The sequence below is a fragment of the Microplitis demolitor genome, chromosome 2 (assembly GCF_026212275.2).
Source record: "Microplitis demolitor isolate Queensland-Clemson2020A chromosome 2, iyMicDemo2.1a, whole genome shotgun sequence".
Taxonomy (NCBI): Eukaryota; Metazoa; Arthropoda; class Insecta; order Hymenoptera; family Braconidae; genus Microplitis; species Microplitis demolitor.
Window position 1 is genome coordinate 5,703,107 of NC_068546.1, and position 144,179 is coordinate 5,847,285.

The following is a 144,179-nucleotide window of genomic DNA, read 5'->3' on the forward strand; positions in this document are numbered from 1 at the left end:
GAATAAAATAAAATTTTTGTAATTTAGGTATTAAATTTCTTAAAAAATCATTATCTCGTAAGATTTTGATTAAAACACTTCCAATTGGTAAATAAATTAATAAGTCGCAAAAAGCAATGTTTGTTATATACATTTGTAGTTAGATTTGTGTATAAATCAAGTGGGTTATACTCACATGTAAACCATTCTTTCCAAATTCTAGATAGTTAATGTTTACTTGAAATAATTCTTCGTCGAAAGCAGGTATATTGCGACATGAATATGGACACTTGATCTCAATTAATCATTTCTCTCAAATGTTTGATTCATACAGAAGAATACCATCTGGACTACAATTCAACCATGAGTAAGGAATGTTGATAGTAAAGCTGATTTCAACGACCCAGTCAGACTTTATTAATTTTTTATATTCATCAAGAGTTTTTCCCGGTTTTTTTTTTTTCATAGGACATAGCTAACGTCTCAATTAATTAAGGATTTAAAAACTCATTGATCACTTTATCAACGTCAAAACGATTTCCTTTCATTTTATGTCTATTACTTGCAGTAATGCGGAGTTTTCGTTCTTGGTACCACTCCGAATTCTTAGGCTGATTAATTGTCCCAATACTTATTAATAATGCTTTACTGTAATATCACCGTATATTTTATTTTGATAAAAAGTATATAATTGTTTTAATATATCACAGTCTATACCAAATAAATTATTAACTAATTAGAGGTAAAATTAGAGGTAAAATTAGAGGAAAAATTTCTAAAATTACTTTTTAGTTTTCTTTTCTAAATTTTGTTTCTCCGTTCGTACTATTTCAACCAAAGATTCTGTAGCCATAATTTTCGTTTTATTTCTTTTTTTATATTCAAGCATGGTGTGTAAAGGAGATGAAGCAGCAAACTTTTCCAAATTTTTAGTTGAAACGTTATATTCTTGAAGACTATTAGCTTCACCACATAAAAGAAGAGGTAGGAATAAGCTTAACATTCTTGTATCTTTACCGTACTTTAAGAGTTGGTGATAGGAAGGTATTCCTCATCCTGGCAAGTGACTTGTTGCAGATTCTGGAGTATTAATATAATGTACTGCAGTACATATGTGCTTACATTTTTCCGAAAAGCCGACTTTACAGGTGCATTTGGCACTGGTAATACTGCATATGTTATGACTATTATTCAGCTAAAAATAATATTTCTCAATTTATTAACAGCAACTTCAATAATTGAATAGGTATTGAAAATAACAATAATAATCATATTGTTTTTTAAGTAAATAAAAATTCTAACCAAATGCCATGTCTACTTCGAAATTTTCAAACATCTTTAGCATTTCATTCTTAACTTTTCATTATTTCAAAGCTGAAATAATTTTTAAAAAAGTTTGAATATTATTAGGTTTTAATTATTTTCAATATCATGCAATTAATTCATAAATAATCTTTAATACTTAGAATAGTTGTAACACTGATGTAAATATTGGAAACACTGATTTGGATGACAACTGTGCAGGTTATAACCGATTGCTGATTTGAATTTTCTGTTTCTATTACATTTAGAACATGGCCAGATTCAAATAATTTTTGTATTTTTATATCGTTTTGACTTCTAACCTGATCAATTTTAATCGGTAAAAACCCAAATTGTATTATTTTTTATAAAAAACCTAATACTGTTTACTACAATGCTTTCATCACTATACTTTTTTAACTTCCCGCTAAGAAAATCGACGATTTTCAAAAATTTCGGGAAGTTATTGTTTTCACCCCGATTTTCGAAAATCGAGTTTTCATCAGATGTCGACGTTTTGAGGTCCTAGGAAGCTATTCTGACTATTTTCAGAATGATGTCCGAGTGTGTGTATGTATGTGTGTGTGTGTGTGTGTATGTATGTATGTAAACTCTTTGTAACTTTTGAACTAATGAATCGATTTGGATGGTTGAGGTGGCAATCGAAAGAGCTTGTTGGCCTTCAACTTTCTTAAAAATTTCAGATTATTTGATCGAATAGACTCGAAAATATTGGCGAATTACGAAAAAAAAAAAAATTTTTTTTTTAGTTTTTTATTGATTTCTCAAAAACGACTTATACGATCTACTTCAAAATCTAATCAGCTCTAGTACTTAATAAAACGCGTCGATTGCCACCTCAAACATCAAAATCGGATAATTCGTTCGAGAGTTATCGCGGGAGAAAGAAATGGTGAAAAACGGTTTTTTCTAAATATTTTCGAAATGACTGACGCGATCGATTTCAAATTTTAATCAGCTCTAGAACTCAATAAAACGCGCCGATTGCCACGTCAACTATCAAAATCGATTGATTAGTTCAAAAGATATCGGCGTTGAAAAGTTAAAAAAATAACATTTTATGTTATTTTTTCCGGATAAATCATAATATAACGTACTAAAATGTGCCTGATATCATACCAACTCATCTTTTTTATGGTTTCTTTTGATCATATAATGTCATTGAACTTGGTTTTTAGTTTAAATCATATTATCAACAAAAAAATCGATAAAACGTACTTTATAATATTTTTATCGGATATTTCATATTTTATTGTTTCTTAAATGAGTCAAAATTTATTTAAATCTTGATTTTGATCCCCGACATTGATTTCTGCCTCAATACACTTATTTTACTGAACAAAATCAGGAACTAAATTTTAAAAACCGCTTCATTGATGATTTTCGATTCTTAAATTTTCAAACTTCAGCATGACAGGTAACTTGTTAGAGCTTGAAAAGATCATAAAAAAACAATTGCATGTGATAGCATTTTCGAGCTCGAAGAGCTCGAAAATATATCTACACTAATGTTTTCGAGCTCTTTGAAGTCGAAAACAGCGGGAAGTTTTGGGGCTGGCCCGCAGGGTCAACCGACAGACCGATTTTTTATTTAACGTTAGGGCGCTCAACTTTCGATAAAAGTATTGCCTCTACAGTTCGGGCACGATCCCTATATTATGCGTAGAACTTGACATTCTCAAGTTCATGAGCTCAAAAATTTTTGACATTTAAGTTCATTGAAAAATCTACACGGAAAAAAATGAACTATATAAATCGAGAAACGACAAGTAATACAATGATACCGGCCTTGCCCGGAATGGAAAGATAGATTTCTTATATATGTAAATACAATAAAGCTACAATAGTGTAATTAATACTTTTTTTGTAAGCTTAAACATGAATTTTAAGGAAATGGGTTATGCCTTATTACTTAAAAGTTATTAAATGACTAAGCTGCAAAAATAAGCTTTTTGTAGTTTTTGTAAAATTTTTAATATCATCAAATTGTTAGAAAAGATGTTTCAAAATCAAGTATTGCAGTGAAAATTAAAGCTAATCGTTCAAATTTTAAGATACTTTTTACAGAATTGAGTTATCAATTTCGGTTCAAAAATTATTTTAGGATAAAGCCAGAAAATTCATTTTTATGAAAATAAAAAAAAATTTCAAATACACACAACTTCCAAACTAATCGACTGATTGCCCGGATCGAAAAATTTGATCTGTTTTTAATCAACTAAAAATTTTAAGTTATTTTTATTCAATTTTATTTTTTATTTATATTTAATTAATATGTGAATTTTAATCTAGTTTTGCCCTTACTATTCCTTATTTAGACTATTTTCAGATTTATTTTCAATAATTTTTGGTCTGTTTTTATTCTTATTTAGATCAAAATCAGACTTTTTCTGTCAATTGTTTTTAGTCTCTTTTTGTTTTAATCTAGATCAAATCAGACTTTTTCTGTCAATTATTTTTAGTCTGATTTTGATCTATATTCGATCAAAAACAGATTAAAATTTTTTTGTTATAATTATAATGATAAATAATATAACGAAAAAAATTAATGAAAGTTTGATATTTTTTTACACATTGAAATAAAATAATATTTATTTAATAAATAAATTAGCCTCAATTAACATATAGATATTACTTTAAAAAAATTTAACTTTATCCTCCTTCTTTTCTTCTGATAGTGCACCCTAGTAACTGAGACTCTCTTTGAACATACATTCTGAGAATGATCAACTATTTTTCTCTAGCTTCTTCTACCTCCAACTTATTCAATTCCTTGTCATCATCTGTTAGATATTTTTATAAATACAGAAATTTATTATTATAAGTTTATATTCAAAATGAAAGAAAATCTTAATTTAAAGAATAATTGGTGAAAAACCTTGCCATTAAAAAATGAATTATTCTAAGGAACTCAAAGATTGTGCGACACTGAGTAATCTTAATTAAAAAAAAAAAAAATTACGTGACAACATTTTTTTTCAATTCTTTGCTTCATTAAAAGCGTTATATAAAAGCAATAAATTTGAATTCGAAAAATAATTAAGAAAAAAAATTATCATTTCCATTTATGGACAAAATTAATTACTACATGATTTATTAAAAATAACAAGAATGAATAAAGTTCAATTAAACTTACTGCTCATGGAAAGTGATTCGGGATTATCTAGATATAGAGGATTATTTAAATTTTCTTGATATTTGAAACGTGCTGTTGCTATTTCGTATTACAATATCACAGAGGAATATTTCGATACGGTTTTTAATGTCAGAATATTTTTCGATTTTATTCAGTGAATTAAAGAAATTTTTGTTGAGATTTTAACGCCAATTTTACTACTTTCGTTAAATATTATTAATATTCTATCAAGACAACTAAAAAATATAGCTGTCAGATAATCATTAACTGCCGCCATTTTTAAACAAAAGACACTAAATAAATAGTAAACAAAAAAAAAATCCATTCTAGACCTTAAAATACTTTTTATAAATTTTTTCTAGACATAAATGAAATTATTTTAAGTCCACGATTTAATCTAGTTTTGTCCTTGCACAATTTCAGAACAAAAATTTTTCTAAGTTCCAGAATTAATCTAGTTTTGTCCTTCTGTATCGCAATTGTTTTTTTAAAACAGCAGATCAATACAGCTTAAAATTTTTATAAAAGACCAAAAACAGATCAACTAGTTTAAATACAGACCAATTAGTCCAAATGCAGTGCACTTAGACTAAAATCAGTCCAAATATTTCGACCCGGGTGGGCTCATCTTCGAACTTGATCAAGGTAATCGTCCAATAAATAAGTGTATAAAATTTCATTAAATAGAAGTTATTCATAGCTGGGTCCTAGCTAGGGTCTACCGTGGAAACCCAGAGCTCGGTGAACTAGTTCTGGTTCAAGCTTGGGCCAATATTGAAGAGCTAGAGCAGGGTTACCCATGACTGGGTCTCGTTTGGGGCCAACAGCGGAAAGCCAGCGCTAGGTTGCCCACGACTGGGCCTTAGCTAGGGCCGACACTAGGAAGCCAGAGCTGGGCTTACTAGTTCTGGTTTAATCTCGAGCCAAGGATGGAAAGCCAGCGCTAGGTTGCCCACGACTGGACCTAAGCTAGGGCCGACATTGGGAAGCCAGAGCTAGGTTGCCCAGTCCTGGGCCTTAGCTAGGGCCGACACTGGGGAGCCAGAGCTGGGTTATCCAGTCCTGGTCCGTGCTTAGCCCCGTTGTCAGAGCTTGTAAGTTCCTACATGGGAAGATCCGTTAAAAATTGCGGGCGCTATCGTGATGACAAGGCGCGTTATACTGTATATATATATATATATATATATATATATACATGCATACATCTATAAATTTTTGAGCGGATGGTATTTTTTAACTCTACGAGGTAAAATAAGACATATGGTGACAAAATTCTGTGATAATTCGATCATGAGACCCATTGCAATAGGCCGATTTCTGAAGAAATCTACCTAAAAATCGCATTAAAACGTGAAATATATCGGTAGATTGAAATCTCCTTTATTCCTACCTAGAATTTTATAAACTTAAAAATTCTTTAACCCGAGATATAATAAACAATTAAAGTTTGAAAAACGTGTTTTTTTGGGGAGTATAAAGTCATAAAGTCAAGCATCAACTTCGATTGTTCATAACTGCGTAAATAATTGTTCTGTTGCTACGCTGAATTTGTTTGGGTATAGTAGACCCTTTCCAAATAGAATTCACGAAAAAAAAATTTTTTTTTTGTAAATTTTGCAATAATTTATAATTTATCGTTACAGACCATCTCGAGATCTAATTAAGATACGAATTTGATTCAAATTTATATTTACACAGAACGCTATATTAAATAATTTACGTGAGCGATGACTGATGCTGATCGTGATTCTTCTGAATTCTATGCTTTTTTAATTTTCATGCAGGTGTTTATAAACACAGTTGACCTGTAAAGTTCAGCATACTGATCTACTGTCACCATTTTTGTTAAAGGCATCTGACTCATAAACATTTAGTTTCTATACCTGCGAAACTCAGAGTTTTACTTTTTTTCGGTCGTTTACCATAGGCGTAGATTCATTTTAAAAATTTCTCGACGTATTTGCTTAATTTTCTGACCACAGTTCTTATAATGGACAATACAATGAAATACAGTTTCCCAGGTATATTTAAGTGAGTACGCCTATGTACTACGTATCATTTTTAAAAGGTTTTAAAGCCTATGACCGTTATAGTAGGCTATTACTCTTGGTCCTTTAAACAGTGGTACTCACAAACCCTACTACCTATTTGTTGACCAATTACCTTAATTTTATCCCTCCTATGCATCCTTCAGAGGAAGTTGGTCCTTACAAAATTTTATACAGTCAGTCTAACTTTTGTTAGAGTATAGAGAGGATATCTTAAATTATTTTTAATTTTATACGCCAATATCTTAATTAATTTAACTTAAAATGTATTTTTGCAACTATCTATAGTTTACAGTGAGTTATATAAGATATTTTTTATATCAAAAGAACAGATATTATGGATGGTAAGTTAAACTATTTTCTTTTTTCTTATATTATCGGTATAATTAAATATAATAATGACGACTAGAATAATGAATTCTGAAATCTCTGATTTAATTCGATGGTCCTAAATATATTTTTTGTTTTGAGTTTAATTTTTTAATTGAATGTGATCATAATTTAAATCAAAGATTTCTTCGAACATGATTTTATTAAAAAATACTAGAATCTCGAATAAAACAGTAATTTTTCAAATTTTAGGATGTTTAAATGGATTTATCTCGAAAACTGCTAATTCTACGGTAATGGCTTACATAACTTTTTTTGTAGAAAATCAAATTCCTTATAAAACAAGTCCTCTAAAATTTTTTTATAAAGTTAGTGGTTTCCGAGTAAACAAAAAAAAAAACAATGATATATGAGAAAAAAATTGGTTTTAAGATTTTTTACTGGTGAGGCCGTTTACAAAACATAAATTAGCTACAAGCACTTTTAAAGAGGAAAGATTCCTTTCGAATGTCCACCTATTGCTGATTAAATATCATGAAATTCCGTGAAGCTATAGATAATTGAAAAAAACATGAATAATTAAAATTTACGTGTTAATTAAATGGGAAAATTTACAATTTATTTAACAAGTACTTAAAATTAAAATTAAAAATTCATCTTTGATAAATTTTTTTTTAATATGTTTAGAACATTATTCCATCAATGAACCAGGAAAAAAAAATTATCTTTTCAAACAAAGCACCCTAATATATTTGAGGCCATTTCAGTAAAAACATTTTTTTTGCATTTTCCGTCAAGTTGTGACCTTTATAATGTTTTTATCATATTTTAGGCCAATATATTATATGTGGGATAAAAAGGACCACTAAAAAAAAATTGTGATGAAAGAATTAACTTGACGGAAAATAAAAGAAAAAAAAAATTTTTCATTAAAATTTTTTTTTCAATTGGTCCATTTTACCTCACATATCATATATTGGCCTAAAATATGATAAAAACATTATGAAGGTCAAAACTTGACGAAAATTAAAAAAAAAATTTACATAATTTTCTTCAGGTGGTCCATTATGCCCCAGATATCGCAGATCAGCCTAAAATATCTTCAAAATATCAGAGGTATTATGATTTGACCAAAAATAAAAAAAAAAAATTACTAAATTTTTGAGGGGGGCCGCCGTGCCCTAGGGGGCCTTAGCACGCTGGTCTCCCCTCCTTCATTTTACTCGGATAACGCATTATGTAATTTATTATGTTCCAAAACTTATACCGGCCCATTGTTTTTATATAGTTTTTGATTACCGCTAGATAATTTATTGCAATAATCGGTTCGTTAGTTTGAATAATATCATCAACAAAATTTTTGAAAAATCACTGTTTTCATAATTTTTTTTCAGATGTTTCATAAATAAACTTGCTGGTTTCATTCAAAGTTCACGTAACTTTTCCTATCAATCTTTTTTATGAATTTCTGTTCAAAAACATTAAATTTATCAAGCATAATCGTGAGCAAAACTTGAAAGATATTCAAGTTCTAGTCACAAATGTTGTTAATTCAAAATCTTATTATAATCAAACAATTTTTGAATGTTGATTTTTCAATTCTTTATTCAATTATAACTAATCTGTATTTTAAATTAAATTCAAATATTACGGCAATCCTAAGTTTATCTGAAGTTACATTCAGAAAGAGCCAAGATGCATAACTCAATTTTAACAATTAGTATTGTCATGTAATCTTTTGAAGATGAGGGTCTAAATCTTGACAATTGAAATTAATGATTTATGGTCAAAAACGTAAAGGTAAAGGTACTTGTTGATCAATGTGAAAGTAAAAGTACTTATAGCTAAATGCATTGGGACATTACTGAATTTTCAACAACTGATAGGAAATATAAAGCGAAAATTTTTAAAGAAAACGATTTTTTGAAAAATCACTGTTTTCATAATTTTTTTTCAGATGTTTCATAAATAAACTTGCTGGTTTCATTCAAAGTTCACGTAACTTTTCCTATCAATCTTTTTTATGAATTTCTGTTCAAAAACATTAAATTTATCAAGCATAATCGTGAGCAAAACTTGAAAGATATTCAAGTTCTAGTCACAAATGTTGTTAATTCAAAATCTTATTATAATCAAAAAATTTTTGAATGTTGATTTTTCAATTCTTTATTCAATTATAACTAATCTATATTTTAAATTAAATTCAAATATTACGGCAATCCTAAGTTTATCTGAAGTTACATTCAGAAAGAGCCAAGATGCATAACTCAATTTTAACAATTAGTATTGTCATGTAATCTTTTAAAGATGCGGGTCTAAATCTTGACAATTTAAATTAATGATTTATGGTCAAAAACGTAAAGGTAAAGGTACTTGTTGATCAATGTGCAAGTAAAAGTACTTATAGCTAAATGCATTGGGACATTACTGAATTTTCAACAACTGATAGGAAATATAAAGCGAAAATTTTGAAAGAAAACGATTTTTAATGATTCGTAATTTTTTAAGTATTTTAAATAACCCAAGAAGTTGAAATAAAATATATTTGTTAAAGATTCTGTAATTGTATTTATTTATTTACTTTTTTTTTTAATGGTTAAAATCTATTCTTTAGTAAGTGAAAACTTGAATATTAATTATGTTGAATGAATATAAGTTACTTCAACGGAATAATAAATGAAATATTAATTTATGTAAATAACAATGAGTAAAAAATTTTCATTCAGTATTTAAAATGCAGAAACTTGATGTATTTGTTGCTAATAAAAAATACAGGGAAGAGGGGGGGGGGTCCCGTTTAAAATACATTGGAAAACTTTTTTTACTCTTTTGTAAATAACTATATGAAAAAGATTTTTTTTTACTATCTTGAAGTTTGGTCTTATCGGAAATCAAAATTCTTTACAAAAAGGTCAATTGAGTCATATATATGCTATTAGTTGATATTAAAAATAAAACTACAGTGAAGGAACGACGGAAAAAAAAATCAAATTTTCAAGCAAAAATTTTCGTTTTTGCTATTCATTCGTTTAATCAACGGGCTTATTTTTTCTATTCCGCAATCAGATCTTCTATAGAAAATTTAATTTCGGGAGGACGTCAGTATACCTGAGACTAACTTCTAAAACCAAAAGATTTGAAAAAAAAAAAAAAAAAAAAAAAAAAAAAAAAAAAAAAGATATTTACGTCATAAGGCCGTGAAGTGGCGGTTTTCTGACAGCGACGATATTTAGATATGAGCTTAAGGTTTGTAGCGGGAAGGTTCGGAACGGGCGTAATTTTAACGTCCGAGAGTAGCCGTTTTAAACGATTTAAAAAAAAAAAACAAAATATACAGTAAATTTCCTATAAATTCACAGTAATTAGGATCTGCCAGGGAATAATAAGTTAGTTGATAAATAACCCTATAATTAAAAACAAAAGTGTTTACACTAAGATCTGTATTGTAGCTTTAAGAGAACTCCTTTACCAGATTCACAGAAAACAGCTGATGAGTTTTAAACCTTTGTATAACTGTGTTTTGTCTTTTTTTTTTTTTAGTTACTAAAGTAAATAAGGATCATCAATTTTCTGCGAGATTTTTTGCTGGTGAGAGATCCAGAAAGGATCATAGTGGATGGAATGAGAGAGTGCCCAGAGGCGGTGATAAGTCGGATCGACGCTTGATGGGTCCCCGCACGCTAACTTATCCGCCCAGACAATCAGAGTGTCGCTTGGCGGGTCGCCCCGCACCTGATTGTCCAACGGAAAAGGTGCGTCGTCCCAAAATAATTGATGCTGATAAAAGAAAAAGAAGAAACGATGTGAGACGCCTACTCCGAATCCGGAAATTCCAAAAGCTCCTAGAAGAAAACGATGGAAACATAAATCCGCAGCTTGTAAAACTGTGGCACCACGTGGCTACTCCACAAGTAGTGGCACTGTCACGGGTCACTGGGAGTGCTTCTGGGATCTGCTCCGGAGGTATATTGCCGTCAAATTCGATAGGTTTGCCAGAAGAACCCGAAAAAATTAACCGTCCCTTTGATGAACCTCAGCTCGGGATTCGGGTCTCTCCACCAGCTGTAATAGAGGAAGAGATAAGACCATCTTCGCCACCACCAGAACAGCCAGTTGTGATGGGAATAGTTGACCCGTGGCGCGACTATAGGGGAAAAAAAAACAGGAGAAAACGAAGAAAGACCTTTGTAAGGAAGATTAATTTTGCTGAAGCCGAGATTGTAGCTGGTGGATCACCAAAGTCAGATGAGTCGGGAATTGATGAGGTCCCAGCGTTTAACGACTTCTTAATTGATGGCCCAATCAATTCCGATGATGAATTGGTGTTGCATGATGAAGGAGTCGACCTCGAGGACGCGGACTTCTAGTCTTCCCTATGATCCTCGTTATTCTTATTTATTCACTTATTAACGCCCTCGGCAATTTTACAATATCAATTACAAGTGTAAATTATTTTTATTATTGTGTGTATTATTATTATTAACACTAATAATTATATTCGACTATTAATAAATATAACCTTATATATTATGAATATTGTTATTTTTAGATACCATAATTTCTTATGAAATTCGTCGATAATTCATAATGAAGAGCATTTTATATATAGGGAAAGAGAGGGAGGGCAAAACGGGGTAGGGTAGGTAAAACGGGGCACCTCCGAAATTTTATAAAAAACAATTTTATTTTTAAAATGTTTTTTAAACATTCCAAAATCACTTTTGTAAACATAATTGAGCATTATCTTAAATATTTTTTGTTAAACTTTTTCAAAAATCAAGTTTAAATCGAAAAGTGTTGATGGCTTTTGTTTTATGATAAAAACCAATAAAATAAATTTTTTTTTTTCCTTTGCATCCAATAATTGTGTAAAATGTAAGTTTTCTTTATGTAAATTGCTCACAAAAAAACTTAATTTGATTAATTTTGTTTAATATGCAAAAATTTCTTTTTTTTTTTTCACCTTTTTTAGGGAGTACCCCATTTTGCCCGCCAAAGTGGAAATTTTTTCGTTTCTACGGCAACCGAAGTTTTTGTTTATTCACTTTGAATATCACTAAAAACAAAAACATTTAGAGTATTTGAGTCATATTCCTAAATCTTCCCAAATGATTCCCAATTAATTAAATAGTATATTGTTTGACAAGGGATGAAACAAAACGATTTCAGACTAGGGTGAGGTTGGCTGACATCACCCGCAGTCTGAAATCGTGTTTTATCTTGAGTCACACACTATATTTTTCATGATTACCTGTATCGGAACTTCAAGATTCAGTGTCAGCAGCCAGTAAGAAACAAGTTAATTTCAAGCCGATGATGCGGAGAACTGTTAGAGAATGAGAAATATGTGATTTACAGTCACTTATTGAATAGTAAATAATACAAAAATATTATTTGCACTTATTTTTTAGTAATTTTATTTGGTTAATTAAAACCGTCACTTAGAAAATGAAATGAGTAAACTGAAGTAACAAGTAAATAAATGAACATTAATAAAATATATCTAGCACAGGGCAATTGTGTTTCTTCCCAAGGGAAGAAACACTGAAACTTCAAGTTTTGATGTTAGTATCATGAAAAATAAATTAATTGTCTGTAAAATATACATTCTTAAGTTAATGGTAGAGATTTCAAACGGTTAGAGTTTATTCACGAATGCAACTTGGTAGTGTTTTTTTTCTAGTAGTGATTATATCATGGTAGATATTTTCATTGGTAAAGATTTTAAGATAGGAAATTTTTTTATTAGAGCGGAAATTTTCTAGGTAGGTATGATTCGGCTGACTTCAATTGGGTAGAGTTTTATTTTTGATAGGGTCGCTTATGGCTGAGTCGTATATCTGCCGACCGAAACCAATAAGTTTCTTTTTTTGAAAATTTTCAATTTTCATAGCGGGAAGTTAAAAAATGTACTGTTAGCTTTAAAGATCAGTACCTAAAATAATGTATTATTAATAATCATATTATAGATTTTGATTGTTAATAAAGAAAAAAACTATTTAAATATATTTTATTCATGTTTAATATTTAAATGTTTGTTTAATAATGTAATTAAATAATATAGCAACAAATATAATTAATTAATAAAAGCTAATAATTAATAATATTAAAGTAAATTTTATAAATATTTACATTTTTCTTATGTATCACTATCGCTTTCTATATTATCAGAAAAATAATTCATAATAATTAAATCATTGTCAACAAGTTAAAAGTATAACAAAATATCCAGCTAATAAAAAGATAAAAATTACTAATAAAATAATCACAAAATTGTGCAATTCTTTCTCTTATCTTTTTTTTTTTGCATTGTTTAAAAAAAAAAAACAATAAATAACAATAATGAATTTTCATAAATTTTATGTTGAAATATTAAGAAAAAAAATGTTATTTATTAAAGTTAAATGATAATTATTATTTATATTAATTAAACTTACGCAATGTTTATAAACAAAAATATTTTTAACACCATAATTACAAAAAGTTAATAAACTAATTTTGGTTTATATAAACGATTGATTTTTAAAATTTTCAATCGTCTCTTAGTAAAATTAATTAATTTGATTAATCATTTTAAATGTAAAAATTTTTTCTTGTTCGTAAAATCAGAATTTTTTTTTTATTTTTAAATTAAACTTTTATGATCATTAATTTCGTAGTGGATCTAAGCTTTCTAATGAAAAATCATCAGTTCCCATTGATAATCCTCGACTAAATCCATCCTTGAAAATAAAAAAATTAAATTGTTAATGTAAAATAAAATGCTCGAAAAATTATTTGCATAAAAAAGATTCATCCCAAAACGATTCCAAAGAAATTGTACTTTCAGAACTTCTAAAATTGAGACAAATTTGAACTTCAAGTGGAACTTTTTTTGAATTTTTGTAATTCTGATAGTAAAATAAAAAGATTATCAAGTGTAATACTCTATATAGTGTAATTTTGAGTAAAAAAAGAAAGTTCTTAAAACATATTTCTCAATAAGTATTTTTACTACATTCTACTTTGGTTCAGAAAAAGTTTAAAAACCTCAAATTTGGAACTTTTTATTAACGTTTTTCGATTCTTATGAAGCTATTGATTTCTAATGGGAATTTTAGTATTTTTATACAAGTGGGGTTGCACACATTTTTCAAAGTTCCAAGTGCTTACACCTTAAACACTTATAATTAAATTTTTTCCAAGTATTCTGCTACAAGGCGGATTAAATTTTCTGTATGTGTTTATGTCTTTAACACTAGATATCTATCCAGACATTGTAACTAAAGTGTGCAAAATTGATAAAAATAATATAAAATCATGTAAATTTTTAAAACTTTTTCTAATAGATATAAGTAATTTTATATAATACCGTAAGAAGTACGATGGCGATAGAGACGTCTAACTAAGAGGTTAAAAAATTTTAAACTTGTAATAGTGAAAATCAGCATATTTATGTTATTTTAATACTTTTGATGTGTATAACAGCTCATATATCATTTTGTTGCAAGTAGTTTGGATGGTATCTGCCTCCCTTTGCTAGTATAGTGTATGGCAGAAGACCACAACACTGTTTTACACCGGCACGTACTAGTAAGAGATGTCCATTAGACAGATTCCACTTGGAAAAGTAACCGATAGGACATATCCCAACAACCCAGATCCCTATTACCTGAATTACCAATTACTAATAATCCCGATGACCCTAATTTCCAATCACCAAAATCCCGATCACCAGTTATTTCAATTACCAATATTACCAATTACTCGAATTTCCAAAAATCCAAAAGTTCGAAAGCTTAATTTTTCGTTAACCAAAAACATTGATGACAAGACATTCCGATTGGACAGGTTTCGTAAGCTCAAAGTCGATTTCTTTGTTACATAACAAAGAAATCCATTTTGAGCTTTGTTATATAACAAAGAAGTTGACTTTGAGCGTACTCCAAACTTTATGGCGAATAGGCATATACCTTAAGTTCTGATAGTTGACATACCCTGATTAAACGATTTGAGACGGTTAAAAACGATTAAAAATTAAATCATCATTAATCGTCTTTAATCGTCATAATCGTCATGGATTTTCAGATTTAATCGTCCCAAATCATCAAAAGACGATTTATTATTTTACGATTAAAAACGATTAAAATTTCAAATCGTCATAAATCGTCTTTGATCTTCATTTGAAAAATTTAATCGTTTTTAATCATCAATTGACGATTTATGACAATTTGTGATGATTTGTGAGTTTTAATCGTCACAAATCGTTTTTTTTTTAATCAGGGTAAGAGTCAATACATAGAATAAAATGAAAAATATGTCAAATAGTGCAGTGTGGTACGGAACTTGAAAATGTTAATGTTAACCTGAAAAATAAGCAAAATTCGTACCCTTGGTACAAATTTTTGGTTTAGTAAGTCTTATATAACAACAAATTAACAAAATAAATCTCAAATCTGCCGACAAACGCTGAATAATGACATCTCAATTGAAGTGATTGGTCTCAAATAGGATTTTTGGTGATCAAAAAGGTTAGCAGTCTTGATTCTGCATGAATACTGGCATTTTTTTTTTCACTCAAAATTCGCTCATGTAAAACTCTAGATAAACTTCTTTTTTTTCTATTAAAATTACAAAAGTTGAAAAAAAGTTTTAGTCTATCTCAATTTTAGAAGTTCCACATGTCGAACTTTTTTGGAATCTTTTTGGAACGAATTTTTTTCACAAGGGGGAAATATAAATAATTTATTAACATACCTTCATTTCAAGTAATCTCTTATCTAATAACCCAATTGCATTTTCGAGTTCTTGTTGGCTTGGATTAGAAACTGAAAATGCTGCAAATTCTCCCATTTCAAAAGGGTCGTTATTAAAATCATTTGAAGTGCTCGAAGGTGGTGGTGGATTAAATGGAACACTACCAAATAAATCTTCTTTTATCCCGTTATGACGCCGTGAATCCTTAACTTTTGGTGGTGGCGCAACTATAAAATAGTTAAGTAATTAATTAAATTTTTTATTTTTTATGTTAAGAAGTAAAAAGCAGAATGGCCATAAATCTGTAATATAAAGAATTTAATGCAACCGGAAAATATCATGAAATTGTCAAAGAATTTTGAAAAGTATCAAGGAGTTTAATTGCGGGATACAAAAATTAAAGGACATTAAAAAAATCGAAATTTTTAAGTGATTTTAAACAGGCTCTAACTCGAAGGAAAATGGTCGCACAAAAAAAAAAAACAAAAAAAGAAAATTGTATAACTTTAAGTGCCTAGTTTTCTGATCTAGTCTTAGTTTTTTAGTAAATTTTATAAAAATCTAAATGTTGTATTTGTCCTCATGACGCAACTTTACCAAAATTTTAACATTTTCTATCTATTTTAATCAAGTATGTTCCAAAAAATTTATATATGTATTTATACATAACGAGCGGTTTTCCCACAATAGCGACCACAATTCTATACCAATCTTGATGAAATTTTTTCTACATATTCTTTAGCTAAAGAGCTCGGCTGAGTTCGACGATGAGCTAGATCGAACAAAAAGTTTAGAAGTTATAGTCGTTTAAAGATTTTTTAATTTTTCAAAAAATTCAACTTTTCTTGATTTATCTTTAAATAACTTTTGATCCCAAAGAGATAATCTATTTTTGGTGATTGAATCTTTATGTTCATTCAATTTGCTTTAATTTAAGTTATGTTGCTTACTCTTTTGATAATTTTTTCTAATACTTTGATGAATTTCAAAATTTTTAGAAAATTAGAAAAAAACATTTTTTTTTTACTTTTTCATTTAATAACTTTCAAGTAATACATAATAGTTGAATATTGTTAATATTTTATGTAGCTTATCTAATGACCTACATATTTTAGTACTATTTTTTTGTATTCAACGAAAATTATCTATTTATTTATTGAAATTTAGCTGTTGCATTCGTTCTTCTACTTTTCGATAAATTCATGTAACTGTTCGAATTCTGCCGTGTAACACTTAAAATCTCAACATTAAAGTATACATAAAATATTTTTTCAAAATTAACAAGCATAAATATAATTGATCTCATAAGCTTTAGATGAACCTTTAAACGCCATCGTCTACCTTACGGATTTAAATAATTAAATAAATAATGAAAAATCTACTTCCATTTCGGCCACCTAATGGCCTTTTTTTTTGTTATGCACGGTCTTGGAGTAATCCTAAAAAACCATCGAAAAAAATTTCAAAATTTTCATTCGTCTTAGAAACTGTATACGGGCTTCAATAAATTTTTCTCGATAATTATTTTCGATTTTTTATTATTTCGGAACCGTGCAGAATAAAAAACTTTCAAAATCAGATCAGAAAACCAGACACTTGAAGCTATAATTTATCTTTTTTGTTTTTGTTGTACGACCATTTTCCTTCGAGTTACAACCTGTGGAAAATCACTTAGAAATTTGAATTTTTTTAATATCCCTTAATTTTTGTGATTAGTGTATTTTGAATTTATTTTAATCATAAAATTTCTTATTAAACATTTCAACTTACATATTTCTAACATCGAATAATTAAAAGTAGACCATATTAATTTATTTTATTGACTTTTTTTTTGGTTCCTCGCATGACTTAATCATCAAATTTCATTGTTAACAATGAAAATATAATAAAATCTATGATTATCTTAATGAGACCAATAAAATTTTTGAATCAGGGAAAAATATAAAAAACTTAATTGGAAAACCGAGAAATATCAGGGAATTTTGAAATAATTTTTTTGTGGCCACCCTGAAAAAGTAAAAATAAAAGTACATACGAAGTGGTGGAGTTGTGCCATTCCCATTGGATGATACGAATGGACTAGTAGATTGTCCATTTGATAAAGAATTGTTATTTTGATGATTCCCAAAACCATTGGCAGTAGTTTCATAAGCTCGTGGATTAAAATCTTCTTCAAATTCGTCCATAAGTAAACCTTCAAGTTTAGTACCGACAACTGGAGATTGAATTGATGGAGACGATTCGTTATTGCTCATAAAATCATCATCAAATGTTTTGTCAAAGTTTCTTGGTGGTACTGGTGGTGGTGAGCGGGACTCATTAGCATTGTTACCATTTGTATCATTTTTATTTTGTACATGACTAGTGCCATTCAGTCGTGGTCCTTCAGGAGCTCCATCTGAATTCGTTGGCACATGCAAAATATCTGGAAGATTGTGATGTGCTAGATAAGATTGAACATCCGCCTGAAATAATAGTAGCCATTGATGTATTTTAATTATTGATTTATTCAAATAAAGTATATTGTATAAAGAGTTTTTGTTAACATTTTGTTGGCATAAAAAATAATTAATTTTTGTTATTATTCACGATTTTTAAAATATAATTTGGCAACATCATGATAAATGTCAAGTTTTTTTTAGCAATAAAATCAACTCAAAGCCTGAAGGTTAACGTGTAAACTTAAACTATAATTTTTTTTAATAATTAAAAAAAAATAAAACAAAAAAAACAATAAAGATAAAATATCGATGATTAAATCCTAAATAGCACACTTGACTTTGTGAAATCTATGATACACTCAGAAAATTAAATAATAGAAACTACTATCTAGTTAGACAAAATGTAAATTACATATAATTGTCTAATAAGTCATCTAAATGTTTTTTTTTAATGAAATGACTTTTTTAAGACGAAAATAAAAACACAAATTTCCTAAGACTCTTAGGACCAACATCTGTACGTCTTATTTATTTAAGAAAACTTGGCTTTAAGACAAAATAAAATTTGTCTTGTCGTTTTAAAAGACATCTTATGATGTCTTAGAATTATCTGGGTGCTACTTAGAAAATTAAACAAAAATTTTATGTTAGAAATTTGAACCGAAAATCCGGAGTTTAAAAGCATTCTCAGAAATTGCCCTCTCACTTTTTTAAAAAAATACTCAATGACTTTCAATTATAATTACTGTATTCGAATTTTGATAATTAATTAATAAAAAATTAAAGCATTAATTAAAAAAAAGAGCAGTAAAGTTACAATTCGTCGAGATATAGAAATTAAAAAAAATTACTTACAGTTTTTATCAATTAGGAGTTAAATGAAATTCGTTGAATAAATTTTAGCCTACAACATTTGAAAATTCGAATTATAAAAATGGCATAAAGATTTTACTGAAATTCGTTTAACAAATTTCGTTTGACTTCTAATTGACATCAATTGTGAATAATTCTTTTAAAAATCTGTCTTGTAACTGCGTTGCTCTGTTTCAATGAATGCTTTAACTTTTTTTTTAATTAATTATCAAAATTTTAATACGGTCATAAAAATTGAAAGTCATTGAATATTTTAAAAAAATCAGGAGTACTATCTGAGAATTAATGACCTTAATCTAATAATGCGAAAATTTACGAATAATTCGAAAACGTACGAATAATTCGAATTATTCGATTCGACTATTATTCGCACACCCCCATATTATAAAAATAATGTTTATTTTGTGTGCTTTATTCTTATCGTTGTTTTTTTCTGCAAACAACAAACAACATTTTTTTTTTTTTGCAAAAAAATATTAAAACTTTTATTGATCTTGTTTTTACCGTTTCAAAACATATTAAATTCTTTTAATAACTCAAGTTTTATTTACTATATAGTATTCCTGTTACTTTATAATTATTAGTGTTTTGTATAGAAATTTATTCAGTACATCTCTATTTGAAACGAAATACAGAATATAATAATAAAATATTTTGCATATAAAGGCTTAAATTTAATAGTATCGTACATGATCATCAATTATTGAAATAAATTATAGCGAGAAAACAAGGACGTATTTTATGCGCAATGTTTTTTTTATGTTGTTGACAATAAAATAAAAAAACTTTACGCGCAAAAAAATACGTCATTGTTTTCCCGCTATAATTTATTCCAATTAAATATCAAGATATAGATCTAACAAATATCAATAGTTATCAATTATTTATAACTTACAATATTTGAAGAATATTCTATAAAAATTCCAGTTGGAATTTTTCAGAATGTAAATTTTAGAGCTGTGTAATTACCCGATCGACAATAAAAGTCAATAGAACCCGAGCAGCCGTTGATCATTTTACGGAATTACTTTTTTTTAGCATGGGCAACAGTGAAATAAATTATTTTTTAACCTTCTCTAAAATTTCTACAGAATTTTAGTTTACATTAAAGTCTGCTATTTACAGCGCATCGATTTTTAATCATGAAATATCTTTGTATGAAAATTTTTATGTGTAAAAAAAGATAACTTGTTTCAACACTTTTTTAAACTTGTCCCATCAAAAAAATCTAAATGGGAATCCATAGAAATTTATGTAAGAAAGTATGAATTTATGTAAGAATCTATAGGAATTAATATAGGAGTGTATGGATTTATATGAATCCATTTAGGAAATTATAGGTATCTAGATTCCCATATGAGAAATCCACATAGGAAATTTTGGGTTCCTGGATTCCCATGGAGGAACTTGGATTTATGGATTTCTTTGTGGAAAATTCTTATAGAAATTTGGGTTTCTATATTATAAATTTTTACAGAATTCGGGGTATCTGGATTTCTATGTCTATCGTCTATTGATCCAAGTATATGAATATAAGAAGAGATTAATGGACGGCGGAGTCGAATTTGAAATTTACGACAAGAAAAAGTTTGGAAAAGGATATGATAACCATGATATTATCCTCATCCATATTCATAAATTTCATATTCATTATTTCAATAATAATATTCTATTGCAAGATATTTTTCAACAAAAAATTAATTTATTGATGCTCTTTATCTCAATTTGTAATACTGTTTGTAAGTTATTTAATACTGCAGTATTTGTAATAATAAATTATTGATTTATTAACTAACTCAAGAAGTATTACATCTTTATAGAAATTACGAATAATTTAATAAAACACTAAATTAGAAATCGTACAAAGGTATTGTACTCCAGGAAAGTTTATGAAAACGCATACGCTCTTTATGGTATTTGTATCAATACTCTCTAAAGATGAATTAGTGAAAATAAGCGGATATTCCAAGCGCAAACCGAACCACTAATTTCCAAAAGTGGTTCGGTTGGCACTCAAAATTAGTGAATATTCATCCATTTCACTTATTCATGTTTAGAGAGTCATGTCACGTTTTTGGTTAATTTTTCTAATTCCTAATCCATACAAGATTTTTATATGAAATTTGACATGGTGCAGATTCCCATAAGAATTCATGTGAGAATCCCATATGGAATTTTTTGATAGGGTAGATTCGATATTACTATAGTTTTTTTTTTTTCTTTTTTATTTCGGGGCGCGATCAGTTAAATATTTAAATAATTTTTTTAATTTTTCCATTTGAAATATTTCTGCAATTTTTTGTTTATCTTTATAAAGATGTCACTATCTCATTTAAATGTTGATAAAATATAATTTAAACACGAAGTTTTAAATACATAAATTATGCATCAATGATAACCAGAAAATTATTTTCGAAAATGTAGTACCACTGAAAAAAATTTTTTTTTCTAAACCAAGTTGTTATTTTTTTAACGCTTAATAAAAAAATCTCTTCATAATAAAAAATCATAATTTTATAAATATAAATAAACTTACTGAGCCTTTGATAGCACAAATATCTTGCAATCTTTGTCTATATGTATTATTTTCATGCTCTAATCGGCGTATTTTTTGTTGAAGTACCATACAACGTCTTTGAGTTTCAAGATCTTTACCGGATGTTTCGAGAAATCTTCTGTAAGCTAATCCGAATGCTTGCCCAATCGTCAACGTTATCTCTTCAGCTAATTTGTCGCTTACGAAGACAAAACATGTATGCCGCTCAGCGTCTTCTTCTTTCGCAATAAAACTAAAAAACTTTTTCTCGCCTTTATCATCTGCGCAGTAAGATATTCTGTGGAGTGGATATTGATGTAAAATATGCTAAAAATAAACAAACAAAAAAAATGATTAAAAAAATATATCATATTTATTTTGTCGAAATTAACTTTTATATATTTAACAAATATGTATATTAGACTGGGCCAAAAAAATCGACTATTTTTTTTTTTTCAAAGTAGGTTGACAATAATATTTGGGATGACTAAAAAAAATTATTGTGACAATTTGAGCCCTTAATATTAATATTAAGAGGTCCCTCATCGCAATTTTCTATTTCTTATTTAAATAACATGGGAAAAAAAATGTTAAGTTTGGAATTTTATACCTTGACAATCGCTCATTGTACAGATGACCTCAGAATATAATTTGGTAGGGAATTGAACGCTCTACAAAAAAAGTCTCATCTCATTTTTTGATAAATTCATCTGTCCAAAAATTATTGGAGTTTTAAGTTAAATTTAAAGTAAATTTCGAGATCTTTCTACTTTTTTACAGAAACTATCAGATTTATCGCAAAATGTCATAGAGTATTTTTTGTAGACAATTTTATTCTTCACAAATTATTTCCAATAAAGTTTTTCAAAATTCCGCATTGTTTTCTAGTTATTTTCATTTTAATCAAGCTCTTGAAATCGATCAGATCACAATTTTTTCAAGAGTTTGGCATTCAAATGAAAATAACTAGAAAATAATGCGAAAATTGGAAAAACTTTATGAGAGATAATTTGTAAGAAATAAAATTGTCTACAAAAAAGATCCTATGGAATTTTGTGATAAGACTGATAGTTTCGTCGGAAAAGTAAAACGATCTTGAAATTTACTAAAAATTTGACTTTAAGCTTTACTGACTTTTAAACGAATGAATTTATCAAAAAATGATGAGACTTTTTTTGTAAAGTATATCCTGAGCTTATCTGTATAATGATTCATTGCCGAGGTAAAATGTCTACACTTAAAATTTTTTTTCTCATGATATTTAAATGGGAAATAGAAAATTGCGATGAGCGACCTTTAAATATTAACATTAACAATTTATCTTTTAACAAGCATCTTATTTCACCTCCCGGCGACAATTTAATAAGGGGTTTCGAGAAAAAAATAGTAGTCGATTTTTGTGAATCAGCCTAATATATATACATATGTGTGCAAGTACACTGTAATAAATCGAGAGTGAATTTGGAGTGAATGCGGATGTTATTTCAATTTGAATTCATTCTGTTACTCGGAGTTTCGGAGTCTTAATGAAAAAATCACTTCCTATACGAAATGAATAGAGAGTTTTTTTTTTTCAGCGGAATGATATGAACTTTATTTTAATCCACAGCCACTTCAATCTGAAGTTTTAATGTTAAAGTAAAATCTCTTTCGGAGTAAAGTTCACTCCAAGTGAATTAAATAAATAAAAAAATCTTCCGCTTCGCACTCACTCCTCAAATTTTTTACAGTATATTACTGTCGATTTTAGAATTCCATCTTTGGAATTAAATGAAATTTAACATGTTAGTAGACCATAATAAGAAAAAAATGAAAAAAATTTTGAAGAGCTACAAAGTACCAGTAAACTTTCGATTTGCCATTAAATATTGAGCTTTATACTAAATCACAGCATTCATCGAATATATTGATTCCTTGTAGTTCTTGAAAAAGTTAATTGGATCTTTTTCTTTGCATTATTTACTAATATACTAAATTCTATTAAATTCTGAACAGTAGTTTTAAAACCAACAGCAGTGCTTTAAATTATTTTATTAAATTATTTACCTTTGGTGTTGTTTTTGTTTTTGGCTCTTGTATAGCAACACCGTCAATACTTATAGTTAATTCAACTTTTGGTGTCTTAGTACCCTCACTTTTACGTAGCTGCTGATTAAATTTTAATTTGCATATTGCTTCTTTCACTACTTCTATTCCTTTAGGTTGATCTACTTCTGTACTTCCTAAATACTACAAAAAAAAATTTTTTTAAATTAAAAATGTAATTATTAATAACGCATAATATAGTTGTCTTATATATTGTCCGAAATTTTACGATTTTCAAGGATAATTGTCATGGAAATTTAATAAAATTTATAAGTTTTACATAACTACTGATTTATTCACATAATTAAAAATTATAATATTTTGCGTTGGATTTTAATTCCAGAATTTTTAAAATAAAGTACAAGCTTTTTTTTTAAAAACCTTAATTAGTTTTTGATAATTTGGAGTTTATTAAAGCCTTGCTATGAAATTCATCGTATTTAAAAACTAATTATAGGGGTAGGGGGGGGGCAAAGCGGAGTACTTAAGGAAGTACTATGGTTCTGAGGACTCAAATACGCTAAATCTTTTGGTTTTTGATCTTTTTGAAATATGAATTGAATCATGTCTACGAGACTCTTCTGGAACTAAAAATACTAAAAAATCGATTTTGAAAAATTTTTCCTTTACTGCTCGACTAGAATTTTTTCCTGATTTGCTTAAAGTACCGCAAGGACCTTGTCAGGTTAATATTAGGTTTGCTTTATTAGGGCAAATCTAATGAGTTTCTTATCAGGACTTCATCAGGATATCCTAATTCAAAAAAAAGTTCCTTGCCATCCAGTTAACCTGACGTATCCTTTATTAGGACCACACTTGGATTTCTTTACTCGGAAAAAATTCGATTTTTCATCAGGTGAACCTGACGTGTTCCTTACCAGGACCATATGAGGATATCCTTATTAATAAAAAAGTTATCTAATCCCTTTAAAAATTTTATTTACAGGCTAAAAATTAAACAAAGTACAAAATAATATTACATAAAAATTACGTCAATCATTGCAACACGGGTTTTTTACTTCTTCACTAATTATTCTTTGATATTATAATGGATATAATATCTACACTCACAAGATCAATAATTAACATGTTAACATTCTCTAAGTATTACTTTTAATACAATAGATCACATTCCGGATCGAATTTAAATTTTCTTATTTTTTTTTCACAATTTAAGATTTTTTTCTAAATAATTACTAATGAGGTAACCCTGATAAGGATTTTGTGAGGATGTCCTGGTTAGGGCCTGATAAGGTAATCTTGATAAGGGTCTCATGGGTCTTAAGCGTTACATCCATATCAGTTTCTCGTCAGGATATCCTGATCTGGACCTTATTTGAAATGAGGTTAACCTGATAAGGACCTTGGCAGGCCCTTATGAAAAATTCTAGTCGGATTTGTTTTGAAATTGGACAGCCGTATTGGTTAAAATTATTATTTATATTTTTTAAATTAAAAATACTATAACTATTAAATTTAACACGAGGTCAAGAAAAATTCTCATACGTATTTATAATTTTTTTTTTCATGTAAATATTATGTGTTATAGCTATTGTTATTTTTATATTCATGACACACTGATTGCTTTCACGAATGTTTTTACAATTGTGAGAAGTGGGACAAAACATCTTTCGTAAATTATTTTTATTTTTTATTCAAGGAATTTATGTTATATATCAGCAAATATATCTTATGAATAGTATACAATAAATAATAAAAAATATATTTCATAAAATTTTTTTTACCTTGACTAGGTATGCTATATGACCTTTCTGAAGAGCATCCGGTGGATGAATCCAATTTCTATTAGTGCCTAATTCAAAATTTCATTAATTAGTAAAATATGTATTTATATTTTTACAGTAAATATTTACTCGATTTTTATGTTAATTATAATAAATTAAAATTACCTCCATTTTTACTTGATTGATTTTTATTGTTTGTTGTTTGGGCCCATTTTAATAGCGTTGAATTCCTCATACTTAGTTATTTATCAATCACCTAAAAAATAAATAATTAATTATAAATTCATTCAATTTTTTTTCACGAGTAAGTGAGTCTTGTAAATATTATAATATTTAAAAGATTTTAGTTAAAATATTACTAAACACTGAGTAGTACCCTTCATTATACGTTTAAATGAGTTTTGTTCTGTAAGTATATATATATATATATATATATATATATATATATATATATATATATATATATATATATATATATATATATAAATTAACTATTAAAAAGTATGTATTAAATATTATACGATATGCACAAGTTACTGTTTTAAATATTGTACACTGTAAAAAATTGGGAGTGAATTTGGAGTGACTACAGATTTTAATGCAATCCGAATTCACTCCGTTCAGCAATCAACAAATTACTCAACAGTTGTAATGTTTCAAAAGCAGAAAGATAAACCTAACTAACAATTGGTATAGATAGCATATAAAAATATATATTAGAAATTCAGAGACCTTTGTTCAAAGGAGACATCAAACTACTAACCGATTAAGGACAGAATCCAAGGGCAGAGACTAACTAGAAGAACAATTACCAATTTTGAATCATTTCAAGCGATAGGTATTTTTTGAAAATATCAAACCACCGAAATAGAATACAGTTGACGCACTCCTGGGTCAAAAAAATAATTCAATTTGAGTATACTAAGCCGAAATAAAGTTAAATTCGACTTTTTTGACTTGAATGAATACCAAGAAGGTCAAGTTAGTCAACAACAAACATGTTTTTCATTCATTTTTGACTTGTTTTCGGCAAGCTTGACCTACTTGGTATCCATTTAAGCCAAAGAACTCAAATTTGACTTGGTTTTGGCTTAGTTGAATTAAATTTAAGCAAAAAACAAATTAAATTTATGTTTTTTTTGTCTGACCGGGCTACCATAAACTTTAGGACCCGCTGCAAGCGAATATATGTTGGCTTTATTTCTCTTTGCTCTTTAAAGCCTTCTTTTCTTCAAAAATAGAAGAAAAATGATCGATTTCAGGTCAATACATTAGAGTTACAGGTCAATAGATTAGAGTTACAGGTTTTTTTTTTTTTTAATATCAAACCGCCAAAAGAAAATACAGTGGATGCATTACCATTGACTTTGGGACCTGCTACAAGAATCATACTTTATCCTATTTTGCACTCATAAGGAGGTTCGACCGAAATTAGTGAGTCAAAGTAGTGTTTGAATTTTTTTGTTTGCTAAATTCTCCTAATAGCTATGAAAATTCATTATTTTAATTTATAATAACATAACGGATTCATAAATTAATGATTATTACTTCTTTAATTAAAGAAAGTAATAAAATGACTTGGTTATTTTTGACTCATATGATTTAATAAAAAGATTTGGCAACAGCGCGTTCTAACTTCGTACACGTCGATATTTAAATTTAAGCGGGACAAATTTTTTTCTAACCTTGTCTCTCTTATTAATGTATTTCTATGTTTGTTTTTTCTCTCAGCTGCTTTTGCGATGCTGCCAAACCCTCTATAATATGTATCTCTGTCAATGAACGAGATTAAACAATAAAGTTTAACTGGAATCATTTAAATAATTACAACGGTAACACTATATTGTTAAAATTTTATCATATTCTAAAAATATTCAAGTTTATGGCATTTGGTTTTTTATTTCTTAAACTTGGAAGGTTAATAATGAAAATAATCAAATAAGTCATGCCGGGAGCTTGTCCGCCATAAAAGCATGTGTATAAGAACTTTAAAAACGTAATTTTTAAACATTTTTTTTCTAAAAAACTAGACCGTGGGTTATATTCAAATTTTGAGAACACATAGATAAAGTACTTCTATAAATGTATACTAAGTTTCAAATCTTAAAGTTGAAAAATCCTTTTTACATTAGATTCGGTCGAACCTCCTGAAGCCAAATGATTTTTAAAATATAAAAATTGACTCCAACACTAATACACAGCCCGGAAATAATTATCATATTAATAACAAAAAGTTAAAAGCCAATAAAAATTAAATTTTGTTTAATTCCAATCTAATAAAGTAAAATTTACTATGTTAGATAGTAAAATGTATTTATCAACTAGATAGTCAAGCTTACTAATGGAATTATTATTTTTGTTGCATATCCACACAATAAAATTTACTAAATATAAATAAAAAACAAATTGTCAAGATAGTAAAAATATACATTTTTAACGTTTCAGTACAAATTTAGAAAAACAGTAGTAAAATCCATAATTAAAAAAAAATGAACTAATAGAAACAATTTTTTAATTAACTCAAGTTTTTTTTTTTAGATTTAAATATATTATTAAACTGTAAAAAATAACTTGACATTAACTTAAAATGACTTTTAATTGCTCTTTTAACAGTTATAATAGTCTTATTGTAAAATGTGCCATTTAAATGATCAATACATACTAGGTCAATTCCATAAAGCACAAATCTAAGTCTATTCATGAGTCAATTCTATCACTATCTACATCGTTATATAAACTATAAAAAAAAAAAAAACTAAATCAAGTAAAAAGTAGAATAAGAATTAAAGTAAAATAATTTTAATAGTACGATTAAAATTCTATTTATTTTTTTTTGTAATTAAATGGAAAAGTTTCTTTAAATATTTTATTTTATTTAAATGTATTCATTATTATAAACTCATAATTCTAACTAATTACATCGCATGTAAAATAAATCGGCGACGATATGCGGAGGAAAAAGAAACAAAACAAAGAGGTCGGCCATGTGAGTTGGTCGTGTCGTGCGAAACATACACCGTTAACAAGAGTACAGAGACTATTCAACAGGTAATGCACAAATAAAATTACATATATGCATTATATTTCATTCATACTATTCATAAATGTATATATAAACTTTTAAATTTATAAATTTATTTTTTATTTCCATTCCCAACTCAACAACCTTTTAATTATTTATTTTTTAACTTATTATTGTTATACGTTACCAGAAATTATTATATGGTTCAAAGTTCTTTTATAAAAAAAAAAAGGAAAAAAAATGTATTTCTTCTACTTACAATTAATGACTTCTTTTTATAATTTTTTTTCGCCTTTTAAATGTATTTAAAATATTGTAATAAGAAAAATAAGGCTAATTTCTTAACTTTTTAAATGAAATTAATTAAATACTTTCTTTTAGTAATTTTTTTTTTATAATTTATTAATAATTAACATTAGTATAACTGTATCAGTAAATGAAATATGTTATTAAAAGTTAATTTAGTGAGTACTTAAAATTTATAATAATTCAAATTTAAAAAAAAATTAATTTTTGCCATGAAATTTTTACTTTTCATAAATTTTATGTTGATATAATTAAAAATTTATTGTTTAATAGATTGAGAGTTGCAATCTTTACAAGGAAATGTATGGAAAAGATTAACTCTACACAGAAAAAAAAGGATTTCTTGGCGAAAAAATGTTTTACATTACGAATTTAAAACAATAATTTTTTTAGGACTAGAAAAAAGTATGGATACAAGAAATTTTTTTTTACCTCAAGAAAACTTGTCATCACCCCAAGAAAATGTTTATTTTTAATTTATAATTCAAAAAATTTTCTTAGGACAAGTACGAATTTTTCGCGCCAAAAAATTCTTTTTTTCTGTGTATCTGGAATTTTTTTTTTTTTTAGATGAATAATGTACAAAAAAAAAATTTAGTTTTTATGAAATAAGATTAAAAGAAAAATATCATCTATCAATAGGCTAAAAAAGTGCGGTTCGAAATTCTTTAGGATGAAAAAGATTTTGAAATTAAAGAAAAATTTTTTAGTTTCATGAAAAAAATTAGACGAAATCAGGATATAGTAAATTTGACGTCTAAATTAAAATTTGATAACAAACTTTAATATGTATTACATATAATGACACTAGAATTTTTATCAAATACCTTTTCTAGGTGAATTAATAAAAATATACATCTTTTCAATTTTTATGAATCAAAATTTCTAGTCAAAATTAAATTGAAGTTCAAATTAAGTAAATAAAAATTTTTATTAAATAAATTTCGAAGAGTTAAAGTAATCTGGTAACTTTGGCAGATTTCAATTATATTTACTTAATTGTGAAAATTAAAACTACTCAGAAAGAAAGGATTTCTTGGCGCAAGAAAATTTTTCTCACCTCGAAAAATTTTCATTTTTAATTCATAACACGAGAAATTTCTCAGAGCATGAAAAAATTTTCTTAAGGCAAGTAAAATTTTTCACGCCAAAAAATTCTTTTTTTCTGTATAAATAAATATATTTACTTAATTAAAAACTTCTTTTTTGTGACAGACACTTGAAATCTACGGCATTTAGCGCCTATAGCTGGCAGTTAAAATATTAGATAAGATACAGCTGGTAAAAAAGATACCTAATCGTTTTAAAAAGGACGTCATTATCGGATCAAAATAGATATTTACGTCATAAGGCCGTGAAGTAGCAGTTTTCTGACAGCAACGATATTTCGATATGAGCTTAAGGTTTGTGGCGGGAAAGTTTGAAACGGGCGTAATTTTAACGTCCGAGGCGTAGCCGATGACGGAAATTTACGCTCGTTTTCGAACATTCGCGTCACTAACATTAAAGCGAATATCGAAAAAAAGTCGTTGTCAAAATCGCCACTAAACGGCCGAATGACGTACAATATTTTTTGTTATTATCGCTCCATAAGTTTAACTTTTAAGGGATAGAAGGCAAATAATGACATTGTTTTTTTTTTCATTCTATCACTTGAAGGTGAAAATGAGTGTGAATGTAGCAGACTTTAGACAAATTTTAAATTATTAATAAATAGAGTAAATAATTAATAAATTTAAATTTAAAAAAATTCAATTATTAATACGTGTATTTATTATAAATATCATTTTTAAAATTATTTACTCTATTTATTTATAATTTTAATTTTGTCTGATATCAGACGGTTTTGAATCAGCCTAGAAACACCCTGGGAGTGGAAACACGGTGGAATCGTGGTAGATCCAGGGTGCTTACAGGGTGGGTTTGTGCCATTTTATCACCGTGTATACACGGTGTATCCACGGTGATTACGCGGTGTACGTGGAATCACGGTGGGTACACCGTGTAACCACCGTGGAATCATGGTGATAACATGATAAAAAAACCCACCGTGTAACTGCCGTGATTCCACCGTGTTTCCAGGGTGATTCAAAACCGCGAGGGATGTCTGCTACATTCACACTCATAGGTGAATATAGATATCTCTTAAACAAATAGTGGACTAATTTGTATTATTTGCTTTAAAAATAGACGCTGATAATTTACTTGTATCGTGTATTTATGGTTAATAAAATAGCGTGGTTATTGTTTTATTAACATTAGGTCCGCTTCGTAATAAACTGCCAGCAGAGAAATAATTAGCGCCACTCAATAGTAACTAAGTTCAAACTTTACTCAAATTCATTGGTCGGTACACTAGAATGCGACTTTTTTTTTTTACGATCTCTCTCAATTTCATCTGGGTGTACACGAAAAGTTCGTAAAAAAAAGGAGGGGGTAAAACTTCACGGCCTAGGCCGTGAAAAAAAGACGGTATAGTAGAGTCTCTAAAAAAGAGACCCTTTACGGACGCCACCCAGCGCTCAAAAATTGAACCTTTGGAGCGAGTATAACAAAAAATATTTTTTGGCTACATGTGCGATAGCAAACGACCAAAAAATATCGAAGTAACTTAACGAGCCATCTTGTGACAAAATTTATCATCATTTTAATTCGTCCACTTACTGAATTCTCGCTAATTTTCAACAAATACTCAAAACAATCTTATCAAATAAATAAACGCGGATTTATAACCTGCCATTTATAGGCACTAAATGTAGTAAATTTCAAATATCTGTCACAAAAACTAATGTATTTATCTAGTACAATCGAGTCTAAGACGCTCACCTTCGGCTCGAGCACCAATCTTCATACTCGTGTCTTAAACACGATCGCACTCGATAGATAAACTACTATTTTTAAATCTACACTGAGAAAAAACATAACTTTTATCAAAAAAATTCTTGAATTAAGAAATTAATTTATTGAAAATTTATTAATAATTTTGTTTGACTAAAAAAATTACAATTTATTTTATAGCCATTATTTGTAAAAAAAATTTCACTCCAAAAGAGTATTTTATTCGTTTCAATGACAGAAGTTTTAATAAAAGAATTTATTAATTTTTTAACATTGTAACAAGTGAACTTTTTCAAAAAAAAAAAAAAATCACCACAAAAAAGTATGTAATTTCTTCAGCCAAAAAAAATTTATTCCATATTCACCATTAAATTTCTAGGATCAAGAATGTATTTTTTTTTTTTTTATAAAAAGTAGTTTTTTGACATTTTACAATACAATTGTGTTACGACATTTATTAATTCTATTAAGGAGAAATACAATATGCATGGAAAAAAACCGAAAATATTATTTTTCAAACTACATCATAAAAATTCATTCCTATCACGTTCCTTCAAAAAGACCCGTACAGATGAAAAAAAAAACAATCGAACCTCGGTTTATATACCTCTTGCGTAAAATTTTTCCGTAAATAAAAATAGAAAAAAAGTTTTATTCAATTGTCTAATTGATAATAAATATAAAGCCAATTACATAATGATACTTTTATATAGAAAACAAATTAGTTAGCAGCTACATTAGATACAACAGTTACTAAATAAGAAACTTGGTAATGACTCATATTAGAATGGATGCTTAAGGACAAATAAAAAAGAAAATATCATGAATAATGTAACACAATTTATTGCGTTGTAATTTAATTACAAAAATAAAATTATTTTTCAAAAATTTAATTAACGAAATCATCGCCATAAATCGAGACAATTTTCTCATCTCAATATAAATGAAAAAAAAAAAAAAAAAAAAAAAAAAAAACAACGATAAATGAAAAAATTTTTAACGAACTTTGTAATTATTAGTAAGTAATGTTTTATATTTATCTCCAACTTGAATATTATTCTCAATTCCAAGTGCTAATCACACCGTTACTTAACAATATTCAAGGTAAAATAACTCAGTGCTTCACTGCAACTTTTCTTAGCCTTCAAAACAAACTGTCTAATCCACTAGATTCTTAATTTATAATAAAACAATTATATTTTTCTTCTTTTTTTAATCCATATACAGATTTCGTATTTTATAAATATCGATTTATATTAAATCTTTGATCTATATTTTATAAATAAAAAATATTTTAAAATAAAACCAGTTTTCTATATGTTTGATATCTCATACCGGTTCAATGTCATTAACAGTTACATTAATACTTTTTAATTATCAGTAGTGCATTAATAAAAAAAAAAATGATTTGAATAAATTTAGAATTGATAATATTTAAAATCAATTAATGTAGAAAACCTATTGATTGGAGTTACAAAAACAAAGCAAAAAGAACTTAATTGAAATTGGAGAAAGATGTTGAGAAAGGAATCGGCATTTTTCCAAACGGATGCGGTCGATTAGAAAATGGCGGATCAGGTCAGAGCCCGAACTTTCTCTCTTGACTACATATATAAATTATAAATTCTTGCCTTGAAATATTTATCTAGTCACTCTATATTTATTTTTACCAAAAGAATAGTCTCAATCATACTTTGTTTTATTTTAAGTTTAATTCAATGTCAAAGATTAGCGATAACCTCGTTATTAAAAATCATTAATCGGCAATTAATATCTATTTCAGCTGAAAAATTTGGGGTCTTTATTTGATTAATAATTCTTATCAATACTACTTTATATTTAAATTATTATTTTATGTATAAAATATAATTAGTAACGATATAATTTAAGTTATAATTTTAAATATTAAATAAATATGGTTATGGTCGAGACACTTGAGCCCCCTAGTTAAACCGGTCAGCTCTTGTAATCGTTAAAGCTCTTTTATACTAACTTCACTTTAAATGACAAATTACAATCGACACAACTATTCAATTTAAAGTATATTAATATATACACTTATATTCTTTGAAATTTATGATTTGATAATCTCTGTTTTTAAGTAGATAAAATGGACAAAAAAAAAAATATTTACATTGGAATTCAAATTTATGATGTTGAAGGTGACAGACATTAACAAAATTGTTTTCTTTTAGATGAAAAAGTAAATATTGACAGAAAAAAATTATTACGAATTCTTCTGAAGAACTTATAGTAATTTTTTGCGCATATTTTTAATCATTTATTTTAATAACAAGTCTCTGATGAAATGAATCGATTCAAAATGATTAAAAACAATTCAAAACGATTCAGACCCATATAAAAATAATATATATGGTCAAAATATATATAAAAATATATGATAAATATCAGAAAATATATGTGGCGAATTTAACTATATTTTCCGATATATTTTTTTTTATATTAAAGAATATAATATTCATCATATACGAGTCCGTATATGTTTAGCATATATAAAATATATATGTCAATCATATACAAAAAATATATTTTCATCATATATGAAAATATATATTCTTGTTATATACAAAAACTATATTTTTATCATACATAAAAATATATCTTTCTATCATATACGAAAAATATATTCTGATCATATATCTGAAGCATATATTTATATTGTGTATGGAAAAAAAGTTTCTTATTCATATGACCCACTCCAATTAAATTAGATCTAAATTTTAATATACTCTTTAAATTGCAGATAAAATTCTTAAAATTAGTTAATTTGAAGCGAATATATAATATACTCATATACATATACATACGCCGAATAAAATATATACTTAAGTATAAGAAAGAAAATATGTGGTGGCATACATAATATAAATTATATGCTACCATATATTTCATTTCGAGTAAAAATTTTATATTTTTTTAATATAAAAGGAAATATATCAATACTATATATTATAAGCTAAATGTATACATAGCTTAATATAAAAAACATATAAGTTATATATATGGAATACACATATTTACAGCTGTACATAATTTTATATTAAATCGGCGAAAATCTCTATATGATTTTTTATAATATACAATATAATATATCATATATTTTTTTGCTGCAAACATATATGATTTTATATATCTTAACCATATACTATTTTTTCATACGGGGATATACATCCATCATTGAGTGAATTTTTTTGTTTAATCTGGAGTAACTTGTTAAGAAACATGGAAGTTTCGGATGCCTGCTATTTTTAGCGGCATAAAAATTTAAGTATACTTATTATATAATAAATAGTACTTTATATATCAAGTGCGGTTGTGTATAAAATGCAAGTTTCAACGATTCACTACCGAACCGGAGCTGAGGTTGTCAACATAACGAGCGTCTTATACGGAGTTGTACTAGATTCACACATTAGTTTTTGTAAGAAACACTCGAAAAGTGTTAATCAGTGCCTATAGACGGCAGGTAACAAAGGGCGCTAACAAATATGATGAAAAATCGTCACAAGATTATTCGATGACACTTTGACATTTTCTGCAGGCCAGTTACAGTACATGCGACTAAAAAATAGTATTTTTCTCACGGTTGACGTCACTAATTGAACGACTAGGTATCTTTATTACCCACTGTGTCAAGTTTTATGTTTTCAGCTGCCGACTATAGGCGCTAATTAGCGTAAATTTTGAGTGTGTTACAAAAATGAATATTTTTCCGTATTCTTTTAAATTATCTACGGAAAATTTTGACAATCCTTAATGATTGATGTTTCAATAAAATGTTAATATTTTTAATTTTCTGTTTGAAATAAAAATTTAAATTTTCTGCATATGTAGTTATCATATTTCTTAACTATAATTTTCTAGTTTCAAAATTTAAAAAAATAATATATGATTTTTTAAAAGTATTCGTTGTATAACTTTCATTGTATATACTTATAATTTAAAAAATCTTTTATGTAATTTAACAACATACAATTTTAAATACATGGCATTGTAATAATTAATTAATATAATTTTAAAATGATTTATATTATTACTATTTAAAAGTTAAAATAAACTGATATTTAAAACTGAAAATTTTTTATTTTATTTATTATATTTGATTGGAGTAATTATTAAAAAATTTTAAATAAATTTATAGTGTCGACATCATGAACAGTAAAAAGAAAAAGATGGCATATACAACCTGATTAAGTAAATTGGTCTTAATTACAGAAAAAAGATTCCGTATTTTAAAATACTAAAGTTAGCCGATAACTAGTATTTTTTAATTTTTTTAAAAACGATAAATTATAAAAAAAAATTTTTTTTAATTGTACTTGTAGCTTTTTAAATTTTTTACACGTGCATATTTGTATTTTTTTTTTTTTTGAGTAACTGATTTGTTGAAAAAAAATTTGAAAATTGATAATTGTCTACTAAGTGCAGGATCATAATTTAAACTGATATTGAATTCTTTTAAATTGAAAGACAAAATCATAATTTTTATTTTCTAAAATTCACATTTCAACTATAAATTTTTTTAAATTAGAAGTTTTTGAATTCGAAACAATGCAATCTTTGAAGAAATTTAAATACCAAATAAAATATGATCCTGAAGTTAGCCAACGTCTAATAATTATTTTGTTCTTTGCAAAACGATAAATTATAAAAAAAAAAAAAAAAAATATTTAAAAAAATTGCACTTGTAGTGCGTTTAATTTTCTACAAGTGCATATTTTTAGTTTTTTTCTTTTTTTGTAATTTATCTGTAGAAAAAAAATCCAAACATTTTTAATTGTCTGCTAACTTCAGGATCGTAATAAAATTTATATAAAAATTTAATTAATATAAATTCTTATGTACTTCAATAATTTCTTTACTATTAAAAAAAATTGCAATGAAACTTACCGATATTAATTGTTAAGTAAATGAATAGTTTAATAATTTTTTACATCCGCCCGAGGCACAATGAATATTTAAACAAATGATTAATTTATTAATAATTAACTGAAAAATTTAATAATGACTTTTACAATTTTTAAAATATTTAAAAATAATCACAAACACAATTAATTTTGAATTCAAATAACAAAAATTAAATAATAAATTGCAAGTTATTTTTACGGGCGTAATTCTGACATTCGCATACAGGGACCACCGAGACACTGAGAAAGTGTTTTAAAGCGTTCGTAGTCTGGGGAAGTGGGTTTTTACTGTCAGTGAGTAGGGGAAAGGATATGAGCAACAATTCTATTCAGCAAGACAGACAAGAGACCAAGAGTTAAGTTTACCTGTTCATATCATCGTTTTATATTTAATATATGGAAAAAGTCCTTTATTTAAATTAAGAAGGAATTTCCTAAACTTAAATTTTAAATATAAAACTTTGATATTTATATATATTTATATACGTATAATAAATTTTTTTAATAGGCAAAATGGAGTTAGATACTTGTTCTTTTTTTTTTTTTTTTTTTTTTCATTGATGATGATCATGTATAAAGGACAATTTATAAAGTAAAGATTGAAAGAGAGAGAGAATGAAAGAGAGAAACAGAGAATGGTAGTACCAGTCACGGACGAGATCAGAGCGTGTACTATTACAAACACTAACACTCGATCTATTCTGTATGTTATCTATTTTATCTAGACAAAATTAATCATTAACATCAATGTTAATGTTAATTTAAAATTTATAATTTTTTATTTTTATTCCGTATTTATAACAACTTCATTATTTTATTATAATATTTTTTAAGACATTAATGTTGTTAACATCGTGTTGAATTTAAAATTTTTTGTTATTTTACAGTTTATTTTTTTTTATTTGTATTAGGGTATGGTATTTATAGCTTCCGGTTAAATTAATGCTGGGCGAAAGTAGGGAAAGTATAATATCATTCTTGTGTTGTACTATTTGATATTTTTTTTTACAAGTATAAATAATCACGTGTCTTTTTCTTTCACCTTTTAGTTTCTTTACTTAAAAAAATTGTTTTTTTTTTTAAACTTTTTTACAAAATATAATCCTGTAGGTATTAATCAACTTAATTTTGTATTTATATAATATACGTAGATTAATATAAATATATGGTATTCAATTTTTGTTGTATTAAGATTTGAAGTGTTAAAATACAAAATTTAATTTAAAACTCATATAAATATGAAGTAATATAAAACTAATAGTTACATAAATATATTAGGGTGTGTTAAAAAAATCGACTAAGGTTTTTTTTCCGAATGACCGGGGAATTCTATCAGAGGGTGTGAAAATAAAGTTTCTGTGAAAATATTAGCTCTTAATGTTGATATTTAGAGGTCGCGAGTCATAATTTTCTATTTTCCATTTAAATAACATAGGAAAAAAAAAATTTGAAGCTTGGAATTTTATACCTCGGCAATGGCTCATTGTACAGATGAACCCAGGATATATTTTTGTAGAGAATTAAACGTTCTACAAAAAACGTCTCTTATCATTTTTTGATAAATTTATTTGTTGAAAAGTTATTGGAGCTTGAAGTCAAATTTATAGTGAATATCGAGATCTTTTTACTTTTTCGGCGGAACTATCAGACTTATCATAAAATTCCATGAGATCTTTTTTGTAGACAATTTTATACCCAACAAATTATTCTGAATAAACTTTTTTCAAATTCCGCATAACTTTCTAGTTATTTTCATTTCAATATCAAGCTCTTAAAAAAAATAATGTTCTGATCGATTCTTAAAAGCTTAACATTGAAATGAAAATAACTAGAAAGTTATGCAGAATTTGAAAAAAGTTTATTTAGAATAATTTGTAGGGTATAAAATTTTCTACAAAAAAGATCTCATGACATTATGTGATAAATCTGATAGTTTCGCCGGAAAAGTAAAAAGATCTCGATATTCACTATAAATTTGACTTCAAGCTCCAATAACTTTTCAACAGACAAATTTATCAAAAAATGATAAGAGACTTTTTTGTAGAGCGTTTAATTCTTTACAACCAAAAATCCTGAGCTCATTTGTACAATGAGCCATTGCCGAGGTATAAAATTCCAAGCTTTAAAATTTTTTTTTCCTATGTTATTTAAATGGAAAATAAAAAATTATGATTCGCGACCTAAATATCAGTATTAAGAGCTCATATTTTCACAGAAACTTTATTTTGACACCCTCTGACAGAATTCCCCGGCCATTTGAAAAAAAAACCTTAGTCAATTTTTTTGACAGACCCTATATATATACTAATATTTTGATAGAAAAATGTTTTATATATTTCATATTATAAATTTTTTAGGATTTTGAATTTAAAAAAATTAATGATCCTGAAGTTTGCAGACAACTAAGAATTTTACGATATTTTTTTTCAACAAATCAATTGTAAAAAATTAAAAAAATAAAAATATACACATGTAAAATCTTAAAAAAAATATAAGTGTAATTTTTCAGAATAATTTTATTTTTATAATTTATCATTTTTTAAAAAATCCGAAAACTATTAGACTTCGGCTAATTCCAGTATCAGAAAAACTAGCATTACTCTTTAATTACCAGATGTAATTTCAAATTTCGATTATTTCATTGTGTAAAAAAAATGATTTTATGCAAAATAAGTAATTATATTATTCATTAAAAATGTAATAGAAGTAGTAAAAGTTTCGCTCCGTTTTAGATTATTTTGAATTTTCAACTGATTACTTAAAAATTATTCAACTCTTTATTTTTTTTTCTTTACTTGAATGCTATTTGACCGATTGGTCTCAAAATCTAATTAACCATAAGAAGCCTTTCAATTGAAATTCTACAAGAACTATTTGAATTTATCTAGCTTTGAAACGCGTTGACGTAAATTTTGCTCACGTACGTTCGCAGATATTTAAAAATTTGATAAATTATTTTTGAGACTTAAAAAAATGTTCAATTGTTGGGAAAAATTTTTTTTTATTTCGTAATTAATAAAAATGTCTTTCAATTATTATTTCTAGAACGAAAAATAAAAATTTTTGGTGCAATGAATTATTAAATAAATTTTTTACCATAATTGTAAAGCAATTGTTTAAAATAAAGCATTCAAATTTTTTTTTTTAAATTCCCGCTTTGAATTTTTCTATTCATATTGTAATAAATAAATTATTTAAAACACAAATTTGAGTACAGGATAGAAAAAAAAACGATTTCTAAATTCAAATTACAACAATAATCACCTGTGCGTGAGTATTTAAAATAATGTTCTTTTAAAGCGCATATAAAAAAAAATTATTTAAATAATCGGATTACAATAACGATTATTGTAATAATTACGATTTAAAGAAATTTTTCTATCGATCAATTAATTTATCTTGAATTTTTTTCTTTCAAAATATTTATGTTTTCGATTTTAAAATAAAACTAAACTATCAATGTGTAAACAAGAATTATATTTATATGATATTCTGAAGTTTTAATATAATAAAAAAAGATTGACATGTTCTAATATTAAAAATAATGATACGTAAACTGGTGTCAAATACGCCTACGTAATAATCAGAAGGCGAATAAATGATAAAATACGCCCACTTTGATAACAGTTGAAAGTTTATGTCTTTATTGCAATATTTTATGTCCTGTAATATTGGGAGTAAAGTTTAACCCATTAATACATATTTATCCATGAATTTTAATTGGAAATTAAACCAATTCCTCCATTGTTATTTTTATGATATAATAACTTTTTTAATTGTGCATATTTGTCCATTATAAGCCGTACTCTATTTTTTTTAGTCTCAAACACGACAGATTGAATACCTAGATAACTATAATTTTAAATATTGCAATAGAATGTGAAAATGCAATAGAAAAATTTAATAACATTAATATTAAAATTTTCACATTATGTTATATATATATATATATTGGACCTATATACATAATTAAATATTTATAGGTTTCATATCATTGAAGTCTGATCAGATCTATTCATACATAGAACATATATGTACTTGAATCTGATCATATATAAGCTTATATATGATTATACTTAGCCTTCATCAGTTAGATTTAATCAAATTTAATTATGTATTGGTTCATATATAATTATATATGATCTCATATATAATCATATATAGGGGAAGGGGGGGGGGGGGGCAAAATGAGCCCTTCAAGAAATGAGGGCTTATATGTAATATAAATGTCAGCCCATTTTGCCCCACTCTCCCCTTATAGGGGAAGGGGGGCCCTGAAAATTTTGAGTGCCTCGAATGATTTTGGGGCGAAATGTATCCCCAAAATTTAAGCCCCCCCCCCCTCGTCCCCTACTCATATATACACAGAACAAAAAATTTTCGACTAAAAATTAATATTCTTGATTAAAGATAATTTTTTTGAAAACCCCAATTTTCTCATATAAAGTAAAAATTTCCTCTGACCAAGACAAAGTTTCTTTATCCAAGACAAAGTCTGTTGGCTTAAGAAAATCTTGAATTTGTTCCTGAAAACGCTTGTCTTTTAAAATATTGTCTTGAATCGATAACTTTTTTTTCTGCTTAAATATTTATATATCATTTTTAAAATAATTTCACTGATTAAAAATTCACGGGTCAAATGACTGAAATAGTAATATCATATGTCGTAAAAAAAAATATCTTTCAATTATTAAAACTTAGAAAAATAATAAATTTATAATTTTGCATAAAAAAAAATGTTTTTATTGAACATCAATTTATTGCGCGCATCAAACGCGAAATTTTAAAATTAAAACTCCAAATTGGAGTGAATGCGGATTGAAAAACAAATTAAGATTGCTCCGAAATAACTCCGCTGAAAAAAATACTCTCTATATACTTCTATGCGGTGTGATTTTTTTAAAACTCCGGGATTTAAAACGTGTCTACTACTCCGCAACTTCAAATCAACTCAAAACTAAGTAGCGAATACTTCACTAAATAGAATATCTGAACTTTGTAAACTGTTGTTATAGTTCAGACGTTATTATTTTTGGCAACACAATTACCACATTCTCAACTAATACCAGGAGGCACTTACTGCAATACTAAGTAATCTCTTTAATGCTGTATTTATATCAGTGTTTTTATTTATATTATATTTAACTGTTTATTTTTCTTTTTATCTTCAATGTACAGTTATTTAGCGTTGAAATAAATAAATAAATAAATGAGTGTAAATGTATTTGACAATAGCCAATTTTTTAAATTTTAAAATAAGTGAATTAAATTTAAATCGAATAAAATTCGAACCATGCGCATTTACAAAGTTTTAAAATCAGTACATGCATTTTTTTTTATTTTTATGTTTTTAATTATTTAATTCGTTTATTTGTAAATTAAAATTTTTACATTCACATTCATATAAATAAATATATGAATAAATAAAAACTCTGAGTGACGGGCTAGATTCTGATTAAAAATTAACAAAGAATTGTTAACAGTGTACTTTTTTTCCTATCTATAACAATATAGTTAATGATATTTTTAACTTCCCACTAAAAAAATTGTAAATTTTCAAAAATTCGGAAAGTTATTGTTTTCACCCCGATTTTCGAAAATCGAGCTTTTATCAGATGTCGACGTTTGAGGTCCTAAGAAGCTATTCTGACTATTTTCAGAATGATATCCGAATGTGTGTATGTGCGTGTACGTGTGTATGGATGTAAACTCTTCATATCTTTTTAATGAATTGACGGTTGAGATGGTTAAGGCGGCAATCGAAAGAGTTTGTTGGCCTTCAACTTTTTTAAAAATTTCAAATCGATCGATCAAATGGACTTTAAGATATAGAACAAATACAAAAAAAAAATATTTTTCTGCCCTCCGGCCGCAAAGTGGCAACTTTCGGGCCGCTGCCCTGAACGAAGTTGCGACTTTCCGGCTTCGTCGAGCAGAAAAATAGTATACGCACCTTGGCCAGTAAAAAGGAAAACCACAGACCACATGTTTGTCAGCCTCGGCCAACAACTGCATGTGCTCTGAGACTTTTCTTATTTTACTGGCCTAGGTATGTAATATACTATTTTTTTAGTTTTTTTAAATTTTTTCAAAAAAGGCTCGAACAATCGATTGCAAAATCTAATCAGCTCTAGAACTCAATATAAGGCGTCAATCGCTACCTCAATCGGCTAATTCGTTCGAGAGATATCGTTGAAGAAAAAAATGGTAAAAAATGTTTTTCTAATAATCATTTCTATATTAGTTACGATTAGTGATATTTCTGATATTTTAATAGTAATTATTATTATAATATATAATAAATTTAATTAAATCTTACATTAAATAAGATCAGATGCTCATTTATAATTAAACAAAAGAAACTATAGTCAATGTGCACCGCATAATAAGTCTTTGATTTAAATTGCACATTTGCTTCTGCGTATAGAATTAATGCGATCTTGAAAATAAATTAAAAAATACAAAATTTTTTCATACGGATAAAAAAGTGTTCATTATTAAGAATTTAAAAAACTGAGGGGGAAAAAAACCTGTTCAAACATCCCAATAACTAGGACATCCGGGATGTCCCGGATGGATGACAACCCTAAATTAATAGAATATTATAAATTTATTTCTTAAACGTTAAGCTCTTAAAATATTTCAACAAATAAAATAAAAATTATTGAAATTTGATGAATTTGTTTTTATTTTTTACTTTTCACTTCAGTCAAATAATATGATAATGAAGTTAGCCGACGTCTAATAATTTTTTGATTTTTTTCAAAACGATAAATTATAAAAAATATTGGATCTATAGTTTTTTTAATTTTCTACACAGAAAAAACAATTTCTTGGCGCAAAAATTTTTTACTCGCTCCAATAAAATTTTTACTTGCTCTAAGAAATTTTTTGCATAAGAATTGAAAACGATCATTTTCTTGGGTCAAGAAAAAATGTTTCGAGGTGAGAAAAAATTTCTTATACCAAAAAATTCTTTCTAGTTCTAAAAAAATTTTTGTTTTCATTTCACATTTGTTGAAAAAAAAAATCAAAAAATTGTTAATTGTCTACTAATTTTAGGATCATAAGAAAATAATGATCCTGCACGGAAAAAAATAATCGGTAGCCGCTACCGATTATTTCGGTGGCTACTACCGAGTTTTTTGATATCAGTTACGTACACACACACACACACAGGCGTGCACACATCACGCACTCGCACACATGCACACACATGTCCGGATACACACATGCACACACGTACACGCACTCGTACACACATTTTGTGTAACATCCCTCATAAATAGTTTTTTTATGTTCACGGAAATTCGTTAGTAGAACCGAAATAATCAGTAGCGGCTACAGATTGTCAGTCGGTAGCTGCTACCGATTATTTTTTTTTCCGTATGAAATTGACAGGGAATCAACAATTTTCGGATTTTTTTTTTTCAACGAATAAATTACAAAAAAAAAAAAAACTATAAATATGCACATGTTCAAAATTCAAAAAACTATAGATGAAATTGTTTCAAATATATTTTTTTAGACGTCCGCTAACATCAGTATCATAAAAAATTCGTTCTTGTATTGTTTAACTACATAATATTCATTGAAATTTGTATATATTTTTAAACTGTGATTGTCTGATAATTAACATGATAAGCTTCTGTTGCACGTAACGTGTTTTTTTTAATTTTGAAAACCTGTCTAACTTTGCAGAATAATTGCACGGAAATGAATACCGATTCCATGATCATCAGAATAATTATTAGTCGAAGGTCACATAAAACTATTATATTATATTATAAAAAATTATCAGCATCATAAAATTTTAAGTCGTTAAAAAATGATTTAAAATTAATCATCTCTTTTTATCAGACAAATTATGAAATTCTTTTGCGAAAACATTAATAAATTAAATCCTTCTTTAATTTTATATTTTTATGTTTTGTTTGTTGATGATAATAGTATACTGTTGTGAAATGTATAAATATTTATTATTTTCTTGGTAATGAGTACGTATATGTACACATATTTATTTTATTGTTTATTATTTACGTACATATATAAAGCCAGGAATTAAAAATATACACAAAGGATTTTATTCCGGTTCAGATTTCAATGGTACATTACTAAGAGAAATTCCGAAATAGAAAGTTTGTCTAGGAATATTTCTTATTGTCTATACAATCCTTCATTTATATTAAAATTTTTTACATTCAAAAATTTGAAATGTTAATAAAATTTTTTAAAGAAAAAATTTTACTTACAGAAGAAAATTTTCAGGTTCCAATTTATTACTTCTTGAAAATTATGAAATTTTTTAAAATTTTTATCACTTCTTTTACTGATCAAGTTTTAAACCACTTTATTATTAAAAAAAAAGTTATCTACTTCTTAAAAAGAGTATATTTTTAAAATTAATTTAAATATGTTTTTGAAATTAGTTTTTTTATTTTATTTATGTTTGTTAAAATTTTTACAGTGTATTAAATTTTGTATCTGACACAAATCTCGGTTTTCACATCCAACGAAAACTGCAGAAAAAAAATCTGTATTTAAAGGAAGAATAAAATTAACAAACTGAACCACCTGAAAGAAATGAACCTGTACCGGCTGATCTAAGTCGACGTATATGTATGAAATAGTGTTATAAATGTATATAGGTATATATTTATGTATGTAAATCGAGTTTTCAATGTGTCTGTAGTAGTCGCAGATGTCCAGTCGTTGTTATTTCTACTGAGTAAACTGTGCGCTCCATCTCTGTTAAACTATTCAACGGATTGAACAACTGTTGAGTTTTTAATAATAGAATAAAACAAAAACAATAGAATGATATTTTGAAGGGGGCGTACATATTATTTTCCCGAAGATCAGAATGAACATCTTACCATTAAAACAGAATGCTAAGGAAGTTTAGAATTTTATTAACAGATGGAACTGGCAGGCAGATTGTGAAATATAATTTATAAAACCGGAGATCATGGCCGAGCGCTCTGAGGCGTAAGACTTAGGGCTCTCGAATTTGATCTGGCAAGGCGTGGGTTCGAATCCCAGCGATTGCTGAAAAAATTTATCACACAAAAAGTGTAAGGTCTTTTTGGCCCTGGGATTCATCCCGTCACCTACTTTGGAATTTGACTGGTTTAAAATGAATTTGAATTGATTTGAAAATTGAATTTGACTTAGTGGCCATTTATGGGGGATTACCTAAAACCTCATAATATTGTAGTAACTAGTAACTTATAAATAAATCACTTATGCTTCAATGATAACACACTTAAATTAGAAATAACAACAGCACAATTAACAGCAGTGAAAGAAAAGGTAAGGAGGATATAATTTATTGACATACAAGATGTATGTTGTTATGCTATCAGTATATGACTGAGTGACTCTAGTCGCGTTTCTATATAAAAACAAGAGAAGAAGTCATTTATTTTCTAGGTTTTCAAATATTTTAAAAGATCAATTTCACATTCGTTACACTATATGTATTCACCTTAAAAAAAAAAAAAATCGGTCTGTCAGTTGACCCTGCGGGCCATCCCCTAAACTTTCCGCTGTTTTCGAGCTCCTTGAGCTCGAAAAACCTTTTGTATTTCTTTGTTTTTTAAAAATAACGTTTTTTACCATTTATTCTACAAAGATATTTCTCGGTTGAGGTGATAATCGACGCATTTTATTAAGTTCTACAGCTGATCAGATTTTGAAATTGATTTATTTAGTCGTTTTTCGCCACTTATTCCTAAGAGATTGAGCATTAATATGACATACTTTTAATAAACTATCAACATTGCTTTTGGAAATAATCTCATTTTTTTTGCATTTATATCAGTATAAATATAGTTAGTATTAGTTTTAGTATTAGTATTAATATTAATATCAGTATTAACATAAGTGTTAATAGTTGGTTCACCAATAAATGACGGTGACGAGAGTATTGATGGCAATAGTTTTGCTGGTGGCTTGTCTCCGCATATCTAACATTTACAGAAGCATAAGAAATCCAGATATTTTTAGCAGAAATATGAGGGTACGCCTTACGAAGATCAAGCCGAAGCTTATACAACGACGAAGGATAACTTCGATGTACACAGACTGGAGCATTTGGATTTTGTGTTTTTGGTAACAATGCACCTACTTAAACAGCATTTTTTTTATTTCACTCATACATAGATAGATACATACACTTGGAGATCATCTTAAAATTAGTCAGAATAGCTTTCCAGTACTTCAAAACGTCAAGATTTGTTAGAAATTCGATTTTCGAAAATCGGACCGAAACTCATAACTTCCCGAATTTTTGAAAATTTGCAATTTTCTTAGCGGGAAGTTAAAAAAAATAGAAGTTATAAATTTGGAAAGAAAAATCTTATAATGGGTGTGTTTGGCCGAATCAACTTGTTACGTCTGGTATATTTTTATTGAATCATATATAATCATTTTTTCCATAAAATAGAGCTAAGTAAGCCGCTTGTTGACCAGCATCCTCATCAGTTAAGCATTTACCTTGGAACCAATAGTCGGAACATTCATGACCCGCGCAACAGTCATAACCTTGCAAGGGGTGACACTAGAAATAAAAATGAATTAATTTCATTAATTTTTTTATGATACTGGCATCGAAGTTTGAGTGTCTACAGCCAGTCGAAAAAGCTAATTTTAAGCCGATGCTGTAAACAATTGCTAACGAATTAGTAATTCACAAATACCTTCCTACAGCGGGAAGAGACACGCGTGTTTCTTCCCTTGGGAAGAAACACAATGTTTCTGCCCGGTGTTCGTTATTTTTAAATTTTATTTAACTTTATATTTAAATTTATTTAAATTTTAATCCTCTTTTAAAAAGTTGATGACCGGATGTCGTATCGTTTTACGTCACTTCTGTGACTATTTTATTCGGTTGTCGATTAGTCGACTAAGATAATGGCAGGATTTTTGAAAGAATGAAGGCGAGCGAAGCGAGTATGTTATGTCTTGTTTGATAAACTGTAAGTCCGAAGAATGTAAGATAAATTTTTATAACTTTTTCAATATCATAAAAACTAATAATCGTTAACTAACAAATATTTAATTAATACATTAGGAATAAAAAATATTCAACTATGTTGTAAAAAGAACCACAGTGGTTATTTAATGCAAGTTTTTATTACGACACGGAAAAAAATTTCCTGCAACAGGAGGCAGGCATGGTGCAGCAACAGGAAAAAATCCTGTTGTGGCAACAGGATTTCCTTGTAGCTGCAACAGGGAAAAATCCTGTTGTAGCAACAGGACTACTACTGTTGTTGCGATTTGATAGAAAGATATAGTTACACAGTAAAAAATTTTGCGTCATTGCGTCAAAAAACTTAGTGTTAAATAGTTTTATATTTACATTTAACATTTATTCTGTTAAATCAACACAAAAAAGTGTTAAATATTTGACACAAAAATTTTTAACACTAAGTTTTTTGACGCACTGACGCAAAATTTGTTATTGTGTAACTATTTTTTACTATCAAGTCACAACAACAGTATTAATTCTGTTGCTACAACAGGATTTTTTTCTGTTGCTGCAACAGGAAATTTTTTTCCGTGTACTCACCGTAGTAAATGGTACTACAGATTGTGTACCACAGTATACTAGTAATTATTACTAAACTTGTAGTTATCCTATATATTACTAGTCAGTGTAGTCGATGGAACTCCATTTGTAATAAATTGAACTACACACTTTTTTACGTGTATCTAAATTTAACTTTAAATTACTAATACATAAACAGAATCAGCCCGAGAACAAGCCAGGGGAGAGATGTTTTCTGATTTTGACATGAAATTTTGACTAAATTAAATAAAATTAAGAAATGAATTTGAGTGACCACTTACATGAGTACGAGTTTCAAAAGATAATTACATTTTTTTTCATAAATTTTTTAAAAAAAGATTATTTTCCAACGTGGACGTCGAATTTACGTCTTAACTGAGAATGACCCATATACAAAAATTGAAAATTTTTTTTCTTACTGATTTTTATATATACGTTATTTAAATGATATACTTGATATTTTAATGAATAAATAAAATAAATCAGTTCGATCAATGTTTCTATAGTATTTATCTATTTTATTTTATTTTAATTGTTTTCTAGTGTATAGCCGCAATTACGGCCTTGTACACTTTTTGTCTTTATATCGCAACTGCTTATTTATTTTTTTCCTGCTTTTCAATGTGCGGCTATGGCCCGACTTGTGCTTATACTATACTGCATCATTACGGTAATACCCTGCAACCTCCCTTGTGCAATGGAGGTGCAGCGGCTAGGAAAACCACAGAGAAAACCTAGCCAGTACAATTTCGGTTTGGGTCCCATTTTACCGATCACTGAATCTTCATCCCGCTCCTTACGATCAGAGACTTTCGTTCGAACCAGACGTGTCGTTAAACGGTCACCCAGCCAAGTAGTGATTCTGCTCGATGTTACTTAACTTCGGTGATCGCCTGAGCCACACGCGTGCCGAACGACTGCCTCAGCCGCTTTCTAAGTATGTATCTATTTTTTTCACTTAAATATTATCGGACTTTTGATGTATGTTATACATAGGTTCATCAAAAGCATTAAGAGATAATAGCAATAAGATCCAAGGTGTGAGTAGATATTGTTTTTAGAATGGTCTAAAGTATAATATATTTATACATGCATTCATTAGAATGTAGTAAAACTTCTTCAGATATATGTGCTTGAATCTATGTAAATTTCTTTAAAGATCGACATTTACGCAAATCCGTTTGGATACACTTATATATTCGTGGATATAGTGAGATCTGTTTGAATCTCTTTTGATATTTTAAGATCTGTTTGGATATACTTAGATATAGTCATATCTCTTTGGATATTGTCAGATCTATTTGGATCCGCTTGGATCGCACCAAAGTTTGGATCCAAGCATATCTGACTGTTTGGATCCAATCATGTATGCGTGGATCCAAACATTTTTTTTTCGGGTTATCAATCAAAGTTTACTTACCCAATCACCTGCACATCCTTCAACTTCACTAGTATAGATGGCAATGGCTAAGAAAATTGATAATAATAATAATAAAATTATTTTTGACATCTTTGTTCCTTGACTCTGAAAAAAAACACCATTATTCAAATTTTTTATTTTGGTTATTCTATTAACTTAACATGTAAAATTTCAAGTAGATTTTCTTCGATATCCTGGCAGACCAAATTTACGATTAATTTGCCGTATTTTACGATGCTCTCTTAAAATGAACCAGTGAAATTTCACTGGTTCTCCACTGAAATCCACTGGTTGAACCAGTGGACTAAGATGCTCGCTTAGCTCACTCGTTGAATCAATGAATTCCACTTAATTTTATTAATTATAAATGTTTATTTAAAAACAAAGTGAACTAAAATAGTTTTAATAACAAATACTTATGATTATAAATTATTTAATTAACATATAATTTTAAAATGTTATTCTAGATTGAGGTTAGCTCTTTAGCTATTTCAGTAACCTCAAAGTTATTTATTTTCATACTCTGTAACAATTTTGTCATATAATTATTATTGTTATATAAAACACTTAGTTGATATATTACACAAAGATAATAAATAAATATCAATAACTTATTGACACAATAAAACACTTAAATACACTCATGTACAGGATGCTGCTGTACCCGCGCGCTTACATATTTTTAGTTCACTGATTGAATCAGTGGAATATTACTGATTCATTTTAAGAGAGTGGATTTACCGTAATTTCGGTGTGTTAGGGTAAACAAATTTTATTATAAAATGAGCAAGATACATTTTCATTGTGTATTTTTTATGGTATTTAGTGTTTGATACGATGAAAGTGTATTCATACAACTTTTAAGAAAATAAAATTTACGAAAAAAAAGTCTTGAGTAATTCTTAGATGAACTAAAAATATTTCAAGTTTTTGAGATTTATACCCTAATTGTTAATTCAATTAGAGTTTAATATAAATGTCTTACGTATTGCAGGACGATCAAAGTATTAACCAATTGAACAGAAGTTTGAGAATAAATTATCTGCTGATAAAATGCGATATTTATACTTATCATGAAAATAGTAATAATAGCGAATGATCTTTGATCGTTTGGTTGTTTGACCTGTATAAATTCTAAAAGATGTAACCAACATGATAAATTTTTCATCATTATTCAGTATTATTGCTTAGATTTTTATTTATTTATCGTCAATACTTGACTGATAGCCTAAGACATTTTTAAATATAAATTAAATAACTTTTAATTCTCACATTGTGAACCATAAAACAAGAAAATTATTTATTCTAACATGTGTGAAGATTTTCACTTTAGCCAAATGCACAGAAAAAACAATTAACTCGATTTAAGAAAATTATAGTCTTCCGAATTTTGTTTTCTAATTCAATAAAAATGAAACACTTGATTCACAAACTTTCTTTTGGTTAAAGATAGTAAATTCTATTGCTCAAAAATAAGTTTATTTTTGACGCGAAATTGAAATTTTCTTGCCTCTCTTAATCCGAATCAGTGAATATTTACTGATTATCAATGAATATTCACTGATGTAAATAGTCCCAAGTATATCATGGCAAATCAGAAAAATGTTTCTGATTCAATTAGTAAAAATCGCTTCACTATTCTAATCAATAAAGTTGTTACTGAATAAAATATCCCGTCCGGCAGAAAGATGACATACAGAGCTCTTAAAGATAACATTTTTCTGATCTGAAATCCGAAATAGTCATTCCGAAGATAACAAAAAGATATCAGAAAAGCCTCTTACGCGCCATCTGAGGATATCTTTAAGAGCTGATCGGTTAGAAAGATAACATTTTTTAGAGATCTTAAAGAAATCAGTTTACGGAGATCATAATGTCAATACTTTTGGGTTTTTCATATCCATGATATATCCCAATTACAAATGGCTAAGAAATTTAGGGATGAATTTGCGCAAGAATGGGATAAAGTTGACTCGTCGAACTTTTAGCAATTGGCAGCCCATCAATATTAACCCTCAGTCCATCGCGCGATCTCGCCACCCTTCGTTCATCGCGCCGCGGCGTTCCGCCGCAATGTATTTAATATTGCGGTGTTGCCAAGTATCATAATTATGATTTTTTAAAATTCAAATCACACAAGCTTATACGAGTAGACAATTTTAATTATTTTTAGAATTTTTTTTATTAAAATAAAAATTTTGTATTAAATAAAAATATAAATGAAAGAGATGAATTAAATGAGCTGGAAATGAGCCACTGGTGGTAACTGGCAACACTGCGCAGAAAATCCGAACAAATTCAACGTTCGAGTTTACTCGCGTCAGCGGCACATCGCCGCGTTTCTTAGGTTTTCCTACCGAAAAAATTATTTTTTAAATATTTAAAATATCGGAAAAATGATAATCATTGTTAATTTGTAACAGGGTAAATTTAATAAACATGAATAATTAAATTAATTTGAATTTGAATTTCGTTCCCGCCAATGACCGGCCGATGACCTCGTAAGTTACGAGTAATATTGCGACTAGTCACCGGGCGTCGCATGAATCACTAAGGCCCGTCCGTTCGTCATTTCCTTAGTCTAAGGTAGTGGGAATAAGTTTCCGGAATAGTGAACGGGAGTGAAATGATATAATGGACTGCGGAACCAGAAAGAAGCAGAGAGAGAGTTGTCGAGACGACAAGTACACCAGGTAGAAAATCCACAGGTAAATAGTGAAGTCCGTTCACGCTTCACGTGGAACGAGGCGATTTATTAATTTATATTTTTCTATTCTGTAAATTATTAGGCCTTTAGGCCGATAATTACAATAAGTAATTATTTAATACAATACTAATACGTACTGTTCATTGACAGGTTATAAATTGAAAAATTGATTTGGAGAGAGAGAGAGAAGGCGGTAAACTCGAGAGGCCCCCAGACATCACCAGCAGAACCAAGACAGCAGCAACAGAAAATTACTCAGCGCGTCTGGATTTCGCAAGGTAAAATTTATAATTGATTAAGGCCTCTAATTTGATTATAAGAGGGCCGAATCAATTATAAATTAATTACTTAACATCTTTCTACAGGTTACGTAAATTAGATCGGTATCTCAAGGCCCGTCGGCCAGTTTGAATACGCCCTCGAAATTTCCGTAAAATCTTTGCCGGGTACTCGTTGTTCTGTCGTAACTCTAAATTTATTCTATTCGAGGCCTCTCGGCTGAAATAAAATAAATTTTTCCGCGTAAATTATTTGATAATTAAATTCAATTAAATTCAATAACTTAATAAAAGTATTCAGGCCTGTCGGCCGCTCTAGACAATAATTGTCCGCGTGTAAGATCGTAAATTAAGGCCTTGCGACGCCAACTCACCGGCCGAATGTTCTAGTCAATTTTAACCGTAATTCTAATCGAAAAATTAGTCATAAAACATTTATAAAATAATGTTAAAATAATTCTAATTAAAATTATAAAATCAAAAGTAAGACGCTAGAAAATAACGATAAAATTGTCTCGAGTAAAGTTAAGGATGGATTATTTTGTCAGTAAATTAAGTTGAGTGTTAAATTACATAATGAAAATAATTATTAGTAAATTGAGAAAATAAAATATATAAATTTTGGAATTAGATATTAATGGGAAAGTTATCAGTGGAAAATTAATTAATTAATAATTAAAATAAAACCAAAATTAATTAATTAATAAATATAATTGAATTAAATAAGACAGTGAAAATTAATAAATGAATTAAATAAATCAGGGAAAATAAATAAGAATTAAATAGTTGTGAAATTTTTATACTGGAAATTTTATTGGTAAAATTTTTATGTCGAGTTTAGAAATTGAGTAAAAGAAAATGAAGTCATGAATTAAATAAAGTAAAGTAGAGTCAATAATTTTAAGTAAAGAAAAACTGTGTCTGTGATTTAGGTCCGGTGGACATGATAAGGTTATTTTAAATAATTATACATCCAGGGGATGTTTTTAAATTGAAGTTAAGGCTTACCGTCCAGGGGACGAGATAATTTAAGTGGGTGTGTGGGTGTGTGGGTGTAGTAACCGTCCAGGGGACGAGGAAAATTTAGTTTGTCATAAGTAACCGTCCAGGGGACGAGGAATTTAGTTTGCCATAAGTAACCGTCCAGGGGACGAGGAATTTAGTTTGCCATAAGTAACCGTCCAGGGGACGAGGAATTTAGTTTGCCATAAGAAATTAGTTTGTCATAAGAAATTAGTTTGTCATAAGAATCCTAGTTTGTCATAAGTAAAATTAGTTTGCCATAAGAAATAAATATTGTCACAGGGTAAGAAAATAAAACAAGGTGCTTAAAGTAAATAAAATAAACAAAATGACGTCTTGATGAGTTCTGAATGAGTTCCTATTTATGATTTGGACGTCTCATCAACATCTTAAAGAAGTCTTCAAGAAGTTCTCAAGACGTCGAATGCCACCTAGCAAGCTCAGTAAGACATCTTTAAAAAGAGTTCTCAAAGAGTTCTTTTTTCTGACTTCGTAAATAAGATTTCATTATGAATTTACCATGAAGTCTTTAAGGAGCTCCTAATTTTGGCATCATAATGAAGTTAAAAAAAGAATACATTTAGACGTCATAAAACTGACGTCTTATTTATAGAGTCTTCAAGAACTTTTAATTAAGAGTTTTTAAAAATGACATCTTTAAGAAGTCATCATAAGACTTCTTAATGACTCCTTCAAAAAGGCGTCGTAAAGCAGTCATTCCGACTTGAATGCTGTCTGGGTTAAATCATTGTTGAAACTTCAAAATTTTTTTGCTGTCATCCTGCTTTTGGTCTTGTTAATGTATTTCTAAGAAATTTGTCTTTCGAATCTATTGAACCAAGCTGGGAATATTGTAGAAATGTAATGAATAAAAAAAGTTTAAATGCGAAAAATAGTGTAAGATCGGAAGATCGAGCATTTGTGTCAAATTGTGTAACAGCATCGATCAATAGTTCAATTTCCACTTAAGGTTGTCGTACTTATAAAGGTATTGTGTACACTAGCAAATCTTATACAAAATAAAAAAAAAACTAATAACTCTTTTGTGCTATTGCATAATAATCGCAAAGCAGAGATGAGTAATTTTTTCATTGAAGAAAAAAGACCATACATGAATGCCAATATCCTTTATGTAATACAAGTGCAAAATCTAGACCATCTCTGGGAAATACGAAACGACGATAATGATGTTAAGAAGTTGCCGATAACCAGGATAAAAGAAAACTGATCGAGCTCCTTGAGCACGGAAAAATTGTTGTGAAAACATTTTTGAGCTCTTCGAGCTGGAAAATACTCACGTATGCCATTGTTGTCGGAAAAAACTGTTTTTTTAGCATTTTTTTCTCCCACGATATCTTACGAATGAATTAACCGAGTGAGATGGTTGTGGCGGCAATCAACGCGTTTTGTTAGATCCTTGTGCTGATTATATTTTAGAATTGATCGATTGAGCCATTGCTGATAAATTTAAAAAAAACTAAAAAAAAAATATTTTTTGTTTTACTTCAATATCGTAAAGCCTATTTGATCGATCGATTTGAAATTTTCAGAAAAGCTGACGGCCAACAAACTCTTTCGATTGTCACCTCAAATATTGTAATCAGCCACTTCATTAAAAAGATATTAAGAGTTTACATCTATATACACACACACACACACACACACACACACACACACACACACACACACACGCGCGCGCGCGCATACACACACACACGCGACACAGACACACACACACACACACACACACACACACACACACACACACACACACACACACACACACGACACACACACACACACACACACACACACACACACACACACACACACACACACACACACACACATACATACATACATACATACATACATACATACAGACACTTGGATATCCTTCTGAAAATAGTAAGAATGACTTTCTACGACCTCAAAACGTTAACATCTGATGAAAACTCGATTTTCGAAAATCGGAGTGAAAACAATAACTTCCCGAAATTTTTGAAAATTAATAATTTTCTTAGCGGGAAGTTAATAAAAAAAGTGGTCTGTACTTTTGACCGGACCTACCTATCTTAATGTATTTCGACGCGCTAAATCTGAAGTTATTTTTGCCCGTAGACCTTCAAAATTTCAAGTCAATTGAAGAAAACCATAAAAGTAAGTCATTACTGCACATGCGCGTTAACCAACCAAGTAGTGGGAGAAAGCCCATCGACATACTATGTAAAGAACAGTCTATAATTTAATCTTCAAAGGAATGGGCTTTCTCCCACTACTTAGTTGGCTAACGCGCATGTGCAGTAATGACTTACCTATAAAACGATGGTGGGAGAAAAGCCCATTCTTTTGCAGACTTAACTATACAGTATAACTATGCGGCCATATTTATCATTTCTTCGTGAAACTTGTTAGCGTTTACATCACAGTGTTTACGAATAAGCTCAAATATTTGTTGATATTGTGTAGATATTTCGGTTAAAGGTTTCAGTTACTATGGTTGACTCAGCGTATTCATTTGTTTCAGTGCTTATCAATGATGAAGACATTGATATATCGAAACCACCACCAACTCCAGGGAAATCAATTGAACGGGATTTTCCTGATATTTACAAAAAATACGACCAGCCGACGAAGCCAATTGAATTGGAATCGACAGAGGTAAAACATTCTATACAGCATGTTAATCAAAAATATAATTTTAGTGTTTTAGATAAAAGAGGAAAAAAACAAGTCACGATCCGACAATTTCCAAACCAGAATAGGAGTCGATGGATTGAGGAATTATATTCTACCAGTGGCTCCATTAATAGTGTGAGGAAGAATAGAAATGTGAAACGGGTTCAAAAACGAAAAGGGTGCTCGTTACAAGAAGATGCTATTCCATACCAGAGTAAGAAGCACAAAAGTTCTTAATTGATAACAACAAAAAATTACGTGATCGATATTTATTAGTTGTAGTTTATAAAGTTTCGTATGTAATATCACCTTTTTTGCATGTTCTTCAAGTAATTGAATTTTATATTCATTAATTAACTTTTTTCAGTTTATCGCATGTTAGTTTTAAGAAATAATGACAACCGGCCGGCTTGGCCACTAAAAATATTTTATTTTTTGAGATATATTTTATATTAATATGTTGCTAGAACACTGGGTTCTGAATATTTTTAAACACGCCAGTAGAAACTACTTCTGACTGCCAGTCCTAAGCCTGGGAAAAGTGTGAAGGGAAATATATTAAATCAAGTACACGTTCAAACACATATATATGTGTAAAGGGTCATAGCGCGAGTCTACTGTGTTTCTATATCGTAGACATAGTAGTATTTATCCTTTCATTTTCGAAAACTTTTTTAAAATAAAATTTTTTTTTAAAATTCTTTTTTTAGTCTTTGAAGTTTTTTTGGCCCGTTAGCCCTAAATTTTTTGTTACTTCCGGGACTTTCTTGCAATTTACTTAGATTTTAAATGGCTTATAAACTTCAAATTTGGATACAGCGGACCAAAATACATAAAAATCATACTTAGTCTATAGTTCCATAATTTCTTTTCTTACCAAAACTGCTAATTTTTGGCAATTTTATGGTTTTTTTCAATTTACTTGAAATTTTGAGTGTGTACGGGCAAAAATAACTTCAGATTCGGATTCAGCGCGTCGAAATACGTTAAGATAGGTAGGTCCGGTCAAAAGTACAGACCACTTTTATATTTTGCAGGCCGGTTTTTATTTTATTCTAATGAAATGAAAACATTATTTCAGGATTAAAATGTATTCAACAGAAACTACATTTTTTAATACTGGTTAAATCCTTTTATATTCTAAAGAGATAATGAAATGAAACCATTATTTCAGGACTAAAAAGTATTTAACAGAAGCAAAAATTTTAAGCACTGATTTAAATCCTTTCATGTCCTAAAAGGATTGAAAAAAAAAACATTATTCTAGTATTAAAAAGTATTCAGTAGAATCAGAAATTTTAAATGCTACTTTAATTCTGTTATATCCTACTACTCCTTTCGATATCATTATAGTATGAAAAAGTATTTAATATGATTAATCGTGAAATTCGAAACAGGATCTACAGTATTCAGCCGGATTTGAAAGCATTAACATTTGAATCCTTTTTAATCCTATCAAATACTTTTTTTTAATCAGGGGCACAGGTTTATGATTTTACAAATTATAATTGCATACTACTACTCTAATATATCCACTCTGCGCTCGGCTGATTAGCCAAGCTCAATCGTACTACAAATATAATTTGTTATAATTTTTTTTCTGTAATTACTTAGTACAGAAATTCTCCAATCGTATAATATTTATCGTTTATTGATAAATTTTATTATGGAAATATAAATTCAAATAGTAAGAAATAAGTACTAGTTGAATGTGATATTTGTTTGTAAGACCCGAGTGTATACATTAAAAATATATGTAATAATGTATGCTATGATTGGTATGATATTTTTTTAGCCTCGCCAAACATCGAGGCATCTTCCATAATTATTACCACAATGATTATGTTTATATTTTATTATTAATTTGAGTTGTTAAAGCGGTATTCATAGCTTCTAAACCCATAGTGCTCTGATAAAATACCAAATACACTCAATATATACTATCTTTTCAGTGAAATAAATTTTCGGAAATCACAATAAAACATTTTGTTAGAAGAAAAAAAAATATTTATTGTAAATTCAGAGAGATATATTTAAAAAAATGTAAATAAATCTGAGGTTTGAACACCGTTAAGTAAAATTTAATCTTTTTTCGCTTTTGAAATTCTCTTTATTTATATCTTTTATAATAACATTACAAAAGTGTTGTCTATTCATGTGCTAGTCATTAGGTTTCCATTTTCTATTGAAAATTTTACACATTTAGTTTGTTATGTCTTATTTATACTTATTTATGATAGCGTATTTATATTATTTATTAGTTATCTTTTGAGTAAAATTTTAAAAAATCTCATTAGTTTTTTAGGGTTTACCTTAAATTAAACTATATACTATACTTATAAGCTAAAGAATATATACAATATTTACAAAATTTACAAAGAGTATATCCATTATTTTTAATTTATCTTACAGTTAATATCTTAGTTTTATGTATTTAGTTATTTAGGAGTAGGCTATGAGGAGGTTTGTACTTTATTTTAAATGGTGCGGTGTCTTGAGTTAGAGTACCTACATCATTTAATATTTTATGCTGTTTGACTCTTATTTCATAAAATTTCTTTGTTCTTTCAAAAATATCATCGTATAAATCAGTAACATTAAGTTTTTCTCTAATTTTTTTGTTAGTTATATTTAATTCTCCATTATATATAAGTCTTAGCGTTTTATTTTGTACTCCCTGATTAAAAACTCCGATTGAATCTGATTGAAACTCAGTCAGAATTCTATCAGTTTCAATCGGAAACGAATTTTCAATCAGAAATGTTCGGGAGCGTTTCAGGCCTCCGATTGAATTTCAATCAGATTCAATCAGAAAAAAATATTTTTTATTTTCGATTATTTTCCGATTGAATCTGATTAAATCCGATTGAAATATCTCAATCAGTTTTAATCAAATTCAATCGGAAAATAATAATTTTAATTTTCGACTATTTTCCGATTGAATCTGATTAAATCCGATTGAAATATCTCAATCAGATTCAATCGAAAAATAATAATTTTTTTAAAATTATTTTCCGATCGAAACCGATTAAAACTGATTCAGAAAAATTCAATCAGTTTCAATCAGATTCAATCGGAAAATAATAATTTTTCTAAAATTATTTTTCGATTGAAACCGATTAGAACTGATTGAAAAAAATTCAATCAGATTCAATCGGAAAATAATAATTTATTTCTCGATTTTATCCCGATTGATCAATTTTTTATTTCTCCGTGTAGAATGTTCTAATTGATTTTAAACTATCTTCCTGATGAGCTAGATAAATAGCTAAAGTCCTTCGTAAAAATGAAACGAGGCACTGGCTAGCGTCGCTAGAATCAATGCTAACGGTAGATGACAAACGAGGCGGCCCTCGTTTATTTTTAATAGGGGTGTGCGTATTATCTATGAGATACGAGTAGTTTAACATTAGACAGTATGAAAATTGTAAGCTTAATATAGTATAAATCTTTTTTGCTGTAGGATGTTCTACTGATTGTATCTTATAAACAGTGCACTCTAGCAAATCACCCTGTTTAGAAAATCTCATAGATGCTTATACATTCCCATAGAGATTTTATGAGAATGAATGAGTTCTATGAGAAGTGCTATATGGTTAAGTATAGGACCTTATACATACAGCTATAAGAATCTCTCGGATTTTTTTAGCAGGGAAGTATAATAAACAATTCCGTAGAGGACGAAATTTTCTAAAAAATGGGTGCTATGCATCTTTTTCGTACGATGAGCCGTTTTTTTTTTCACTATTAACAAAATTATATGAAACAAGTGAAAAATAGATTTTCGGAGCAGATAGAATCGACATAGATCGAGTTGGAGCAATTTGTTTTATAGACTTTCAAATTCAACAAATTCTCTGCAAATTAAAACTGGTTTCGAAGAGATAGCTTAAAATCTGGCTAAGTTATAGCAATTTAAAAAAAAATGTTATTCAATTAACATACTTTTTAAATGGAAAAATGTGATACTCGAGAGAAAGTACTTTGAATTAAATTTAAGAGCTGAAATTTTCAGGGAATTTTTTTTTCAATATAAACAACAAAATTTTCTTGTGTCGGCTAGCAAAAAAAAAAATTTCGTTTCAAACGAAGCGGATTCAATTAGAAAATAATAATTCATCTATCGATTATTTTCCGATTGAATCCGATTAAATCCGACAGAAAATTTTCAATCAGTTTCAATCGGATTCAATCGGAAAATAATAATTCAGATAGTATTGATAATTATTAAAATTTGGGCAGATATGAATTTCATTTATCACTAATTCAGCAGTTTTTAAAATATCCGAGTATAGAATTTTATCTGTCTTTCCAATTTAATCAATTTTATAAAAAGTTAAAACAAGCATTTTTCAGGATTCTATGAAAACTTCTTTTAAAAAACTGTATTGATTGAGTTTAAAACTATTACGAAAATAAAAGGAAACATCAATAAAAAATTATATTATATATTAAGTTGGTTAAAAAAAAAAATTTTTTTTTTTTTTTTGGTACCCAAAAATTGAAAGTCTACCTAAAAATAAAAATTTCGGTACCAATCCAAGCTCTTAATAATAATACTACGGTTTGCGTCAATCAATTTTTCTATTTTCTATTTAAATAACACGGGAAAAAAACTTTTTATTTTTTAGAATTTTCTAACTTACAAGCCAATCAACGAATTATTATGCACGACAGATATTTTTGTAGGATATTGAATGCTCTACAACAAAAGTCTCATCATTTTTTGATAAATCTAACTGTTCAAAAGTTATTTGAGCTTAAAGTCAAGTTTATAGAAAATTTTGAGATCTTCTTACTTTTCCGGCGAAACTATCAGTTTTATCAGAAAATCTTATAAAAACTTTTTTGTAGGTAATTTCATTTCTCAAAAATTATTATAAATAAAGTTTTTCAAAATTTCGTTTTTTTTTTTCTAGTTATTTTCATTTCAATGTCAAGCTCTTAAAAAAATAGTTTTCTGATTGATTTTTTATAAATTCTAAAATATATTTTATGTATTTTAACTTATATTTTTTAAATAAATTTTTTTCATGGGGGTGTTTAACGCGAGGATTTTCGTATGCTCCAACTAATAGAAAAAAGAGTTGCTTGAACCAAGAGAAAAATTTCTTAGGAGAAAAGATATATGTAGAGGAGAGGAAATTCACCAGTCCTAGGCAATAGCAGTGGGAGTAGTTCGATGCTCGCCACTAGATAGGGCCTACCACTTGTGAAGTGTCCCTGGTAAGAAACGTAGTTCAGACGTATTATATTCCAGACTTGAAAGCAATTCTGACACGAGCACTCCTCTGTTCTTTGATAGAGTGACAAGTGCCATTTTTGGTGGTAATATAGTATATCCTATATTACTTCATGACATAAAATCCAATTGTTAATATAGATTCAACGTAGATTTTAATATATTTGATTTTTTAATTTTTTATCATTTAATAATATATAAAATTATTTTTTTCCGGGAATCGGTAATTTTTGATTAATTTACAATCGAAACCTTCCGGAAATCTGATTAAATCCGATTGAAACTGATTGAAAATCAAACAGAAATTTCCGATTGACTTTTAATCAGTTTCAATCAGATTCAATCGGAAACTTCCGAATGATTCCGATTAAAACTGATTAAAAGTCCATCGGAAATTTTTGATTAACTTTCAATCGGAATCATTCGGAAGTTTCCGATTGAATCCGATTGAAACTGATTAAAAGTCAATCGAAAATTTCTCATTAACTTTCAATCAGAATCATTCGGAAGTTTCCGATTGAAACTGATTGAAAGTCAATCAGAAATTTCCAATTAAATCTGATAGGACGTTTTCAATCAGTTTCAATCGGAGTTTTTAATCAGGGCTCTTTGGATTTTAGTTATATTATTTTTGGTAGTATTGCTCCATATGGGGCTGGCATACATTAAAATAGATTTAATCATAGCTTTATATAATAATACTTTGTTTTTAACAGATAGTTTGCTTTTAGTTCTAATGAGCGGGTATAAAAGATTTTTAATTTGGTATGCTTTATTGCACACCTTGATTATATGCTCATTATGTTTTAAATGAGTATCGAGGACCATGCCTAGATATTTAGCTTGTTTTTTAGGTTTAATAGTTTTATTGTCGATTTTGATTTCTAGGTTTTGTTCCCCTTTTTTACTTTTTCTTAATCTTTTAGTAAAGATGATTAGTTCGGTTTTCAGTTGATTAATCTTGACTTTACATTTTTTGAAGAAGTTAAGAAAATTATTTATGTACTGTGCGTCTGAGGTTGAGTGATTAACTTTGACTTTAGAGGTTGTGTTCATTAGATACTGTAGTATGACTTTGGTGATGTAGAGAGGTATTCCTATCAGGTTTAGTTTATGTATTAAGCCCCGGTGCCAGACGGTATCGAACGCCTTTTCTATATCTAATAGTACCATGGCTGTTGAATGTTTTATATTGAAGTTATTGCATATATAATTGGTAATTCTTGCAAGTTGTTGTACTGTACATTTCCGTTCCTGGAAGCCAAACTGTTCTTCTATGATGATATTGTTGTTTTTTTCAAATGTTTTGATTCTATTTAATATTATCATTTCAAATAATTTGCTCATCGTTGGTAATAAGCTGATGGGTCGATAGTTCTGTGGGAACAGTTTGTCTTTTCCAGGTTTTGGAAATGCTAGTACTTGTGCTTCTTTCCATTTAGCAGGGAAATACGAGGTTTTAAAACAGTTATTAAAAATATATGTTAGCTGGACCACTGCTTTTTTAGGTAAGTTTTTTAGGATAATGTTCTGAATGCCATCTGGTCCGGGTGCCTTGGTAGATTTAGTATTTTTAATTGCTAATAGTATTTCAGCTGGAGAAGTTAGTTTTAAAGTGGTTTCATCTATGTGTTTATTTTTTATCTTAAAGTAAGCTTTTTTGATTGTCTTTTCAAAGTCTTCGTCACCGTCTGTATCGGTTAGAAAATGTACTCTCTCAAATGTATGGGCGAGGGCATCGGCTTTTTCCTCGTCGGAGAAAGCCAGTCCGTTTGGTCCGTGTAATGTGGGTATGTCCGAGTCATTTCTTTTCGCAAATCGTTTCGCTGTTATCCAAATTAAGTTGTCTTTGATTTTTAGGTTTTCTAGTTTTTTTGTCCCACGTTTCGTTCAGGTGGCGGCTAATCTCACGATTGACTAGATTACTGAGTCTATTTTTCTCAACTTCGTATATGGACAGTCGAGTTCTTTGGTATTTATGTCTTACACTGTTTCTGGTTTGGATTAGTTGTTTTATATTATCTGGTAGTTGTGTCTCGCAGGATTTCATTTTGATTTTTGGTATGGCTTTTTCTTTTGCTTCGTTGATGATATCCGTTAGATTTTTAACACATTCGTCTATATCTGTCTTGGTGTTTATATTTTGATTGATTGTAAGCTTGTCGTTGATTATGTTTCTGAATTTTTTCCAGTTTGCCTTTATATAGTTTAGTATGTGCCGTATGTCATGTTGTATTTTGTCGTGGTTTTCTAGTTCAAGAAGTATAGGGAGATGGTCGGAGTTTAGATCGTTTATCGTTTCTACAGTTAAGGGAGTGCTGATGTTTTTAGCTATGGCAAAGTCTACAACACTGGGGAGTCCGTCGTTTGTGGGGTGTAGTGTAAAATTGTCCGGTGCTAATATAGCGTAACTATGGATGTTAACTATTTTGTGAATTATCTGTCCGTTTTTGTTTGCTCTTTTACAGTTCCACGTTGAGTGTTTGGCGTTAAAATCTCCCATAACCAGCATTTTATTGGAGCTGCTTAGGATTTTTTCAAGTTCGGTAGGGTCAATAATGTTCGTTTTGTTGTCTTTAGTAGGTCTCACGTATATAGAATATACTGCAATTTGGTTACTTAATATGATACCTATTACTTCAATTGTTTGAAAGTCAAGATTAATGTTCGTTTCTTTATGTTTAATATCATTTTTAATTAAAATTAACAGGCCACCTCCCGGGTTAACGCCTGTCCTGTCTTTCCTATACGTTTTATACCCGCTCATAGCAAATTTTTTATCTTTTGGAAGTTTTGATTCATTGACTAGCATGATATCAATGTCTTTTTCAAATATAAAATTTTTTAAATCAGCCCACTTGTGCTGAAGCCCATTGGCATTCCAATGGGCTATTTTTAAATTATTAATAAAATTTGATCAAACGATTCTGGTGAAAAATATAGTAATCTCTCTCAATGGTCCGCGTAAAAGGGTTGGCTTTGTGTTCAGCGGTGGTGGCGCCACTATCTACTGACGTCAGTTTGTAGAAACTATTCTTACGTTTTTTTAAAGTATTACTCACTCTAATATTCGTCAAGATGACTGAGACATCTGTATCTCCAGCTCCAGTTGAAGAGAAGGCTCCGGCCAAGGTCGATTCGCCTAAAAAAGCTGCTGCCAAAAAACCAGAACTCAAATAGCGTTATTTGCGGACGACACCGCTCTCTTCCTCGCTTCATGGTGTATAAGACTAGCAGTAGATTTAATACAAAAACATCTAGATGAAATAATTATATTTTTCAGTTAATGGAAAATCAAAATTAATGCTAGTAAAACAGAACTAATTATATTTAGTAAAAAAGTAAATAGCACTGACAAAAAGAAAATGAAAAATGCAGACTTACATATTAAAGTAAACAACGAAATAATTAGACCAAAAAATCACGTTAGATATCTAGGAGCGATTCTGGACAAAACATTAACATTTAAGGAACTCTTCGAGCTCGAAAATGCTATCACATGCAATTGTTTTTTTATGGTCTTTTCAAGCTCTAACAAGTTACCTGTTATGCTGAAGTTTGAAAATTTAAGAATCGAAAATCATCAATGAAGCGGTTTTTAAAATTTAGTTCCTGATTTTGTTCAGTAAAATAAGTGTATTGAGGCAGAAATCAATGTCGGGGATCAAACTCAAGATTTAAGTAAGTTTTGACTCATCTAAGAAACAATAAAATATGAAATATCCGATAAAAATATTAGAAACTACGTTTTATCGCTTTTTTTGTTGATAATATGATTTGAACTAAAAACCAAATTCAATGACATTATATCATCAAAGGAAACCATAAAAAAGATGAGTTGGTATGATATCAGGCACATTTTAGTACGTTATATTATGATTTATCCGGAAAAAATAACATAAAATGTTATTTTTTTAACATTTCAACACCGATATCTTTCGAAGTAATCAATCGATTTCGATAGTTGACGTAACAATGGGCGCGTTTTATTGAATTCTAGAGCTGATTGAAATTTGAAATCGATTGCGTCAGTCGTTTCGAAAATATTTAGAAAAAACCGTTTTTCACCATTTCTTTCTCCCGCGATAACTCTCGAACGAAATATCCGATTTTGATGTTTGAGGTGGCAATCTACGCGTTTTATCAAATTCTAGAGCTGATTAGATTTTGAAGTCGATCGTATAAGTCGTTTTCGAGAAATCAATAAAAAACTAAAAAAAAAAAAATTTTTTTTTCGTAATTGGCCAATATCTTCGAGTCTACTTGGTCAAATAATCTGAAATTTTCAGAAAAGTTGATGGCCAAAAACTCTTTCGATTGCCGCCTTAACCATCCAAATGGGTTTATTAGTTGAAAAGTTATAAAGAGTTTAGATACACACACACACACACACACACACACACACACACACACACACACACACACACACACACATACACACACACACACACACACACACACACACACACACACACACACACACACACACACACACACATACAGACACTCGGACATCATTCTGAAAATAGTCACAATAGCTTCCTGGGACCTCAAAACGTCGACATCTGATGAAAACTCGATTTTCGAAAATCGGGGTGAAAACAATAACTTCCCGAAATTTTTGAAAATCGTCGATTTTCTTAGCGGGAAGTTAAAAACGGTTTTTATCATTTCTTTCTTACACGATATTTCTTAGAAAAATGATCTGATTTTTATGTTTGAAGTAGCAATTGACCCGTTTTGATAAAATCCAAAGCTGATCAGATTTTGAAATTATTTAGTTCAGTTGTTTCAGAGATATTTGCAAGAAATTGTTTTTCATCATTTCTTATTTTCACGATAGTTCTTAGACGAATGAACCAATTTCGATGGTTGAGGTGGAAATCGATGCTTTTTAATTGATTCTAAAGTTGATCAGATTTTAAAATTGTTTAGTTCAGTTGTTTCACAGATATTCGCAAAAAACTGGTATTTATCGTTTGTTTTTCCCGCGATAGTTCTTAGATAAATTATCCGATTTTGATGGTTGAGGTGGCAATCGACGCGTTCTAATAAATTCTAAAGCTGATTAGATTTTGACGTTGATTAGTTTAGTTGTTTCAAAGATATTTGCAAAAAATTGTTTTTTATTTTTTCTTGCTCCCGCGATAACTCTCGAACGAATTATCCGATTTTGATGTTTAAGGTGGCAACCGACGCGTTTTAATAAATTCTAAAGCTGATTAGATTTTTGGATTGTTTGGTTGAGTTGTTTCAAAGATATTCGCAAAAAACTGTTTTTTACCATTTCTTTCTCCAACGATAACTCTCGAACGAATTATTCGATTTAGATGTTTGAGGAGGCAATCGACGCCTTTTATTGATTTCTAGAGCTGATTAGATTTTGAAGTCGATCGTATGAGTCATTTTCGAGAAATCAATAAAAAACTAAAAAAAAAAAATTTTTTTTTTTTCGTAATTGGCCAATATCTTCGAGTCTACTTGGTCAAATGATCTGAAATTTTCAGAAAAGTTGATGGCCAAAAAACTCTTTCGATTGCCGCCTTAACCACCCAAATTGGTTTATTAGTTGAAAAGTTATAAAGAGTTTACATACACACACACACACACACACACACACACACACACACACACACACACACACACACACACACACACACACACACACACACACACACACACACACACACACACATACAGACACTCGGACATCATTCTAAAAATAGTCACAATAGCTTCCTAGGACCTCAAAACGTCGACATCTGATGAAAACTCGATTTTTGAAAATCGGGGTGAAAACAATAACTTCCGGAAATTTTTGAAAATCATCGATTTTCTCAGCGGGAAGTTAAAAAATATAAAACAAATAAACAATTGATAAAGTCCCTAATCGGATAGGAACAATTAATAATTTATGTTAACATTTATGTATTACTAATTTCATAAATAAAGAGATTTTCAAAACGTCAAACATAGATATCTCATTTAGTTCAAAGCACGAGCATAGTACCGCCGGGCTCATACTTACGTCTGAATGTTTTTGGTGTCTGGGAAATGTTTGGCCCTTATGATTGGTCTGGCTAAAAAAATATATGTTTAAAATAGTCCTTTAAATAACATACATAAGAACCAGACGTTAGAACATAAATAAAGTTACGATATTTTTTTAGGAGCTTTAAAGCGTCCAGTGGAAGTTATGGCCGACGGTAAGTAAAAATCGGAGTGAAAACAATAACTTCCCGAAATTTTTGAAAATTAATAATTTTCTTAGCGGGAAGTTAATAAAAAAAGTGGTCTGTACTTTTGACCGGACCTACCTATCTTAATGTATTTCGACGTCTTATTTATGGAGTCTTCAAGAACTTTTAATTAAGAGTTTTTAAAAATGACATCTTTAAGAAGTCATCATAAGACTTCTTGATGACTCCTTCAAAAAGGCGTCGTAAAGCAGTCATTCCAACTTGAATGCTGTCTGGGTTAAATCGTTGTTGAAACTTCAAAATTTTTTTGCTGTCATCCTGCTTTTGGTCTTGTTAATGTATTTCTAAGAAATTTGTCTTTCGAATCTAATGAACCAAGCTGGGAATATTGTAGAAATGTAATGAATAAAAAAAGTTTAAATGCGAAAAATAGTGTAAGATCGGAAGATCGAGCATTTATGTCAAATTGTGTAACAGCATCGATCAATAGTTCAATATCCACTTGCGGTTGTCGTACTTATAAAGGTATTGTGTACACTAGCAAATCTTATACAAAATAAAAAAAAAACTAATAACTCTTTACTCTCTCGCAAAGCAGAGATGAGTAATTTTTTCATTGAAGAAAAAAGACCATACATGAATGCCAATATCCTTCATGTAATACAAGGGCAGAATCTAGACCATCTCTGGGAAATACGAAACGACGATAATGATGTTAAGAAGTTGCCGATAACCAGGATAAAAGAAAACTGATCGAGCTCCTTGAGCACGAAAACATTGTTGTGAATACATTTTTGAGCTCTTCGAGCTGGAAAATACTCACGTATGCCATTGTTGTCGGAAAAAACTGTTTTTTTAGCATTTCTTTCTCCCACGATATCTTACAAATGAATTAACCGATTGAGCCATTGCTGATAAGTTTGAAAAAAACTAAAAAAAAAATATTTTTTGTTTCACTTCCATATCTTAGAGTCTATTTGATCGATCGATTTGAAATTTTTAGAAAAGCTGACGGCCAACAAACTCTTTCGATTGTCACCTCAAATATTGTAATCAGCCACTTCATTAAAAAGATATTAAGAGTTTACATCTATACACACACACACACACACACACACACACACACACACACACACCCACACACACACACACACACACACACACACACACACACACGCACACACACACACACACACACACACACACACACACACACACACACACACACACACACACACACACACACACACACACACACACACACACACACACACACACACACACACACACACATACATACAGACACTCGGATATCCTTCTGAAAATAGTAAGAATGGCTTTCTACGACCTCAAAACGCTAACATCTGATGAAAACTCGATTTTCGAAAATCGGAGTGAAAACAACAACTTCCCGAAATTTTTGAAAATTAATAATTTTCTTAGCGGGAAGTTAATAAAAAAAGTGGTCTGTACTTTTGACCGGACCTACCTATCTTAATGTATTTCGACGCGCTAAATCTGAAGTTATTTTTGCCCGTACACCCTCAAAATTTCAAGTAAATTGAAGAAAATCATAAAAGTAAGTCATTACTGCACATGCGCGTTAACCAACCAAGTAGTGGGAGAAAGCCCATCGACATACTATGTGAAGAACAGTCTATAATTTAATCTTCAAAGGAATGGGCTTTCTCCCACTACTTAGTTGGCTAACGCGCATGTGCAGTAATGACTTACCTATAAAACAATGGTGGGAGAAAAGCCAATTCTTTTGCAGACTTAACTATACAGTATAACTATGCGGCCATATTTATCATTTCTTCGTGAAACTTGTTAGCGTTTACATCACAGTGTTTACTAATAAGCTCAAATATTTGTTGATATTGTGTAGATATTTCGGTTAAAGGTTTCAGTTACTATGGTTGACTCAGCGTATTCATTTGTTTCAGTGCTTATCAATGATGAAGACATTGATATATCGAAACCACCACCAACTCCAGGGAAATCAATTGAACGGGATTTTCCTGATATCTACAAAAAATTCGACCAGCCGACGAAGCCAATTGAATTGAAATCGACAGAGGTAAAACATTCTATACAGCATGTTAATCAAAAATATAATTTTAGTGTTTTAGATAAAAGAGGAAAAAAACAAGTCACGATCCGACAATTTCCAAACCAGAATAGGAGTCGATGGATTGAGGAATTATATTCTACCAGTGGCTCCATTAATAGTGTGAGGAAGAATAGAAATGTGAAACGGGTTCAAAAACGAAAAGGGTGCTCGTTACAAGAAGATGCTATTCCATACGAGAGTAAGAAGCACAAAAGTTCTTAATTGATAACAACAAAAATTTACGTGATCGATATTTATTAGTTGTAGTTTATAAAGTTTCTTATGTAATATCACCTTTTTCTGCATGTTCTTCAAGTAATTGAATTTTATATTCATTAATTAACTTTTTTCAGTTTATCGCATGTTAGTTTTAAGAAATAATGACAACCGGCCGGCTTGGCCACTAAAAATATTTTATTTTTTGAGATATATTTTATATTAATATGTTGCTAGAACACTGGGTTCTGAATATTTTTAAACACGCCAGTAGAAACTACTTCTGACTGCCAGTCCTAAGCCTGGGAAAAGTGTGAAGGGAAATATATTAAATCAAGTACACGTTCAAACACACATATATGTGTAAAGGGTCATAGCGCGAGTCTACTGTGTTTCTATATCGTAGACATAGTGGTATTTATCCTCTCATTTTCGAAAACTTTTCTAAAATAAAATTTTTTTTTTAATTCTTTTTTTAGTCGAAAGATAATTAATTGTCCGTCTTAAAATTATAAAAGTTTGCCCATTTTATATAGTTCTGAGCACTAATTTTAGTAATCAAATTTAGCTAGCATATACTATAGCACCCCCGATTTAGAAATATATATAAGCCAAATAAACTCAAGATTTAGATTCAACAGATTGAACTGCATAAACTTCATAATCGATCTATTACTCTAGCTCTATAAAATTTATTTTATCACAATAACTTCAATTTTTTGTTATCTTTGTCAGATTTTGATAGTTTTTCAGTCTTGTAATTCTTTATTAAATAAAAATTTTAACAAGTTGTAAATTAATATAAATTTGAAGTTTATTTGGCCCGTCAGCCCTAAATTTTTCGCTATTTTCAGGGACTTTCTTGCAATTTACTTAGATTTTAAATGGCTTATAAACTTCAAATTTGGATACAGCGGACCAAAATACATAAAAATCATACTTAGTCTATAGTTCCATAATTTCTTTTCTTACCAAAACTGCTAATTTTTGGCAATTTTTATGGTTTTTTTCAATTTACGTGAAATTTTGAGGGTGTACGGGCAAAAATAACTTCAGATTCGGATTCAGCGCGTCGAAATACATTAAGATAGGTAGGTCCGGTCAAAAGTATAGACCACTTTTATATTTTGCAGGCCGGTTTTTATTTTATTCTAATGAAATGAAAACATTATTTCAGGATTAAAGAACTTTCATGATATAATGTAATTTTAATAGTTATTATACTAAAAATTATGTTTATCATTAGAAAATTGTAATTATTAGTAAAATAATGATAATGATAATAATAATAATAAATTTTATTAAAAACCGTAAGATGGACGGTGGAGTAAAGGACTTTCATGATATAATGTAATTTTAATAGTTATTATACTAAAAATTATGTTTATCATTAAAAAATTGTAGTTATCAGTAAAATAATAATAATAATTAATAATAATAATAAATTTTATTAAAAACCGTAAGATGGACGGTGGAGTAAAGGACTTTCATGATATAATGTAATTTTAACAGTTATTATACTAAAAATTATGTTTATCATTAGAAAATTGTAGTTATCAGTAAAATAATAATAATGATAATAATAATTAATAATAATAATAAATTTTATTAAAAACCGTAAGATGGACGGTGGAGTAAAGGACTTTCATGATATAATGTAATTTTAATAGTTATTATACTAAAAATTATGTTTATCATTAGAAAATTGTAGTTATCAGTAAAATAATAATAATAATAATAATAATAATAATTAATAATAATAATAAATTTCCATTCAGGCTCTTGGACATTTCATACTATAAAGAATAGTGTCATGATTCAGTCTAATACTAAGTATTTCTATTCATTTAATATTATGGTCAATGCCAATTTTTTATGCTTAATTCTATTACTAATAATTATCAAAAGACCACCACCTGAGTATCTGCTTGGTCTGTCTTTTTTTTAACGAGGAGTATAACCAATTAATTTAAAGTTACATTTATTAGATATCGTTTTTTGTTAATTAGCATAATGTCAATGTTGTGTCTTACTATAAAATCTTCCAATTCATTTGCTTTGTATTTTACTCCATTGGCATTCTGATAGGATATTTTTATATTTTGCTTAGTCGAATAATTGTCCATTATAATTGTTCTATTTCCCGTACTACAAATCAATGGAGTGAGGGTATTTGTAAATAAATTGAAGTTGAATTTCACTTAATAATTACTATTATATTTTAATTGATAAAAAACGCACTTATTTAAATTATATAATTATAAATTGTTAAACTTGAACTTATTGATAACTCGTTAATAAACTTAACTAATTGATACACTCGTTTTTGATAAATTGATGTAGATGGATAGATATAGATTGTTGGATATTGATAGAGATCAACGGATAGTCGAAGACCGGCGACTTCCAGTTCTCAGTTAGAAGTGTCTCGATTTTTCACTTAAGGTTTTTGACTGAAATTCTCAGTGTACTTAAGAAAAATGGGAAAGGGCAGAAAAGGTGTGGTTGATTTTGTTTAAGTAAAAATTATTGGTCATGTATTATTATGGGAGTAGGAAGGAGGATCTTGAAAACTGTACGAAAATATTCGTAGAATAGAAAAAGTAACATATGTTCTCAAAATGTTACTTGAAATTAAGAAAGTTTGAAGTAGAAATATCTAAATTGTTTTATTGAGGATTAAAAAAAAGAAGACGCATTTTATGTGAGAAAAAACCCAAGGGTTTTTCTAATCTTAGTACAATGCAAAAAATAGAAATATAAGCACGGTACAAGGTCGGCTTATGACCATAAATCACCATGAAAAACTTGAAAGTTCCTTAGAAAATATACTTAAATAATTATAAATAAAGTTTAAGATAATGTTAAGCGTTACACTCCCCCGGTTGAGAGTTGTACGATCAACTAATTGATTTTATAATAAAATTGATTATTTGAGAAAATACCAAAAAAAAAAAAAAAAAAATATAAACTTATGAAAATCTATGATAAATATTAAGCAATAAAATATCTTATTGTCCTTTAGTCATTAATGTCTCTATTTATTGGTAATGGTGCTAGTCCCTTTACATTACGGATTAGTTCACCAGTAGATGTTTTCACTCGCACTGTTCTTATCACTCCGTCAGCGCTTTCACAAGCCTCTAACACCCTTCCCAGGCGCCATTCAAGAGGTGGTATGTTATCGTCTCGAATAATGACAATTGAGCCTTCTTTGATCGGATGCTCTCCTGTCTGCCATTTATGTCTGATATTTAATTGATGTAGGTACTCCTTGTGCCACCTTTCCCAAAAATGCTGCTTGATTTTTTGGATTTGTTCCCAACTAGATAATCGATTCGATGGAGTATCTATAAAATTGTTTTCAGGTAGACTCATAAGAGAATCGCCAATAAGAAAGTGAGCAGGAGTGAGAGGGACAGGATCATTAGGATTAATGGAAATATTTGTTAATGGTCGCGAATTGAGAATAGCCTCAATCTCTGTAGTCAGCGTATTAAATTGTTCAAAAGTATAGAGTTCATTTCCCATTACTCGTTTTAGATGATATTTGAAAGATTTTACAGCTGCCTCCCAAATTCCTCCAACGTGAGGAGATCGAGGAGGTATAAAATGCCAGGTTATATGTTTAAGTGTTAAATAATTGTTCACTTGGAGTTTGTGTTGGTCAGATGCAAATAACTCAGCTAATTCCTTTAACTCATTATTGGCACCAACAAAATTTGTGCCGTTATCGGAATGAATTGAAGCGCTTAGTCCTCGTCTTCCAATGAATCTTCGTAGAGCTCCTAAAAAACTCTCTGTACTGAGGTCACTAACAGCTTCAACGTGAATCGCCTTGGTTGCAAGACAAATAAAAATCGCTACATATATTTTTATTCTATTCTTATTACGAAATTTTTTCTCTTTTATGAAGAATGGTCCACAATAATCTATTCCTGTATGGATAAATGCTCGACCCATAGTTATTCGTTCCTTTGGTAAATTGCCCATAATGTAGTTAACAGGAACAGGCTTTACTCTAGCACAACGTACGCATCGCCGTATGATTTTTCTTGTTTGATTCTTACCATCAATAGGCCAATAATTTAAATGCAGATTGTTTACAGTTAATTGTACGCCACTGTGTAAACCATTTATATGTTCACGTTGAATAATTAAATCAGTTATTTTATGTGATTTTGGTAATAACATTGGATGTCGTTGATTATAAGTTAATTCAGATTGCTGAATTCTACCTCCTACTCTAAGGATTCCATTTTCGTCAATAAATGGCCTCAAGCATAAAATTTTACTTTTCGTTGATAAAGGTAATTTTTGTTGAATGCATGATATCTCTTTTGAAAATGCTTGTTGTTGTACTAATTTTAGTGTAATAATTGAAGCATCTTGAAGTTCTGAGATTTTGATATCACCCTTATTTTTATTTGAAATTTTGAAACGAAGACATAGTGCAATAATGCGTTGTAATTCCGAGTATGATGAATATCGATGAAGAATATCGTCGTCTATTGTTTTAGTTATTAAACAAGTGATTTTTCTGAGCTCAGGTATCTCTGTTAATTCTATATCTAGATTCGAAGGTTGTTTAGGCCATTCTTCTTCTCTCTCGGATAGCCACACTGGTCCTTTTCTCCATATAGTCGCTTGGGCAAACTCTTCAGGTAGCATCCCCCGAGATAATAGATCAGCTGGATTGTCATACGTACGTACATGCCTCCAATTTGTGGGTTCTGTTTTAGATTGTATCTCAGATACTCGATTAGCCACAAATGTTTTAAGCATGTGAGGCGATTTACGAATCCAATGAATGGTTATCATAGAATCCGTCCAAAATATTGATTCGTTAATATGGATGTCGATAGATGATTTCACCTTTGAATATAGACTTGCTAAAAGTAATGCGGCGCACAATTCTAATTTTGGGATAGTTTGAGCAGTTTTGATAGGAGCAACTCTTGATTTGGCACAAAGTAATCCAATCTTCACGTTACCGTTTTTATTGGTTGATCTTAAATATATGTAAGCTCCGTAAGCCTTTTCACTTGCGTCACAGAAACCATGTAGTTGAACTTTAACTAGTTTATTATGCAACATTTTACGATCGAACGATATATCATTAAGTATTGTTAATTGATCAATAAATGAATCCCAAGCGGTTTGAATTCCCATTGGTACTGATTCATCCCAGTCTAATTTTAATTTCCAAATTTCTTGTGTTCCGTCGATAACGGAAGTCTGATGTTAATTGTCATCTTATTAACGTAAAATTTCAAAACATTTAAAAGAGTCACCACCTGGCGGTACGTAATTTAAATTCACCACCACGTCGAGTCGCACCGCAAACGCGCGCGCTCATTATAGCGTCGGTTTCGCTATGTCTCATCGTCGCACTTATGCCTTCAGCATCTCTCTGTCGCACGGTTGTCTGATTTTTCCGTTTGGTCGAACCAACGCACCGGTGTCACCGCGTTTTTCTGCACCAGTTGACTACGAGTCTTACTACCGAGCGCACACACTGTGAGCATTTTGGCTATAATTCTCAAGCTAACAATTCTAATTTCATTAAATAAATTAATTATCTGTTATAATTTAACTGCATCGTAAAGAGATAAGTATTCCTTGACATCATCCAGGTATTAATTGGACTTATTTCATAAAAATTAACCCATATTTTTGTCAATCTCAAATTCCCGTGGTTACTGCGTCGTATTTAAAACAAGTCGGAACCTGTTACGCGTGGGTCCTACCCATTCAACCCGGGATTCCTTTCGTGTTTCATTGATTAGTCAATTTAATTGTGTTCGGCATTTAATATTAATATTAATATTAATATTAAATAACAACAATACAATTAACAGTGACTAGTTAACAATTATACATCATTCATTATTATTAAACATTCAGTATATCTTGAGGTGAAATTTCCCGCTTTCGTCATTATTATCATTGTTAATAAATATTCATCCGTGATCAATTACTTAAGTTCAGTATACATTCAAGTAACGGCCTAGTCGCCAACTAATAATCGGTCAATTCTAATTGATCAGATTCAATTAACTGCAGTAAATATTCGTCTCTGTCACGAACATAACCAAGTAATCTAATTCAATAGATTTGATCTAGACATCATTCCATTCAACGACTAGTCGCATCATATTGTCCATCGGCAATAACATTGAATTTCCAACTTCTGCAAGCTAACTGCAAGCTATCAGCATTCTGCGCGATTCGAATCGTAAGACCGATCTGATCCGTCGGTAATCTCGCCTCTGCGCATACATATATTCGAAGCTTTCATCAATTAAACGGTCTCTAGTACCAAGTACTATCCAATTGTTCCCCAGCGGACAATTGGAATTTCTTTGCTTATATACAGACGTGTATATCTTGCATATAATTCTTACAACGCAATACGACGATCCAGCATCGCGTAATATCTAACTGTATACGTTCATACATACATCTAACACGCATACACTCATACATATACGTTGATCTTGTGTCAAATGTTCAACGAGTTATCATCATCCTTCTGATATCAATATTTTCATACCGTTCATTGTAACTTCTTCAAAGGGTTTTATGCCGTAGTGCTTTCCCTAACTTTTTGGGTCCAAATATATTCTTCAATTTGATACCCAATCACGACTTTTATTTAATACTACCCAATTCACCCATTCATCCTCCTCATAAATTAATTTAAACTAGAATACTAATTCAATTTTATTTTCAGATCATTTAGATAATTAAAAAATAAGTTAAACAATAGAAAAAAGGGATTAATTTCCCACTAACATCTTGCATTAATATTTTTATAGTAACTATTACCGGGTTTAAAAGACCTAAAGGATCAAATATTTTAGATATCTCAGAAAAAATAAACCTTTTTGTAGTTGAAGATAATTTGAAAATAGACTTGAGAGTGTAGATTATTTTATCTTGTTGTGAGTCCCAATACATACCTAAGGTTTTTAGGGTTGGGTCGTTTTTGTCTTGTAATTGCTTGTTTATGCTACAGTCAGGTAAGTCTTGTAACACCTTGGTTGAATTGGATGCGCATTGTCTAAGATTGAAACCACCAGCTTTAAGAAGTGCAATAACTTCGTCTCTTAGTTGAATTGCTCCTTCAGTTGTTTTGTCTCCGTCTATGTAGTCATCTACATAAAGACGTCTCTTCAGACTAGCAGCTGCTCTTGGATATCGATGTTTTTCGTCTTCACATAATTGATGGATAGATCTGATAGCGATAAATGAGGCTGGACAGAGTCCGAAAGTGTCAGTAGTTAATTGATAAGTTGAGATTGTTCCATCTTGTTCTCGCCACAAGATACGTAAATATTTTTGATCTTCTTCTCTTATTAGAACTTGTCGGAACATTTTTTCAATGTCTCCAGTTATTAAATATTCAGGTATACGAAACCAAAGGACGTAAGACAGCAGATCATCTTGTATAACGGGCCCTACCTCCAGTGCGTCGTTGAGTGAGACACCTGTGCTAGACGCTGCAGAGCTGTCAAAGACCACTCGTACCTTCGTTGTTTGACTTGAATTCTTGATTACGGCATGATGGGGTAGATAAAAACCGTCTTCCGGTTCCCCTTTTATTTTGATCATGTGTCCTAATTCGATGTATTCATCAATGACCGCTTTATATTGTTCATATAGATTAGGTTCCTTTTTAAATCGTTTTTCGATACTGAACAAACGTTTTAAAGCCATGCTACGTGATGATCCAAGTTGTGTTTTCTTTTCATTGAAAGGAAGTGCTACTACGTACCTGCCGTCTGCATTACGAGTAACATGTTTTTTGTAATGTTCTTCGCATATTGCTTCACATTTAGATAAGTGTTTGATATTAGTAACTTCTTCGATTTCCCAGAACCTCTCTATGTCATTTTGTATCGTTGTTAAATTACATTTTGAAAAGTTGTTGAATAATTCTGGTATAGTTCCTCCTATTATCCATCCAGCAAAGGTCTTCTGTAGGTATAAGTCTGGATAGGGCGATTGACATAGTCTTATTTGTCCAACACAAAGGAGAGATAAGGATATACCTGCACCGAGCAACAATTGTACTGGAGCTGGCTTGTGAAACTCTGGGTCAGCTAAATTGATGTTTGCGGGAATGTTGATGTTTTGACGATTGATTTGTTGATCTGGAGTTGACGTTATTTTTGGTATGATTAAAAAATCGATAGTTTTCTTATATTTGTTATTGTTAGAATAGATAGTTGTAGTAATCCATTGATTAGCTATTGTAGATAATTCATTTAATGCACCAATAGGTACATGACATTTCTTCTGTGGTAAGTTTGAGACTGATGCAAGATCACTTGAAATAAAATTAGTAGAAGAACCAGTATCGATAATTGCTCGACAAAATATTTTTGATTTATTCTTATCGATGATATAGAATGAGGCCGTCGGAATGACGTCATTTGTTGGGGTGTCGATGCTTAATGACTTGATCATACCTGAGTGTAGTCATAAGGCATCATTGTGGACTGTAGGCGTTTTGTTTATATGAAGAAAGGTATGATGTTTCTGGTTGCAATGTCGACAATGACTTCCCTTACAATCATTATATAGATAACCTACACCTAAGCAGTTTTAGCATAGACCTGCCTTTTTTGTTAATTGAATTCTTTGCTCTATGGGCGATGAGATAAATGTTTTGCATTTGTAAACTGTGTGTGCATCTTTACAGATGGGACATGGGTATGTATTCTGAATAGCTGTGGTTGATGTTGGATTAGACGTAGATATTAATGGATTTTGTTGATTATTGTTATACAAATTATTAACTTTATTAGTAGTCACAAATGACTTACTGTTTGGTTGATTTTGAGGTTTACCGTTTGGTTTAAAATCACGATTATATTTTTGTGGGTTTTCTTTTGACTCAGATGTATACTCTGAGCAATTACCACGTTTTTCTAAGAATTCAATCAAAGAAGTATATTTTGGCATTTTGTTATCGGATAGCGTAGATTCCCATTGAATTTTGGTATGATTATTAATTTTAGTGAGTAAGATATATAAAATACACCCGTTACATTCTTCTACCTGCTCATTCAAGGATTTAAGGGCACGTAAATGTTGCCTGAAGATGTCGATCAGGTCATTTAATGCTTCCGGAGTATCCCTTTGCAACCGAGGATAGTTGTTTAAAATTGACCAGTGCTTCAGCATAGCTTTACGTGTATTATCGTATTTCCTTTGTAAAATATCCCAGGCTATCTTGTAATTAGTTTCCGTTGGTTCGATTGCTTCTATTGCACGAGCTGCTTTTCCGGTTAAACTATTTTGTAAATATGTAATTTTATCTACTCCCGCAAGAGATTCGTTATTACCGATTCGAGATATAAACATATCTCGAAATGATTGCCATTTTTCAATACTACCATCGAATTTAGGAATAGATATTTCTGGAAGTCGAATGTGTGGTTTCATAATTGCCACTGGATCATTATTTTGAGAAGGATTGTTGTTGTATTGAATAGATGAAGCTTGTTGCTGATCACGAACGTTTTTGTCAACTTTAGCTGTACGATCGTGTGTAATCTTGCGCGCTGATGCGATTGTATTGTAATAATATTCTTCAATTTCAATTACTTCTTTATTGTGATCTTCTGCGTTGTCTTTATCATGTTCAAGTAAATCTTCGTGTATTGTGTAAATTGAATTAAAACTGTCGGTAAGGGCTTCAACTCTGGTTTGAATCTGCTCGTTGCTAGTAGATTCGTTAGAATTTGTAATAAATGTATTTAATCGCGTGATTCTACTTTTAATGTCTCCGCGACGACGTTTTAAGTTTGTGACTTCTTTAGTTGCCATGGTAATGGGTGGTTGTTTTACAGGAGAGTGAGTAAGGGTCATATATAGTTTGAAGAATTAAGAATATTGGAATTGGCGATAAACAGAATGAGTCTTACCTTAAACGATTTGTCGATTTTAGATGTTGTTGGTGATGATGTCTCATAAATGCCTTGATGATGTTGTAGTTGAATAGAAGCCGTCTATTTGTCGATTGGAAATCTTCAATGGATGATTTTTACTTGTTACACAACACTCACTTTACAAATGTTATTTTTATAAATTTTTTGAAGAAAATAGTTTTTTGATATTATTATTAATTAAATGGATTTAATTAATCCGGCTCGAAGGACCATGTTTTATTTCCCGTACTACAAATTAATGGAGTGAGGGTATTTGTAAATAAATTGAAGTTGAATTTCACTTAATAATTACTATTATATTTTAATTGATAAAAAACGCACTTATTTAAATTATATAATTATGAATTGTTAAACTTGAACTTATTGATAACTCGTTAATAAACTTAACTAATTGATACACTCGTTTTTGATAAATTGATGTAGATGGATAGATATAGATTGTTGGATATTGATAGAGATCAACGGATAGTCGAAGACCGGCGACTTCCAGTTCTCAGTTAGAAGTGTCTCGATTTTTCACTTAAGGTTTTTGACTGAAATTCTCAGTGTACTTAAGAAAAATGGGAAAGGGCAGAAAAGGTGTGGTTGATTTTGTTTAAGTAAAAATTATTGGTCATGTATTATTATGGGAGTAGGAAGGAGGATCTTGAAAACTGTACGAAAATATTCGTAGAATAGAAAAAGTAACATATGTTCTCAAAATGTTACTTGAAATTAAGAAAGTTTGAAGTAGAAATATCTAAATTGTTTTATTGAGGATTAAAAAAAAGAAGACGCATTTTATGTGAGAAAAAACCCAAGGGTTTTTCTAATCTTAGTACAATGCAAAAAATAGAAATATAAGCACGGTACAAGGTCGGCTTATGACCATAAATCACCATGAAAAACTTGAAAGTTCCTGAAAAAAAATACTTAAATAATTATAAATAAAGTTTAAGATAATGTTAAGCGTTACAATAATTAATTATCCATTTATAATTGGATGAAATTCTAACCGTGCTAATACTGCTTGTGTGTTATCAGTATAATTCTTAAGTTTATCATTTGGTAATCTTAGAGATTTATTTAATGATTTAACATTACAAAAGCTAATTAACATTTCAAATTAATGGTATAACTCATTGATATCTTCTAAATTATCATTAATTTTCATTATTCTACTATTTGGTAAAGTATTATATTCCCTTACATTATTTTTGTTACCTATTAAAGGTGCTTGTTGTTGCCTTGCTCTTGCTAGATATTGCGTTGGCCCTGGTTGCTGATTAGACTCTGGTTAGGTTCACATGAACCTATTTGTTAATAGTGTAAGATAGTTTTCGTGGCTGTTTACAGTCGGTTGCGACATGTGTATTGGTGTAGCTGTAGTTATTTGTTGAGGTCTTTTAAATACTCAATTTTTTCTAGGTGTTTTTAATAGGTCAAACATACTTTGAATAGTAATCCAGATAGCAAAATGACATCTTGATGAGTTCTGAATGAGTTTCTATTTATGATTTGGACGTCTCATCAACAACATTAAGAAGTCTTTAAGAAGTTCTCAAGATGTCGAATGAGCCACCCAGCGAACTCAGTTAGACGTCTTTATAAAGAGTTCTCAAAAAGTTATTTTTTCTGATTTCGTAAATAAGACTTCATTATGAATTCATCAAGACGTCTTAAGGAGCTCCTAATTTTGGTATCATGAAGAAGTTAAAAAAAGAATACATTTAGACGTCATAAAACTCCGTCTTATTCATTGAGTCTTCAAGAACTCTTCATGGAGTTCTTAAAAATAATACCTTTAAGTGATTATCATAAGATTCCTCGAGGGCTTCTTCAAAAAGACATCGTAAAGCAGTCATTCTGACTCAAATGCTGTCTGGGAAGCAGGATGTTCACCCCTCCAGTTGACACACGCTGGTGTATTTTCTAGCTTTACTGTACAGTCTTTTGTCTTATGATTTCCTCTACACTTGACACATTTCGATTTATAGTGGCAGTTAATTGTACCATGTCTATAGCTCTGGCAACTATAGCACTGTGTTACTTGTTTAAGATTCTTATATTTCTCCCATTTGACCAATATGCCACAGATGTCTTTAATGGCTACTATATTTTATCAGCCTCATGATATCTCATGATACTGCAGTATCATACGGTATTGACACATAATAAATTGCCGATTCAGATTGCATATTATCTCGTGCTTTTATTTTAATTAGTTTCTCCTTGTTCTTTGACGTTTTCTATTATATCATTTATTTCCAAGGGTTGTAATCCTTTAATGAAAAATTTTTTGTCTACTTGTTCTCTTTGTGAGTAGGTATGATATTATATTTTCAGTTGGGTGAGGCTGCCAATACTGTCGTTATGTTTCATTTCAAAAGTTGTGTAAAATATGATTTTTCCAGGCAAGTATTTCATTTTCAACGTAGGTAGTGTTTCTTTTACTAATTTGAGAAATGATGAAGTTTGCTGTCGAGTTAGCGTTGTAATATCAGGAACTATAGGTATTACTTGTATTTTACTTTTAGTTTTAGTCAATTCTCGTGGTTGTGCGTGTACTGACTGTGTCTTCATTTCTAATTCTAATTCATATTTCGATGATAATACTCCGAATCGGTTGCTTAATGAGATGTTAATACCCGCAGTCCTTAGGTTTTTTTTCCTGGACATGTTGTTTTGATTTTTTCTTTTGACAGGCTTAAATTGATTTACTTTAGCCAGATGAGCTAGCAGTCCATCGGCTTGAAACTGATTTAATATTTTGTGACCCTGCTGGTCACTGTCCATTGGACGTCACTTTCTAAGCAGTAGCACAAATGCATTGTCAAAAGATGCAAAAATATGACAAATAAAGTGTTTATATGATTAAATCACACTTTAAGGTTAAATGTATATCTCGAAATTTTCTATCAATACTCATCGAGTTTATCGTATTAATAATCAATCGTAATCTCAATAATCTTCAAGAATCGATGTATTTTCTCTTTGTGAATTCAAATGAACTCTATTTCCTTTACCTAACATATTTACTATTTTCTTAATACTTAAATTTACCTATTTGACTGCCCGGTTTTATTAAATCAAATCACCCTGATTAAAAAAAGGTATTTGACTCACAGGATTAAAAAATTTATATCCTCATGAATTCTATCCAATCCTGAAAATATAATTCAGAAGGATTCAACAATTCAAATTTTTTAACTATGTTAAATACTATTTAATTCTAAAAATATGATTTAACAGGATTTGAAATGATTTAAATCGTTTAATACTGTCGAATGCTTATAAATCCTAAAAATATGATCAATTAGGATTTAAAATAATTGAAAATTTTAAATACTACCAAATACTTTTAAATCCTAAAAATATGATTCATAATGATTTAAGATGATTGAAAATTTCTAATACTTTCAAGTATTCAAAATGTTTGGATAAAATAAGATATGAGTTTTGGTTTAATCCGTTTTTGTATAGTTATATATAACTTTATAAAGTAATATATATAATAATTGCCATAAAAAAAAAAAAAAAAAAAAAAAAATCCCCCCGACTAATGGACTCTAACCCAAGTCCTTCTAGCCCGAAGTCTGAGCTGTTGTCTACAGTGTTGTATTACACATTTGACAATAGGATTTATTGTACAGTCGAGTCAAGTTATAAGTCCGGCTTGTATCTTTTTCTTTTAACCAGACTCACGTTAATATGAGAGAGACACTAAAAGGACTTATAACGCGACTCGACTGTATTTATTTCAATTCACATAAACTTAAGAAAATTCAAGACATCAATAAATGATTGATTGTGTTATTAGCATTGCATTAAATTATATTATTATTCATAGAGTAAAGAATCCATTACCGGTATACCCACTTATATCCGGGCGATAATGACTTCTTCCGGTAAAATAAAAAAAATCAGAAGTTAAAATTTTTCAAACTTATTTAAAATTTTTTAAATTCTATATCTCAGTTTTTTATAACTTCCCAGATAGCAAAATGACGTCTTGATGAGTTCTGATTGAGTTCCTATTTATGATTTGGACGTCTCATCAACATCTTAAAGAAGTCTTTAAGAAGTTCTCAAGATGTCGAATGCCACCTAGCAAGCTCAGTAAGACGTCTTTAAAAAGAGTTCTCAAAGAGTTATTTTTTCTGACTTTGTAAATAAGATTTCATTATGAATTTACCATGAGGTCTTTAAGGAGCTCCTAATTTTGGCATCATAAAGAAGTTAAAAAAAGAATGCATTTAGACGTCATAAAACTGACGTCTTATTTATAGAGACTTCAAGAACTTTTAATTAAGAGTTTTTAAAAATGACATCTTTAAGAAGTCATCATAAGACTTCTTGATGACTCCTTCAAAAAGGCTTCGTAAAGCAGTCATTCCGACTTGAATGCTGCCTGGGTTAAATCGTTGTTGAAACTTCAAAATTTTTTTGCTGTCATCCTGCTTCTGGTCTTGTTAATGTATTTCTAAGAAATTTGTCTTTCGAATCTAATGAACCAAGCTGGGAATATTGTATAAATGTAATGAATAAAAAAAGTTTAAATGCGAAAAATAGTGTAAGATCGGAAGATCGAGCATTTGTGTCAAATTGTGTAACAGCATCGATCAATAGTTCAATATCCACTTAAGGTTGTCGTACTTATAAAGGTATTGTGTACACTAGCAAATCTTATACAAAATAAAAAAAAAAACTAATAACTCTTTTGTGCTATTGCATAATAATCGCAAAGCAGAGATGAGTAATTTTTTCATTGAAGAAAAAAGACCATACATGAATGCCAATATCCTTTATGTAATACAAGTGCAAAATCTAGACCATCTCTGGGAAATACGAAACGACGATAATGATGTTAAGAAGTTGCCGATAACCAGGATAAAAGAAAACTGATCGAGCTCCTTGAGCACGAAAACATTGTTGTGAATACATTTTTGAGCTCTTCGAGCTGGAAAATACTCACGTATGCCATTGTTGTCGGAAAAAACTGTTTTTTTAGCATTTCTTTCTCCCACGATATCTTACGAATGAATTAACCGATTGAGATGGTTGTGGCGGCAATCAACGCGTTTTGTTAGATTCTTGTGCTGATTATATTTTAGAATTGATCGATTGAGCCATTGCTGATAAATTTGAAAAAAACTAAAAAAAAAATATTTTTTGTTTTACTTCCATATCTTAGAGTCTATTTGATCGATCGATTTGAAATTTTCAGAAAAGCTGACGGCCAACAAACTCTTTCGATTGTCACCTCAAATATTGTAATCAGCCACTTCATTAAAAAGATATTAAGAGTTTACATCTATACACACACACACACACACACACACACACACACACACACACACACACACACAGACACACACACATACATACAGACACTCGGATATCCTTCTGAAAATAGTAAGAATGGCTTTCTACGACCTCAAAACGTTAACATCTGATGAAAACTCGATTTTCGAAAATCGGAGTGAAAACAATAACTACCCGAAATTTTTGAAAATTAATAATTTTCTTAGCGGGAAGTTAATAAAAAAAGTGGTCTGTACTTTTGACCGGACCTACCTATCTTAATGTATTTCGACGCGCTAAATCTGAAGTTATTTTTGCCCGTACACCCTCAAAATTTCAAGTAAATTGAAGAAAACCATAAAAGTAAGTCATTACTGCACACGCGCGTTAACCAACCAAGTAGTGGGAGAAAGCCCATTGACATACTATGTGAAGAACAGTCTATAATTTAATCTTCAAAGGAATGGGCTTTCTCCCACTACTTAGTTGGCTAACGCGCATGTGCAGTAATGACTTACCTATAAAACGATGGTGGGAGAAAAGCCCATTCTTTTGCAGACTTAACTATACAGTATAACTATGCGGCCATATTTATCATTTCTTCGTGAAACTTGTTAGCGTTTACATCGCAGTGTTTACTAATAAGCTCAAATATTTGTTGATATTGTGTAGATATTTCGGTTAAAGGTTTCAGTTACTATGGTTGACTCAGCGTATTCATTTGTTTCAGTGCTTATCAATGATGAAGACATTGATATATCGAAACCACCACCAACTCCAGGGAAATCAATTGAACGGGATTTTCCTGATATCTACAAAAAATTCGACCAGCCGACGAAGCCAATTGAATTGAAATCGACAGAGGTAAAACATTCTATACAGCATGTTAATCAAAAATATAATTTTAGTGTTTTAGATAAAAGAGGAAAAAAACAAGTCACGATCCGACAATTTCCAAACCAGAATAGGAGTCGATGGATTGAGGAATTATATTCTACCAGTGGCTCCATTAATAGTGTGAGGAAGACTAGAAATGTGAAACGGGTTCAAAAACGAAAAGGGTGCTCGTTACAAGAAGATGCTATTCCATACGAGAGTAAGAAGCACAAAAGTTCTTAATTGATAACAACAAAAATTTACGTGATCGATATTTATTAGTTGTAGTTTATAAAGTTTCTTATGTAATATCACCTTTTTCTGCATGTTCTTCAAGTAATTGAATTTTATATTCATTAATTAACTTTTTTCAGTTTATCGCATGTTAGTTTTAAGAAATAATGACAACCGGCCGGCTTGGCCACTAAAAATATTTTATTTTTTGAGATATATTTTATATTAATATGTTGCTAGAACACTGGGTTCTGAATATTTTTAAACACGCCAGTAGAAACTACTTCTGACTGCCAGTCCTCAGCCTGGGAAAAGTGTGAAGGGAAATATATTAAATCAAGTACACGTTCAAACACATATATATGTGTAAAGGGTCATAGCGCGAGTCTACTGTGTTTCTATATCGTAGACATAGTGGTATTTATCCTCTCATTTTCGAAAACTTTTTTAAAATAAAATTTTTTTTTAAAATTCTTTTTTTAGTCGAAAGATAATTAACTGTCCGTCTTAAAATTATAAAAGTTTGCTCATTTTATATAGTTCTGAGCACTAATTTTAGTAATTAAATTTAGCTAGCATATACTATAGCACCCCCGATTTAGAAATATATATAAGCCAAATAAACTCAAGATTTAGATTCAACAGATTGAACTGCATAAAATTCATAATCGATCTATTAATCTAGCTCTATAAAATTTATTTTATCACAATAACTTCAATTTTTTGTTATCTTTGTCAGATTTTGATAGTTTTTCAGTCTTGTAATTCTTTATTAAATAAAAATTTTAACAAGTTGTAAATTAATATAAATTTGAAGTTTATTTGGCCCGTTAGCCCTAAATTTTTTGCTATTTTCAGGGACTTTCTTGCAATTTACTTAGATTTTAAATGGCTTATAAACTTCAAATTTGGATACAGCGGACCAAAATACATAAAAATCATACTTAGTCTATAGTTCCATAATTTCTTTTCTTACCAAAACTGCCAATTTTTGGCAATTTTTATGGTTTTTTTCAATTTACGTGAAATTTTGAGGGTGTACGGGCAAAAATAACTTCAGATTCGGATTCAGCGCGTCGGAATACATTAAGATAGGTAGGTTCGGTCAAAAGTACAGACCACTTTTATGTTTTGCAGGCCGGTTTTTATTTTATTCTAATGAAATAAAAACATTATTTCAGGATTAAAGAACTTTCATGATATAATGTAATTTTAATAGTTATTATACTAAAAATTATGTTTATCATTAGAAAATTTAAGTTATCAGTAAGATAATAATAATGATAATAATAATAATAAATTTCCATTCAGGCTCTTGGACTATTCATACTATAAAGAATAGTGTCATGATTTAGTCTAATACTAAGTATTTCTATTCATTTAATATTATGGTCAATGCCAATTTTTTATACTTAATTCTATTACTAATAATTATCAAAAGACCACCACCTGAGTATCTGCTTGGTCTGTCTTTTTTTTAACGAGGAGTATAACCAATTAATTTAAAGTTACATTTATTAGATATCTTTTTTTCGTTAATTAGCATAATGTCAATGTTGTGTCTTACTATAAAATCTTCCAATTCATTCGCTTTGTATTTTACTCCATTGGCATTCTGATAGGATATACTTATATTTTGCTTAGTCGAATAATTGTCCATTATAATTAATTATCCATTTATAATTGGATGAAATTCTAACCGTGCTAATACTGCTTGTGTTTTATCAGTATAATTCTTAAGTTTATCATTTGGTAATCTTAGAGATTTATTTAATGATTTAATATTACAAAGGCTGATTAACATTTCAAATTAATGGTATAACTCATTAATATCTTCTAAGTTATCATTAATTTTCATTATTCTACTATTTGGTAAAGTATTATATTCCCTTACATTATTTTTGTTACCTATTAAAGGTGCTTGTTGTTGCCTTGCTCTTGCTAGATATTGCGTTGGCCCTGGTTGCTGATTAGACTCTGGTTAGGTTCACATGAACCTATTTGTTAATAGTGTAAGATGGTTTTCGTGGCTGTTTACAGGTGGTTGCGACATGTGTATTGGTGTAGCTGTAGTTATTCGTTGAGGTCTTTTAAATACTCAATTTTTTCTAGGTGTTTTTAATAGGTCAAACATACTTTGAATAGTAATCCAGATAGCAAAATGACATCTTGATGAGTTCTGAATGAGTTTCTATTTATGATTTGGACGTCTCATCAACAACATTAAGAAGTCTTTAAGAAGTTCTCAAGATGTCGAATGAGCCACCCAGCGAACTCAGTTAGACGTCTTTATAAAGAGTTCTCAAAAAGTTATTTTTTCTGATTTCGTAAATAAGACTTCATTATGAATTCATCAAGACGTCTTAAGGAGCTCCTAATTTTGGTATCATAAAGAAGTTAAAAAAAGAATACATTTAGACGTCATAAAACTCCGTCTTATTCATTGAGTCTTCAAGAACTCTTCATGGAGTTCTTAAAAATAATACCTTTAAGTGATTATCATAAGATTCCTCGAGGGCTTCTTCAAAAAGACATCGTAAAGCAGTCATTCTGACTCAAATGCTGTCTGGGAAGCAGGATGTTCACCCCTCCAGTTGACACACGCTGGTGTATTTTCTAGCTTTACTGTACAGTCTTTTGTCTTATGATTTCCTCTACACTTGACACATTTCGATTTATAGTGGCAGTTAATTGTACCATGTCTATAGCTCTGGCAACTATAGCACTGTGTTACTTGTTTAAGATTCTTATATTTCTCCCATTTGACCAATATGCCACAGATGTCTTTAATGGCTACTATATTTTATCAGCCTCATGATATCTCATGATACTGCAGTATCATACGGTATTGACACATAATAAATTGCCGATTCAGATTGCATATTATCTCGTGCTTTTATTTTAATTAGTTTCTCCTTGTTCTTTGACGTTTTCTATTATATCATTTATTTCCAAGGGTTGTAATCCTTTAATGAAAAATTTTTTGTCTACTTGTTCTCTTTGTGAGTAGGTATGATATTATATTTTCAGTTGGGTGAGGCTGCCAATACTGTCGTTATGTTTCATTTCAAAAGTTGTGTAAAATATGATTTTTCCAGGCAAGTATTTCATTTTCAACGTAGGTAGTGTTTCTTTTACTAATTTGAGAAATGATGAAGTTTGCTGTCGAGTTAGCGTTGTAATATCAGGAACTATAGGTATTACTTGTATTTTACTTTTAGTTTTAGTCAATTCTCGTGGTTGTGCGTGTACTGACTGTGTCTTCATTTCTAATTCTAATTCATATTTCGATGATAATACTCCGAATCGGTTGCTTAATGAGATGTTAATACCCGCAGTCCTTAGGTTTTTTTTCCTGGACATGTTGTTTTGATTTTTTCTTTTGACAGGCTTAAATTGATTTACTTTAGCCAGATGAGCTAGCAGTCCATCGGCTTGAAACTGATTTAATATCTTGTGACCCTGCTGGTCACTGTCCATTGGACGTCACTTTCTAAGCAGTAGCACAAATGCATTGTCAAAAGATGCAAAAATATGACAAATAAAGTGTTTATATGATTAAATCGCACTTTAAGGTTAAATGTATATCTCGAAATTTTCTATCAATACTCATCGAGTTTATCGTAATAATAATCAATCGTAATCTCAATAATCTTCAAGAATCGATGTATTTTCTCTTTGTGAATTCAAATGAACTCTATTTCCTTTACCTAACATATTTACTATTTTCTTAATACTTAAATTTACCTATTTGACTGCCCGGTTTTATTAAATCAAATCACCCTGATTAAAAAAAGGTATTTGACTCACAGGATTAAAAAATTTATATCCTCATGAATTCTATCCAATCCTGAAAATATAATTCAGAAGGATTCAACAATTCAAATTTTTTAACTATGTTAAATACTATTTAATTCTAAAAATATGATTTAACAGGATTTGAAATGATTTAAATCGTTTAATACTGTCGAATGCTTATAAATCCTAAAAATATGATCAATTAGGATTTAAGATAATTGAAAATTTTAAATACTACCAAATACTTTTAAATCCTAAAAATATGATTCATAATGATTTAAGATGATTGAAAATTTCTAATACTTTCAAGTATTCAAAATGTTTGGATAAAATAAGATATGAGTTTTGGTTTAATCCGTTTTTGTATAGTTATATATAACTTTATAAAGTAATATATATAATAATTGCCATAAAAAAAAAAAAAAAAAAAAAAAAATCCCCCCGACTAATGGACTCTAACCCAAGTCCTTCTAGCCCGAAGTCTGAGCTGTTGTCTACAGTGTTGTATTACACATTTGACAATAGGATTTATTGTACAGTCGAGTCAAGTTATAAGTCCGGCTTGTATCTTTTTCTTTTAACCAGACTCACGTTAATATGAGAGAGACACTAAAAGGACTTATAACGCGACTCGACTGTATTTATTTCAATTCACATAAACTTAAGAAAATTCAAGACATCAATAAATGATTGATTGTGTTATTAGCATTGCATTAAATTATATTATTATTCATAGAGTAAAGAATCCATTACCGGTATACCCACTTATATCCGGGCGATAATGACTTCTTCCGGTAAAATAAAAAAAATCAGAAGTTAAAATTTTTCAAACTTATTTAAAATTTTTTAAATTCTATATCTCAGTTTTTTATAACTTCCCAGATAGCAAAATGACGTCTTGATGAGTTCTGATTGAGTTCCTATTTATGATTTGGACGTCTCATCAACATCTTAAAGAAGTCTTTAAGAAGTTCTCAAGATGTCGAATGCCACCTAGCAAGCTCAGTAAGACGTCTTTAAAAAGAGTTCTCAAAGAGTTATTTTTTCTGACTTTGTAAATAAGATTTCATTATGAATTTACCATGAGGTCTTTAAGGAGCTCCTAATTTTGGCATCATAAAGAAGTTAAAAAAAGAATGCATTTAGACGTCATAAAACTGACGTCTTATTTATAGAGACTTCAAGAACTTTTAATTAAGAGTTTTTAAAAATGACATCTTTAAGAAGTCATCATAAGACTTCTTGATGACTCCTTCAAAAAGGCTTCGTAAAGCAGTCATTCCGACTTGAATGCTGCCTGGGTTAAATCGTTGTTGAAACTTCAAAATTTTTTTGCTGTCATCCTGCTTCTGGTCTTGTTAATGTATTTCTAAGAAATTTGTCTTTCGAATCTAATGAACCAAGCTGGGAATATTGTATAAATGTAATGAATAAAAAAAGTTTAAATGCGAAAAATAGTGTAAGATCGGAAGATCGAGCATTTGTGTCAAATTGTGTAACAGCATCGATCAATAGTTCAATATCCACTTAAGGTTGTCGTACTTATAAAGGTATTGTGTACACTAGCAAATCTTATACAAAATAAAAAAAAAAACTAATAACTCTTTTGTGCTATTGCATAATAATCGCAAAGCAGAGATGAGTAATTTTTTCATTGAAGAAAAAAGACCATACATGAATGCCAATATCCTTTATGTAATACAAGTGCAAAATCTAGACCATCTCTGGGAAATACGAAACGACGATAATGATGTTAAGAAGTTGCCGATAACCAGGATAAAAGAAAACTGATCGAGCTCCTTGAGCACGAAAACATTGTTGTGAATACATTTTTGAGCTCTTCGAGCTGGAAAATACTCACGTATGCCATTGTTGTCGGAAAAAACTGTTTTTTTAGCATTTCTTTCTCCCACGATATCTTACGAATGAATTAACCGATTGAGATGGTTGTGGCGGCAATCAACGCGTTTTGTTAGATTCTTGTGCTGATTATATTTTAGAATTGATCGATTGAGCCATTGCTGATAAATTTGAAAAAAACTAAAAAAAAAATATTTTTTGTTTTACTTCCATATCTTAGAGTCTATTTGATCGATCGATTTGAAATTTTCAGAAAAGCTGACGGCCAACAAACTCTTTCGATTGTCACCTCAAATATTGTAATCAGCCACTTCATTAAAAAGATATTAAGAGTTTACATCTATACACACACACACACACACACACACACACACACACACACACACACACACACACACACACAGACACACACACATACATACAGACACTCGGATATCCTTCTGAAAATAGTAAGAATGGCTTTCTACGACCTCAAAACGTTAACATCTGATGAAAACTCGATTTTCGAAAATCGGAGTGAAAACAATAACTACCCGAAATTTTTGAAAATTAATAATTTTCTTAGCGGGAAGTTAATAAAAAAAGTGGTCTGTACTTTTGACCGGACCTACCTATCTTAATGTATTTCGACGCGCTAAATCTGAAGTTATTTTTGCCCGTACACCCTCAAAATTTCAAGTAAATTGAAGAAAACCATAAAAGTAAGTCATTACTGCACACGCGCGTTAACCAACCAAGTAGTGGGAGAAAGCCCATTGACATACTATGTGAAGAACAGTCTATAATTTAATCTTCAAAGGAATGGGCTTTCTCCCACTACTTAGTTGGCTAACGCGCATGTGCAGTAATGACTTACCTATAAAACGATGGTGGGAGAAAAGCCCATTCTTTTGCAGACTTAACTATACAGTATAACTATGCGGCCATATTTATCATTTCTTCGTGAAACTTGTTAGCGTTTACATCGCAGTGTTTACTAATAAGCTCAAATATTTGTTGATATTGTGTAGATATTTCGGTTAAAGGTTTCAGTTACTATGGTTGACTCAGCGTATTCATTTGTTTCAGTGCTTATCAATGATGAAGACATTGATATATCGAAACCACCACCAACTCCAGGGAAATCAATTGAACGGGATTTTCCTGATATCTACAAAAAATTCGACCAGCCGACGAAGCCAATTGAATTGAAATCGACAGAGGTAAAACATTCTATACAGCATGTTAATCAAAAATATAATTTTAGTGTTTTAGATAAAAGAGGAAAAAAACAAGTCACGATCCGACAATTTCCAAACCAGAATAGGAGTCGATGGATTGAGGAATTATATTCTACCAGTGGCTCCATTAATAGTGTGAGGAAGACTAGAAATGTGAAACGGGTTCAAAAACGAAAAGGGTGCTCGTTACAAGAAGATGCTATTCCATACGAGAGTAAGAAGCACAAAAGTTCTTAATTGATAACAACAAAAATTTACGTGATCGATATTTATTAGTTGTAGTTTATAAAGTTTCTTATGTAATATCACCTTTTTCTGCATGTTCTTCAAGTAATTGAATTTTATATTCATTAATTAACTTTTTTCAGTTTATCGCATGTTAGTTTTAAGAAATAATGACAACCGGCCGGCTTGGCCACTAAAAATATTTTATTTTTTGAGATATATTTTATATTAATATGTTGCTAGAACACTGGGTTCTGAATATTTTTAAACACGCCAGTAGAAACTACTTCTGACTGCCAGTCCTCAGCCTGGGAAAAGTGTGAAGGGAAATATATTAAATCAAGTACACGTTCAAACACATATATATGTGTAAAGGGTCATAGCGCGAGTCTACTGTGTTTCTATATCGTAGACATAGTGGTATTTATCCTCTCATTTTCGAAAACTTTTTTAAAATAAAATTTTTTTTTAAAATTCTTTTTTTAGTCGAAAGATAATTAACTGTCCGTCTTAAAATTATAAAAGTTTGCTCATTTTATATAGTTCTGAGCACTAATTTTAGTAATTAAATTTAGCTAGCATATACTATAGCACCCCCGATTTAGAAATATATATAAGCCAAATAAACTCAAGATTTAGATTCAACAGATTGAACTGCATAAAATTCATAATCGATCTATTAATCTAGCTCTATAAAATTTATTTTATCACAATAACTTCAATTTTTTGTTATCTTTGTCAGATTTTGATAGTTTTTCAGTCTTGTAATTCTTTATTAAATAAAAATTTTAACAAGTTGTAAATTAATATAAATTTGAAGTTTATTTGGCCCGTTAGCCCTAAATTTTTTGCTATTTTCAGGGACTTTCTTGCAATTTACTTAGATTTTAAATGGCTTATAAACTTCAAATTTGGATACAGCGGACCAAAATACATAAAAATCATACTTAGTCTATAGTTCCATAATTTCTTTTCTTACCAAAACTGCCAATTTTTGGCAATTTTTATGGTTTTTTTCAATTTACGTGAAATTTTGAGGGTGTACGGGCAAAAATAACTTCAGATTCGGATTCAGCGCGTCGGAATACATTAAGATAGGTAGGTCCGGTCAAAAGTACAGACCACTTTTATGTTTTGCAGGCCGGTTTTTATTTTATTCTAATGAAATAAAAACATTATTTCAGGATTAAAGAACTTTCATGATATAATGTAATTTTAATAGTTATTATACTAAAAATTATGTTTATCATTAGAAAATTTAAGTTATCAGTAAGATAATAATAATGATAATAATAATAATAAATTTCCATTCAGGCTCTTGGACTATTCATACTATAAAGAATAGTGTCATGATTTAGTCTAATACTAAGTATTTCTATTCATTTAATATTATGGTCAATGCCAATTTTTTATACTTAATTCTATTACTAATAATTATCAAAAGACCACCACCTGAGTATCTGCTTGGTCTGTCTTTTTTTTAACGAGGAGTATAACCAATTAATTTAAAGTTACATTTATTAGATATCTTTTTTTCGTTAATTAGCATAATGTCAATGTTGTGTCTTACTATAAAATCTTCCAATTCATTCGCTTTGTATTTTACTCCATTGGCATTCTGATAGGATATACTTATATTTTGCTTAGTCGAATAATTGTCCATTATAATTAATTATCCATTTATAATTGGATGAAATTCTAACCGTGCTAATACTGCTTGTGTTTTATCAGTATAATTCTTAAGTTTATCATTTGGTAATCTTAGAGATTTATTTAATGATTTAATATTACAAAGGCTGATTAACATTTCAAATTAATGGTATAACTCATTAATATCTTCTAAGTTATCATTAATTTTCATTATTCTACTATTTGGTAAAGTATTATATTCCCTTACATTATTTTTGTTACCTATTAAAGGTGCTTGTTGTTGCCTTGCTCTTGCTAGATATTGCGTTGGCCCTGGTTGCTGATTAGACTCTGGTTAGGTTCACATGAACCTATTTGTTAATAGTGTAAGATGGTTTTCGTGGCTGTTTACAGGTGGTTGCGACATGTGTATTGGTGTAGCTGTAGTTATTCGTTGAGGTCTTTTAAATACTCAATTTTTTCTAGGTGTTTTTAATAGGTCAAACATACTTTGAATAGTAATCCAGATAGCAAAATGACATCTTGATGAGTTCTGAATGAGTTTCTATTTATGATTTGGACGTCTCATCAACAACATTAAGAAGTCTTTAAGAAGTTCTCAAGATGTCGAATGAGCCACCCAGCGAACTCAGTTAGACGTCTTTATAAAGAGTTCTCAAAAAGTTATTTTTTCTGATTTCGTAAATAAGACTTCATTATGAATTCATCAAGACGTCTTAAGGAGCTCCTAATTTTGGTATCATAAAGAAGTTAAAAAAAGAATACATTTAGACGTCATAAAACTCCGTCTTATTCATTGAGTCTTCAAGAACTCTTCATGGAGTTCTTAAAAATAATACCTTTAAGTGATTATCATAAGATTCCTCGAGGGCTTCTTCAAAAAGACATCGTAAAGCAGTCATTCTGACTCAAATGCTGTCTGGGAAGCAGGATGTTCACCCCTCCAGTTGACACACGCTGGTGTATTTTCTAGCTTTACTGTACAGTCTTTTGTCTTATGATTTCCTCTACACTTGACACATTTCGATTTATAGTGGCAGTTAATTGTACCATGTCTATAGCTCTGGCAACTATAGCACTGTGTTACTTGTTTAAGATTCTTATATTTCTCCCATTTGACCAATATGCCACAGATGTCTTTAATGGCTACTATATTTTATCAGCCTCATGATATCTCATGATACTGCAGTATCATACGGTATTGACACATAATAAATTGCCGATTCAGATTGCATATTATCTCGTGCTTTTATTTTAATTAGTTTCTCCTTGTTCTTTGACGTTTTCTATTATATCATTTATTTCCAAGGGTTGTAATCCTTTAATGAAAAATTTTTTGTCTACTTGTTCTCTTTGTGAGTAGGTATGATATTATATTTTCAGTTGGGTGAGGCTGCCAATACTGTCGTTATGTTTCATTTCAAAAGTTGTGTAAAATATGATTTTTCCAGGCAAGTATTTCATTTTCAACGTAGGTAGTGTTTCTTTTACTAATTTGAGAAATGATGAAGTTTGCTGTCGAGTTAGCGTTGTAATATCAGGAACTATAGGTATTACTTGTATTTTACTTTTAGTTTTAGTCAATTCTCGTGGTTGTGCGTGTACTGACTGTGTCTTCATTTCTAATTCTAATTCATATTTCGATGATAATACTCCGAATCGGTTGCTTAATGAGATGTTAATACCCGCAGTCCTTAGGTTTTTTTTCCTGGACATGTTGTTTTGATTTTTTCTTTTGACAGGCTTAAATTGATTTACTTTAGCCAGATGAGCTAGCAGTCCATCGGCTTGAAACTGATTTAATATTTTGTGACCCTGCTGGTCACTGTCCATTGGACGTCACTTTCTAAGCAGTAGCACAAATGCATTGTCAAAAGATGCAAAAATATGACAAATAAAGTGTTTATATGATTAAATCACACTTTAAGGTTAAATGTATATCTCGAAATTTTCTATCAATACTCATCGAGTTTATCGTATTAATAATCAATCGTAATCTCAATAATCTTCAAGAATCGATGTATTTTCTCTTTGTGAATTCAAATGAACTCTATTTCCTTTACCTAACATATTTACTATTTTCTTAATACTTAAATTTACCTATTTGACTGCCCGGTTTTATTAAATCAAATCACCCTGATTAAAAAAAGGTATTTGACTCACAGGATTAAAAAATTTATATCCTCATGAATTCTATCCAATCCTGAAAATATAATTCAGAAGGATTCAACAATTCAAATTTTTTAACTATGTTAAATACTATTTAATTCTAAAAATATGATTTAACAGGATTTGAAATGATTTAAATCGTTTAATACTGTCGAATGCTTATAAATCCTAAAAATATGATCAATTAGGATTTAAAATAATTGAAAATTTTAAATACTACCAAATACTTTTAAATCCTAAAAATATGATTCATAATGATTTAAGATGATTGAAAATTTCTAATACTTTCAAGTATTCAAAATGTTTGGATAAAATAAGATATGAGTTTTGGTTTAATCCGTTTTTGTATAGTTATATATAACTTTATAAAGTAATATATATAATAATTGCCATAAAAAAAAAAAAAAAAAAAAAAAAATCCCCCCGACTAATGGACTCTAACCCAAGTCCTTCTAGCCCGAAGTCTGAGCTGTTGTCTACAGTGTTGTATTACACATTTGACAATAGGATTTATTGTACAGTCGAGTCAAGTTATAAGTCCGGCTTGTATCTTTTTCTTTTAACCAGACTCACGTTAATATGAGAGAGACACTAAAAGGACTTATAACGCGACTCGACTGTATTTATTTCAATTCACATAAACTTAAGAAAATTCAAGACATCAATAAATGATTGATTGTGTTATTAGCATTGCATTAAATTATATTATTATTCATAGAGTAAAGAATCCATTACCGGTATACCCACTTATATCCGGGCGATAATGACTTCTTCCGGTAAAATAAAAAAAATCAGAAGTTAAAATTTTTCAAACTTATTTAAAATTTTTTAAATTCTATATCTCAGTTTTTTATAACTTCCCAGATAGCAAAATGACGTCTTGATGAGTTCTGATTGAGTTCCTATTTATGATTTGGACGTCTCATCAACATCTTAAAGAAGTCTTTAAGAAGTTCTCAAGATGTCGAATGCCACCTAGCAAGCTCAGTAAGACGTCTTTAAAAAGAGTTCTCAAAGAGTTATTTTTTCTGACTTTGTAAATAAGATTTCATTATGAATTTACCATGAGGTCTTTAAGGAGCTCCTAATTTTGGCATCATAAAGAAGTTAAAAAAAGAATGCATTTAGACGTCATAAAACTGACGTCTTATTTATAGAGACTTCAAGAACTTTTAATTAAGAGTTTTTAAAAATGACATCTTTAAGAAGTCATCATAAGACTTCTTGATGACTCCTTCAAAAAGGCTTCGTAAAGCAGTCATTCCGACTTGAATGCTGCCTGGGTTAAATCGTTGTTGAAACTTCAAAATTTTTTTGCTGTCATCCTGCTTCTGGTCTTGTTAATGTATTTCTAAGAAATTTGTCTTTCGAATCTAATGAACCAAGCTGGGAATATTGTATAAATGTAATGAATAAAAAAAGTTTAAATGCGAAAAATAGTGTAAGATCGGAAGATCGAGCATTTGTGTCAAATTGTGTAACAGCATCGATCAATAGTTCAATATCCACTTAAGGTTGTCGTACTTATAAAGGTATTGTGTACACTAGCAAATCTTATACAAAATAAAAAAAAAAACTAATAACTCTTTTGTGCTATTGCATAATAATCGCAAAGCAGAGATGAGTAATTTTTTCATTGAAGAAAAAAGACCATACATGAATGCCAATATCCTTTATGTAATACAAGTGCAAAATCTAGACCATCTCTGGGAAATACGAAACGACGATAATGATGTTAAGAAGTTGCCGATAACCAGGATAAAAGAAAACTGATCGAGCTCCTTGAGCACGAAAACATTGTTGTGAATACATTTTTGAGCTCTTCGAGCTGGAAAATACTCACGTATGCCATTGTTGTCGGAAAAAACTGTTTTTTTAGCATTTCTTTCTCCCACGATATCTTACGAATGAATTAACCGATTGAGATGGTTGTGGCGGCAATCAACGCGTTTTGTTAGATTCTTGTGCTGATTATATTTTAGAATTGATCGATTGAGCCATTGCTGATAAATTTGAAAAAAACTAAAAAAAAAATATTTTTTGTTTTACTTCCATATCTTAGAGTCTATTTGATCGATCGATTTGAAATTTTCAGAAAAGCTGACGGCCAACAAACTCTTTCGATTGTCACCTCAAATATTGTAATCAGCCACTTCATTAAAAAGATATTAAGAGTTTACATCTATACACACACACACACACACACACACACACACACACACACACACACACACACAGACACACACACATACATACAGACACTCGGATATCCTTCTGAAAATAGTAAGAATGGCTTTCTACGACCTCAAAACGTTAACATCTGATGAAAACTCGATTTTCGAAAATCGGAGTGAAAACAATAACTACCCGAAATTTTTGAAAATTAATAATTTTCTTAGCGGGAAGTTAATAAAAAAAGTGGTCTGTACTTTTGACCGGACCTACCTATCTTAATGTATTTCGACGCGCTAAATCTGAAGTTATTTTTGCCCGTACACCCTCAAAATTTCAAGTAAATTGAAGAAAACCATAAAAGTAAGTCATTACTGCACACGCGCGTTAACCAACCAAGTAGTGGGAGAAAGCCCATTGACATACTATGTGAAGAACAGTCTATAATTTAATCTTCAAAGGAATGGGCTTTCTCCCACTACTTAGTTGGCTAACGCGCATGTGCAGTAATGACTTACCTATAAAACGATGGTGGGAGAAAAGCCCATTCTTTTGCAGACTTAACTATACAGTATAACTATGCGGCCATATTTATCATTTCTTCGTGAAACTTGTTAGCGTTTACATCGCAGTGTTTACTAATAAGCTCAAATATTTGTTGATATTGTGTAGATATTTCGGTTAAAGGTTTCAGTTACTATGGTTGACTCAGCGTATTCATTTGTTTCAGTGCTTATCAATGATGAAGACATTGATATATCGAAACCACCACCAACTCCAGGGAAATCAATTGAACGGGATTTTCCTGATATCTACAAAAAATTCGACCAGCCGACGAAGCCAATTGAATTGAAATCGACAGAGGTAAAACATTCTATACAGCATGTTAATCAAAAATATAATTTTAGTGTTTTAGATAAAAGAGGAAAAAAACAAGTCACGATCCGACAATTTCCAAACCAGAATAGGAGTCGATGGATTGAGGAATTATATTCTACCAGTGGCTCCATTAATAGTGTGAGGAAGACTAGAAATGTGAAACGGGTTCAAAAACGAAAAGGGTGCTCGTTACAAGAAGATGCTATTCCATACGAGAGTAAGAAGCACAAAAGTTCTTAATTGATAACAACAAAAATTTACGTGATCGATATTTATTAGTTGTAGTTTATAAAGTTTCTTATGTAATATCACCTTTTTCTGCATGTTCTTCAAGTAATTGAATTTTATATTCATTAATTAACTTTTTTCAGTTTATCGCATGTTAGTTTTAAGAAATAATGACAACCGGCCGGCTTGGCCACTAAAAATATTTTATTTTTTGAGATATATTTTATATTAATATGTTGCTAGAACACTGGGTTCTGAATATTTTTAAACACGCCAGTAGAAACTACTTCTGACTGCCAGTCCTCAGCCTGGGAAAAGTGTGAAGGGAAATATATTAAATCAAGTACACGTTCAAACACATATATATGTGTAAAGGGTCATAGCGCGAGTCTACTGTGTTTCTATATCGTAGACATAGTGGTATTTATCCTCTCATTTTCGAAAACTTTTTTAAAATAAAATTTTTTTTTAAAATTCTTTTTTTAGTCGAAAGATAATTAACTGTCCGTCTTAAAATTATAAAAGTTTGCTCATTTTATATAGTTCTGAGCACTAATTTTAGTAATTAAATTTAGCTAGCATATACTATAGCACCCCCGATTTAGAAATATATATAAGCCAAATAAACTCAAGATTTAGATTCAACAGATTGAACTGCATAAAATTCATAATCGATCTATTAATCTAGCTCTATAAAATTTATTTTATCACAATAACTTCAATTTTTTGTTATCTTTGTCAGATTTTGATAGTTTTTCAGTCTTGTAATTCTTTATTAAATAAAAATTTTAACAAGTTGTAAATTAATATAAATTTGAAGTTTATTTGGCCCGTTAGCCCTAAATTTTTTGCTATTTTCAGGGACTTTCTTGCAATTTACTTAGATTTTAAATGGCTTATAAACTTCAAATTTGGATACAGCGGACCAAAATACATAAAAATCATACTTAGTCTATAGTTCCATAATTTCTTTTCTTACCAAAACTGCCAATTTTTGGCAATTTTTATGGTTTTTTTCAATTTACGTGAAATTTTGAGGGTGTACGGGCAAAAATAACTTCAGATTCGGATTCAGCGCGTCGGAATACATTAAGATAGGTAGGTCCGGTCAAAAGTACAGACCACTTTTATGTTTTGCAGGCCGGTTTTTATTTTATTCTAATGAAATAAAAACATTATTTCAGGATTAAAGAACTTTCATGATATAATGTAATTTTAATAGTTATTATACTAAAAATTATGTTTATCATTAGAAAATTTAAGTTATCAGTAAGATAATAATAATGATAATAATAATAATAAATTTCCATTCAGGCTCTTGGACTATTCATACTATAAAGAATAGTGTCATGATTTAGTCTAATACTAAGTATTTCTATTCATTTAATATTATGGTCAATGCCAATTTTTTATACTTAATTCTATTACTAATAATTATCAAAAGACCACCACCTGAGTATCTGCTTGGTCTGTCTTTTTTTTAACGAGGAGTATAACCAATTAATTTAAAGTTACATTTATTAGATATCTTTTTTTCGTTAATTAGCATAATGTCAATGTTGTGTCTTACTATAAAATCTTCCAATTCATTCGCTTTGTATTTTACTCCATTGGCATTCTGATAGGATATACTTATATTTTGCTTAGTCGAATAATTGTCCATTATAATTAATTATCCATTTATAATTGGATGAAATTCTAACCGTGCTAATACTGCTTGTGTTTTATCAGTATAATTCTTAAGTTTATCATTTGGTAATCTTAGAGATTTATTTAATGATTTAATATTACAAAGGCTGATTAACATTTCAAATTAATGGTATAACTCATTAATATCTTCTAAGTTATCATTAATTTTCATTATTCTACTATTTGGTAAAGTATTATATTCCCTTACATTATTTTTGTTACCTATTAAAGGTGCTTGTTGTTGCCTTGCTCTTGCTAGATATTGCGTTGGCCCTGGTTGCTGATTAGACTCTGGTTAGGTTCACATGAACCTATTTGTTAATAGTGTAAGATGGTTTTCGTGGCTGTTTACAGGTGGTTGCGACATGTGTATTGGTGTAGCTGTAGTTATTCGTTGAGGTCTTTTAAATACTCAATTTTTTCTAGGTGTTTTTAATAGGTCAAACATACTTTGAATAGTAATCCAGATAGCAAAATGACATCTTGATGAGTTCTGAATGAGTTTCTATTTATGATTTGGACGTCTCATCAACAACATTAAGAAGTCTTTAAGAAGTTCTCAAGATGTCGAATGAGCCACCCAGCGAACTCAGTTAGACGTCTTTATAAAGAGTTCTCAAAAAGTTATTTTTTCTGATTTCGTAAATAAGACTTCATTATGAATTCATCAAGACGTCTTAAGGAGCTCCTAATTTTGGTATCATAAAGAAGTTAAAAAAAGAATACATTTAGACGTCATAAAACTCCGTCTTATTCATTGAGTCTTCAAGAACTCTTCATGGAGTTCTTAAAAATAATACCTTTAAGTGATTATCATAAGATTCCTCGAGGGCTTCTTCAAAAAGACATCGTAAAGCAGTCATTCTGACTCAAATGCTGTCTGGGAAGCAGGATGTTCACCCCTCCAGTTGACACACGCTGGTGTATTTTCTAGCTTTACTGTACAGTCTTTTGTCTTATGATTTCCTCTACACTTGACACATTTCGATTTATAGTGGCAGTTAATTGTACCATGTCTATAGCTCTGGCAACTATAGCACTGTGTTACTTGTTTAAGATTCTTATATTTCTCCCATTTGACCAATATGCCACAGATGTCTTTAATGGCTACTATATTTTATCAGCCTCATGATATCTCATGATACTGCAGTATCATACGGTATTGACACATAATAAATTGCCGATTCAGATTGCATATTATCTCGTGCTTTTATTTTAATTAGTTTCTCCTTGTTCTTTGACGTTTTCTATTATATCATTTATTTCCAAGGGTTGTAATCCTTTAATGAAAAATTTTTTGTCTACTTGTTCTCTTTGTGAGTAGGTATGATATTATATTTTCAGTTGGGTGAGGCTGCCAATACTGTCGCTATGTTTCATTTCAAAAGTTGTGTAAAATATGATTTTTCCAGGCAAGTATTTCATTTTCAACGTAGGTAGTGTTTCTTTTACTAATTTGAGAAATGATGAAGTTTGCTGTCGAGTTAGCGTTGTAATATCAGGAACTATAGGTATTACTTGTATTTTACTTTTAGTTTTAGTCAATTCTCGTGGTTGTGCGTGTACTGACTGTGTCTTCATTTCTAATTCTAATTCATATTTCGATGATAATACTCCGAATCGGTTGCTTAATGAGATGTTAATACCCGCAGTCCTTAGGTTTTTTTTCCTGGACATGTTGTTTTGATTTTTTCTTTTGACAGGCTTAAATTGATTTACTTTAGCCAGATGAGCTAGCAGTCCATCGGCTTGAAACTGATTTAATATCTTGTGACCCTGCTGGTCACTGTCCATTGGACGTCACTTTCTAAGCAGTAGCACAAATGCATTGTCAAAAGATGCAAAAATATGACAAATAAAGTGTTTATATGATTAAATCGCACTTTAAGGTTAAATGTATATCTCGAAATTTTCTATCAATACTCATCGAGTTTATCGTAATAATAATCAATCGTAATCTCAATAATCTTCAAGAATCGATGTATTTTCTCTTTGTGAATTCAAATGAACTCTATTTCCTTTACCTAACATATTTACTATTTTCTTAATACTTAAATTTACCTATTTGACTGCCCGGTTTTATTAAATCAAATCACCCTGATTAAAAAAAGGTATTTGACTCACAGGATTAAAAAATTTATATCCTCATGAATTCTATCCAATCCTGAAAATATAATTCAGAAGGATTCAACAATTCAAATTTTTTAACTATGTTAAATACTATTTAATTCTAAAAATATGATTTAACAGGATTTGAAATGATTTAAATCGTTTAATACTGTCGAATGCTTATAAATCCTAAAAATATGATCAATTAGGATTTAAGATAATTGAAAATTTTAAATACTACCAAATACTTTTAAATCCTAAAAATATGATTCATAATGATTTAAGATGATTGAAAATTTCTAATACTTTCAAGTATTCAAAATGTTTGGATAAAATAAGATATGAGTTTTGGTTTAATCCGTTTTTGTATAGTTATATATAACTTTATAAAGTAATATATATAATAATTGCCATAAAAAAAAAAAAAAAAAAAAAAAAATCCCCCCGACTAATGGACTCTAACCCAAGTCCTTCTAGCCCGAAGTCTGAGCTGTTGTCTACAGTGTTGTATTACACATTTGACAATAGGATTTATTGTACAGTCGAGTCAAGTTATAAGTCCGGCTTGTATCTTTTTCTTTTAACCAGACTCACGTTAATATGAGAGAGACACTAAAAGGACTTATAACGCGACTCGACTGTATTTATTTCAATTCACATAAACTTAAGAAAATTCAAGACATCAATAAATGATTGATTGTGTTATTAGCATTGCATTAAATTATATTATTATTCATAGAGTAAAGAATCCATTACCGGTATACCCACTTATATCCGGGCGATAATGACTTCTTCCGGTAAAATAAAAAAAATCAGAAGTTAAAATTTTTCAAACTTATTTAAAATTTTTTAAATTCTATATCTCAGTTTTTTATAACTTCCCAGATAGCAAAATGACGTCTTGATGAGTTCTGATTGAGTTCCTATTTATGATTTGGACGTCTCATCAACATCTTAAAGAAGTCTTTAAGAAGTTCTCAAGATGTCGAATGCCACCTAGCAAGCTCAGTAAGACGTCTTTAAAAAGAGTTCTCAAAGAGTTATTTTTTCTGACTTTGTAAATAAGATTTCATTATGAATTTACCATGAGGTCTTTAAGGAGCTCCTAATTTTGGCATCATAAAGAAGTTAAAAAAAGAATGCATTTAGACGTCATAAAACTGACGTCTTATTTATAGAGACTTCAAGAACTTTTAATTAAGAGTTTTTAAAAATGACATCTTTAAGAAGTCATCATAAGACTTCTTGATGACTCCTTCAAAAAGGCTTCGTAAAGCAGTCATTCCGACTTGAATGCTGCCTGGGTTAAATCGTTGTTGAAACTTCAAAATTTTTTTGCTGTCATCCTGCTTCTGGTCTTGTTAATGTATTTCTAAGAAATTTGTCTTTCGAATCTAATGAACCAAGCTGGGAATATTGTATAAATGTAATGAATAAAAAAAGTTTAAATGCGAAAAATAGTGTAAGATCGGAAGATCGAGCATTTGTGTCAAATTGTGTAACAGCATCGATCAATAGTTCAATATCCACTTAAGGTTGTCGTACTTATAAAGGTATTGTGTACACTAGCAAATCTTATACAAAATAAAAAAAAAAACTAATAACTCTTTTGTGCTATTGCATAATAATCGCAAAGCAGAGATGAGTAATTTTTTCATTGAAGAAAAAAGACCATACATGAATGCCAATATCCTTTATGTAATACAAGTGCAAAATCTAGACCATCTCTGGGAAATACGAAACGACGATAATGATGTTAAGAAGTTGCCGATAACCAGGATAAAAGAAAACTGATCGAGCTCCTTGAGCACGAAAACATTGTTGTGAATACATTTTTGAGCTCTTCGAGCTGGAAAATACTCACGTATGCCATTGTTGTCGGAAAAAACTGTTTTTTTAGCATTTCTTTCTCCCACGATATCTTACGAATGAATTAACCGATTGAGATGGTTGTGGCGGCAATCAACGCGTTTTGTTAGATTCTTGTGCTGATTATATTTTAGAATTGATCGATTGAGCCATTGCTGATAAATTTGAAAAAAACTAAAAAAAAAATATTTTTTGTTTTACTTCCATATCTTAGAGTCTATTTGATCGATCGATTTGAAATTTTCAGAAAAGCTGACGGCCAACAAACTCTTTCGATTGTCACCTCAAATATTGTAATCAGCCACTTCATTAAAAAGATATTAAGAGTTTACATCTATACACACACACACACACACACACACACACACACACACACACAGACACACACACATACATACAGACACTCGGATATCCTTCTGAAAATAGTAAGAATGGCTTTCTACGACCTCAAAACGTTAACATCTGATGAAAACTCGATTTTCGAAAATCGGAGTGAAAACAATAACTACCCGAAATTTTTGAAAATTAATAATTTTCTTAGCGGGAAGTTAATAAAAAAAGTGGTCTGTACTTTTGACCGGACCTACCTATCTTAATGTATTTCGACGCGCTAAATCTGAAGTTATTTTTGCCCGTACACCCTCAAAATTTCAAGTAAATTGAAGAAAACCATAAAAGTAAGTCATTACTGCACACGCGCGTTAACCAACCAAGTAGTGGGAGAAAGCCCATTGACATACTATGTGAAGAACAGTCTATAATTTAATCTTCAAAGGAATGGGCTTTCTCCCACTACTTAGTTGGCTAACGCGCATGTGCAGTAATGACTTACCTATAAAACGATGGTGGGAGAAAAGCCCATTCTTTTGCAGACTTAACTATACAGTATAACTATGCGGCCATATTTATCATTTCTTCGTGAAACTTGTTAGCGTTTACATCGCAGTGTTTACTAATAAGCTCAAATATTTGTTGATATTGTGTAGATATTTCGGTTAAAGGTTTCAGTTACTATGGTTGACTCAGCGTATTCATTTGTTTCAGTGCTTATCAATGATGAAGACATTGATATATCGAAACCACCACCAACTCCAGGGAAATCAATTGAACGGGATTTTCCTGATATCTACAAAAAATTCGACCAGCCGACGAAGCCAATTGAATTGAAATCGACAGAGGTAAAACATTCTATACAGCATGTTAATCAAAAATATAATTTTAGTGTTTTAGATAAAAGAGGAAAAAAACAAGTCACGATCCGACAATTTCCAAACCAGAATAGGAGTCGATGGATTGAGGAATTATATTCTACCAGTGGCTCCATTAATAGTGTGAGGAAGAATAGAAATGTGAAACGGGTTCAAAAACGAAAAGGGTGCTCGTTACAAGAAGATGCTATTCCATACGAGAGTAAGAAGCACAAAAGTTCTTAATTGATAACAACAAAAATTTACGTGATCGATATTTATTAGTTGTAGTTTATAAAGTTTCTTATGTAATATCACCTTTTTCTGCATGTTCTTCAAGTAATTGAATTTTATATTCATTAATTAACTTTTTTCAGTTTATCGCATGTTAGTTTTAAGAAATAATGACAACCGGCCGGCTTGGCCACTAAAAATATTTTATTTTTTGAGATATATTTTATATTAATATGTTGCTAGAACACTGGGTTCTGAATATTTTTAAACACGCCAGTAGAAACTACTTCTGACTGCCAGTCCTCAGCCTGGGAAAAGTGTGAAGGGAAATATATTAAATCAAGTACACGTTCAAACACATATATATGTGTAAAGGGTCATAGCGCGAGTCTACTGTGTTTCTATATCGTAGACATAGTGGTATTTATCCTCTCATTTTCGAAAACTTTTTTAAAATAAAATTTTTTTTTAAAATTCTTTTTTTAGTCGAAAGATAATTAACTGTCCGTCTTAAAATTATAAAAGTTTGCTCATTTTATATAGTTCTGAGCACTAATTTTAGTAATTAAATTTAGCTAGCATATACTATAGCACCCCCGATTTAGAAATATATATAAGCCAAATAAACTCAAGATTTAGATTCAACAGATTGAACTGCATAAAATTCATAATCGATCTATTAATCTAGCTCTATAAAATTTATTTTATCACAATAACTTCAATTTTTTGTTATCTTTGTCAGATTTTGATAGTTTTTCAGTCTTGTAATTCTTTATTAAATAAAAATTTTAACAAGTTGTAAATTAATATAAATTTGAAGTTTATTTGGCCCGTTAGCCCTAAATTTTTTGCTATTTTCAGGGACTTTCTTGCAATTTACTTAGATTTTAAATGGCTTATAAACTTCAAATTTGGATACAGCGGACCAAAATACATAAAAATCATACTTAGTCTATAGTTCCATAATTTCTTTTCTTACCAAAACTGCCAATTTTTGGCAATTTTTATGGTTTTTTTCAATTTACGTGAAATTTTGAGGGTGTACGGGCAAAAATAACTTCAGATTCGGATTCAGCGCGTCGGAATACATTAAGATAGGTAGGTCCGGTCAAAAGTACAGACCACTTTTATGTTTTGCAGGCCGGTTTTTATTTTATTCTAATGAAATAAAAACATTATTTCAGGATTAAAGAACTTTCATGATATAATGTAATTTTAATAGTTATTATACTAAAAATTATGTTTATCATTAGAAAATTTAAGTTATCAGTAAGATAATAATAATGATAATAATAATAATAAATTTCCATTCAGGCTCTTGGACTATTCATACTATAAAGAATAGTGTCATGATTTAGTCTAATACTAAGTATTTCTATTCATTTAATATTATGGTCAATGCCAATTTTTTATACTTAATTCTATTACTAATAATTATCAAAAGACCACCACCTGAGTATCTGCTTGGTCTGTCTTTTTTTTAACGAGGAGTATAACCAATTAATTTAAAGTTACATTTATTAGATATCTTTTTTTCGTTAATTAGCATAATGTCAATGTTGTGTCTTACTATAAAATCTTCCAATTCATTCGCTTTGTATTTTACTCCATTGGCATTCTGATAGGATATACTTATATTTTGCTTAGTCGAATAATTGTCCATTATAATTAATTATCCATTTATAATTGGATGAAATTCTAACCGTGCTAATACTGCTTGTGTTTTATCAGTATAATTCTTAAGTTTATCATTTGGTAATCTTAGAGATTTATTTAATGATTTAATATTACAAAGGCTGATTAACATTTCAAATTAATGGTATAACTCATTAATATCTTCTAAGTTATCATTAATTTTCATTATTCTACTATTTGGTAAAGTATTATATTCCCTTACATTATTTTTGTTACCTATTAAAGGTGCTTGTTGTTGCCTTGCTCTTGCTAGATATTGCGTTGGCCCTGGTTGCTGATTAGACTCTGGTTAGGTTCACATGAACCTATTTGTTAATAGTGTAAGATGGTTTTCGTGGCTGTTTACAGGTGGTTGCGACATGTGTATTGGTGTAGCTGTAGTTATTCGTTGAGGTCTTTTAAATACTCAATTTTTTCTAGGTGTTTTTAATAGGTCAAACATACTTTGAATAGTAATCCAGATAGCAAAATGACATCTTGATGAGTTCTGAATGAGTTTCTATTTATGATTTGGACGTCTCATCAACAACATTAAGAAGTCTTTAAGAAGTTCTCAAGATGTCGAATGAGCCACCCAGCGAACTCAGTTAGACGTCTTTATAAAGAGTTCTCAAAAAGTTATTTTTTCTGATTTCGTAAATAAGACTTCATTATGAATTCATCAAGACGTCTTAAGGAGCTCCTAATTTTGGTATCATAAAGAAGTTAAAAAAAGAATACATTTAGACGTCATAAAACTCCGTCTTATTCATTGAGTCTTCAAGAACTCTTCATGGAGTTCTTAAAAATAATACCTTTAAGTGATTATCATAAGATTCCTCGAGGGCTTCTTCAAAAAGACATCGTAAAGCAGTCATTCTGACTCAAATGCTGTCTGGGAAGCAGGATGTTCACCCCTCCAGTTGACACACGCTGGTGTATTTTCTAGCTTTACTGTACAGTCTTTTGTCTTATGATTTCCTCTACACTTGACACATTTCGATTTATAGTGGCAGTTAATTGTACCATGTCTATAGCTCTGGCAACTATAGCACTGTGTTACTTGTTTAAGATTCTTATATTTCTCCCATTTGACCAATATGCCACAGATGTCTTTAATGGCTACTATATTTTATCAGCCTCATGATATCTCATGATACTGCAGTATCATACGGTATTGACACATAATAAATTGCCGATTCAGATTGCATATTATCTCGTGCTTTTATTTTAATTAGTTTCTCCTTGTTCTTTGACGTTTTCTATTATATCATTTATTTCCAAGGGTTGTAATCCTTTAATGAAAAATTTTTTGTCTACTTGTTCTCTTTGTGAGTAGGTATGATATTATATTTTCAGTTGGGTGAGGCTGCCAATACTGTCGCTATGTTTCATTTCAAAAGTTGTGTAAAATATGATTTTTCCAGGCAAGTATTTCATTTTCAACGTAGGTAGTGTTTCTTTTACTAATTTGAGAAATGATGAAGTTTGCTGTCGAGTTAGCGTTGTAATATCAGGAACTATAGGTATTACTTGTATTTTACTTTTAGTTTTAGTCAATTCTCGTGGTTGTGCGTGTACTGACTGTGTCTTCATTTCTAATTCTAATTCATATTTCGATGATAATACTCCGAATCGGTTGCTTAATGAGATGTTAATACCCGCAGTCCTTAGGTTTTTTTTCCTGGACATGTTGTTTTGATTTTTTCTTTTGACAGGCTTAAATTGATTTACTTTAGCCAGATGAGCTAGCAGTCCATCGGCTTGAAACTGATTTAATATCTTGTGACCCTGCTGGTCACTGTCCATTGGACGTCACTTTCTAAGCAGTAGCACAAATGCATTGTCAAAAGATGCAAAAATATGACAAATAAAGTGTTTATATGATTAAATCGCACTTTAAGGTTAAATGTATATCTCGAAATTTTCTATCAATACTCATCGAGTTTATCGTAATAATAATCAATCGTAATCTCAATAATCTTCAAGAATCGATGTATTTTCTCTTTGTGAATTCAAATGAACTCTATTTCCTTTACCTAACATATTTACTATTTTCTTAATACTTAAATTTACCTATTTGACTGCCCGGTTTTATTAAATCAAATCACCCTGATTAAAAAAAGGTATTTGACTCACAGGATTAAAAAATTTATATCCTCATGAATTCTATCCAATCCTGAAAATATAATTCAGAAGGATTCAACAATTCAAATTTTTTAACTATGTTAAATACTATTTAATTCTAAAAATATGATTTAACAGGATTTGAAATGATTTAAATCGTTTAATACTGTCGAATGCTTATAAATCCTAAAAATATGATCAATTAGGATTTAAGATAATTGAAAATTTTAAATACTACCAAATACTTTTAAATCCTAAAAATATGATTCATAATGATTTAAGATGATTGAAAATTTCTAATACTTTCAAGTATTCAAAATGTTTGGATAAAATAAGATATGAGTTTTGGTTTAATCCGTTTTTGTATAGTTATATATAACTTTATAAAGTAATATATATAATAATTGCCATAAAAAAAAAAAAAAAAAAAAAAAAATCCCCCCGACTAATGGACTCTAACCCAAGTCCTTCTAGCCCGAAGTCTGAGCTGTTGTCTACAGTGTTGTATTACACATTTGACAATAGGATTTATTGTACAGTCGAGTCAAGTTATAAGTCCGGCTTGTATCTTTTTCTTTTAACCAGACTCACGTTAATATGAGAGAGACACTAAAAGGACTTATAACGCGACTCGACTGTATTTATTTCAATTCACATAAACTTAAGAAAATTCAAGACATCAATAAATGATTGATTGTGTTATTAGCATTGCATTAAATTATATTATTATTCATAGAGTAAAGAATCCATTACCGGTATACCCACTTATATCCGGGCGATAATGACTTCTTCCGGTAAAATAAAAAAAATCAGAAGTTAAAATTTTTCAAACTTATTTAAAATTTTTTAAATTCTATATCTCAGTTTTTTATAACTTCCCAGATAGCAAAATGACGTCTTGATGAGTTCTGATTGAGTTCCTATTTATGATTTGGACGTCTCATCAACATCTTAAAGAAGTCTTTAAGAAGTTCTCAAGATGTCGAATGCCACCTAGCAAGCTCAGTAAGACGTCTTTAAAAAGAGTTCTCAAAGAGTTATTTTTTCTGACTTTGTAAATAAGATTTCATTATGAATTTACCATGAGGTTTTTAAGGAGCTCCTAATTTTGGCATCATAAAGAAGTTAAAAAAAGAATGCATTTAGACGTCATAAAACTGACGTCTTATTTATGGAGACTTCAAGAACTTTTAATTAAGAGTTTTTAAAAATGACATCTTTAAGAAGTCATCATAAGACTTCTTGATGACTCCTTCAAAAAGGCGTCGTAAAGCAGTCATTCCGACTTGAATGCTGCCTGGGTTAAATCGTTGTTGAAACTTCAAAATTTTTTTGCTGTCATCCTGCTTCTGGTCTTGTTAATGTATTTCTAAGAAATTTGTCTTTCGAATCTAATGAACCAAGCTGGGAATATTGTATAAATGTAATGAATAAAAAAAGTTTAAATGCGAAAAATAGTGTAAGATCGGAAGATCGAGCATTTGTGTCAAATTGTGTAACAGCATCGATCAATAGTTCAATATCCACTTAAGGTTGTCGTACTTATAAAGGTATTGTGTACACTAGCAAATCTTATACAAAATAAAAAAAAAAACTAATAACTCTTTTGTGCTATTGCATAATAATCGCAAAGCAGAGATGAGTAATGTTTTCATTGAAGAAAAAAGACCATACATGAATGCCAATATCCTTTATGTAATACAAGTGCAAAATTTAGACCATCTCTGGGAAATACGAAACGACGATAATGATGTTAAGAAGTTGCCGATAACCAGGATAAAAGAAAACTGATCGAGCTCCTTGAGCACGAAAACATTGTTGTGAATACATTTTTGAGCTTTTCGAGCTGGAAAATACTCACGTATGCCATTGTTGTCGGAAAAAACTGTTTTTTTAGCATTTCTTTCTCCCACGATATCTTACGAATGAATTAACCGATTGAGATGGTTGTGGCGGCAATCAACGCGTTTTGTTAGATTCTTGTGCTGATTATATTTTAGAATTGATCGATTGAGCCATTGCTGATAAATTTGAAAAAAACTAAAAAAAAAATATTTTTTGTTTTACTTCCATATCTTAGAGTCTATTTGATCGATCGATTTGAAATTTTCAGAAAAGCTGACGGCCAACAAACTCTTTCGATTGTCACCTCAAATATTGTAATCAGCTACTTCATTAAAAAGATATTAAGAGTTTACATCTATACACACACACACACACACACACACACACACACACACACACACACAGACACACACACATACATACAGACACTCGGATATCCTTCTGAAAAAAGTAAGAATGGCTTTCTACGACCTCAAAACGTTAACATCTGATGAAAACTCGATTTTCGAAAATCGGAGTGAAAACAATAACTACCCGAAATTTTTGAAAATTAATAATTTTCTTAGCGGGAAGTTAATAAAAAAAGTGGTCTGTACTTTTGACCGGACCTACCTATCTTAATGTATTTCGACGCGCTAAATCTGAAGTTATTTTTGCCCGTACACCCTCAAAATTTCAAGTAAATTGAAGAAAACCATAAAAGTAAGTCATTACTGCATACGCGCGTTAACCAACCAAGTAGTGGGAGAAAGCCCATTGACATACTATGTGAAGAACAGTCTATAATTTAATCTTCAAAGGAATGGGCTTTCTCCCACTACTTAGTTGGCTAACGCGCATGTGCAGTAATGACTTACCTATAAAACGATGGTGGGAGAAAAGCCCATTTTTTTGCAGACTTAACTATACAGTATAACTATGCGGTCATATTTATCATTTCTTCGTGAAACTTGTTAGCGTTTACATCGCAGTGTTTACTAATAAGCTCAAATATTTGTTGATATTGTGTAGATATTTCGGTTAAAGGTTTCAGTTACTATGGTTGACTCAGCGTATTCATTTGTTTCAGTGCTTATCAATGATGAAGACATTGATATATCGAAACCACCACCAACTCCAGGGAAATCAATTGAACGGGATTTTCCTGATATCTACAAAAAATTCGACCAGCCGACGAAGCCAATTGAATTGAAATCGACAGAGGTAAAACATTCTATACAGCATGTTAATCAAAAATATAATTTTAGTGTTTTAGATAAAAGAGGAAAAAAACAAGTCACGATCCGACAATTTCCAAACCAGAATAGGAGTCGATGGATTGAGGAATTATATTCTACCAGTGGCTCCATTAATAGTGTGAGGAAGAATAGAAATGTGAAACGGGTTCAAAAACGAAAAGGGTGCTCGTTACAAGAAGATGCTATTCCATACGAGAGTAAGAAGCACAAAAGTTCTTAATTGATAACAACAAAAATTTACGTGATCGATATTTATTAGTTGTAGTTTATAAAGTTTCTTATGTAATATCACCTTTTTCTGCATGTTCTTCAAGTAATTGAATTTTATATTCATTAATTAACTTTTTTCAGTTTATCGCATGTTAGTTTTAAGAAATAATGACAACCGGCCGGCTTGGCCACTAAAAATATTTTATTTTTTGAGATATATTTTATATTAATATGTTGCTAGAACACTGGGTTCTGAATATTTTTAAACACGCCAGTAGAAACTACTTCTGACTGCCAGTCCTCAGCCTGGGAAAAGTGTGAAGGGAAATATATTAAATCAAGTACACGTTCAAACACATATATATGTGTAAAGGGTCATAGCGCGAGTCTACTGTGTTTCTATATCGTAGACATAGTGGTATTTATCCTCTCATTTTCGAAAACTTTTTTAAAATAAAATTTTTTTTTAAAATTCTTTTTTTAGTCGAAAGATAATTAACTGTCCGTCTTAAAATTATAAAAGTTTGCTCATTTTATATAGTTCTGAGCACTAATTTTAGTAATTAAATTTAGCTAGCATATACTATAGCACCCCCGATTTAGAAATATATATAAGCCAAATAAACTCAAGATTTAGATTCAACAGATTGAACTGCATAAAATTCATAATCGATCTATTAATCTAGCTCTATAAAATTTATTTTATCACAATAACTTCAATTTTTTGTTATCTTTGTCAGATTTTGATAGTTTTTCAGTCTTGTAATTCTTTATTAAATAAAAATTTTAACAAGTTGTAAATTAATATAAATTTGAAGTTTATTTGGCCCGTTAGCCCTAAATTTTTTGCTATTTTCAGGGACTTTCTTGCAATTTACTTAGATTTTAAATGGCTTATAAACTTCAAATTTGGATACAGCGGACCAAAATACATAAAAATCATACTTAGTCTATAGTTCCATAATTTCTTTTCTTACCAAAACTGCCAATTTTTGGCAATTTTTATGGTTTTTTTCAATTTACGTGAAATTTTGAGGGTGTACGGGCAAAAATAACTTCAGATTCGGATTCAGCGCGTCGGAATACATTAAGATAGGTAGGTCCGGTCAAAAGTACAGACCACTTTTATGTTTTGCAGGCCGGTTTTTATTTTATTCTAATGAAATAAAAACATTATTTCAGGATTAAAGAACTTTCATGATATAATGTAATTTTAATAGTTATTATACTAAAAATTATGTTTATCATTAGAAAATTTAAGTTATCAGTAAGATAATAATAATGATAATAATAATTAATAATAATAATAAATTTCCATTCAGGCTCTTGGACTATTCATACTATAAAGAATAGTGTCATGATTTAGTCTAATACTAAGTATTTCTATTCATTTAATATTATGGTCAATGCCAATTTTTTATACTTAATTCTATTACTAATAATTATCAAAAGACCACCACCTGAGTATCTGCTTGGTCTGTCTTTTTTTTAACGAGGAGTATAACCAATTAATTTAAAGTTACATTTATTAGATATCTTTTTTTCGTTAATTAGCATAATGTCAATGTTGTGTCTTACTATAAAATCTTCCAATTCATTCGCTTTGTATTTTACTCCATTGGCATTCTGATAGGATATACTTATATTTTGCTTAGTCGAATAATTGTCCATTATAATTAATTATCCATTTATAATTGGATGAAATTCTAACCGTGCTAATACTGCTTGTGTTTTATCAGTATAATTCTTAAGTTTATCATTTGGTAATCTTAGAGATTTATTTAATGATTTAATATTACAAAGGCTGATTAACATTTCAAATTAATGGTATAACTCATTAATATCTTCTAAGTTATCATTAATTTTCATTATTCTACTATTTGGTAAAGTATTATATTCCCTTACATTATTTTTGTTACCTATTAAAGGTGCTTGTTGTTGCCTTGCTCTTGCTAGATATTGCGTTGGCCCTGGTTGCTGATTAGACTCTGGTTAGGTTCACATGAACCTATTTGTTAATAGTGTAAGATGGTTTTCGTGGCTGTTTACAGGTGGTTGCGACATGTGTATTGGTGTAGCTGTAGTTATTCGTTGAGGTCTTTTAAATACTCAATTTTTTCTAGGTGTTTTTAATAGGTCAAACATACTTTGAATAGTAATCCAGATAGCAAAATGACATCTTGATGAGTTCTGAATGAGTTTCTATTTATGATTTGGACGTCTCATCAACAACATTAAGAAGTCTTTAAGAAGTTCTCAAGATGTCGAATGAGCCACCCAGCGAACTCAGTTAGACGTCTTTATAAAGAGTTCTCAAAAAGTTATTTTTTCTGATTTCGTAAATAAGACTTCATTATGAATTCATCAAGACGTCTTAAGGAGCTCCTAATTTTGGTATCATAAAGAAGTTAAAAAAAGAATACATTTAGACGTCATAAAACTCCGTCTTATTCATTGAGTCTTCAAGAACTCTTCATGGAGTTCTTAAAAATAATACCTTTAAGTGATTATCATAAGATTCCTCGAGGGCTTCTTCAAAAAGACATCGTAAAGCAGTCATTCTGACTCAAATGCTGTCTGGGAAGCAGGATGTTCACCCCTCCAGTTGACACACGCTGGTGTATTTTCTAGCTTTACTGTACAGTCTTTTGTCTTATGATTTCCTCTACACTTGACACATTTCGATTTATAGTGGCAGTTAATTGTACCATGTCTATAGCTCTGGCAACTATAGCACTGTGTTACTTGTTTAAGATTCTTATATTTCTCCCATTTGACCAATATGCCACAGATGTCTTTAATGGCTACTATATTTTATCAGCCTCATGATATCTCATGATACTGCAGTATCATACGGTATTGACACATAATAAATTGCCGATTCAGATTGCATATTATCTCGTGCTTTTATTTTAATTAGTTTCTCCTTGTTCTTTGACGTTTTCTATTATATCATTTATTTCCAAGGGTTGTAATCCTTTAATGAAAAATTTTTTGTCTACTTGTTCTCTTTGTGAGTAGGTATGATATTATATTTTCAGTTGGGTGAGGCTGCCAATACTGTCGCTATGTTTCATTTCAAAAGTTGTGTAAAATATGATTTTTCCAGGCAAGTATTTCATTTTCAACGTAGGTAGTGTTTCTTTTACTAATTTGAGAAATGATGAAGTTTGCTGTCGAGTTAGCGTTGTAATATCAGGAACTATAGGTATTACTTGTATTTTACTTTTAGTTTTAGTCAATTCTCGTGGTTGTGCGTGTACTGACTGTGTCTTCATTTCTAATTCTAATTCATATTTCGATGATAATACTCCGAATCGGTTGCTTAATGAGATGTTAATACCCGCAGTCCTTAGGTTTTTTTTCCTGGACATGTTGTTTTGATTTTTTCTTTTGACAGGCTTAAATTGATTTACTTTAGCCAGATGAGCTAGCAGTCCATCGGCTTGAAACTGATTTAATATCTTGTGACCCTGCTGGTCACTGTCCATTGGACGTCACTTTCTAAGCAGTAGCACAAATGCATTGTCAAAAGATGCAAAAATATGACAAATAAAGTGTTTATATGATTAAATCGCACTTTAAGGTTAAATGTATATCTCGAAATTTTCTATCAATACTCATCGAGTTTATCGTAATAATAATCAATCGTAATCTCAATAATCTTCAAGAATCGATGTATTTTCTCTTTGTGAATTCAAATGAACTCTATTTCCTTTACCTAACATATTTACTATTTTCTTAATACTTAAATTTACCTATTTGACTGCCCGGTTTTATTAAATCAAATCACCCTGATTAAAAAAAGGTATTTGACTCACAGGATTAAAAAATTTATATCCTCATGAATTCTATCCAATCCTGAAAATATAATTCAGAAGGATTCAACAATTCAAATTTTTTAACTATGTTAAATACTATTTAATTCTAAAAATATGATTTAACAGGATTTGAAATGATTTAAATCGTTTAATACTGTCGAATGCTTATAAATCCTAAAAATATGATCAATTAGGATTTAAGATAATTGAAAATTTTAAATACTACCAAATACTTTTAAATCCTAAAAATATGATTCATAATGATTTAAGATGATTGAAAATTTCTAATACTTTCAAGTATTCAAAATGTTTGGATAAAATAAGATATGAGTTTTGGTTTAATCCGTTTTTGTATAGTTATATATAACTTTATAAAGTAATATATATAATAATTGCCATAAAAAAAAAAAAAAAAAAAAAAAATCCCCCCGACTAATGGACTCTAACCCAAGTCCTTCTAGCCCGAAGTCTGAGCTGTTGTCTACAGTGTTGTATTACACATTTGACAATAGGATTTATTGTACAGTCGAGTCAAGTTATAAGTCCGGCTTGTATCTTTTTCTTTTAACCAGACTCACGTTAATATGAGAGAGACACTAAAAGGACTTATAACGCGACTCGACTGTATTTATTTCAATTCACATAAACTTAAGAAAATTGAAGACATCAATAAATGATTGATTGTGTTATTAGCATTGCATTAAATTATATTATTATTCATAGAGTAAAGAATCCATTACCGGTATACCCACTTATATCCGGGCGATAATGACTTCTTCCGGTAAAATAAAAAAAATCAGAAGTTAAAATTTTTCAAACTTATTTAAAATTTTTTAAATTCTATATCTCAGTTTTTTATAACTTCCCAGATAGCAAAATGACGTCTTGATGAGTTCTGATTGAGTTCCTATTTATGATTTGGACGTCTCATCAACATCTTAAAGAAGTCTTTAAGAAGTTCTCAAGATGTCGAATGCCACCTAGCAAGCTCAGTAAGACGTCTTTAAAAAGAGTTCTCAAAGAGTTATTTTTTCTGACTTTGTAAATAAGATTTCATTATGAATTTACCATGAGGTTTTTAAGGAGCTCCTAATTTTGGCATCATAAAGAAGTTAAAAAAAGAATGCATTTAGACGTCATAAAACTGACGTCTTATTTATGGAGACTTCAAGAACTTTTAATTAAGAGTTTTTAAAAATGACATCTTTAAGAAGTCATCATAAGACTTCTTGATGACTCCTTCAAAAAGGCGTCGTAAAGCAGTCATTCCGACTTGAATGCTGCCTGGGTTAAATCGTTGTTGAAACTTCAAAATTTTTTTGCTGTCATCCTGCTTCTGGTCTTGTTAATGTATTTCTAAGAAATTTGTCTTTCGAATCTAATGAACCAAGCTGGGAATATTGTATAAATGTAATGAATAAAAAAAGTTTAAATGCGAAAAATAGTGTAAGATCGGAAGATCGAGCATTTGTGTCAAATTGTGTAACAGCATCGATCAATAGTTCAATATCCACTTAAGGTTGTCGTACTTATAAAGGTATTGTGTACACTAGCAAATCTTATACAAAATAAAAAAAAAACTAATAACTCTTTTGTGCTATTGCATAATAATCGCAAAGCAGAGATGAGTAATGTTTTCATTGAAGAAAAAAGACCATACATGAATGCCAATATCCTTTATGTAATACAAGTGCAAAATTTAGACCATCTCTGGGAAATACGAAACGACGATAATGATGTTAAGAAGTTGCCGATAACCAGGATAAAAGAAAACTGATCGAGCTCTTTGAGCACGAAAACATTGTTGTGAATACATTTTTGAGCTTTTCGAGCTGGAAAATACTCACGTATGCCATTGTTGTCGGAAAAAACTGTTTTTTTAGCATTTCTTTCTCCCACGATATCTTACGAATGAATTAACCGATTGAGATGGTTGTGGCGGCAATCAACGCGTTTTGTTAGATTCTTGTGCTGATTATATTTTAGAATTGATCGATTGAGCCATTGCTGATAAATTTGAAAAAAACTAAAAAAAAAATATTTTTTGTTTTACTTCCATATCTTAGAGTCTATTTGATCGATCGATTTGAAATTTTCAGAAAAGCTGACGGCCAACAAACTCTTTCGATTGTCACCTCAAATATTGTAATCAGCTACTTCATTAAAAAGATATTAAGAGTTTACATCTATACACACACACACACACACACACACACACACACACACACACACACACACAGACACACACACATACATACAGACACTCGGATATCCTTCTGAAAAAAGTAAGAATGGCTTTCTACGACCTCAAAACGTTAACATCTGATGAAAACTCGATTTTCGAAAATCGGAGTGAAAACAATAACTACCCGAAATTTTTGAAAATTAATAATTTTCTTAGCGGGAAGTTAATAAAAAAAGTGGTCTGTACTTTTGACCGGACCTACCTATCTTAATGTATTTCGACGCGCTAAATCTGAAGTTATTTTTGCCCGTACACCCTCAAAATTTCAAGTAAATTGAAGAAAACCATAAAAGTAAGTCATTACTGCATACGCGCGTTAACCAACCAAGTAGTGGGAGAAAGCCCATTGACATACTATGTGAAGAACAGTCTATAATTTAATATTCAAAGGAATGGGCTTTCTCCCACTACTTAGTTGGCTAACGCGCATGTGCAGTAATGACTTACCTATAAAACGATGGTGGGAGAAAAGCCCATTCTTTTGCAGACTTAACTATACAGTATAACTATGCGGTCATATTTATCATTTCTTCGTGAAACTTGTTAGCGTTTACATCGCAGTGTTTACTAATAAGCTCAAATATTTGTTGATATTGTGTAGATATTTCGGTTAAAGGTTTCAGTTACTATGGTTGACTCAGCGTATTCATTTGTTTCAGTGCTTATCAATGATGAAGACATTGATATATCGAAACCACCACCAACTCCAGGGAAATCAATTGAACGGGATTTTCCTGATATCTACAAAAAATTCGACCAGCCGACGAAGCCAATTGAATTGAAATCGACAGAGGTAAAACATTCTATACAGCATGTTAATCAAAAATATAATTTTAGTGTTTTAGATAAAAGAGGAAAAAAACAAGTCACGATCCGACAATTTCCAAACCAGAATAGGAGTCGATGGATTGAGGAATTATATTCTACCAGTGGCTCCATTAATAGTGTGAGGAAGAATAGAAATGTGAAACGGGTTCAAAAACGAAAAGGGTGCTCGTTACAAGAAGATGCTATTCCATACGAGAGTAAGAAGCACAAAAGTTCTTAATTGATAACAACAAAAATTTACGTGATCGATATTTATTAGTTGTAGTTTATAAAGTTTCTTATGTAATATCACCTTTTTCTGCATGTTCTTCAAGTAATTGAATTTTATATTCATTAATTAACTTTTTTCAGTTTATCGCATGTTAGTTTTAAGAAATAATGACAACCGGCCGGCTTGGCCACTAAAAATATTTTATTTTTTGAGATATATTTTATATTAATATGTTGCTAGAACACTGGGTTCTGAATATTTTTAAACACGCCAGTAGAAACTACTTCTGACTGCCAGTCCTCAGCCTGGGAAAAGTGTGAAGGGAAATATATTAAATCAAGTACACGTTCAAACACATATATATGTGTAAAGGGTCATAGCGCGAGTCTACTGTGTTTCTATATCGTAGACATAGTGGTATTTATCCTCTCATTTTCGAAAACTTTTTTAAAATAAAATTTTTTTTTAAAATTCTTTTTTTAGTCGAAAGATAATTAACTGTCCGTCTTAAAATTATAAAAGTTTGCTCATTTTATATAGTTCTGAGCACTAATTTTAGTAATTAAATTTAGCTAGCATATACTATAGCACCCCCGATTTAGAAATATATATAAGCCAAATAAACTCAAGATTTAGATTCAACAGATTGAACTGCATAAAATTCATAATCGATCTATTAATCTAGCTCTATAAAATTTATTTTATCACAATAACTTCAATTTTTTGTTATCTTTGTCAGATTTTGATAGTTTTTCAGTCTTGTAATTCTTTATTAAATAAAAATTTTAACAAGTTGTAAATTAATATAAATTTGAAGTTTATTTGGCCCGTTAGCCCTAAATTTTTTGCTATTTTCAGGGACTTTCTTGCAATTTACTTAGATTTTAAATGGCTTATAAACTTCAAATTTGGATACAGCGGACCAAAATACATAAAAATCATACTTAGTCTATAGTTCCATAATTTCTTTTCTTACCAAAACTGCCAATTTTTGGCAATTTTTATGGTTTTTTTCAATTTACGTGAAATTTTGAGGGTGTACGGGCAAAAATAACTTCAGATTCGGATTCAGCGCGTCGGAATACATTAAGATAGGTAGGTCCGGTCAAAAGTACAGACCACTTTTATGTTTTGCAGGCCGGTTTTTATTTTATTCTAATGAAATAAAAACATTATTTCAGGATTAAAGAACTTTCATGATATAATGTAATTTTAATAGTTATTATACTAAAAATTATGTTTATCATTAGAAAATTTAAGTTATCAGTAAGATAATAATAATGATAATAATAATTAATAATAATAATAAATTTCTATTCAGGCTCTTGGACTATTCATACTATAAAGAATAGTGTCATGATTTAGTCTAATACTAAGTATTTCTATTCATTTAATATTATGGTCAATGCCAATTTTTTATACTTAATTCTATTACTAATAATTATCAAAAGACCACCACCTGAGTATCTGCTTGGTCTGTCTTTTTTTTAACGAGGAGTATAACCAATTAATTTAAAGTTACATTTATTAGATATCTTTTTTTCGTTAATTAGCATAATGTCAATGTTGTGTCTTACTATAAAATCTTCCAATTCATTCGCTTTGTATTTTACTCCATTGGCATTCTGATAGGATATACTTATATTTTGCTTAGTCGAATAATTGTCCATTATAATTAATTATCCATTTATAATTGGATGAAATTCTAACCGTGCTAATACTGCTTGTGTTTTATCAGTATAATTCTTAAGTTTATCATTTGGTAATCTTAGAGATTTATTTAATGATTTAATATTACAAAGGCTGATTAACATTTCAAATTAATGGTATAACTCATTAATATCTTCTAAGTTATCATTAATTTTCATTATTCTACTATTTGGTAAAGTATTATATTCCCTTACATTATTTTTGTTACCTATTAAAGGTGCTTGTTGTTGCCTTGCTCTTGCTAGATATTGCGTTGGCCCTGGTTGCTGATTAGACTCTGGTTAGGTTCACATGAACCTATTTGTTAATAGTGTAAGATGGTTTTCGTGGCTGTTTACAGGTGGTTGCGACATGTGTATTGGTGTAGCTGTAGTTATTCGTTGAGGTCTTTTAAATACTCAATTTTTTCTAGGTGTTTTTAATAGGTCAAACATACTTTGAATAGTAATCCAGATAGCAAAATGACATCTTGATGAGTTCTGAATGAGTTTCTATTTATGATTTGGACGTCTCATCAACAACATTAAGAAGTCTTTAAGAAGTTCTCAAGATGTCGAATGAGCCACCCAGCGAACTCAGTTAGACGTCTTTATAAAGAGTTCTCAAAAAGTTATTTTTTCTGATTTCGTAAATAAGACTTCATTATGAATTCATCAAGACGTCTTAAGGAGCTCCTAATTTTGGTATCATAAAGAAGTTAAAAAAAGAATACATTTAGACGTCATAAAACTCCGTCTTATTCATTGAGTCTTCAAGAACTCTTCATGGAGTTCTTAAAAATAATACCTTTAAGTGATTATCATAAGATTCCTCGAGGGCTTCTTCAAAAAGACATCGTAAAGCAGTCATTCTGACTCAAATGCTGTCTGGGAAGCAGGATGTTCACCCCTCCAGTTGACACACGCTGGTGTATTTTCTAGCTTTACTGTACAGTCTTTTGTCTTATGATTTCCTCTACACTTGACACATTTCGATTTATAGTGGCAGTTAATTGTACCATGTCTATAGCTCTGGCAACTATAGCACTGTGTTACTTGTTTAAGATTCTTATATTTCTCCCATTTGACCAATATGCCACAGATGTCTTTAATGGCTACTATATTTTATCAGCCTCATGATATCTCATGATACTGCAGTATCATACGGTATTGACACATAATAAATTGCCGATTCAGATTGCATATTATCTCGTGCTTTTATTTTAATTAGTTTCTCCTTGTTCTTTGACGTTTTCTATTATATCATTTATTTCCAAGGGTTGTAATCCTTTAATGAAAAATTTTTTGTCTACTTGTTCTCTTTGTGAGTAGGTATGATATTATATTTTCAGTTGGGTGAGGCTGCCAATACTGTCGCTATGTTTCATTTCAAAAGTTGTGTAAAATATGATTTTTCCAGGCAAGTATTTCATTTTCAACGTAGGTAGTGTTTCTTTTACTAATTTGAGAAATGATGAAGTTTGCTGTCGAGTTAGCGTTGTAATATCAGGAACTATAGGTATTACTTGTATTTTACTTTTAGTTTTAGTCAATTCTCGTGGTTGTGCGTGTACTGACTGTGTCTTCATTTCTAATTCTAATTCATATTTCGATGATAATACTCCGAATCGGTTGCTTAATGAGATGTTAATACCCGCAGTCCTTAGGTTTTTTTTCCTGGACATGTTGTTTTGATTTTTTCTTTTGACAGGCTTAAATTGATTTACTTTAGCCAGATGAGCTAGCAGTCCATCGGCTTGAAACTGATTTAATATCTTGTGACCCTGCTGGTCACTGTCCATTGGACGTCACTTTCTAAGCAGTAGCACAAATGCATTGTCAAAAGATGCAAAAATATGACAAATAAAGTGTTTATATGATTAAATCGCACTTTAAGGTTAAATGTATATCTCGAAATTTTCTATCAATACTCATCGAGTTTATCGTAATAATAATCAATCGTAATCTCAATAATCTTCAAGAATCGATGTATTTTCTCTTTGTGAATTCAAATGAACTCTATTTCCTTTACCTAACATATTTACTATTTTCTTAATACTTAAATTTACCTATTTGACTGCCCGGTTTTATTAAATCAAATCACCCTGATTAAAAAAAGGTATTTGACTCACAGGATTAAAAAATTTATATCCTCATGAATTCTATCCAATCCTGAAAATATAATTCAGAAGGATTCAACAATTCAAATTTTTTAACTATGTTAAATACTATTTAATTCTAAAAATATGATTTAACAGGATTTGAAATGATTTAAATCGTTTAATACTGTCGAATGCTTATAAATCCTAAAAATATGATCAATTAGGATTTAAGATAATTGAAAATTTTAAATACTACCAAATACTTTTAAATCCTAAAAATATGATTCATAATGATTTAAGATGATTGAAAATTTCTAATACTTTCAAGTATTCAAAATGTTTGGATAAAATAAGATATGAGTTTTGGTTTAATCCGTTTTTGTATAGTTATATATAACTTTATAAAGTAATATACATAATAATTGCCATAAAAAAAAAAAAAAAAAAAAAAAAATCCCCCCGACTAATGGACTCTAACCCAAGTCCTTCTAGCCCGAAGTCTGAGCTGTTGTCTACAGTGTTGTATTACACATTTGACAATAGGATTTATTGTACAGTCGAGTCAAGTTATAAGTCCGGCTTGTATCTTTTTCTTTTAACCAGACTCACGTTAATATGAGAGAGACACTAAAAGGACTTATAACGCGACTCGACTGTATTTATTTCAATTCACATAAACTTAAGAAAATTCAAGACATCAATAAATGATTGATTGTGTTATTAGCATTGCATTAAATTATATTATTATTCATAGAGTAAAGAATCCATTACCGGTATACCCACTTATATCCGGGCGATAATGACTTCTTCCGGTAAAATAAAAAAAATCAGAAGTTAAAATTTTTCAAACTTATTTAAAATTTTTTAAATTCTATATCTCAGTTTTTTATAACTTCCCAGATAGCAAAATGACGTCTTGATGAGTTCTGATTGAGTTCCTATTTATGATTTGGACGTCTCATCAACATCTTAAAGAAGTCTTTAAGAAGTTCTCAAGATGTCGAATGCCACCTAGCAAGCTCAGTAAGACGTCTTTAAAAAGAGTTCTCAAAGAGTTATTTTTCTGACTTTGTAAATAAGATTTCATTATGAATTTACCATGAGGTTTTTAAGGAGCTCCTAATTTTGGCATCATAAAGAAGTTAAAAAAAGAATGCATTTAGACGTCATAAAACTGACGTCTTATTTATGGAGACTTCAAGAACTTTTAATTAAGAGTTTTTAAAAATGACATCTTTAAGAAGTCATCATAAGACTTCTTGATGACTCCTTCAAAAAGGCGTCGTAAAGCAGTCATTCCGACTTGAATGCTGCCTGGGTTAAATCGTTGTTGAAACTTCAAAATTTTTTTGCTGTCATCCTGCTTCTGGTCTTGTTAATGTATTTCTAAGAAATTTGTCTTTCGAATCTAATGAACCAAGCTGGGAATATTGTATAAATGTAATGAATAAAAAAAGTTTAAATGCGAAAAATAGTGTAAGATCGGAAGATCGAGCATTTGTGTCAAATTGTGTAACAGCATCGATCAATAGTTCAATATCCACTTAAGGTTGTCGTACTTATAAAGGTATTGTGTACACTAGCAAATCTTATACAAAATAAAAAAAAAAACTAATAACTCTTTTGTGCTATTGCATAATAATCGCAAAGCAGAGATGAGTAATGTTTTCATTGAAGAAAAAAGACCATACATGAATGCCAATATCCTTTATGTAATACAAGTGCAAAATTTAGACCATCTCTGGGAAATACGAAACGACGATAATGATGTTAAGAAGTTGCCGATAACCAGGATAAAAGAAAACTGATCGAGCTCCTTGAGCACGAAAACATTGTTGTGAATACATTTTTGAGCTTTTCGAGCTGGAAAATACTCACGTATGCCATTGTTGTCGGAAAAAACTGTTTTTTTAGCATTTCTTTCTCCCACGATATCTTACGAATGAATTAACCGATTGAGATGGTTGTGGCGGCAATCAACGCGTTTTGTTAGATTCTTGTGCTGATTATATTTTAGAATTGATCGATTGAGCCATTGCTGATAAATTTGAAAAAAACTAAAAAAAAAATATTTTTTGTTTTACTTCCATATCTTAGAGTCTATTTGATCGATCGATTTGAAATTTTCAGAAAAGCTGACGGCCAACAAACTCTTTCGATTGTCACCTCAAATATTGTAATCAGCTACTTCATTAAAAAGATATTAAGAGTTTACATCTATACACACACACACACACACACACACACACACACACACACACACACACACACACACACACACACACACACAGACACACACACATACATACAGACACTCGGATATCCTTCTGAAAAAAGTAAGAATGGCTTTCTACGACCTCAAAACGTTAACATCTGATGAAAACTCGATTTTCAAAAATCGGAGTGAAAACAATAACTACCCGAAATTTTTGAAAATTAATAATTTTCTTAGCGGGAAGTTAATAAAAAAAGTGGTCTGTACTTTTGACCGGACCTACCTATCTTAATGTATTTCGACGCGCTAAATCTGAAGTTATTTTTGCCCGTACACCCTCAAAATTTCAAGTAAATTGAAGAAAACCATAAAAGTAAGTCATTACTGCATACGCGCGTTAACCAACCAAGTAGTGGGAGAAAGCCCATTGACATACTATGTGAAGAACAGTCTATAATTTAATATTCAAAGGAATGGGCTTTCTCCCACTACTTAGTTGGCTAACGCGCATGTGCAGTAATGACTTACCTATAAAACGATGGTGGGAGAAAAGCCCATTCTTTTGCAGACTTAACTATACAGTATAACTATGCGGTCATATTTATCATTTCTTCGTGAAACTTGTTAGCGTTTACATCGCAGTGTTTACTAATAAGCTCAAATATTTGTTGATATTGTGTAGATATTTCGGTTAAAGGTTTCAGTTACTATGGTTGACTCAGCGTATTCATTTGTTTCAGTGCTTATCAATGATGAAGACATTGATATATCGAAACCACCACCAACTCCAGGGAAATCAATTGAACGGGATTTTCCTGATATCTACAAAAAATTCGACCAGCCGACGAAGCCAATTGAATTGAAATCGACAGAGGTAAAACATTCTATACAGCATGTTAATCAAAAATATAATTTTAGTGTTTTAGATAAAAGAGGAAAAAAACAAGTCACGATCCGACAATTTCCAAACCAGAATAGGAGTCGATGGATTGAGGAATTATATTCTACCAGTGGCTCCATTAATAGTGTGAGGAAGAATAGAAATGTGAAACGGGTTCAAAAACGAAAAGGGTGCTCGTTACAAGAAGATGCTATTCCATACGAGAGTAAGAAGCACAAAAGTTCTTAATTGATAACAACAAAAATTTACGTGATCGATATTTATTAGTTGTAGTTTATAAAGTTTCTTATGTAATATCACCTTTTTCTGCATGTTCTTCAAGTAATTGAATTTTATATTCATTAATTAACTTTTTTCAGTTTATCGCATGTTAGTTTTAAGAAATAATGACAACCGGCCGGCTTGGCCACTAAAAATATTTTATTTTTTGAGATATATTTTATATTAATATGTTGCTAGAACACTGGGTTCTGAATATTTTTAAACACGCCAGTAGAAACTACTTCTGACTGCCAGTCCTCAGCCTGGGAAAAGTGTGAAGGGAAATATATTAAATCAAGTACACGTTCAAACACATATATATGTGTAAAGGGTCATAGCGCGAGTCTACTGTGTTTCTATATCGTAGACATAGTGGTATTTATCCTCTCATTTTCGAAAACTTTTTTAAAATAAAATTTTTTTTTAAAATTCTTTTTTTAGTCGAAAGATAATTAACTGTCCGTCTTAAAATTATAAAAGTTTGCTCATTTTATATAGTTCTGAGCACTAATTTTAGTAATTAAATTTAGCTAGCATATACTATAGCACCCCCGATTTAGAAATATATATAAGCCAAATAAACTCAAGATTTAGATTCAACAGATTGAACTGCATAAAATTCATAATCGATCTATTAATCTAGCTCTATAAAATTTATTTTATCACAATAACTTCAATTTTTTGTTATCTTTGTCAGATTTTGATAGTTTTTCAGTCTTGTAATTCTTTATTAAATAAAAATTTTAACAAGTTGTAAATTAATATAAATTTGAAGTTTATTTGGCCCGTTAGCCCTAAATTTTTTGCTATTTTCAGGGACTTTCTTGCAATTTACTTAGATTTTAAATGGCTTATAAACTTCAAATTTGGATACAGCGGACCAAAATACATAAAAATCATACTTAGTCTATAGTTCCATAATTTCTTTTCTTACCAAAACTGCCAATTTTTGGCAATTTTTATGGTTTTTTTCAATTTACGTGAAATTTTGAGGGTGTACGGGCAAAAATAACTTCAGATTCGGATTCAGCGCGTCGGAATACATTAAGATAGGTAGGTCCGGTCAAAAGTACAGACCACTTTTATGTTTTGCAGGCCGGTTTTTATTTTATTCTAATGAAATAAAAACATTATTTCAGGATTAAAGAACTTTCATGATATAATGTAATTTTAATAGTTATTATACTAAAAATTATGTTTATCATTAGAAAATTTAAGTTATCAGTAAGATAATAATAATGATAATAATAATAATAAATTTCCATTCAGGCTCTTGGACTATTCATACTATAAAGAATAGTGTCATGATTTAGTCTAATACTAAGTATTTCTATTCATTTAATATTATGGTCAATGCCAATTTTTTATACTTAATTCTATTACTAATAATTATCAAAAGACCACCACCTGAGTATCTGCTTGGTCTGTCTTTTTTTTAACGAGGAGTATAACCAATTAATTTAAAGTTACATTTATTAGATATCTTTTTTTCGTTAATTAGCATAATGTCAATGTTGTGTCTTACTATAAAATCTTCCAATTCATTCGCTTTGTATTTTACTCCATTGGCATTCTGATAGGATATACTTATATTTTGCTTAGTCGAATAATTGTCCATTATAATTAATTATCCATTTATAATTGGATGAAATTCTAACCGTGCTAATACTGCTTGTGTGTTATCAGTATAATTCTTAAGTTTATCATTTGGTAATCTTAGAGATTTATTTAATGATTTAATATTACAAAGGCTGATTAACATTTCAAATTAATGGTATAACTCATTAATATCTTCTAAGTTATCATTAATTTTCATTATTCTACTATTTGGTAAAGTATTATATTCCCTTACATTATTTTTGTTACCTATTAAAGGTGCTTGTTGTTGCCTTGCTCTTGCTAGATATTGCGTTGGCCCTGGTTGCTGATTAGACTCTGGTTAGGTTCACATGAACCTATTTGTTAATAGTGTAAGATAGTTTTCGTGGCTGTTTACAGGTGGTTGCGACATGTGTATTGGTGTAGCTGTAGTTATTCGTTGAGGTCTTTTAAATACTCAATTTTTTCTAGGTGTTTTTAATAGGTCAAACATACTTTGAATAGTAATCCAGATAGCAAAATGACATCTTGATGAGTTCTGAATGAGTTTCTATTTATGATTTGGACGTCTCATCAACAACATTAAGAAGTCTTTAAGAAGTTCTCAAGACGTCGAATGAGCCACCCAGCGAACTCAGTTAGACGTCTTTATAAAGAGTTCTCAAAAAGTTATTTTTTCTGATTTCGTAAATAAGACTTCATTATGAATTCATCAAGACGTCTTAAGGAGCTCCTAATTTTGGTATCATAAAGAAGTTAAAAAAAGAATACATTTAGACGTCATAAAACTCCGTCTTATTCATTGAGTCTTCAAGAACTCTTCATGGAGTTCTTAAAAATAATACCTTTAAGTGATTATCATAAGATTCCTCGAGGGCTTCTTCAAAAAGACATCGTAAAGCAGTCATTCTGACTCAAATGCTGTCTGGGAAGCAGGATGTTCACCCCTCCAGTTGACACACGCTGGTGTATTTTCTAGCTTTACTGTACAGTCTTTTGTCTTATGATTTCCTCTACACTTGACACATTTCGATTTATAGTGGCAGTTAATTGTACCATGTCTATAGCTCTGGCAACTATAGCACTGTGTTACTTGTTTAAGATTCTTATATTTCTCCCATTTGACCAATATGCCACAGATGTCTTTAATGGCTACTATATTTTATCAGCCTCATGATATCTCATGATACTGCAGTATCATACGGTATTGACACATAATAAATTGCCGATTCAGATTGCATATTATCTCGTGCTTTTATTTTAATTAGTTTCTCCTTGTTCTTTGACGTTTTCTATTATATCATTTATTTCCAAGGGTTGTAATCCTTTAATGAAAAATTTTTTGTCTACTTGTTCTCTTTGTGAGTAGGTATGATATTATATTTTCAGTTGGGTGAGGCTGCCAATACTGTCGCTATGTTTTGATTTTTTCTTTTGACAGGCTTAAATTGATTTACTTTAGCCAGATGAGCTAGCAGTCCATCGGCATGAAACTGATTTAATATCTTGTGACCCTGCTGGTCACTGTCCATTGGACGTCACTTTCTAAGCAGTAGCACAAATGCATTGTCAAAAGATGCAAAAATATGACAAATAAAGTGTTTATATGATTAAATCGCACTTTAAGGTTAAATGTATATCTCGAAATTTTCTATCAATACTCATCAAGTTTATCGTAATAATAATCAATCGTAATCTCAATAATCTTCAAGAATCGATGTATTTTCTCTTTGTGAATTCACATGAACTCTATTTCCTTTACCTAACATATTTACTATTTTCTTAATACTTAAATTTACCTATTTGACTGCCCGGTTTTATTAAATCAAATCACCCTGATTAAAAAAAGGTATTTGACTCACAGGATTAAAAAATTTATATCCTCATGAATTCTATCCAATCCTGAAAATATAATTCAGAAGGATTCAACAATTCAAATTTTTTAACTATGTTAAATACTATTTAATTCTAAAAATATGATTTAACAGGATTTGAAATGATTTAAATCGTTTAATACTGTCGAATGCTTATAAATCCTAAAAATATGATCAATTAGGATTTAAGATAATTGAAAATTTTAAATACTACCAAATACTTTTAAATCCTAAAAATATGATTCATAATGATTTAAGATGATTGAAAATTTCTAATACTTTCAAGTATTCAAAATGTTTGGATAAAATAAGATATGAGTTTTGGTTTAATCCGTTTTTGTATAGTTATATATAACTTTATAAAGTAATATATATAATAATTGCCATAAAAAAAAAAAAAAAAAAAAAAAATCCCCCCGACTAATGGACTCTAACCCAAGTCCTTCTAGCCCGAAGTCTGAGCTGTTGTCTACAGTGTTGTATTACACATTTGACAATAGGATTTATTGTACAGTCGAGTCAAGTTGTAAGTCCGGCTTGTATCTTTTTCTTTTAACCAGACTCACGTTAATATGAGAGAGACACTAAAAGGACTTATAACGCGACTCGACTGTATTTATTTCAATTCACATAAACTTAAGAAAATTCAAGACATCAATAAATGATTGATTGTGTTATTAGCATTGCATTAAATTATATTATTATTCATAGAGTAAAGAATCCATTACCGGTATACCCACTTATATCCGGGCGATAATGACTTCTTCCGGTAAAATAAAAAAAATCAGAAGTTAAAATTTTTCAAACTTATTTAAAATTTTTTAAATTCTATATCTCAGTTTTTTATAACTTCCCAGATAGCAAAATGACGTCTTGATGAGTTCTGATTGAGTTCCTATTTATGATTTGGACGTCTCATCAACATCTTAAAGAAGTCTTTAAGAAGTTCTCAAGATGTCGAATGCCACCTAGCAAGCTCAGTAAGACGTCTTTAAAAAGAGTTCTCAAAGAGTTATTTTTTCTGACTTTGTAAATAAGATTTCATTATGAATTTACCATGAGGTCTTTAAGGAGCTCCTAATTTTGGCATCATAAAGAAGTTAAAAAAAGAATGCATTTAGACGTCATAAAACTGACGTCTTATTTATGGAGACTTCAAGAACTTTTAATTAAGAGTTTTTAAAAATGACATCTTTAAGAAGTCATCATAAGACTTCTTGATGACTCCTTCAAAAAGGCGTCGTAAAGCAGTCATTCCGACTTGAATGCTGCCTGGGTTAAATCGTTGTTGAAACTTCAAAATTTTTTTGCTGTCATCCTGCTTCTGGTCTTGTTAATGTATTTCTAAGAAATTTGTCTTTCGAATCTAATGAACCAAGCTGGGAATATTGTATAAATGTAATGAATAAAAAAAGTTTAAATGCGAAAAATAGTGTAAGATCGGAAGATCGAGCATTTGTGTCAAATTGTGTAACAGCATCGATCAATAGTTCAATATCCACTTAAGGTTGTCGTACTTATAAAGGTATTGTGTACACTAGCAAATCTTATACAAAATAAAAAAAAAACTAATAACTCTTTTGTGCTATTGCATAATAATCGCAAAGCAGAGATGAGTAATTTTTTCATTGAAGAAAAAAGACCATACATGAATGCCAATATCCTTTATGTAATACAAGTGCAAAATCTAGACCATCTCTGGGAAATACGAAACGACGATAATGATGTTAAGAAGTTGCCGATAACCAGGATAAAAGAAAACTGATCGAGCTCCTTGAGCACGAAAACATTGTTGTGAATACATTTTTGAGCTCTTCGAGCTGGAAAATACTCACGTATGCCATTGTTGTCGGAAAAAACTGTTTTTTTAGCATTTCTTTCTCCCACGATATCTTACGAATGAATTAACCGATTGAGATGGTTGTGGCGGCAATCAACGCGTTTTGTTAGATTCTTGTGCTGATTATATTTTAGAATTGATCGATTGAGCCATTGCTGATAAATTTGAAAAAAACTAAAAAAAAAATATTTTTTGTTTTACTTCCATATCTTAGAGTCTATTTGATCGATCGATTTGAAATTTTCAGAAAAGCTGACGGCCAACAAACTCTTTCGATTGTCACCTCAAATATTGTAATCAGCCACTTCATTAAAAAGATATTAAGAGTTTACATCTATACACACACACACACACACACAGACACACACACACAGACATACATACAGACACTCGGATATCCTTCTGAAAATAGTAAGAATGGCTTTCTACGACCTCAAAACGTTAACATCTGATGAAAACTCGATTTTCGAAAATCGGAGTGAAAACAATAACTACCCGAAATTTTTGAAAATTAATAATTTTCTTAGCGGGAAGTTAATAAAAAAAGTGGTCTGTACTTTTGACCGGACCTACCTATCTTAATGTATTTCGACGCGCTAAATCTGAAGTTATTTTTGCCCGTACACCCTCAAAATTTCAAGTAAATTGAAGAAAACCATAAAAGTAAGTCATTACTGCATACGCGCGTTAACCAACCAAGTAGTGGGAGAAAGCCCATTGACATACTATGTGAAGAACAGTCTATAATTTAATATTCAAAGGAATGGGCTTTCTCCCACTACTTAGTTGGCTAACGCGCATGTGCAGTAATGACTTACCTATAAAACGATGGTGGGAGAAAAGCCCATTCTTTTGCAGACTTAACTATACAGTATAACTATGCGGTCATATTTATCATTTCTTCGTGAAACTTGTTAGCGTTTAAATCGCAGTGTTTACTAATAAGCTCAAATATTTGTTGATATTGTGTAGATATTTCGGTTAAAGGTTTCAGTTACTATGGTTGACTCAGCGTATTCATTTGTTTCAGTGCTTATCAATGATGAAGACATTGATATATCGAAACCACCACCAACTCCAGGGAAATCAATTGAACGGGATTTTCCTGATATCTACAAAAAATTCGACCAGCCGACGAAGCCAATTGAATTGAAATCGACAGAGGTAAAACATTCTATACAGCATGTTAATCAAAAATATAATTTTAGTGTTTTAGATAAAAGAGGAAAAAAACAAGTCACGATCCGACAATTTCCAAACCAGAATAGGAGTCGATGGATTGAGGAATTATATTCTACCAGTGGCTCCATTAATAGTGTGAGGAAGAATAGAAATGTGAAACGGGTTCAAAAACGAAAAGGGTGCTCGTTACAAGAAGATGCTATTCCATACGAGAGTAAGAAGCACAAAAGGTCTTAATTGATAACAACAAAAATTTACGTGATCGATATTTATTAGTTGTAGTTTATAAAGTTTCTTATGTAATATCACCTTTTTCTGCATGTTCTTCAAGTAATTGAATTTTATATTCATTAATTAACTTTTTTCAGTTTATCGCATGTTAGTTTTAAGAAATAATGACAACCGGCCGGCTTGGCCACTAAAAATATTTTATTTTTTGAGATATATTTTATATTAATATGTTGCTAGAACACTGGGTTCTGAATATTTTTAAACACGCCAGTAGAAACTACTTCTGACTGCCAGTCCTCAGCCTGGGAAAAGTGTGAAGGGAAATATATTAAATCAAGTACACGTTCAAACACATATATATGTGTAAAGGGTCATAGCGCGAGTCTACTGTGTTTCTATTAGGTGTACAAAAAAGTTCTACCCGTTTTTTGTCAAAAAAAAATATATTTAAAAATTTTAAATAAAATACAAATTTTAATCAAAATAACCACCATCAGCATCTACTACCCTTTGCCAACGCTCAGGCAACTGATCGATCCCACGCCGATAAAAGGCTTGATTTTTTGTCGAAATGAAATCATCTATTGTTTTTTGCATTTCGTTTTCATTTTGTAAGTGTTTGTCAGCCAAGTAATTTTGCAATGAACGGAATAGGTGAAAATCACACGGTGCAAGGTCTGGTGAATACGCCGGGTGCGGTAAAACTTCCCACTGTAAATCATTTATAGTGTGGTGGACGATTGAACTTCTATGAGGCCTGGCGTTATCATGCTGCAGTATCACTGGTCGAGGTTTTTGTCCCGCAAATTGTCTTTTACTGTTGATTTCATCTGCTAATTTTTTTAATTGACAACTGTAGCGTTCTCCAGTAACGGTTTCTCCTGGTTTGAGTAACTCATAATATAGCACGCCCCACTGATCCCACCAAATACAAAGCAATATTTTTTTCCCAAAAACATTACGTTTTGGTGTTGATGTCGTTGGTTATCCTGGGTCTACCCAATGTTTTCGACGTTTAGGATTCTCATAGTAAACCCACGTTTCGTCCCCTGTTACAAGTTTCCACAAAAAACTTTTTTTTTTATGTCGTGAAAGCAACGACAGGCAGGTGTCAACTCGTCTTTCTCGTTGTTCTGGAGTTAATTCATGAGGTACCCATTTTCCTTCTTTTTGAATCTTACCTAAAGCATGTAATCTTTCAGAAATAGCTCGTTGAGTAACGTTTAACTTTTTCGCAAGTTCTTGTTGTGTTTGTGCAGAATCTTGATTCAGTAATTCTTCCAATTTCTCGTCACTGATTGTTGAAGGTCTTCCAGAGCGTGGTTTATCATTTAAATTAAAATCTCCGTTTGTGAATTTCCGAAACCATCTTCGACAAGTACTGTTATCAATAACACTGTCACCATAAGTTGCACAGATTATTCTTTGAGCTTCAGCAGCACTTTTTCCTTGATGAAATTCATATAAAAGACAATGGCGGATATGCTCATTACTTACTTCCATTTTTAACTTAATAAAAAAATATATATATCGAAGATTAATATATTAAAAGTTTGATGAATTTAAAGAGTACAAACAGCTGTGCATGTACATATACGTATTCATAGCTAATCTATAAATAGCTGTTAGATAACTCCATCTTTGAAAAACGGGTAGAACTTTTTTGTACACCTGATATATCGTAGACATAGTGGTATTTATCCTCTCATTTTCGAAAACTTTTTAAAATAAAATTTTTTTTTAAAATTCTTTTTTTAGTCGAAAGATAATTAACTGTCCGTCTTAAAATTATAAAAGTTTGCCCATTTTATATAGTTCTGAGCACTAATTTTAGTAATTAAATTTAGCTAGCATATACTATAGCACCCCCGATTTAGAAATATATATAAGCCAAATAAACTCAAGATTTAGATTCAACAGATTGAACTGCATAAAATTCATAATCGATCTATTAATCTAGCTCTATAAAATTTATTTTATCACAATAACTTCAATTTTTTGTTATCTTTGTCAGATTTTGATAGTTTTTCAGTCTTGTAATTCTTTATTAAATAAAAATTTTAACAAGTTGTAAATTAATATAAATTTGAAGTTTATTTGGCCCGTTAGCCCTAAATTTTTTGCTATTTTCAGGGACTTTCTTGCAATTTACTTAGATTTTAAATGGCTTATAAACTTCAAATTTGGATACAGCGGACCAAAATACATAAAAATCATACTTAGTCTATAGTTCCATAATTTCTTTTCTTACCAAAACTGCCAATTTTTGGCAATTTTTATGGTTTTTTTCAATTTACGTGAAATTTTGAGGGTGTACGGGCAAAAATAACTTCAGATTCGGATTCAGAGCGTCGGAATACATTAAGATAGGTAGGTCCGGTCAAAAGTACAGACCACTTTTATGTTTTGCAGGCCGGTTTTTATTTTATTCTAATGAAATAAAAACATTATTTCAGGATTAAAGAACTTTCATGATATAATGTAATTTTAATAGTTATTATACTAAAAATTATGTTTATCATTAGAAAATTTAAGTTATCAGTAAGATAATAATAATGATAATAATAATAATAAATTTCCATTCAGGCTCTTGGACTATTCATACTATAAAGAATAGTGTCATGATTTAGTCTAATACTAAGTATTTCTATTCATTTAATATTATGGTCAATGCCAATTTTTTATACTTAATTCTATTACTAATAATTATCAAAAGACCACCACCTGAGTATCTGCTTGGTCTTTTTTTTTTTTAACGAGGAGTATAACCAATTAATTTAAAGTTACATTTATTAGATATCTTTTTTTCGTTAATTAGCATAATGTCAATGTTGTGTCTTACTATAAAATCTTCCAATTCATTCGCTTTGTATTTTACTCCATTGGCATTCTGATAGGATATACTTATATTTTGCTTAGTCGAATAATTGTCCATTATAATTAATTATCCATTTATAATTGGATGAAATTCTAACCGTGCTAATACTGCTTGTGTTTTATCAGTATAATTCTTAAGTTTATCATTTGGTAATCTTAGAGATTTATTTAATGATTTAATATTACAAAGGCTGATTAACATTTCAAATTAATGGTATAACTCATTAATATCTTCTAAGTTATCATTAATTTTCATTATTCTACTATTTGGTAAAGTATTATATTCCCTTACATTATTTTTGTTACCTATTAAAGGTGCTTGTTGTTGCCTTGCTCTTGCTAGATATTGCGTTGGCCCTGGTTGCTGATTAGACTCTGGTTAGGTTCACATGAACCTATTTGTTAATAGTGTAAGATGGTTTTCGTGGCTGTTTACAGGTGGTTGCGACATGTGTATTGGTGTAGCTGTAGTTATTCGTTGAGGTCTTTTAAATACTCAATTCTTTCTAGGTGTTTTTAATAGGTCAAACATACTTTGAATAGTAATCCAGATAGCAAAATGACATCTTGATGAGTTCTGAATGAGTTTCTATTTATGATTTGGACGTCTCATCAACAACATTAAGAAGTCTTTAAGAAGTTCTCAAGATGTCGAATGAGCCACCCAGCGAACTCAGTTAGACGTCTTTATAAAGAGTTCTCAAAAAGTTATTTTTTCTGATTTCGTAAATAAGACTTCATTATGAATTCATCAAGACGTCTTAAGGAGCTCCTAATTTTGGTATCATAAAGAAGTTAAAAAAAGAATACATTTAGACGTCATAAAACTCCGTCTTATTCATTGAGTCTTCAAGAACTCTTCATGGAGTTCTTAAAAATAATACCTTTAAGTGATTATCATAAGATTCCTCGAGGGCTTCTTCAAAAAGACATCGTAAAGCAGTCATTCTGACTCAAATGCTGTCTGGGAAGCAGGATGTTCACCCCTCCAGTTGACACACGCTGGTGTATTTTCTAGCTTTACTGTACAGTCTTTTGTCTTATGATTTCCTCTACACTTGACACATTTCGATTTATAGTGGCAGTTAATTGTACCATGTCTATAGCTCTGGCAACTATAGCACTGTGTTACTTGTTTAAGATTCTTATATTTCTCCCATTTGACCAATATGCCACAGATGTCTTTAATGGCTACTATATTTTATCAGCCTCATGATATCTCATGATACTGCAGTATCATACGGTATTGACACATAATAAATTGCCGATTCAGATTGCATATTATCTCGTGCTTTTATTTTAATTAGTTTCTCCTTGTTCTTTGATGTTTTCTATTATATCATTTATTTCCGAGGGTTGTAATCCTTTAATGAAAAATTTTTTGTCTACTTGTTCTCTTTGTGAGTAGGTATGATATTATATTTTCAGTTGGGTGAGGCTGCCAATACTGTCGTTATGTTTCATTTCAAAAGTTGTGTAAAATATGATTTTTCCAGGCAAGTATTTCATTTTCAACGTAGGTAGTGTTTCTTTTACTAATTTGAGAAATGATGAAGTTTGCTGTCGAGTTAGCGTTGTAATATCAGGAACTATAGGTATTACTTGTATTTTACTTTTAGTTTTAGTCAATTCTCGTGGTTGTGCGTGTACTGACTGTGTCTTCATTTCTAATTCTAATTCATATTTCGATGATAATACTCCGAATCGGTTGCTTAATGAGATGTTAATACCCGCAGTCCTTAGGTTTTTTTTCCTGGACATGTTGTTTTGATTTTTTCTTTTGACAGGCTTAAATTGATTTACTTTAGCCAGATGAGCTAGCAGTCCATCGGCTTGAAACTGATTTAATATCTTGTGACCCTGCTGGTCACTGTCCATTGGACGTCACTTTCTAAGCAGTAGCACAAATGCATTGTCAAAAGATGCAAAAATATGACAAATAAAGTGTTTATATGATTAAATCACACTTTAAGGTTAAATGTATATCTCGAAATTTTCTATCAATACTCATCGAGTTTATCGTATTAATAATCAATCGTAATCTCAATAATCTTCAAGAATCGATGTATTTTCTCTTTGTGAATTCAAATGAACTCTATTTCCTTTACCTAACATATTTACTATTTTCTTAATACTTAAATTTACCTATTTGACTGCCCGGTTTTATTAAATCAAATCACCCTGATTAAAAAAAGGTATTTGACTCACAGGATTAAAAAATTTATATCCTCATGAATTCTATCCAATCCTGAAAATATAATTCAGAAGGATTCAACAATTCAAATTTTTTAACTATGTTAAATACTATTTAATTCTAAAAATATGATTTAACAGGATTTGAAATGATTTAAATCGTTTAATACTGTCGAATGCTTATAAATCCTAAAAATATGATCAATTAGGATTTAAGATAATTGAAAATTTTAAATACTACCAAATACTTTTAAATCCTAAAAATATGATTCATAATGATTTAAGATGATTGAAAATTTCTAATACTTTCAAGTATTCAAAATGTTTGGATAAAATAAGATATGAGTTTTGGTTTAATCCGTTTTTGTATAGTTATATATAACTTTATAAAGTAATATATATAATAATTGCCATAAAAAAAAAAAAAAAAAAAAAAAAATCCCCCCGACTAATGGACTCTAACCCAAGTCCTTCTAGCCCGAAGTCTGAGCTGTTGTCTACAGTGTTGTATTACACATTTGACAATAGGATTTATTGTACAGTCGAGTCAAGTTATAAGTCCGGCTTGTATCTTTTTCTTTTAACCAGACTCACGTTAATATGAGAGAGACACTAAAAGGACTTATAACGCGACTCGACTGTATTTATTTCAATTCACATAAACTTAAGAAAATTCAAGACATCAATAAATGATTGATTGTGTTATTAGCATTGCATTAAATTATATTATTATTCATAGAGTAAAGAATCCATTACCGGTATACCCACTTATATCCGGGCGATAATGACTTCTTCCGGTAAAATAAAAAAAATCAGAAGTTAAAATTTTTCAAACTTATTTAAAATTTTTTAAATTCTATATCTCAGTTTTTTATAACTTCCCAGATAGCAAAATGACGTCTTGATGAGTTCTGATTGAGTTCCTATTTATGATTTGGACGTCTCATCAACATCTTAAAGAAGTCTTTAAGAAGTTCTCAAGATGTCGAATGCCACCTAGCAAGCTCAGTAAGACGTCTTTAAAAAGAGTTCTCAAAGAGTTATTTTTTCTGACTTTGTAAATAAGATTTCATTATGAATTTACCATGAGGTTTTTAAGGAGCTCCTAATTTTGGCATCATAAAGAAGTTAAAAAAAGAATGCATTTAGACGTCATAAAACTGACGTCTTATTTATGGAGACTTCAAGAACTTTTAATTAAGAGTTTTTAAAAATGACATCTTTAAGAAGTCATCATAAGACTTCTTGATGACTCCTTCAAAAAGGCGTCGTAAAGCAGTCATTCCGACTTGAATGCTGCCTGGGTTAAATCGTTGTTGAAACTTCAAAATTTTTTTGCTGTCATCCTGCTTCTGGTCTTGTTAATGTATTTCTAAGAAATTTGTCTTTCGAATCTAATGAACCAAGCTGGGAATATTGTATAAATGTAATGAATAAAAAAAGTTCAAATGCGAAAAATAGTGTAAGATCGGAAGATCGAGCATTTGTGTAAAATTGTGTAACAGCATCGATCAATAGTTCAATATCCACTTAAGGTTGTCGTACTTATAAAGGTATTGTGTACACTAGCAAATCTTATACAAAATAAAAAAAAAAACTAATAACTCTTTTGTGCTATTGCATAATAATCGCAAAGCAGAGATGAGTAATTTTTTCATTGAAGAAAAAAGACCATACATGAATGCCAATATCCTTTATGTAATACAAGTGCAAAATCTAGACCATCTCTGGGAAATACGAAACGACGATAATGATGTTAAGAAGTTGCCGATAACCAGGATAAAAGAAAACTGATCGAGCTCCTTGAGCACGAAAACATTGTTGTGAATACATTTTTGAGCTCTTCGAGCTGGAAAATACTCACGTATGCCATTGTTGTCGGAAAAAACTGTTTTTTTAGTATTTCTTTCTCCCACGATATCTTACGAATGAATTAACCGATTGAGATGGTTGTGGCGGCAATCAACGCGTTTTGTTAGATTCTTGTGCTGATTATATTTTAGAATTGATCGATTGAGCCATTGCTGATAAATTTGAAAAAAACTAAAAAAAAAATATTTTTTGTTTTACTTCCATATCTTAGAGTCTATTTGATCGATCGATTTGAAATTTTCAGAAAAGCTGACGGCCAACAAACTCTTTCGATTGTCACCTCAAATATTGTAATCAGCCACTTCATTAAAAAGATATTAAGAGTTTACATCTATACACACACACACACACACACAGACACACACACACAGACATACATACAGACACTCGGATATCCTTCTGAAAATAGTAAGAATGGCTTTCTACGACCTCAAAACGTTAACATCTGATGAAAACTCGATTTTCGAAAATCGGAGTGAAAACAATAACTACCCGAAATTTTTGAAAATTAATAATTTTCTTAGCGGGAAGTTAATAAAAAAAGTGGTCTGTACTTTTGACCGGACCTACCTATCTTAATGTATTTCGACGCGCTAAATCTGAAGTTATTTTTGCCCGTACACCCTCAAAATTTCAAGTAAATTGAAGAAAACCATAAAAGTAAGTCATTACTGCACACGCGCGTTAACCAACCAAGTAGTGGGAGAAAGCCCATTGACATACTATGTGAAGAACAGTTTATAATTTAATCTTCAAAGGAATGGGCTTTCTCCCACTACTTAGTTGGCTAACGCGCATGTGCAGTAATGACTTACCTATAAAACGATGGTGGGAGAAAAGCCCATTCTTTTGCAGACTTAACTATACAGTATAACTATGCGGCCATATTTATCATTTCTTCGTGAAACTTGTTAGCGTTTACATCGCAGTGTTTACTAATAAGCTCAAATATTTGTTGATATTGTGTAGATATTTCGGTTAAAGGTTTCAGTTACTATGGTTGACTCAGCGTATTCATTTGTTTCAGTGCTTATCAATGATGAAGACATTGATATATCGAAACCACCACCAACTCCAGGGAAATCAATTGAACGGGATTTTCCTGATATCTACAAAAAATTCGACCAGCCGACGAAGCCAATTGAATTGAAATCGACAGAGGTAAAACATTCTATACAGCATGTTGATCAAAAATATAATTTTAGTGTTTTAGATAAAAGAGGAAAAAAACAAGTCACGATCCGACAATTTCCAAACCAGAATAGGAGTCGATGGATTGAGGAATTATATTCTACCAGTGGCTCCATTAATAGTGTGAGGAAGAATAGAAATGTGAAACGGGTTCAAAAACGAAAAGGGTGCTCGTTACAAGAAGATGCTATTCCATACGAGAGTAAGAAGCACAAAAGTTCTTAATTGATAACAACAAAAATTTACGTGATCGATATTTATTAGTTGTAGTTTATAAAGTTTCTTATGTAATATCACCTTTTTCTGCATGTTCTTCAAGTAATTGAATTTTATATTCATTAATTAACTTTTTTCAGTTTATCGCATGTTAGTTTTAAGAAATAATGACAACCGGCCGGCTTGGCCACTAAAAATATTTTATTTTTTGAGATATATTTTATATTAATATGTTGCTAGAACACTGGGTTCTGAATATTTTTAAACACGCCAGTAGAAACTACTTCTGACTGCCAGTCCTCAGCCTGGGAAAAG

The 144,179-nt window shown here is 30.0% G+C and overlaps 4 protein-coding genes and 1 long non-coding RNA gene across 7 annotated transcripts; 1 reads left to right on the top strand and 4 right to left on the bottom strand.

The window, feature by feature from the left end:
• Positions 1–6,709: 6,709 nt before the first annotated feature.
• Positions 6,710–11,346, top strand: LOC103575063 (uncharacterized). 2 transcript variants are annotated; one of them, XM_014444049.2, is made up of 3 exons: positions 6,710–6,830; positions 7,069–7,109; positions 10,357–11,346. In XM_014444049.2, exon 3 carries the CDS (start codon positions 10,482–10,484, stop codon positions 11,181–11,183), a length of 702 nt encoding a protein of 233 aa, XP_014299535.1. In that variant the 5' UTR covers positions 6,710–6,830; positions 7,069–7,109; positions 10,357–10,481; the 3' UTR covers positions 11,184–11,346. The 2 variants fall into 2 exon arrangements, with proteins under 2 accessions (XP_014299535.1, XP_008552903.1); XM_008554681.2 differs by lacking the exon at positions 7,069–7,109.
• A 1,883-nt stretch (positions 11,347–13,229) lies between these two features.
• On the bottom strand, positions 13,230–45,045 carry LOC103575062 (PTB domain-containing engulfment adapter protein 1). Of its 2 annotated transcripts, none has more exons than XM_014444053.2 (8): positions 44,579–45,045; positions 25,398–25,488; positions 25,233–25,300; positions 23,449–23,631; positions 21,403–21,729; positions 17,588–18,017; positions 15,553–15,779; positions 13,230–13,538 (listed from the first exon to the last, which is right to left on the bottom strand). In XM_014444053.2, exons 2-8 carry the CDS (start codon positions 25,465–25,467, stop codon positions 13,464–13,466), a joined length of 1,380 nt encoding a protein of 459 aa, XP_014299539.1. In that variant the 5' UTR covers positions 25,468–25,488; positions 44,579–45,045; the 3' UTR covers positions 13,230–13,463. The 2 variants fall into 2 exon arrangements, with proteins under 2 accessions (XP_014299539.1, XP_053599213.1); XM_053743238.1 differs by lacking the exon at positions 44,579–45,045 and adding an exon at positions 36,310–36,557.
• Positions 45,046–46,455: 1,410 nt separating this feature from the next.
• Positions 46,456–50,334, bottom strand: LOC128667288 (uncharacterized). Its single transcript, XR_008403305.1, has 3 exons — positions 50,307–50,334; positions 49,322–49,426; positions 46,456–46,887 (listed from the first exon to the last, which is right to left on the bottom strand). It is a non-coding gene; the product is annotated as an uncharacterized LOC128667288 (long non-coding RNA).
• Positions 50,335–72,800: 22,466 nt separating this feature from the next.
• Positions 72,801–78,254, bottom strand: LOC106693754 (uncharacterized). Its single transcript, XM_053743251.1, has 3 exons — positions 76,745–78,254; positions 73,850–74,971; positions 72,801–73,642 (listed from the first exon to the last, which is right to left on the bottom strand). The coding sequence occupies exons 1-3, from the start codon at positions 78,252–78,254 to the stop codon at positions 72,801–72,803; spliced, it is 3,474 nt and encodes a 1,157-aa protein (XP_053599226.1).
• A 138-nt stretch (positions 78,255–78,392) lies between these two features.
• Positions 78,393–79,619, bottom strand: LOC106693752 (uncharacterized). Its single transcript, XM_014442790.2, has one exon. The coding sequence runs from the start codon at positions 79,617–79,619 to the stop codon at positions 78,393–78,395; it is 1,227 nt and encodes a 408-aa protein (XP_014298276.2).
• Positions 79,620–144,179: the final 64,560 nt, after the last annotated feature.

Coding starts and splice junctions, on each gene's coding strand:
- LOC103575062 (XM_014444053.2), bottom strand. CDS start 25,467: ATGAGGAATTCAACGCTATTAAAATGGGCCCAAACAACAAACAATAAA. Junction 23,632..25,232: donor ATATAGCATACCTAGTCAAG/GTAAAAAAAATT, acceptor TTTTTTTTGTAG/TATTTAGGAAGTACAGAAGT. Junction 13,539..15,552: donor AGAGATTACTTGAAATGAAG/GTATGTTAATAA, acceptor TTTATTTTCAAG/GATGGATTTAGTCGAGGATT.
- LOC106693754 (XM_053743251.1), bottom strand. CDS start 78,254: ATGATCAAGTCATTAAGCATCGACACCCCAACAAATGACGTCATTCCG. Junction 74,972..76,744: donor CCCAACCCTAAAAACCTTAG/GTATGTATTGGG, acceptor AATTAAAATTAG/ACTGGGATGAATCAGTACCA. Junction 73,643..73,849: donor AAATTATTGGCCTATTGATG/GTAAGAATCAAA, acceptor AAATATATGTAG/CGATTTTTATTTGTCTTGCA.
- LOC106693752 (XM_014442790.2), bottom strand. CDS start 79,619: ATGGCAACTAAAGAAGTCACAAACTTAAAACGTCGTCGCGGAGACATT.